Source organism: Helicoverpa zea, chromosome 13 (assembly GCF_022581195.2).
Source record: "Helicoverpa zea isolate HzStark_Cry1AcR chromosome 13, ilHelZeax1.1, whole genome shotgun sequence".
Taxonomy (NCBI): Eukaryota; Metazoa; Arthropoda; class Insecta; order Lepidoptera; family Noctuidae; genus Helicoverpa; species Helicoverpa zea.
The window spans coordinates 2,728,145-2,850,040 of NC_061464.1; the positions used below are offsets into that span (position 1 = coordinate 2,728,145).

Consider the following 121,896-nt stretch of genomic DNA (forward strand, 5'->3'; position numbering starts at 1 on the left):
GACCGATTTGCAATTTTTTTTTTTTGTTTGATAGGGTATACCTTCCAGGTGGTCCCATAATCACCAGGTCAGGATCTGATGATGGAAACCCTGAGAAAAAGAGGGCAACTTTTGAAAATTGTTGGCGTACATAGGTTAAAAACTTGACAATGAGGTGTACATCTGATAACACTATGCAATAGTGAAGGTTTGGAGCTGACCTGATGATGGAGACGAGAGAAGGTCGAGGGAACTCGACAACTGAATATGTAAACTACCTCGTGTTTGGGCTTATAATATTCGTATTGATGAGAACTTTCCACAATATAGCGGATAGTGACAACTATGCTTGTCACTGAAAAGCCAAAAATAAAAAACTTTTTACAAAAAAATAAAACTGACTCCCAAAAACACTGAAAAGCAAAAAAAACACTAGATAAAACTAGATAAGTAGTGGAATGTTTTGACTTACACACCTTTTTAAAAAAGAATAACCGTAATGCAGAAAAAAGAAAAACACAAAAAAATACTGTTGAAATGATAACCTCCTCCTTTTGTGGAGATCGGTTAAAAATGTATTTTTGCTTGAAATGTATTATATTCGACTAATGCCATGAAACTGAGCCGTTCTCAGTAACGAAGAAATCTTTTAGTTTGTCTCTGACTTCGAATCCATTGCTATTCGAAAACCCACCCGAAGCCACTAAATCCATCATGTTTTGGCCAGGGAGACTGTCACTATTTGTTTGATAATGTGGAATGCTATTTTCTTCGAGGTAACCATCCCGAAGTAAATTGTGCAAACAACAAGCTGTTAATATAAGGTCATCAACCACCTCGGTCGATATACCGATAGGCGAATAGAAAACTCTGAATACTTGACTTAAAAGACCAAAAGCATTTTCTGTCACTCTCCGAGCTCGACATAATCTGTAGTTATAAATTTCTTTGTCTCTAGACAATCTCGCTGTTCTTCTTGGGTATGGCTTCATCATAAAGCTACTAAGAGCAAACGCCTCATCTCCAATTAAAAAGTGGGGCAGAGTTATATTTGTTCCAGGCAAATTCTTAGGTGGTGGAATATGAAATCTTTCATTTGCTATGTCATTGCCCATTCTTGACTTTTGAAAAATGCCATTGTCAGATTCTTTGCCGTAAGCACCTACATCAACGGCTATTTTGTAATTTGCATCCACAATAGCTAACAAGACAACTGAAAAGTAATCTTTGTAATTAAAAAAGAGGGATCCACTATTTTTTGGAGCTTTGATACGGACATGTTTGCCATCGATTCCTCCAACGCAATTCGGTATATTCCATTTATGCCAAAACATGTTTCAACGATTGTAAAGTCGTTTTCCTCCAGAGGCTTCATTAGTAGAGGTACTAATTCTTGCCTTAAAACTTTTAATACATGTTTCACGATACGTGATATATAGCTTTCAGATATACGGTATGAATACGATAAAGATCTGAAGCTTGGTGGCCGGTGGCTATGAACCTGTAAAAATCATAATACTATTTTGATATATATAGAATAATAATAATAATGATTTAAAAACGAACTTGTAGATCTTGAGGTACCGTACTACAGGTATGCGCCCGACCCAGTTCTCGAAAACGACCATATCACGTTGTACTGGGATCGATCTATCATCACTGACAGGACTATTGCAGCCAATAAGCCTGATATAGTGGTGATAGATCGATTAGCGCGCCGCGCGATGATAGTCGATGCGCCGTTCCGCATGACGAGAACCTCGTGAAAGCTGAGAAAGAGAAACAAATAAAGTATCTTGACTTAGCGCACGAGGTTGTCGCCATGTGGAATGTCGACACGGCTGTCATTGTGCCGATTGTCGTTACGGCCAATGCACAGTGTGTTATTCAGCCTTAAAAGTTGGCCAATAATGGAATTTTATATTTTTCGCTAACTAGGTACCTAGAATTTTATCTGGCCAAAAAGCTTATTAGTCACTGCAACCAATAGTAAAACACTTAAAGCGGTAGCTTAATACAGCGCCTCGTGCGGCCAGTAGGAAGTTACAGCTCGCTTACGCCAGACGTGTGATTTTGCGATACGTTGTTATTTCGGTGTTTTCCAAACTCTTGTTTTTGTTTGGTGGAGTGGTTTTGTGTCAGTTTTTGTGATGGATGGGTCTACTCCAGGTATGTACTTTCTGATTTATATCATTTTATAAAAAAATATATTGTAGATTTTTGTATTTATAGCCGTAAACACAGGTCTAATTAACTGTTGTAAAAATAATTTATGGTGCATTTCAAAAAGGGTTTTGTTGTATTTCTGAACATTTCTAAACATTAAAATTTGTGTTATAATATGAGGTTGTTATTTCATTATCCACTCATAAGAAAAGTAGCCGCACGAAACCGCTCCTTTTTTTTGTTATTTTTTTTTCTAGCGGCCTATATTATTTGGTACAAATTTATTTTGTTAACATTATTCGTTTTAATTGTTATAGGACCTTCTGGCATGACGATGATTACTCGGAAATACTTATATGACATTGCCCAAAACTCAATTGGGTCATCATTTGACGAAAAACTTAAGCTTATGGAAATCGAAGTGCTAAAAGGCTATTTTCAAGACGATCCAAAAATAGCAGACGCTAAACACAAATTGTCCATTGTTAAGCACCAATTTAAACAAAAATGGTTGGCAGCTCAAAAAAACAAAAAGAGATTCGAAGAAAAAAATGCCACGTGGCTAAGAGACACAATAACTTTACCGAGCGCAGGTAGGTGAAGCACAATACATTGCAAACTCGCTATTGTTTACATTATGACTAATGTAACTTTTTTTATAACATATTTCTATTTGTTTGTTTTAGGAGTTAGCCCCGGGCGTCCTCAAAAATCATTTGAAGAATCAAGTGAAAGAAGTAAAACCGAAGACCTGAGGTCAAAAGATTTAGCAGAATTAACGTATGCAACACAAATGCAATTGCGACAGGCCGGCAAAGTTGAAGCTTCGAAAGTTGTTAAAGACCTTACGAAAAGTCCTCGAAGAGCTAAAAAATACATCAAAGCCTTTAAAGAAAGTGTTGAAAAGCAAGATCAGCCTCGTCAACTATCACCGTTACAAGCATTGTCAATGTTTACAGAAGCAGAATTAACTAAAACTCAATATCAAAGAGTCCGTGAGACAAACCCAATTTTTTTCCCTTGTTATTCTATTGTTCAAAAAGCAAAAAAAGATAGCTATCCGGAAATTCATCGTGTGACCGAGACATGTGCTGAAGTTCTAGTTCAGAAGTTGATGGATCACACAGGATCAAGACTGATACAGTTTTTGGGAAAAGCTGTAGAAAATTTAAGTGAAGAAGAGAAATCCTCATTAATATTAATAAGTAAGTGGGGTTGTGACGGCTCGCAACAAATACAATATAAAATGAAATTTGAGTTTGAAGATGACTCTGATGCCAATATATTTCAAAGTTCAACAGTTCCACTCCAATTACTTTAGGGCTCTGAAAAAAAAAATCTGTGGCAAAACCCAACACCATCGTCACCTCGCTACTGTCGCCCTATAAGAATACGTTTTGTGAAAGAAACAACTGACGTAACTAATGAAGTAATAAATTATATCCAATCACAGATATCAGCACTCACTAGTACAAATATAAATGGCATTTCTATAAAGCATAAGATGCTATTTACGATGGTGGATGGCAAGGTATGCAATGCAGCAACACATACCAAATCAACTATGAGGTGCTACATTTGTGAAGCTACTATTTCAGAATTTAATGATTTATCAATGGAAAGGCCATGCAAAAAAGAGAATTTCAGCTTTGGGCTGTCATTATTGCATGCTAGAATAAGATTTTTTGAAACGATGCTGCATGTGGCATATAGGCTACCCATTAAAAAGTGGAATGTTCGCCTTTCTGCCGAAGAGAAACAAGTGGTGGGAGATAGAAAAAAAGAAATCCAAAGCCAGTTCAAAGAAAAACTTGGACTTTTAGTAGACATGCCTAAAGCAAATTTTGGTAACACAAATGACGGTAACACAAGCAGAAGATTTTTCGAGGAATATGAAATTTCAGCAGAAATTACAGGAGTCGATAAAAATTTAATTTATCGTTTAAAAGTAATTCTAGATGCATTATGTTCCGGTATGAAAATAAATGTGGAACAATTTGAAAAATATTGCAAAGAAACTGCCGAACTTTATGTGTCGTTATATAATTTTTACTACTGTCCTAACATGTCCATTCTGTACACAAGATCATAGTTTGAGTCACTGTAAACAGTTTTGTAAAGAAGATTACGAAACCCGAAGTGAGTTCGTCCGAACACATCGATTATGTTATAATTGTTTAAGTTCCAATCATTCGATCAAGTTTTGTGGAGTTAAAACTACTTGCCAGCTTTGTCAACGTAAGCACCACTCATTGTTACACCCCAAGGTTTCTTCAAGATCCACGTCGCCTACCACAAGTGGCCTGTCCGGAGAAGCGGCAGCTGTCAGAACAGCAACGTCTGCGTTGCCCACCGCCTCCAGTATGGCACAAGAATCAGATTTACCAACACAACCAACACACTTCTCGAGAAGAGTAGTGCCTAATCGAGTTCTGTTACCAACTGCTTTGGTCGAAGCACAGACTAAGAGCGGTCATAAACAAATACTGAGAGCGTTGTTAGATCAAGGATCTCAAACATCCTTCATAACAGAATCGGCAGTTCAATTGCTGGGACTAAAGAAGATACCAACCAGGAGCGTCATTTCTGGTATAGGAGGTGACAAGAGCGCATTTGCCTCAAAGTTCATAGTTTCTGTAACTATTCAATCACGTCATGATCCTACAGTTAGCATTCAAGTCCAAGCATTTGTAATGAGAACCATTACAAAATTGATTCCATCAACAAAGATTTTAATACAAACTTGGCCTCAACTGAAAGATTTGGTTCTGGCGGATCCAGAATACCACACTCCAAGTAAAATTGACATTTTATTTGGAGCCGAGGTTTATGGCCAAGTCATAAAGGAGGGTTTAGTTAAATGCGGTTAAGGGCCTATAATAGCGCAAAACACATCCCTGGGCTGGATTTTATCTGGACAACCTCATGCTGATCGCAATGTCGATGCAGCACAACCTCACAAGACATTAGTTAGTATGTGTTCACAGGTTAGTGATAATCATTTATTCAAGAAGGTTTGGGAGACAATTGACTTGACCAAACTGAAATCAATTTCAACTGGTTTGGAGAAGAAACCAGTGCCAAAATATGTTAGAGAACATCTAACAACCAATAAAGATAATTCGTTATGGGTAAAGTATTCGTCACTTCAAAGGTTGATTAGAGTTATAGCATACTGTAGACGTTTTCTAAGGCAGAAAGAGCATAGGGAATCGTACTTGACCAGCGAAGAATTGTCGGACGCTTTGGAAATCTATATCAGAAAATATCAAGCTCAAGAGTTCAAGGAAGATATAAATAGCATCAAGAAATTAGGAATTATCAGCAAGAAAAGTAAACTTAGACCTTTATGTCCCTGGATAGATAATAAGGGAATATTAAGAGTAGGTGGTAGGATACAGAAGTCTAAAATGACTGAGAGTATGATACATCCCATCATAATTCCACCTAAAAATCATTTTTGCACGCTACTAGTACAAGAAGCACACCAAAATACTCTACACGGAGGTCCAACATTGATGTTGAATTATTTACGTTCCAAATATTGGGTCATATCTGCGAAGAATATGGTTAAGGCCTGCGTGCGCAAATGTGTAACATGTGCTTGACAATCAGCCACAATAAAAACCCAATTCATGGGATAGTTACCAACCTGTAGAGTAACACCAGCTCGACCATTTTTGCATGTTGGAGTCGACTTTGCCGGTCCCATCAACCTTAGAGTATCTAAAGGTTGTGGCAATAAATCTTACAAAGGCTACATCTGTCTTTTTGTTTGTCATACACGAAGGCAGTACACATAGAAGCTATCAGTGATCTCACCGCTCAATGATTTATAGCCGGTTTTAAGAGATTTGTTGCCAGGAGAGGACACTGCAGCGATATTTGGAGCGACAATGGAAAAAGTTTCGTTGGTGCTTCCAATGAACTACAATCATTGGTTGCTGCTGAAAGGTCAGCAGTTGCTAATGAAATTCGAAGTTGGTTGAGTACTAAAAGCGTTAAGTGGCAGTCTATTCCTCTTCATGCCCCAAGCTTTGGCGGGCTTTGGGAGTCAGCAGGGATAATTTACTTCCGAAAGCTCATAGAGAAACATTCGAGTTCAGACGGACTCACTAGGGTTGTGACCCTTAAATGCAACGGGTCTAGAATTAAGAGACCAACAAATAAGTTATGTGTTTTGCCTATTGATTAGGTACTAGTTTTGTTTTGAATTATTTTTGTTTTATTTGTCCAATTACCTCATGATGGGCGGCTCTTGATGGTTAAGGACAATTCAGGCGAATATGTCCTTGGTGGGCGGTATGTCCAAATAAGTATGTATATATAGGTATGCAACCTTTAACAAATTATAAAAAGAATATAATAATGACAGTTGTCAAGTCAAAAATGTTTTGTTCGAATTATTGATTTTTCTTTTCCATGTTGTAATACGAATTTTATGTTTTTATTCCAATGTAAATACACAAGTAAAAAAGGCGAAGGAGTTTTTGATTCACAATCTTGAAGGACCTAAAGATTACAATTTTCCACATTTAATCAATATTTATAACAGGTTATGGGCCCAGGCCCATAAATTCCGTCAGATGATACAGAATAGCGTAGGAAAGTAATCAACTAGTAAGGTTACGGTCATACACGTGTTAAAGGGTAAAAGGGGTAGGTTTGCTTTTCAGCCTGAAACGAAAAGAAGAAAGTCAAAATAATGACAACGTCTTGTTCCCATATACCGCAACTTGGAGACAATTTTGAGAATTTGCTCTTTAGAATCGAGATTCTCCTAGATGAAAAGGGATTGAGAAATGTAAATGTAGAAAGCGGGAACGAGAAGAGAACAAAAGAGGAAGAGTTCATCAAACAAGACTCGAAAACACGCAATATAATAATACAAGGAATACCAGATAAACATCTAGAGTATGTTAAAAGTGCATCAACCGCATATGACATGATTACCAAGCTCAAGAGTACGTTTCAAAGAAAATCTACACTTAGCAGCTTATGTCTCAAAAGACAACTGATAAACTTGAAGTACAGTAAAAAACAAAGCGTTCAGGATCATATAAATAAATTCGAAAAACTAGTTCAAGATATTGCCAATCACGGAATTGTCATAGATGAGAAAGAGAAAGTATGTCAATTTTTATTAAGTATCGAACAAGCTTATCAACCCTTAGTCACGGCTCTTGAAATGTCAAACAGTGAATTAACTTTAGATTTTGTAAAAAGCAAATTACTGGACGCGGAAATGAAAGAGAAATCTAATCAAGGCGTTATGAGAAAAACCAATGAGTATGTTTTTGAAAGCACTTCTCAAATAAAATGCTCTGTTGTTGAGAATCCAACCATTTTGCTTGAAATTACCCAAAAATACATTTTCATCAGAGAGGCAGAGGAAGCTCCAGATCACGAGGCAGAGGCAGACTAGAAAACAAACTGCAAATATTGGAGGAGAGCATACCACTAACAAGGAAATATAATTTGTAGTAGCGCAGGCAAACTCAGCAGAAAACACACAAAACCACACAAAAGAAGAAATATAATCTGTGATAGACTCCGGTGCATCACACCATATGATATCTCACAACTTCCAGAAATATATGACAGATATATAGAAGATTCCTCAAATAAATATTAAAGTAGCAGATGGAAATACAATAGGAGCAACTCTGAAAGGAAAATTAAAAGGAATTTCAAAAGAATGACTAGAAATATCAATTCCAGATTGCCTTATTTTGGAGAAATTGTCTCACAACCTACTGTCAGTGAGAAAACTTAATGAAAAAGGTTTACATATGTGACTATTTAATAAAGAAACAGCATTAATAAGCAAAGGTAACATACATGTGCAAGGACAAAGCAATGGGAAATTATATACATACAATGAAATTAGATTTGAATGTAAGAAAGACAGTGACAGACAGTGAGACCAAGACACATGCATTGATATCAGAAAAAATCTTTGGCACAGAAGATTAGGACATTTAAACTATGGAGGGTTGAGAGTCCTTGGTCTACCATTATCTAAAGTACGATGCAGTTTGCATGGAGGCCAAAGCTATAAGATGTCCTTTCAATGATAACCCTTTGCCAACATTAAGTAAGTTGACACCATCTGGAGTAACAGAACCAGATAAGAGAGGTAAGAAAGTTCCACCCAACAAAAATCAGAAGAAGTCAAGGATATAATTAGAGATCACATCAAGTCTTTACCTACTGTTTCCTCACATTACTGTCGCAGTACGACGAAGAGGAAATATTTGCCTTCAGGTTTAAGTGAAAACCGTTTGTATTTAGACTATGTAACTCTACCGAATGATTTTAAAACTGTGTTGGAAGATGTAGTAAGAGTTATAAATTTCATTAAGAGTCGTCCATTGAAATCTAGATTATTTAAACAAATTTGCCAAGACATGGATGCAGACCACTACACGTTGCTTCTTCACACCGAGGTGAGATGGCTCTCAAGAGGACGAATTTTGTCCCGCGTGTATGAACTTAAGGAACAGTTATTGATATTCCTCACATTGGAGTCATCAGAGTTTGTTAATTTATTCAGCGATGATACATGGTGCACAAAATTGGCGTACTTGACAGATTTATTCGAACATCTTAACAAATTAAATGCAGGTATGCAGGGACGAAATGAGAATATTCTGACGTCATCAGATAAAATAAAAGGTTTCGCAGAAAAATTAACGCTATAGAAAAATCATATTTGCCAGGGCACTCTGTCCATGTTCCCGCATACAGCGTCAAGAAATGTGGATTGTAGAATGAGATCTTTGATAAGGGATTCATTAGAATTGTTAGAAAAAAATGTAAACAAATACTTTCCCAATATCGAGGTTGAGAAATTTGATTGGGTGAGAGACCCGTTCAATATTTCAATTCGCACTTTGCTATTAAAATTACAGGAATTGAATGTAAATAAGTTCTGGTTACATGTTTCAGCAGAATATCCAGAATTAAGTAAAAAAGCTCTCATTGCCCTATTGACGTTTTCGACATCTTACTTATGCGAACAAGGATTTTCAGCATTGACAAAACTAAAAAGTAAAAATCGCGAACGTCTGCTATCTGTTGAGGAAGAGCTTCGAGTATGTTTGTCGACAATTCGCCCAAGAATAAAAAGCCTTTGCTCGACACGTCAGGCTCAAATATTGCATTAATTGATTATATCATGTTATTTAAAACTTATTAATATACTTAATTATAAATACTATTAAAGTTTATTTTCACCAAAATAATTTCGTTTTTTCTTAAAGGATATCAATACCTCCCTACGTCCGCACATAAGGTTGAAAAAGTCTGATGTAGAGTATTGTAAAGAACGTCAAGTTGTACCTGAGAAGGCCAGTTTTTACAAGTCCATACAAATGAATTTAATTACGGTTTTCATCGCCCTAAGAAGGATCAATGTGATAATTGTATTCAATTTAAGAATAGGCCAGAGCATGAACAGCAACTTCATAAAGAAGAGTATGATTTACACATTGTTCGTAAAAACGAAGCGAGAGAGCATAAAATTTGTGACAACAATCGTACCAAATTAGACCAAGGCTTTGTTGCTTTTGCTGTGGACCTGGAAAAGTTACTATTAGCTCAAAGTTTACAGGCTGGTCAGGTTTATTATAAAAGAAAGTTGAAGATTTACAATTTTACAGTGTATAATTTAGGAGATTCTGAAGCTACAAATTATATGTGGCATGAAGGAGTGGGTACTAAAGGTGCATCGGAGATTGCCTCTTTCATTTGGATTCATTTGTCGTCATTGCCTTCAGAGGTAAACGAAATAACTTTCTTTTCTGACACTGCTTCTGGGCAGAACCGGAACACTATTATTGCCGCAATGTTTTTACATGCAGTAACTGTTTTGCCAATCGAAACCATCAATCAAAAGTTCATGGAGTCTGGGCATTCGGAGATGGAATGCGATAGTGTTAATTCTGCAATAGAAAACAGAGGCAGGCAAGTAGATATCTACACACCAGAGGGCTGGTACACTGTCGCACGTACGGCTAAAACCACCAAGCCCTATTACAAGATTAAAGAGTTGACTTTTTCAGATTTTATTGACTTCAAGTCGTATAGTAATAAAGTTATCACAAATAAAAATAAAACAGATAATGGTGATAATATGAATTGGCTGCTATTAAAATGGATGCAATATCGAAAAGGAAGTCCTACGACAATATTTTTCAAAAATCAATTATCTGAAGAGAATTTTAAAACTTTACCAATTCAGCGCAGAGCTCTACGCAAATCGGCTATGACACCATGTGGCGATTCACAGAAGCTCTATAACAAAAAACCTTAAATCCCTGCTAATAAACTTAGAGTAAGGTTACATGCTCATTCTGGCGTCAGTTCAGCCCATCAGTCTGCTCATAATGATGGTAGAATTATCGTCTAACCGGTTGACTGACGGACTGATGGTCCAGAATGACAAAAATTAAATATTTTTCATCATTCTCTCGTGAATGACAGCAGACTGATGCCAGACTGATCGTGTAACCGCTCGAATAATTCTCGCGTCAGTCACCGTCCGCGACGTAATGGAGCAACACGTGCTAAGCGACGAAGCACCGCTACCACCGCCGCTTGCGCTGCCCGCATCACCTGGGCCCCCACTAACGTCAATCGAGATTGAAAAGGAGTTCATCCTCACGTTCGAGTCCTTGCCAGTGTTATGGGATAAAACACATGCTTTATATTGTAATAAATACAAGAGAAACGACGCTCTGTTAAAACTCCTCGATATATTTGTAAAAATTAAACCCGGGGCAACTATAGAGGACGTCAAAAAAAAATCAACGTTTTACGGTCCAACTACAGAAGAGAGTTGAAGAAAATTATTTCATCACGAAGATCGGGTGCTGGTACAGATGAAATATACTGCCCAAAAAGTTGGACTTTCGAATACCTGAAATTTTTGGATAAATTTGAGCAGCCTGTTCCGATAGATCGGGTATGTAAAAGCACATTTTCTATGTAGTATAGGTAATACGCGTTTGTTTGAACTTTGCGAGAATTACCGCTACCACTCGCTTCACCACCCGCCCGCGCTCGCCCGCACAGTATTGTCATAAAATATTTCAAATCATAATACCGCCGCGACACATGGCCGCGACTCGCAAACTTCAAACAGACGGGTAGTAGGTATTTTGATTTTATTACTCGTTTTTGCTCGATATCAATAACGACAACAGGTAGACGTTTGAAATATTCCCAGAATATTGAGTATATTATTAACTTTAGAAATAAGATAAAATATTAAAATTAAATTAAAATATAAGTGGGCTCCCATAACATGAGATATGATTTTTTGGCCTCTTAATAGATAATGGTACGGAACCCTTCATGCGCGAGTCCGACTCGCACTTGGCTAGTTTTTTAAATTATTATTATTATTTTAATATTATTCTGTGGTATTACACCCCGTTCCCCCCACAGGTAGGTAGGTACTAACTCATAGAACATAAAATAAAACAAAGTAGATATAATGCTGTAAAATTATTATTGTATTTTGTCAGTTCACAATTGAAAGTAATTTTTGCTAAATTCTAATTTACCCTCACGACTAAAGTAATCGCAGAATCTTTCTCTTATCAGTTTGGCTTCATTAGTTGAGTTACGGGTAGGAGAGGGCTCCAAATCGTTCAGTCCCATATCAGTAGCTTTTGTAACTTTCCAGTTTGATGCCAAGTAGCGACTGGACTTGGTTTTCATTAAGAAATTATGTAAATAACAGCAAGCCGTTACTATCACTGAGGCTTTTTGTGGCTCAAAGCATATTGCCTTTTGAAATACACCGAATTTTTTTGTTATTATACCAAAAGCACCTTCAATAACTGATCTAGCTCATGACAGTCGCCTGTTAAATTCTTTTCGCTCATTATTATTGTTACATGCACTTTGTGGATATGGCTTCATTAAGTTTTTCCCTAGTGCAAAAGCCTCATCAGATATAAAAACAAAAGGAAAACTTTCGGATGTGTATGGCATTGGCGATGGCTCTGGTATATCTAATTCACTTTTACTATATAGATCCCAGAATTTCGTATAAAACAGAACACCACCATCTGATACTCGGCCATTCGCACCAACATCAATCATTATAATTTTTAACAGTGTTTCTGGGAATAACAGTTGATGCAAAGCTACAGTGGGGCTCACATATATTTAGCCTCGCGGGTAGACTTAGTTCTGCTGCCTACGCCGTCAGAAAAGTAAGACAATTCACTGACGTAGACACAGCTCGACTAGTCTATTTTAGTTATTTTCATTGCGTTATGTCCTACGGTATTCTACTGTGGGGCAAAGCTGCAGATATAGAAAACATTTTCGTATTACAGAAACGAGCTGTTCGTGCAATATATAAGTTAGGTAGCAAGCATTCCTTAAGGGAACTTTTTAAAGAAATAGGTATCCTTACTGTGGCATCGCAATTCATCCTTGCTAACATATTATACATTAGGCAGAATATTCATCACTACACCAAGAAAAGTGATGTCCACAGTATCAACACTAGGAACAAGCATAAACTGTGCGTACCCATTCACAGGCTTCACAAGGTACATGGAACATTTATGGGGCTTGGTATTCGATTTTATAATAAACTTCCTCAGTCGTGTAGAATTGCCTTTTGATAAATTTAAAGTGCAGATCAAATCTATCCTGTCGAAGAAAGCTTATTATACAGTTAATGACTACATAAACGATAAAAATAGTTGGTCCTCATGTTAAACACTGGACAGCTTCAAAAGTTATCATTATGAGTTGATGTGATTTATATTATTTTATACGTGACATTTTTTTATTTTATGTATACTGACTAATTACCATCATCGTTCTGTTTTTACGATGAGTTGTTCCTTAATTTTGTAAATGGTCTACTAGCGACTGCGAATTGATTAGTATTAACTGTTTTCTTGTAGTGTAGCTGCAAGTCGTCATGCTCCCTTTGACGGTATTGCTTGCGGTAGCGTCGGTGGTCGGGTTGCCTCCCTCCCTCAAAAATGTGCGAGGGGGGCGATGGCTGATCCTCGCGTTATGCTCGTGAACGGGTGCTGCTTGTGGTACCAGGTCGTCTTGCTGACTACATATTTGTACACCCGTAATATACCTAATGTATATGATTTTGGTTTGAACGGTAGTCCTAGTTCACCGTTTTCATTGTTTATGTTGTTATTTTATTTTTTCATAAAAACTCTTTGACATGTCGGTGGGTGCACCCTAAACTATATCTATCTTCACTGAATGGAGGCTTTATATTTTTTTATATTTTTCACTCTTTTTTTAATAGATTTATTTTGTAACTGCTTGAGTAATAGGTATGGGTAAGGTGTGTACTAGGCAACATGACTAACTATTTGAATTGATTTTATATACAAATTTATGTACACAATGTTGTATAGTGATATTTAAATATTTGTATACGGTTCTTCAAACCATACAGACAGAATTGTGTTGCTGGGGAGTTTGTTCCACCACTTCTTCTTCCCAGCAAAAACACATAGGAAGTGGTGAAGGGCGGGCGTTTTGGGGGCTGTCTTTTGTATTGACGTTCGAAAAGTGCTGATTTTCAGCCTACTTTGAATTCTTAATTATATTTATTTGCATTTGCCAGTGCCATTAAAACAATACTAAAGTGACCTTTTTAATTAAAATATAGTGATCCGGAGTGTTCTGGTCTTTGGATCTTAACATGTTTACCATCCAAAGCTCCTAGACAATTCCAAAATTGATATTTATCCCCAAAATCAGCGGCTATCCTTTTCCATTCCTCTTTTGACGGCTTCTGAAATAAATAAAAAAAGTTAATATTCTGTTTTATTTTCTTTTTCAGGATGGTGATGGTGATGGTAATCACAATGAAGCTGAATCTGATAAACCACAAACAGAGCAAAAAGTGACTGCGACTATTTCTTCATTCATGAAACCACCCGCAAGACCACCTGCACTCAGCTCGAAAAAAATGGTTCTTAAAACACAAAATGAATTACTCGAACGAGCATGTAATTATTTGTCAGAATCTCAAGTTAGTGGCACTCAGTCAATTGCATTTGACTGGGCCGAAACATTAGAACGACTGACCCCTACTCAAAAGTTATATGCCAAGAAGGCCATTAACGATATTCTATTTGAAGCGGAATTGGGAAATTTACACAGATACTCTGTTCAAATAAATGTCACATCAACCCCTTCACCTACACCATCTCCCTATTACACACATACTCAAGTCGCATCTCCACCCGAACCATCTTTCTACTCAGATACAACATCTCTGGACTACATTCAAACCTAAGTCTCAGCTCCTCCCGCACAATCTCCTAGCTACATTCAAACCTCAGTCTCAGCTCCTCTCGCACAATCTCCTAGCTACATTCAAACCTCAGTCTCAGCTCCTCCCGCACAATCTCCTAGCTACATTCAAACCTCAGTCTCAGCTCCTCCCGCACAATCTCCTAGCTACATTCAAACCTCAGTCTCAGCTCCTCCCGCACAATCTCCTAGCTACATTCAAACCTCAGTCTCAGCTCCTCCCGCACAATCTCCTAGCTACATTCAAACCTCAGTCTCAGCTCCTCCCGCACAATCTCCTAGCTACATTCAAACCTCAGTCTCAGCTCCTCCCGCACAATCTCCTAGCTACATTCAAACCTCAGTCTCAGCTCCTCCCGCACAATCTCCTAGCTACATTCAAACCTCAGTCTCAGCTCCTCCCGCACAATCTCCTAGCTACATTCAAACCTCAGTCTCAGCTCCTCCCGCACAATCTCCTAGCTACATTCAAACCTCAGTCTCAGCTCCTCCCGCACAATCTCCTAGCTACATTCAAACCCCAGTCTCAGCTCCTCACGCGTATTCTTCCAACTACGTTCAAACCCAAGTCACTGCTCCTCCCACGCGATCTCCTTACGACACCCAAACCCAAGCCGCAGCTCCCGCACAACCTCCATTCTACACTCTTCACATTCCGTCCCCATCTTCCAAGTCTCAAGACAGCGAATATTATACAGCTGGTTCGTTATTAGCTCAATTTCAAGAGTAAAAACTATAATAATATGATTATATAGTGCCTTAAACTTTGATTTGTGAATTGTTGATTTGTGAGCAAAATAAAAATAAGTATTGAATATATATTTTTTTTAACTTACCCTGATATAAGACTGTAGGACATAAATTAATACTTCGCATGTCTGAACAATAGACTGACTGATGGCAGCAGGTGACATTATTGCAGAATATTTAAGATCTTTAATATTTCTTCCAGTAGCAAGGTATCGTAAAGTAACAGCTAATCTTTCTTCGGCGGTTATTGTTTTCCTCATACAGGTATCTTGTTTTTGCAAATATGGTTTGACCATTTGCAACAAATGATCATAGCAGGCTTCTTTCATTCGATAGTAATTCTGAAAATCTTCTTCTTCATCCTGTTGTCGTATTTCATTTAATAAATTTAGATGCGTATAATGTTCTCTTTTTTGTAGCCAGGTTTTCATCCATCGCTTCCTCTTCACGCGTTTCTTTAGCAGTAAAGCGATAATTATAATAGCACAGGCTTTTTTTTTTCTTTAAAATATCCATGGCTAGGCAGGATCGGGTGATGCAATAGACTTTCGTCTTCACTTTACGAACGGTGACTAAGGTAAGTTTTATCAGTCTGCTGTCAGTCTTGGACTGAGCATGTAACCGTATTTTTCATCCATCATTCTGGCATCAGTTTGAACCGGACCAAACTGATGGACTGAACTGACGCCAGAATGAGCGGGTAACCTTACTCTTAAAGATCTGAAGGATCTCTGCGCAAAAGGTACCATACCATCAGTGTATCACGATTTTTATAACAATCTGGAAGAAGCATCAATTAGTGACAATTCAGAAAGTGTCTAGATTCTTTTAACTTCCACATTTTTCTATATCACTTAAATTGTTCGTTTGATTTGTTTTCCTTTATTAAAAATACATGGAAAAGTAATAATTTAGTATTTTTTTTCAAACATTCTACCCCACTTACACCTTTTTACCCAGTTAGTTTAGATGCCATTAGATTAAAAAGTCAATGAGACAAGAGAGTTAAGTGACTTACACCCTATACTACGAGTATTACATGTTACAAAAAATATTCAATAGGCCTAAGCCACATAACATATACACCATGATATTTTGGTATTTTTTAATTAAAGTATTCAATAACTACATGTTTTAATAATCTAGGGTAAAAATTTTAACCCTCTACTACAATATGACGCTGAGTTAAGTTAAAATAACTGTTTTTACCCTCATCTCTTATTTTTTAAACGTCCATAACTCAGAAGTGTAGTTCTGTGGAATAGCTCCATTGCCCTCCAAGGTGACGATATAAAAGAGTTAGCGAACTAAAGCAAATACAACAGGACTTACAGCGAGATAAGTGGAGAAAAGAAAAACAAAAATGTAAAGATGATAAAATTGATAATAAAACGTCAGAAGACAAGGCAGAAAAAGCAAAAACAACGCATTATTCTCGTAAATTACAAAAAGAAAGAAATTAAAATCTACTGTAGCTCTATTAGTGAAAAAAAAAACGCTGAATAGGAAAACTATAAGATATAAAAAAAAAATGGACAGTTGACACAAAAAATAATTATTTTAAATACCAGTGAACACCAAGAACAGATAAGACATATTGAAGATTGCTACCGCAGGAAAGTGTCAATGAGGCAAATGGACCTGCTTCTTGAATTTGTGGATTCCCATCGCGACATAGCGTTGGGCCGCTTTCCGCCAGGTCCTCAGGGAGTGCGGGACACTCGAGAAGTATGGCGGTTAATTTCAGTGGCAGTGGAGCTACTAAAACGCCGGATCAATGACGCCGAGTATGTTTACTTCTTTATTAAAAAAAATAGCATTTTAGCATGTTTGTATGGTGGCACGACTACATCTCATAATTTTCACTTGCTTTTGATTTTGAATACTTTCTTTGCAAGTTTAAAATTTAATAATATTAACTCATTGATAACTTTTTTATTTTGCTTTTTCTAAGTTTTTGTCACTGAGTTTGTTTTTGTAACATTGTTTGCATGTGTAATTAACCAGTAACTGTTTTTTTGTCAAGTACTGGATAGAATTTAAAGCAAAGACTAAGGGAAAAGCTGCAGACTCGCGGAGGAGCGCATCTGCGACTGGTGGAGGGCCTAACAAGCTGGTTCCTCTTAACTATATAGAGGAAAAGGTGTCAACAAAATTTTGATGTGAATGAAATGAATTTTCAGATTCAAGAGAAAATAGCTGGCGAATTGAAGAATTACAAATCAGTTGATTCTATTACTAATGAAAATGAAGTTGTCAATTATCCAACAAAATTTTAAAATTCGGAATTGGAATTGCCCGGCTTACCACCTCATAATCAGCAATTGAAATCGGATCAGTAATTATTATGTTACGACAAAAGTCACTGTTGAATTTCCTGGAATTTATTACTTGAGCCTAGAGCCACATAAATGCATGTCCCAATTCTAAGAATTGTTTTGCTTCAATGTCAACTACTGAGAAGATAATGAGGGCAGTATATAACAGAAGAGGTAAAAAATTACTTATTACTTGCATTTTTGGGCTTATCGAAGTAACAACATATGTCAGTGAGTTTAAGTTTTTTGAAAAGTGTTAGTGATGGATCTTCAAGTAAAATGTATGCACTTTTCAATTCTAGTTAGAAAATAGATATACTTTCACCGCACTGTTTTTAAATACCTAGAATTTTAAAGAGTATGTTATTTTTTGTCAATTTTCTGAATTAATTGGACTAGAAAGTACTTGTACCCTTATGTACCCGGGCTGAAAATGATATGTATTACAGCCATATCTGTTAGCTTCTATATTTTACTCATTTTGATCCCCGCATTTGAGTGCAACTTTGTCATTCTGTCTGTTGTTTCAGAATACGAGTTCTCAGTCTCAAAAATGGAGTTTTAGATGAATGGCAGAAACATCCTCAAGAGAATCGTAATAGTAGACTATATGACTTTCTATCGATGAAACGTGATCTTGGGAATATCACGGAAGCATCTGCGCGGGAAATTAAAATGACAATTGGAAGATTGTCATCCAAATTTGTAGAGAAATGGGAAAGTTCTGGAAAGCGTCGCGATCGTTTTCTGACTAAGAATTCTGAGTGGTTATCTGGTGATTTTACGTTCAGAGTATCTACTACTCAGCACCATTATCATCAAGTAAGACTTCGGTTTCTGGGCGTCCATCGGTGGATTTTACTGAAGCTAGTGAAAAAACGAAAAGGAGGCGCGTGGACGACCTTCTTCAAACACGCTGAACTATCAGCGCGATTGTCTGGACATCGGAACTTGGCTTCTGTGATTAAAGATGTAAGTCAAAGTCCTGAAAAGTGCCAAATAATGAAAGCAAGTGGGTGTACGCGAAGAATCGAGTTTGTCAAAGGAAGAGGCTTTGGCATATTACGTAGATGCCAAATCTACAAGCCACTCATATAAACAAACAAGGAAATGGAGCATGAGAGCAGGACATCAGGTATTCCCATCATTTTATAGTGTTAGGCAGGCAAAAATTGAATGTTACCCTCCTGAGGAACAGATTTTTATAAACGAAACGCGTGCAGATATTCAACTTCAGGCGGTTTTAAATAAAACTGCTGAACGTCTAATCTGTGCACAGTATGAAGTTTTAAAATCTGTAACACCTGGTGCATCACTATCATTTATAAGCAAATGGGGGTGCGATGGAAGTTCCAGTCATAGCACTTACAAACAAAAATTCACAAACAGTGAAGACACGGATGAGTTTTTATTTGTGTTCTCATTCGTACCGCTTCAATTACGTGACAATAGTGGTAACGTTGTTTGGCAGAATCCTAGACCATGTTCGATTCTAGACCATCTTGTATTGTCGACTGATTAAGTTTATTTTCTCCAAAGAAACTACAGATTTTACTGTAACAGAAACCAATAAGATTTTAGAGGAAATAAGCCAATTGGTACCAACAAAGGTAACGTAGATGGTAAAGAGGTATCATCAATCAAACACGAATTACTGTTCACAGTGATTGACGGTAAAGTGTGCAACGCTGTGACTGAAACTTCATCAGCACAAAAATCTTACATTTGTGGAGCCACTCCTAAATGTATGATTGATGAGTCTGGGGAATTTGTGGTAAATAAGAAAAATCTTAGTTTTGGTATATCTCCCCTTCACGCTTGGATACGTTCTTCTGAATGTTTGCTTCATATAAGCTATCGTCTTGAAGTTAAAAAATGGCAACTTCGAGACAAAAGTGACAAAGAAAATGTAAAGCAACGTTCGGCTCTTATCCAAGAAAGGTTTAAAGTTGAAATGGATTTAATTGTTGATAAACCAAAACCAGGATTTGAGAATCCTGAACAGGCTGCATAATTAAGAACTTTGGCACTATCCTTAGAACTTTAGCTTCGGGTTATGATATTGATGTTGTTAAATTTAATTCTCTAACACAAAACACAAAAAAAATGTATCTTAGTCTCTATTCGTGTTATTACATGCCTGTTACTGTACACAAAATTCTTATGCACAGTATAGATATTGTGAAATCGGCTCTTCTACCTATCGGGCAGCTTTCTGAGGAAGCTCAGGAAGCGCGCAATAAAGATTATCGGAAATTTCGGGAGCACAATACTCGAAAACATTCACGTATTGCCACGAATAGAGATTTACTTAATATGTTGCTAATCACATCTGATTCTGTAATAAATGCCCTTAGAGAAGTTCCCAAAAAACCGACATGTAAACTGCCTTCTGAGGTTTTAGAATTAATAATACCCCCTTCTGTAAATGTAAGTTCTAGTGCAAGTCATAGTAGTTTTTGTCAAAATATCAGTATGTCAGATTATAATGTAGAAGATTCTTCGGAAGAAGAATTTAGTGATGTAGATTAAATAAAGACTTCTAAATAATATTGTACTAATCAATTTATAAGAATGTGTACTTTATCTAACTTTATTATTAGTTAAAAAAATATTGTTAAAAAGTACTAATAATGTCCCATTGTGTAATTAGTAGCTAGGCTATTAATAGTTGAGTAATTTTATTTATTGTTGTCTTTTAATTGTCCGTCATAAACGAAATATCTTTTGTCATTTTTTGTTTTTTTTTGGTGCACGTGACCCTCCCTACCTCTTTTTATTTGGATGTTTGGTGCTAAAACCGCATTAGAATATCATAATACACGAAGCAAAATACCCCAATAAATAATTTTGTCTAGCTAGTTTGTTCTAATGAAACCACTGTTCGCATGCAAGCAAAAAAAACCGGTGAAGTACGTCGAATGGGATCACTTACGATTTTGGAACTTTAGATTAGATTCCTTGAGAATTTTGTTTTCTGCTTGTAGCCCACTGTTCTCTCTTATGATTTGATTGAATTCAATCAACCTCAAACTGATTAAAGTTTCACTAGGGCCCCGATTCTCCTAATTTTACTTAAGCGTCATACGATTCACGTTCGACTGCGATCCAATCCCGACTCGATTACGATTTAAACTTTTGGGGAATTACGCAAATACTTTAAAAATGACTAAGATAAAGATAAAGATAGATTTATTTGCAAAAACATGTGTAGAACCGCAATCAAAATTGAAACGCAATCGAGTCGTAATTGAATTGCAATCGAGCCGTAATTGATTGGTTGTAGGTGTTGCCATTCAAATTCTAGCAAGAGAGTTTTAATGTTTGAATGAACTATGAGTTGGTTTTTATTAAAAGTTTTATAAAAGAAGTTTTCTGTGACCGAATAATAAATCATACCTTTAGCCTTGTCTATAAAACAATTAAAATAAGAGCAATTAGAATATTAAGATATATTTTAAATACGATGGCTGTATAACTCTACTGTCTATGACGTGGTTTTAATATTTGAAAAAAAAGTCTGTTACTTCTCGTTTGCCGCTCGTTTGTTATTGTGTACTAAGTTTCCAAGTTTGTTATTGTCAGTGAGTCGTCTTAGGATAGTTTATTTCGAATTGGTAAGTACGCGCCACATTGTATTTTCACATCTAATATCTAATCTTCTAATCTAAACTTGTTAGTGCACTGATCAGCGGGGGTCTCTTGACCCTCAGGAAGAGAAGGCCGCTGTTATATAAAATCTTATTTACAGTATAATGTACTGCACTCTACGCCGCTTTCTTTTAGATCTATACAGAAAAATGAGCGTCCAGCAGCTAGAAGCCCTCATGGACTATTTAGAGGGCCAACAAGAGCTTGCCCTCGGACGGTGCACACGCTCCAAAGAGGGGCGTAGTCTGGCGAAAAGGTTGTGGCAGGAGTGCGCCACTATATTAAATAATGTATCTGTAGACTGCGCCCAGAAAACAGGAGAGCAATGGCGGATGGTGAGTTGTTATGTATTAAAACGATGGCAGAGATGATAGTTCATGCATACCTATTAATTAAATGTATTACAACAACTTATGACTTGTTTTCAGTTCTACAACGATTACAAGTACCGACTGCTAAAAAAAAATAAAAAAGAAAAAATTGAAACGAGCGCTACAGGTGAGGCATTAATACAATTATACTTTTGTCATTATATTTCTCTTTTAATATAACTTTATTTTGCTAGGTGGAGGGTTTGCCGAAATAAGTGGCTTGTCTCCAATTCAGGAGAGGCTATATTCAATTTTGGGCCGAGATGTGGGTGAACCCATACCAGGAGTTCGGCACAACCCCTTTATTGTAAGTTTCTTCATTTCATAAAACTTTAATAAGTTCATGTGTTGTAACATCACTAATTAGTAATACTAATTAGTACGTCACTAATATAATAACTTCCGCTATGATCTGTCATCTGTCTTTTTCCATATCCTTTGTAGGGGTCGACTATGTAACTGTGTGAATGTGTGTTGTGAAATAAAACTCAAGTAACCCAAGATCAAGGACTTTCATTTATATTACATGGTGTCAGAAGTCAAGAAGAACTCAAGTCAAAAAAGTCGAAGTCTGGAAGACAGTCGGTCGCGAAAATGGACCAGTCGAGCTCCGAGCCATGCGGCGTGGGCGACCATAATGGCGTCCAAGGCCTTAACAGCAAAATAAAATCACTGCAAATTTCGTCAGATTCCACAAATAATAATGCGGAGGCGTGGAAACGCTGGTGGCAGCAGTTGGAGCTGTATCTGTTGGCCACGGGTTTGGATAAGGCACCCGAAAAGCGTAAGATAGCTATCTTGTTGCATCTCATAGGTGAAAAGGGCTTAAATATATTCAATACTTTCAACCTCACCATTGAGAAGACCACGCTTGCCGAAGTCAAGTCCAAATTTCAAAATTTTTTTGAGCCCAGAAGGAACATAACCATGTGCCGTCACATGTTCTTCACCAGAAAGCAACAGAAATCCGAGTCGATCGAAGGATTCCTAGCAGATCTGGAGAACAAAAGCCAAGATTGTGAATTTGGAACACTCAGGGAATCGCTCATCAGGGATATTTTCATTGCAAATCTGCATATGGATTTAGCACATGTACGTCAGAGACTACTCCAGGAACCTGATCTGACATATCAGAAGATGCGAGAACTGGCAACAACACTGATCGTCGCACAGCAGGATGCTGAAAAAATTGTCAGTAGTTCCAACGTTGAAAAGTCAGAAAATGTCATGCATCTACGTCGGAGGAGCCGTAGTCGAGGGGATCGTCGACAGCGAGCTTCACCAGTCGGTCAGCAGGGTTCTGGCGCAGGGAAGTCTCCCAACCCTGAAAGGCGCTCGAGGACGTGTAGCCGCTGTGGGCAATCTCACCGCTACAAGTGCCCAGCGCAAGGAGTCAAATGCAGGTCATGTAAATCATTTGGTCATTTTGCTAAATATTGCTTCAAAAATAAAAATATCAGTCATTTAGAGTCGTTTAATTCAAGTCATAGTCATAATAATAATCAAGATTATTTTGTTGGAATTTTGAATAGTCATAGCTCCAGTCAAAGTCATAAGTCTAATTGTCATTTAAAGTCATATAACAGTCACTATAAACATGTCAAGTCAGCAAGCACACATTCATTGTACCACTTGTCTCCACCACCACAATTTACACACATACATAGTCAGTCACAGTCAGGGAATGATTCCGGTGATGACATTGGTGTCATTCCTGAGAGATCTCACCGAGACTCATATTGTCAGTCTGAGAAATTAATTCTCAAGTCATATTTCAATGATGATAATGGTGATAATGTCATGTCTGAGAGGTCTGAAAAGTACCTCGGTGATGAAAGCAGTCACCAGTCTGAGAAATTAATTCTCAAGTCATATTTCAAAGATGATAAGGGTGATAATGTCATGTCTGAGAGGTCTGAAAAGTACCTCGGTGATGAAAGCAGTCACCAGTCAGAGAAATCAATTCTCAAGTCATATTGTCATAATTCAAATAAAAGTTGTGATAGTCAAAGTGGGTATCTTAATGATGAGTACAGACACATGTCTGAGGAATCACCTCACACAATCACAACAGTCACATCACCATATCACAGTCAACAAGTCACATCATCATTTAGTCAGGTCAATACAGTCGAGTCAAAACATAAACATAACATTAACAATAGTAAACAGTCTTGGAACATAAATGTTAAAGTAGGTCATTCACAATTTAATTGTATCATTGATTCAGGAGCTGATCTTAACATAATGTCAAAACAAACTTTTGATTCTTTAAAACGTCAACAAAGTCAAATGTCACTTGTCAAATGTCACATAAATGTCACAGGATTTTGTGGCAAGTCAATACCCATTATGGGAAAAGTCAATATTAAATGCAATTTAATATTAAATAATAACACTGTCAGTGAAAATATAGTGTTCATAGTCGCAAATTTAGTATGTCCCAATGTCCTAGGTCTTCCTACTTGTGAAAGGTTAGGAATAATTAAAAGAGTTTTTTCAGTATCTAAACAAAATTTTTGTCAACAAATTCTAACACAATATAATGAGGTTTTTCAGGGTCTTGGCTGTCTACCTCCTGTCTGTCACCTGAAACTCAAACCTGATGCAGTACCATGCGTGGATCCTCCCAGGAGAGTACCATTTGCGATGCTTGGAAAGCTACGCGAGGAGTTGGATCGCATGGAGAGCATGCAAGTCATTGAAAAAGTCACTAAGCCTACAGAATGGGTGAATAGCATAGTAATTACGGTCAAAAGTTCAGGTCAGTTACGAATTTGTTTAGATCCTAGAAATTTGAATAAGAATATTATAAGGGAAATTTATCCAATAAAGTCAATTGATGAGATAAGATCTCAATTAGTAGGAGCTGTTTGTTTTTCTCATTTAGATGCATTTTCAGGTTTTTGGATGTTAAGATTAGATGAATATAGTTCTAATTTATGTACCTTTCAAACACCATTTGGCAGATATAAATATTTAAGATTACCTTTTGGCATAAATGCATCATCAGAAATATTTCAAAGAGTTATGATGAATTTGTTTGGTGATTTAGAAGGAGTCTTGATATTCATCGATGACATTCTAGTCTATGGTCCAAGTGAGTCTATACATAATGAGAGATTACATAAAGTAATGCAAAGAGCTCGTCAAGTTAATTTAAAATTTAACAAGTCCAAATGTAAATTTCTAGTTTCTGAAGTCTGTTTTTTAGGTTATGTCTTTAGTAAAGATGGTGCAAGGGTTGACCAAGAAAAAGTAAAAGCAATTGTCAATATGCCTACACCACAAAATGTCAAAGAATTGCAAAGAATGTTAGGTATAGGAGAAATAGAATTCACTTAAGGCATAAGTACTCTCCTATGCTATCCAACTCGTCGTCGTCGTCGTCATCGTCGCAGGGGAGAGAGGATGGTGACAGTCAGAAGGCTGGACCTCAAGAACTCTCATCTCAATCCTCAAGTAGTCAAATTGTCACACGTTCAGGTCGATTTGTAAAGCCTTCTCGTAGGCTAATAGAAGAAATAGATTAAGTATATAATTGTAATCTAAATTAAGTCATAATTAAGTAAAAACCTTTGTCTATCATAACTATGTATAATAAAGTCAATTTTTGTCAAGTCAGTCCATAGTCTTAAGTCTATTGTTTGTCAAGGGTTAATTTAAACTTAACAGGGGGGATGTTGTAACATCACTAATTAGTAATACTAATTAGTACGTCACTAATATAATAACTTCCGCTATGATCTGTCATCTGTCTTTTTCCATATCCTTTGTAGGGGTCGACTATGTAACTGTGTGAATGTGTGTTGTGAAATAAAACTCAAGTAACCCAAGATCAAGGACTTTCATTTATATTACACATGTACATAATAATAATTATTAAGTACTTATAACACACATTCTATTTAAAATGCACTCGTAACGTGATCACAAAGCTTTCGAATTAACCAATACCTAATAATGCACTATGTTCTTCTGAAGTCCACTTCTAAAACTGTATTTTGTATGCTTGCACATTTTTTTTTTGTTCTGCACTGCATGTTTTATTTTTAATTAACAGCCAATTGAAAATGCTGGTGGTAGTGGCTCTGCATCATATCATGATGGTGTAAATGTAGTGTGAGTCGTATGGCTTTTCTGTTTAGTTTCTTTCCTTAACCGTGTACTGACTGAGATTGAACTTAGAATCAAATCTAACTCGCTACAATATTGGGATTTATTAATGGTTAATAAATTGTCAAATTTTTCTACAGAACTGATGAAGTACCGGTGCTCATTCTGGGGTAATTTAATTCCTGTTAATAATTAATTTTATCTTAAAAAAAATTCATAACCTTTAGACATACTATTATTTCAGATTCATTGAAATGGAGGTTGAGCGGTTGAATTCGGGGGCCTCTTATAATACAATCGATATATTCGATGAATATGTTGATGAGGTCCCCATTGAGACAGAGACTGCAAGCTCTATGCCTCTATCGATAGAACCTGCAAGCTCTATGCCTGTACCGCCAGAGCCTGCAAGCTCTGTGCCTGTACCAACAGAGCCTGCAAGCTCTCAGGCTACGCAGCAGCCAGAACAAGCTGCTCCGCGGCGACGTCGTCGTCGGCGGCGTCAAGAAGTGGATGCTGGTGAGTTATCATCAGTAACACTGTTATCTGCTGACTAAACTATGTGTAGTAAATATACATTTAAGGATTTTTTTTTTTTAGAACCAGAAGAGCAATCAACACTTCGCACTGCCACCGATATGCTGCAAAACATTGAGGTGGCCAGTTCGAATGCTACGAATAGGCTTGCTGCAGCCATAGAAAGCCTTGCGGCAAGGCTTAGTGAGCCTATTCGCATAGAGCTAGAGCAGCCAGCATCCACAACGGGTAAGTTGCATGTTGTGTAAATTTAAAAGTCTACTCAGGCCTAATCATAACCTGTTATAATTTGTTTTCATTAATCTATTATATTTCTACATTTTCAGGTACATAGAAGGAATAGAAGGATTATTATTGATTCAGATAGTGATTGAATATTATTAATGTAAATATTGTTGATTATTGTTATGATTGATCTCTTGATTTTTTATATATCATTTTTATTGCCTTTAGTTATTAGTAAAATAAATCATATGAATGTAACTTTGATCTCATTAGATTTTTTTTAAATGTATACATATTTTTTTTGTTTAGTTATTAGTCAAATAGTTGTAGTTAATAAATGTTTTACACTATAAACCCTTTTTTTTTTAATATCCATGAAGCTTCTTTTCTTAGTGTTCTTCACTTTCATCACTTTGATAAGGGTAGTCTTTGTCCATAAAGTACCACATGAGTTCATGCCAAATTCGATCTCAATCGGTTCCAACTGTTTTAAGTATTTCGACGGCCCCTACGTATATAAAGACATGTCGAAAATGGCATTTTTTTTATTGTATAATTGGCTTAAGATTGTCTGGGCGCACATACTGACATACGATTTTTTTTTTAATTTTATTTATTTGCCTTGTTTTATAAATTGTATAAGAGAACAAGTATAATAAATATAACGAATAAGTGCCGTAGATGCGGACATCTAAACGTATCCTTTTGTACGGTGTTTTAAACTGCGCGCCAATCGGTGCGAACACGGTCTTGTAAGACTTATCGCCATTTACGGGAGTTCCTCGAACGAGACAGGTCGATTCCTGTTCGTGTGGTGAAATAATATTTATGTTTTGATACAGTTTAGATTTAGTGGTGTGTTATTTAGTTTTAAGTACTCATATTATCTCCAACAATACTATAAAACATGAATAATAGCAGATCAAAGTTATTGGTGGATATTGCGAACTCCAGAAATAATGTTTTATGCGTTTCTGAACCACAAGATTTAATTAATTATATCGATAAAGCTAAGGAGGGTAAGTAGTTATCAAAATTAATATACATTAAACGCTTAATACACCCAAAACCATTGTAATAATAATTATTCTTTTTGTTGTTTTTATAACCTAGAACGGCAGATTATCAGCGTAGAAGCGGTCATATCAGACATGTCCGCTTATACTATGACTTAGTAATTGCGACATTTTTTTTTCACAAATGACAATAATAAATTGTATGCTTCAATAGTTACAAAGAAAACAATGCTTATTGCTATCAAAGTAAATGAAGTTATGTCCTACATGTTTGTTTTTACGCGTAACTCTTAATATTTTTGTGGATTTGTTATTATTTACGGATACTTACGCACTGTTTAATATATATTTTTAGAGAAGAGATTTGCGTTCCTCGATGTACAGTACGGCCCGCGGATCTTGGCGAGTCTGAAGTTATGCTCTGCGGACTTTAGCGCTTGTGCACTCGTAAAAAAATAAATGTTCAAAACAGTGGTTAATAGTAATAACTATTGATATTGGCATTTATGTTCACACCTAGCCTAATTTCAGACTCGCCAAGATCCGCTGGCCGTACTGTAAGTATAACTTGTTTTTTTTTTTTAGACTCACGTCGGGTTTATTCCGAAAAAAGTGTTTTAATGGATCGTGAGGAAGTTTCTAACGACGAAAATCAAGTTGTTGAAGCACACAGTGACGAAGAACAAAACCATGCAGCTGCCAATATACTATCGCAAAGTGATTTAAAATATATAATTGACACGGTGGGGGAAATTTCGAATGATGGAATTGGAAATTGCTTTCTAGACACACCTGTTTGTGAAAATGAAACACCACGACAAGTACCTGAAAATGATAATGAAAAATCTTTGGTTACAACACCAATGCCAAGTCCATGCAGGACCTTTGGGGACCCCGAAAATGAGTTTAACTATTTGAGTGAGAGTAGCGCTATTCTTTCTGATGCCACCTTAAGATCAAGTCCGTTAGGATCCAGCGAAATGTCTGGTTCATCAACACCGCACCATAGAAAAAAAAAAGCGTCAGTATGTAAAAAAAGCAATAACAAAAAACGAGAATTACTAACAAATCTAATTGGCTAGATGAAAAAAGGAAGGTGCTCGTTAATTTGGGTGAAGCCCATGCATCTCGATCTGGCAAACAACAAATGGCAAAACAAATAAAGGGTCCATGTTCTTCTAACTGTCGATTAAAATGTTTTGAAAAGTTTGACATTCTATCTCGCCAAAATATATTTAAAACTAGGTGACCATTCACAACAGTGGTCATTTATTGCATCACATATGAAAGATATAAGAAAAAAACAATGGACACAGGATTCCAAGAGGTTAAATGTTTTTAAGTATTTTTTGCCGCTTTTATCTGGTAATGGTCATAAAGAAAAGATTATGGTATGCAAAACTATGTTTAAAAATACATTTTCCATAAGTAACACTTTTATACAATCTGCCATCGACAAGCATGATAAAAATACCGGTATTTGTATTAAAGATATGAGAGGATTTCATTCAAATCATCCAACTGTTATAAATGCACCAATGAAAGAAAGTGTAATTCAACATGTTAAAAGTTTTGCGCCCGTAGAAAGTCATTATATTCGCAAAGATTCAAACAAACAGTATTTAGATTGTGAATTAACTTTAAAAAAAATGTACGACCTATATACTGTATGGTGTAAAGAACTGAATATAACTGAAAATTTAGCTACTTCTGTAAGACAGTACAAAGATATTGTTAACAAAGAACTAAATATAGCTTTTCACTTACCCAAAAAAGACCAATGCGATTTGTGCCATGCAATGAAAAACAATACCTCGCCAACTTATGATGATAAAGTGAAACATAAAACACACATTGATAACAAAAAACTTGCCAGGGAATTGAAAAATGTTGATAAAATTGAAGCTCAATTGAATCCTTCCGATATTTGCACAGCGATGTTTGACTTCCAAAAAATAAATAACACTCCACATGGCGAAATTAGTGTGCTGTATTATAAAAGAAAATTGTCTGTATATAATTTCACAGTTTTTGACGCCGGATACAATAGCTAAACGTGGCGCCAGTGAAGTGGCTAGTTGTTTGTTTTCTTTCGTTGACAACAAGGTTAAAACTGGAGTCACAGATTTTAGATTCTGGTCAGACAACTGTGCTGGTCAGAACCGCAATCGCATTGTTTTTTTTATGTACTTATATGCAAGCGATAGATTTAAGATAAATGTGTCCCATCGATTCCTCGAAAAAGGCCACACCCAAAATGAGGCGGATAGCGTTCACGCACTAATAGAGCGAGAAGCAAAAAATAAACTAATTTACACACCAGATGAATGGTACACACTAGTTCGTTGGGCTAAACAGAATAGTCCACCGTATACAGTTGTAGAAGTAGATCAAGACTTAGTCTTGGATTTTAAAGCTTGGCTGCATACTAAAAACTGGACAAAAGATACAAATTCAGAGAAAATTTCTTGGAATAAAGTAAGAGAAGTTAAAGTGCAAGGGAATAATCCAGACATAATAGAATTTAAGTACGACTTTTCTGAAGACAATTATAGAAAACTTAACTGTAGCAATAATTTAAAATTGACTAGAGGGAGGAAAAAGAAGGAACAAGAACTAATTCTAGAGAAGGTGTACAATAATCCTATTCCTATCACTGAAGTTAAATATAAAGACTTAATTAGTTTATGCGATACGTTGATTATTCCAAAGAAGTATCATGACTTCTATAAAAACCTTAACCACAGTGAGGGAGAACAGGTCAATGACGAAGAAGATTGTTAAATTTATTTTTACTTTTTTATACATTTTGTTTTATTATTTAATTACTAAGGGCACTTTATTAGTATTAAAATGAATCAGTCTGAATAAAGCTGTGGTGATGGTTAAATGCTACCAATTAGGTGTTAAAGATGAGGCACATATTCAAAAAATGCTGGGATATTATTACCTCTATTAAAGCTTACTAATTAAGTCGATAAGTAGTTTAATTAAGCTGAGGTACCTACTTAATAAAACTGTGATGATTATTAAACACTAGGTACCAATTGCATTGCTAGACAGATGATTATGCTGGCACCATGCTTAAAATTAAAATGGTTAATTACTATTAATATTAGACAACAGTGATTTTTTATGTTTAGTTCCTACTTCAGTGAGACTATAAGTACCTATTATTTAGATGCTAAGGAAATTATTTTTTTAATAATAAATGTTGAATTTATAAACCTTGTTTACCTAATTAATAAAACACAAGCCTGATCATTTTTATTTAAAGACTTGTCTTTGTTTACGTTACAAGAACTATAATCCTACCCCGAATGACTAAGACAACGTATAAAGTGATATGTCTTCATTGAAGTACTTTTTATATCCATGGCTGACGATTTCAGGATGTTTAACGTATAGATTTAAAAATAGTAACATAATCCTACATTTTCATAAAACATTTTATTTAAATTCTATATCAGACACTGTTTTTTTTGTTTCCCGCGTATAGAAAGGTATCATAGACATGACTGACATACTCCTACTTTATTATCGGCGTAGAAACGGTCATCTATCAGTTTTTCCAAGAAAACGTAAAAAATTAAAATATAAAGCTCTTAAAACTGTTAAAATATTATAGAAAGAAAATATTTATTATTGGTCATAGAATTATTTCTAGAGCGTTTTGAACACAAATTACGCTCTCCTGTAAACCTCGGTTTTTCACTTGACCTTATGTACGTAGGAGCCGTCGATTTGTCTTTTTGAAAAACTCAGTAACGTTTATATTTATAATATTAATAAGGTTAAATAATAATTGCAATGCTGTGTAAAATGAAAAAAAGATGTAAATATAAAAAAAAAATCAAGAAAATCGTTCCCTCCACAACTTCTCAACAAGCGCCCGTTGCAGGCGGAGGATTGAACTGCCGACTGGAGTCTTCTGCACCAATTTCTATCTGTGAATTAAAAAAAAATGTAAACCCACACAATCCAAACACACGAATTGTTAAATTCCACTTCAAATAATGCATGATGGTAATAATGTGTGCAGACTTACTTGAATTGGCTGTCTCCTCTGCACAAAGTCTTGTTCTGCAAGTGTAAGTAGTGCTATTGGCAGTCGTCTTTTGTTAGCAATATTGTGCAAGACGCAGCAAGCGTTTATTATTTTCCCAGCAGTTATTGGATCGTAGTGGAGGGCTCGATCAGCTATTAGGCACCTATTAAAATATCATATTTTATCACCTTGCATCATCATTTACATCATATGTTACAGTCATAGTGATAATATAGATATTATACATATGACTGGTATTATATATAATACCCAAATTGACTAGACTATGTGATAAATTAATCATTTTATCCGCATAGTATTCATAATAGCCAAAGTCAAATCATTTATTTCATTTAGACCTTTACAAGGACTTATGAATGTCAAAAATATAACTAAGTTTGATTCTAGTTGTAACATATATTTATTATTTATATTTTTGCAATACCAAACCTGAATCGAGCTTTCAGTACTCCAATACAGCGCTCTACGGTGTTGCGTGCCGTTACGTGTAACTTGTAGTAATTATGTTCAGGAGTGCCTTCCATAGTCTTTAATATTGGGGTCATCATATAAACCCGCAGTGGATATCCACTATCACCTAAAATATGTTTTTATTAATAATGTTTGTTAAGTATGACAATTTGTGCAATAGTAATCTCTGAAAGTCAATATATATTACTCAATAAAAACATCTGCTCCCCAGCATTAGACAACTCTTTTATTTTATTACATATGGGATGACTCTGCCACACGCTAGAGTCATGGGCTGACCCAGGGCTGCTCGCATCCACACACATAATATTTAAATCAGCATCAAAAATCTGAAAAAGATTATATGTTAAGTTATGAATATAGTTTTCAAAAGATGTCTAAGTTAATAATTATTGGGATGAATAATAATCTTAACACACAATCATAACATTTAGTGAATGGTACCCCGTCCGATTAAAGTACCGCTCTTCATGGATGGCAGGTCTCAGGATAGCTATGTGGGTGCCATCTGTACAGCCCAACACTCCAGGAATCCCAAACTTTAAGAACCTATAACATAAAATACAACTTAAGTTGTAATAAACCCAATGACACCTCTGACGACCATTTAAAACTCAATTTTATTCTACTCACTGTGCCTTTATTCTGTTTCAATCTTGAATTTGCAGCGGCCAGACCACATTATCCCTAAATATGTGTGGGTCGTTGAGTGCCTCAGTCATTTCTCTCACAGCCCTTGAAACAGTGGTCTGAGCCACATTCAACAACCCATTTTGTGTGCACTAAGACAGAACTCGCCACATTTTAAATTGTGGGACGATTTACTTGCAGTTTTAAGATCAATGAGATTTAAAGTGGAGAAAAAGTTACAGGATGGAACGATTGTGACGAAATTTGAACAAGTACCAAGTCTCAGGAACTGCGAGCAAGATAATAATAAGGTATTAAAGCCATTAAAAATATTGGTAAATTTAAAAGAAAAGAACGCAAGAGAACAACCCTCAGACTCTGTTAATGTGGATTCTGTAATTAACTACTTCATGCAAGCAGATACTGAAAATTTTAGGAACTCAACCAGTAAAGAGGCAAAAAGATATGTTGCTGGCTATATAGTTAAAAAAAACTTTACAACAAAATGCCATACTTGCCGAATGCATCTGGTAAGCACGTCGCCTCCGAGTAATAAAGATTATATATTAGAAAGAGATTATACCAGAAGATCACTTAATTATCCATCGGAGGCACTGTGCGAGTTTCTAGACGATGTTTGCATGATCATTCAAACACAATTAAACGAGGAACCGCAGCAGAAACGTCTGAAGGGTACAATTATATAGTAAATATATTTTGTAATCTATCCCAGTTCTCTTGTGTGACAAGAAACTGAATGTGCAAAATTTCATCTTCAAATATTATTATAAATAGCTGGTGTACTAATGTCAACAGAATACTTAAAGGAAAAACTAATTTATGTCATAATAATGCAACAAAAATACAAGCGTTAAGTTATTATACTGCCCGTTGTAAAAGAAAATGAATTCTTTAAAAATGAAATATTACTTATAATTTTTGTCCACCATTTTATTCCGTTTCAATTTATTTATTAAAGGGTTTACCAACAGCTTCTGTGTAGATAAGCTTAGAGTACAATTTTTGTTATTACTAGGACTTACAGTCGCCAATTCTAGGTTAACCAACATACGCTAAATAATGATAGATAGATTTTGAAGAATGATTTCCTTATGTTGAAGAACGATTGTTACTTATTTTGTGAAGTTAATTCCTATGTGTATGTTTCGAAATCTAGATTTCCTTTGACAAGATTAGAATTTGATCTTGTCATCGAATTATGTTCATCGTGCTATTTTATACACATATGAATTCATGTGTTCTGTAGAAATAAATAACAATCATTCTTCAATATAAGGGGATTAAAAATACTAGCAAGAAAAACCATCGAGCTTAGAATTATAAGGAGACGCCGTGTTTATTGACGTATCTATGGTTATATAAATATGGGCGAAATATGAAACAAACAATTCAACATAGTTCTGTCTCACTCTTTCTAAGCAGATAAGTGTATTTGAAAACAGGGACAACAATATTTTTGTGGTTGCGTAAAATGGTGACATTTACTTTTGATATCCTCCTGTTTGTAAAGTGCGTTTCATCAAATAGTTCCTTTGCCGTCATGTTGGCATTCCTGTCTGTAAATAACGTAAACACGGTAGACACGCTCTGCGAGTTTACATAAGTTTTATTGTGATTTCGTGAGAAAATCATGCCGTAAACATTAAAGAGTGGTGAGAGAATGATGGTGTTAAAAGTGAAAGAGTTTTGTGAACGTGAAAAACGTAACGAGGCCCCAATAATTCCATTAAGATGTGTACAAGCTCGGGTCGCCGCCATTACAGGTTAGTGAAATAGGGTTACCAGCGTCAGTTTATTTACCCTTATCGTTTATGTCGTAGTTACCTTTATTTACATTACATTTTGTTACATTAACAAAACACATTTATCATTTCGTGCTGAATAAAGATTATTTTTAGCCAACTTCAAGAAAAGGAGTTTTGTCAATTCGACCGTTTGTTCACGGATAAATTCGTCGTTTATGAACCGCTTTTGATGTTTTTTTTTGTTAGAACGAAGACATACCAGCGATATCACATATTATATTATTATTAATAAATCAATTAATTTTGTTTTAGGTATATCTGAAAAAACAGTGTCGAAAATTACTAAGGAAGGTAAAGAGGCAGCTTCAACATCGAAAAAAGTAACAACACCGCGCAAAAGTGGTCTTCGACGAAAAACTCATGAACTAGATGATTTCGAACGATGTGCTATAAGGCATAAAATACACGAATTTTATTCTGTAAGAAAGGAATTACCATCATTGGCGAAATTGTTACATGAAACGCGAAAGGAGATAAACTATAAAGGTAGTCGCACCACTTTGTGGAGAATTATAAAAGGAATGGGATTTTATTTAAAAAAATGTAAATCAAAAAGAAAGGTTTTGATGGAGAGATATGACATTGTCGCATGGCGCCATCGCTACCTGGAGGAATTAAGAAATAATCGTCTTGGAACTCAGCGGCCAGTCGTGTATTTAGACGAAACATATTATACACGCCACATATTGCGCTGGAAAATGTTGGCAAAGCGAAACTGAAGAAGGTGTTTTATCTTCTGATTCCAAAGGACCACGATGGATCATTGTTCATGCAGGTGGCACCATGGGCTTCATATCAAATGCTCAACTGATTTTCAGATCTCAATCGAAATCAGCGGATTATCACGATGAAATGAATAAAGTTAATTTTAATAAGTGGCTTAAAGAAAAATTAATACCAAATCTACCTCCACAGTCCATTGTGGTTATGGATAATGCATCCTACCATTCTGTGCAGATTGATAAGGCACCTAAAATGTCAAGTACAAAGTCAGAAATGCAATCTTGGATATCAAAAAAAGGACTTTCTTATTTGCCGACGATGGTAAGGGCATAGTTGTTTGAAATTATTAAAGAACACAAACAGCCACCTGTATATGAAGCAGATATGATGTTGGAAGAGAATGGTCATAAAGTGGTAAGGCTTCCCCAACAAACAAAAAATCCTCTCATCACAAGCACAAAAATTCGTTCTATTTGTTCTAGAACCGTGCTGCGATGACTGTTGTTATTTTCGATGTTGCCACATTACGAAATTCACCAAGAAAAATGGGAATTAAAATTATAGGGACAGTGTTTATCAAATTAGAGTTTTCACAACTGTATCATAACGGCGCATCCACTAAATAAGTAGCAGACTTTATGTGAGTCGGATGTTGCTCTGAGTAAAGGTACATTCAAAAAGTATGTACGGCAAGAGAGATATACCTATGTAAAACATTGCTGATCTATTCTAATATTATAAAGAGGAAAACTTTGTTTGTTTGTTTGGTTGTAATGGATAAACTCAAAAACTACTGGACCGATTTTAAATATTCTTTCACCATTAGAAAGCTATATTATCTGCAAGTAACATAGGCTATATTTTATCCCGGTGCGGGCAGTAGCTCCCACGGTACGCGGGTGAAACCGCGGGAAAACGGCTAGTGATGAATATAAGTAAATAATGTCGGGACACCTTTATGTTTTTAGTTAGAGTTATGATTAATTTTAAGATAATTGCAGCTTTTTTAAATAAGACCTTTTTTAAGAATGGGTGATTGCATTTTCGATGTCTGGTAGCACTTAATTTTGTAACGGGTCTCTCTGTCTTGATGAACACAATTTTACTTCAAATATACGTAAGTCGACTACTTACCGAAAGATGGTGTTTTTATAATATTCAATTTTCATGATAATATATCATATGTTTTGGTTTGTAAATAATTTATAAAAAAACTTGTAGGATGCAAGGAAAAATGAAGCTGCTTTTTAAGGCAAAAATTGGTACCAATAATATACATTGATACAAGATTGATACGAAAATAATACAAATTCACTTAGAGGTTCTAGAAATGCAGCTATTCGACGACAGATGTCTCTAGCAAAAAATATGTTTTAAAGCTAAAATATTAGTTACACGTGAAATGTTATCCTATGGTATGTTTGAGTTTGGATCCTGAGCAATTTCTACAATTAATGATAGCGCATTTCATCGTTTTAATCGAGTAACAAATAAAATCTGTTGAAATTGTGGTAAAAATACAACCATGACAAGATGTCAGTTTGATGTAAAGGACGGTATATGGGCGGTGTCCAGCCACGCCTGCCGTGACGTAGTCGTGACGTATTTGACCTACCTGAAGGCGCGTGACCTACCTGCGTTAGGGCATCTCCGCTAGTCTTTTCTCCTTCGTGGTAAAAGTGTTTGTGACAAAACTTTTAGGCAAATGCGTGAATGTAAATATACGTTTGACCGTTTTAACAACAAACACGCCAGTGGGCTCAGTGAAGAGTTCAAACTCCCGAAGATGGAATCAAGACCACAACCTACTTCTTCAGAGAAGAGGAGAGGTAGGCCCAAAAAATTGTTTGCAGACTGCGCTGATCGCAGCAAGAAAAAGAAAACTTGAGCCCCTCGTCTCACGACGACTCTCTCGTCTCTTTACGACTGAAAAACTAGGTTTAGCGACTGAAGCCAGTCTGGTAAGAGCAGGTAAAAGAAAACAAGCTTAAGCAATAATTTCAAGACCAAAGCGTTTAAAAACATGGAAAACGCACACACGTGTTGTGTTAATATTGTGCCGTATACTGCTGAAGAAGCATTAGGTCTCATAGTGGATCTAAATTTAACCAAAGCTGAATATAAGACGATGCGTGTAGGTGCTAAGAGGTGCTGATATATATCCCTCTTACCATGTGATTGCAGACGTAAAACTAAATGTTATCCGTTGAATTTGAGAGTAACTGAGAATGAAGCTGTGGTGCCGTTACAAGATCTTTTGGATCACACCATATAGAGCCTAGCACAAGTACAGTCAGAAGATATTAAAGCGGCCAAGGCCTTGTATAATCAAAGTGATGGACTGGTCAGATTTTTTGAACTGGAGTGAAATAGCATCAAACACTTTTACAAAAGAAACCTATTCTTTAGAATATTAATTGGAGAAATATTAGAGTAGCAACTTTCAGAAAGACCAATTTAAACCAAATAACCAAGTATTCAATGAAAGAAGATGCAATTACACATCGAATCAAGTTGTTCATTATGAAACATGGACGACAATATCGACACTTTGGAAGTCTATTATAAGTGGGGCCTAGATGGGAGTGGTAGTCACTAAATATAGAAGCAAAACTTTACGAGCAATTCAATGTGTGCTGATTCCAATATGCTATGTACAATTGTGCCTCTGGAAATATCGGAAATGAGAGAAATTAAAAAAATATATATTGGAAAAACATGACTCCATCTTCCATCAGATTCTGTCGACCAATTTTTTTTTTAAATTTTAAAAAGAAAATGACCATAACACTAAAGAGGAGTACAATAAGATCGAGAAACAAATAAGGCAGTTGCAGCCTACAAATATTATTCTAGGAGACAGAATGATACATTTTAAACATATTCCCATTTGCACAATGCTGGATGGCAAAACCGTTACCGTCTTACCACAAAAACTTTTAAACGTCAGTTTAAGACTTGTCTAAAAAAATGTCAAATTATGACGTTGACATATGGTTCATTTTGCAGTCAAAATTTTTTTAGACAAGTGTAAAACAGGGGTTAAAGTTTTTGTAGTAAGGCCATTAATGTCTTAACAGAAACTAAAAGTACGCAAGCTTATAACGTGTGTAAGGCCACGCCAACGCATATCGAATTAGAAAATATCAAACAAAGAGTGTGTAACGAAGATACTTATAAAGGAGATTGCCACGGGGCAGGTCCCTTTTGTGGTATCGTGTGCCTGAATGGAATAATAACCTAAAAATATTGTTTATTTTTTTGTTTCCAAATTATTTTTTATACAATTTCTTTCACCCTGGGAATAAAGTTAAAATTAATTAATAGTTAAACATTACGTCGACATCCGTTTGATTGGTAAACAAAAAAAAGTTGCCAGATATCAAATAACTATTGAAAATTACGTATTTTAATCAATAGAGTAATCGATATCAAAACAAAACAGTTATTAAAAATAAAAAAATACAATTATTTTTAATTATTATTCTAACTATATTCATGATAAGTCTATATTGTTGAACAGATAAGATAAGATAGATAAGATAAGAGCGATTTTAAATTAAAATAAAAGCCTTACGTAATTTAAAAACTTAAATCGATTTATTAATGATTAAATATAATTGCTCTGGCAACATTTACTTGCGCATGTCACATCACTTTGACGTTCGTTCGTTGTGTGTTCGTGATTGCTTTGTATAATACGTTGAGTTTTGAATTCCGTATTTACTTAGTTATTATTTACGATACGTGCCTTTCTGCTACCACCGAGTTGAGCTAATAAGTTCCTCGCGTACTTACTTTATGTTTTGTGAGATAATTGACTCCTCTTTGTGAGATATTGACTCTAAGTGCTTGACTCTTGTTTGTGCTGTTCTTTGTGAGATAAAGTGCTATTCTTGGAGAACAATTTGACTCTTAGTGAAATCCTTGTGTGATATTGAACTCCCGAACTGTTTTTGTCAGAACTATGTCTACCCCAGCCAGAAGTCGGGCACACCGCCTGTCTTACCGACGCTGTATTAACTGTTCCCTTTTACTAGCGTCTAATTTACGCCGGTATACAGTTGAGGAGTTGAACGAGCAAATGACAGTTCTTCTACGAACTTGGACAACGCCTACACCTGTAAGTTATCGTGTGCATAAACAATAATAATTATTGTGGACAATATAAATATAGTGGTTAAATGCATTATGCAAACTCAAAATAACATTTGATTAGAGTAAACTTAGCACTGTAAACTTAGTTCTTTATGAGAGTTTATGTATTTACAAGTTTAAGCAGTTATAAATATAGAATAGTATAGAATATAATCTTTTCCAGGTAACGTCAGATGATATCCTATGTATTGAATGTTATTTGCTGTTGCAAGAAAGGATATTGTCAAATATAACTGGATCCCACGAGGATATATCACCTGCATATGGTCACTTAAATGTTTGTTATGGATGTGGTATCTCTGTTGCAAGTCGGAGAACCCACAGAGTTGAGTTAGACTGTCCACAACGTAGCATGATTTTAAGATGGACTTTAGCACATCTGGTGAGTATTATTTAATAACATTCTGTATCATCACGCCTATAATCCCCAATCACAAGCGTGACGACGATTAGGCAGAGGTGTACCTAACAGTACACAATACATTTTGTCAGTTATGTTCTAAGTAATAACGGTGAGACCATGCAATCAACCAGGCACAAACCCAGTATTCCAGGCTCTTCTGGTTACTACTCATGAAATCTTAATGGAAATACCCAGAAACCCAATCCTGGAACTGAACCTGAGATCTCATACCCTGCAATTGTGTTTAACATTTTCTAAATAATGTTTCAGAAAAAATGCTGCATAGTTTATTTCTAATTGATGCTATTTTTATTCATATGCTTGCACAATAACAATATAGGGTTTGGTACCTATTCTGATATTCACTAATACCAACTATTTCATTTTAGGTTCCACATTTACAAAAAGTGTGCATTCCTTGCTGGTTAGCAGCAACTCGGGAGACGAGACGTTTGGAGGTTCAAGATTCAAACAGACCTGCAAGGGTCATGGATGCAGCTCTATCTTCATTAGAAGACCCCGAGATACCTGAACCACCTCCAATGCCAGCTCCAACATCTCAACCACAACAAGCATTACGAGTTCAATCTAAGATTAACTCACAAAAGTATAAACGAGTTGCTGCAGCTTCTCGTCACTGTATGTTTGTAGGCTGTGATAATGATGAACGTCTTTTAGTACCTATGACTATAAAGGAACTGTTGTTATTGCAGTACAATATATATATACCTTTAAATGCTAGAATCTGTCATCACCATTTATATAGCAATCAGTGGGATGAACTGACTACCAACCTAAATGACTTTACTAGCTTTCAAGTTGATGATATATTTTCCATACTGGAAAGAGCTTCTCAAAGAAGTTTAGATTTTAATAATATTGCAGCAATGGATGCACATTTACGCCATTATTGGCTGGGACTTACAGAGATGCAGTTTAATGAAATATTAAATAGCCTTCCTACTTTACATAATAAGGTTAGAAATCCTAGCCTTGCATTAAGCACATTTCTTGTTAAACTTAGGACAGGGGACAGCAACCAAAGACTGGCAACTCTTTTTCAATTGCCACGATCTACATTAGAAAAAAAAATGAACATTGTTAGGGAATGTTTAAAAGAACATTTTGTACCAATGCATTTGGGAGTTAATCACACTAATATACAAAATGTGGCCTCACGTAACAGGACTATTCCTGAAGGTCTATTCGGAGACAGTAGCATGGCTCCAGATTCTAAACCTGCTATTGTCATATGTGATGGTACATATGTTTATGTACAGAGTAGTAGTAACTACAAATATCAGAAACAGACATATAGTCTACACAAATATAATAATTTGGTTAAACCCTTTTTAATCACATGTTGTGATGGATATATTTTAGAGTGCATTGGACCATATGAAGCAACAAAAAATGACTCGACAATCATGAGTGATCTATTTCGTAATGAAAGTGGTCCAATGCGCTCATTTTTTAGACAGGGGGATGTCTTTATATTGGATAGGGGATTTAGAGACGTGATCCCTGAACTCCAAAGCTATAATTATAAAACATACATGCCTGAGTCATTATTGGAAGGTGAATTTCAATTGACCACTGACCAAGCAAACAAGTCTAGGTGTGTGACTATGTGTAGATGGGTAGTTGAAATTGTAAATGGTCGCATCAAAAGAGACTACAAACTGTTTCGACAAGAATATTTTAACAGAGCATCAACACACCTTATGGATGATTTTAAAATTGTTTGTGCCCTTTTGAATAAATTCCACCCAACAATTGAAGATAGACCTGACGCTGCAGAGTATGTGCAAATTGCTCAGGCGAGATTAAACAGTAGTAATTATTTGGGGGAATTTATTCGAAGGGATAACATCAATAGGAGACGTACGGTTTTCCAAAACATAGACAGCAATGCTCCCCATTTAGATCATTTTCCAAGATTAACTTTAGATGATTTAAGAAGATTTGCATTGGGATCTTACCAATTAAAACAGGCTAGATCCTATTATGGGGAGCACATAAGAAGTAATGGTACTTATAATGTTGAAGTAAGCAATGATGTCTTGGAAGAGGATTTGCCCTTAATATTGGGTCAAAATAATTATTTAATTAGGACTAGAATTAAGTCCCGCCATGTGAGCCATAAAACATATTACTCTTATTTGTTGATAAGTAGAGATGAAGATCGGGCAAATTCTTTAGAAAGTATCATTGCTTACTATTGTAACTGTCTAGTGGGTAACCGTACGGTAGGGTGTTGTGCTCATACTATGACAGTATTGTGGTATTTAAGCTGGGGCCGCTTCAACAATGTGAGTGCTCCAGCTCAATCTTTGGACGAAATATTTTATGAAGAATAAATAGTTTATTCATGTTTTGTTTTTTTTTTATTTCCCTTGCTATTACTAAAATAATAATAACTATCAATAACGGTAATTATGAGTCTATACTAATATTATAAAGAGGAAAGATTTGATTAGGTAGGCTATAATTTATCCGGGTATGGAAAGGTGTTCCCGGGGACGCGGGTGTAACCGCGGGAAACACATAATAACAATTCCATTACTTTATGCATAAATAGAGACATAATTCCATGGTACTGCTATTTACAGTACATATTTCTATGCTCATAGTGATCTATAGTCCATGTCAATTTCTAATTATAACCTATATTCTTAAAACAGAAAAATAATGATATCTCTTGAACCAGGGTGAATAAATGAAAAAAGGTTTCTGATTATGAAAATGCAATGTTTTTCCTATTAGTTAAAATAAAAATCTTCAGGGCACAAACATTTTTCACTGGGACCCAACTTCCCTTACAAAACGGGCAATCTCCTTTGGGATTTCCGTGTTACATGCTCATCTTCGTTGCTTTGAATATTTATTACTTATTTCTTATAAATTGGAGTTGAAACAATGGCAGACTTTCTGCAATTCTACCATTTTTTTACATATAGTATAATAGTAGAATTTTGAGAGTTCTTATGGGCACACCGAATTTGCTTGACGTTAGCTGCAAATGGAAAAAAAATGCATTTTAAAAGGACCTCTCTTTGTGGTCGTTAGTTAGTTTTTACAGAAACTTTGCTCACAGTAAATTATTTGACGGCAATAGAACACGATTGTTTATTATATATAAACGTTATTTATTAAAAAAAGCTTATTATAAAATTCAAGACTTTGTTGACGATAAAGATATTATATGGCGATAACTCATCTCTCCATGTGTGGCTTCCCTGGCAATCAAACGACTTTTTCTTCTCCCTTTGCATTGTATAGATTTACAGTTTAACTTTCTTGCATTGTATAATTTTGTGAGCTTACTATTGTTATGTAATAGACTTAAATAGACTGTTTGTACTGTGACTGTATTACTTTTTAAAAATAGTGTCTATGGAGTTTCTTGCCGGCTCTTCTCCATGATGACTGAAGTATGAATAGGTACGGGTTTGTAGGGTTGTCACTAAGTAATTATATCATTTTTTTTACCCGAATGCCAAATAATGGTATTGTTCTTCATAGTATGTGTTTATAAATTTCTGTAAGTGTACCTACATGTGTAGGCAGGCAATAATTTAGTCTATTCATGTTTTTGTCTAGAACTTTTATTTCACACACAAATATTTATATTAACAATTACGTATTATTTTCCATTCTCAGATATACTCTATACCTCGCGTGTACATCTCTAAAAGTGTAAAACCGTATAAGAGGTATGATCCCTTAATATTAAAAAATGCAATTGAAGCCCATGAAAATGACAATAAATCTATAGTTGAAATAGCTAAGCAATTTAATACATATAAATAAGTCAGTTTTGCATAGACATGTAACAAGAATTATGAAAACTCAAGGGGGACAAAAATGTCTAAGTGATGAAGCAGAAAAATACATTATAAAATATATAAATATTTGTTCAGACTGGGGGTATTCACTTGATACTTATGACTTAAAAGATTTACTAACAATTTACAGGAAACCTACAGGAATCTGAATATAATTAACAGGGGTTAATTATATTCAGAGAGCTTTTTAAAGCGTCACCATCAAGAAATTTCTTTAAGAATAAGCCAGAACATCAAAAGATCCAGAGCTGCAGTATCACCACAAATTATAGAAGATTATTTTACACAGCTTCAAAATACTACAGTGGGTGTACCTTTAAGCAATATTGTGAATTATGATGAGTCTAACCTAGTCTAGCTGATGACCCTGGAAAAAGAAAGTCTTAACTAAAAGAGGCGTCAAGTACCCTGGAGCGTTATGAACTATACAAAGTCGTCGACGTCGCTTAAGTTGGCCGCATCCGCCGATGGTACACTGTTGTCTTGCTACGTCGTGTACAAAGCCACCCATCTATACAATACCTGGACAACAAATGGTCCGCCTAATTGTAAGTATAACCGCACTTCTTCAGGCTGGTTTGACGGCAATACATTTGAAGATTTTAACAGTAAAACTGGTAAAAAGATTTTGATTGAGGACAACCTTTCTTCACATTTATCATTAAATACCATAAAAAAATGTCAAGAACAGGATGTACACTTTGTGTTTCTTCCACCTAACTCAACCCACTTGACACAACCGCTGGACGTAGCCTTTTTTAGACCAATGAAAGTTGCGTGGCGTGACATTTTATACCCATAGAAAAAAACTGAAGGTCGCGTATTACCCACACTACCGAAAAATGTGTTTCCGAAATTACTCAAAAATATACTGCAAAAAACGGAACCAACTATAAAACAAAATATTTTTGCCGGATTTTCGAAAGCGGGAATAAGTCCTCTGAATAAACAAAAAGTATTAAATAGATTGCCAGGAAATTATATAAGAAGTGACTATATAGAACGCAATATTTCAAGCTCGAGTGAAAGGTCGAATATCGAACCTAGAATGACATCTAAAAATAAATCCCCAGGATACAACTGCCGATAAAAGCCCAACACTTACAGAAAAATAAAATCTAATACCACGAGTAACAAGATTAAATAGTTTCTAGTGTAGGGTTCTAGTGTAGGTACCTTATTTTGTCTCAGTCTCTCGAACAGGTTTTTGATTTAAGTAATTTTAAATAAGTTAGTCTTTAGTTTGTTTTTATTGTTTCCATATTGAGTTGTTGAGTACCACAACAAGGTAACTAGTCTAAGACTATAATTTACCTTTTGGTTATTTACTTTATGTAACTAGTGCATACTTTATGGCTCAAGTGTTTTACTGCACACATATTTCTTTATCGTTTTATATTGGTGTTAAACTTTGATACACTTATAACTTAAGACTTGTTATATACTTATAGTTGTGATTGCATGTTCGTGGTGTGACACAATAGTAACCAAAGTTTCTAACTATTTATATAAGCTTTTTTGCCCCGATTATACTGCACATTTGTTGACATTGGATTATTCATTAACTTATATTACATGATAATAGCTATTCAATAACTGGCATTCATTTCTCTCTGCATCCTTGTTGATATTTACATGCGTTCCAGGAAATAGTTCCGTGGATAACCTATTAGTTATTGAAGTTGACAATTTGACATTGACATTTGTATTTAACTTTAACGGAAGTATAGGCACCGTGCGGAAACTATAGATGGCGTTATAATCCCGACAGTAGAGACACCGTGCGAGTAAAAAAAGAAACTTTCCAGACCCATTGGTTGTCACTGTCTAGTCTGTAAATGTGATTTTATATGTGATAATAAAAATATAAAATACAATGATTAAAATTATAAAATATGGTTTTCTACCAATAAACAATGATCGGCAGCGTGGTCAAAATATATCAAAAGGCCAAAAGCTATTCGAGTCGGGCCATGTTTTTGATCTCATAGAAACAGTTGGCCAAGAACAAGAAACAATATTAACTGGCAAAATTGTTGCTCAGACAAAAATTTCAAATGTATATGATGTTAAGGTAACAGTAAGTACCTTTTTTAAATTAATTGTTATTACAATATCTTTAGATAATCATTATTTCTATTTTTAATTTTTATCTCTTTCCTTTCAGCTTGATTGCAATAGAAACATTAAAAGTGCAACTTGTAATTGCAAGGCAGGTCTATCAGGACAATGTAAGCAGGTCTGTGCCTTAGTGCATTACGTAAATTCTGCAGAAAGTGCAGAATCGAAAACCAGTTATGCACAACAATGGGGCAAACCAACGTACCGACAGTTACTGGGTTATGATAAAGGAGTGACAATGGCAGAGTTATTTCCAACTCCACCAATAAGTATTAAAGTATTACGTGTGTTTTACAACTGCATTTATCCATTTAATTCTTTTATCCCTAAGCCATGGCATATGAGTACTATTAGTAGGGAAATAGTAAAATTTTACACCCTTGGAGCTGTTTTTGGATGTATTACAGCATCCAGCAATACAACAATACATTTTGATAACTTAAATTAGCAAAATTGAACACGAATATCACAAAATCTTGCTACAAAAGCTTTATGCTTATGGCATAAGAGGCAACATTCTAAATCTATTGAAATCATACCTAAGTAGTCGATGTCAATACACAGAAATATCTAGAATTTGTCCTACAAAGAAAACTGAAATTATATACACTTCCAAACCTAGAGAAACAAAGTATGGCGTCCCACAGGGTAGTGTGCTGGGACCACTTCTATTCCTCATATATATAAATGATCTTCCGAAAAATAAAGATTATAAAATGGTCCTCTTTGCTGATGATAGCACAGCTATAATTAAATGTATAAATCCAAACGGTTATCAAAACTACATAAATAGCTCACTAAGTGAAATAATAGCTTGGCTCAATAGCAACAATCTTGTTATTAATCTAACGAAAACTAAAATTATGCATTTCAATCAAAGATGTAAAATCTCAGATATTAATGTTGAATATGATAATATTAAAATAGATGATGTTAATAACGTAAAATTTTTAGGTATAACAATTGATAGTAAATTAAATTGGAAACCTCATTCGGATGAAATTTGTAAACGCCTAAATAAAGCTGCATATCTTCTTTTTCAGCTATCTAAAAAAGTAAATATAGAAACTTTAATAACTGCATATCACGGACTGGTAGTTTCAATTTTGAGATTTGGGTTAATATTTTGGGGACAGTCAACTGATAGAGAGCTGGTTTTTAGGATGCAGAAGAGATGTATTCGTTCAATGTGTGGTCTTAAAACTACAGATAGTTGCATACCATATTTTCAAAAATATAAACTTCTAACTTTTCCTTCACTTTACATTTTAGAAACCGCACTGTTTGTCAAGTGTAATCCACAACTATTTCTGAAAATATCTGATGCTAAAAAAATGCCCACACGTTCACAATACATAAATAAATTATGTCACGTAAATTGTAAGACCGCTTTACTCAAAAAGAGCTTTTTTGGTTTGGCTCCAAGAATTTACAATAAAATTCCCACCTTAATCCGAGATCTACCTCTTAGTAAATTCAAAAGGGCTCTTCAGGCAGTATTAACCGAAAAATGTTACTACTCTTTGGATGAATATTTGAATGATATGTCTCTGTGAATTGTATTTATTGTTGTTTATTTTGTTTTCTGATGATTTAATTACTATTTTTGTTTGTCAATTTAATGTTAAGTTTTTTTTTTTTTTTTTTCTTCTCTACTACATTTGTACGTCGTAATGACAAAACATAGCGTTCTAATTATACATACGTAAGATCTTTATTTTGTCAATACCTATGTTTTACAAATAAAAATATTCTATTCTATTCTATTCTAAAAAGAATATTCAGAATTTTTCCATGGTTTGACAGTACAATTTTTGACACTTGAGGGAAAAGTTTCGGATATAAGTCACGAGATGGCAGGGTCATCGCTACGCACGGTGCCTATAACAGTTATTTTCCGGACTGTTAGTTATAATTTGTTTCTCAGCGATTGAAATTTCGGGGGGAGTTGTGACAGTTGTTTGTTTACGTCAGTTATTTTGACATTAACTTTGTTTTGGGTTTGTTGTTGGTTGGTTTATTGAAATGGATTTGGAAAAAGTATACTGGCAGTCTCTTCTACGCGACGAGTTAATTTATGAGGTCAAGATCAGAGTTGAAACGCCGGAAGATACGGTCGCGAGGCTGCGTATGCAACTCAAAGCACTCTGTGGTGATTCTGATCCCTCCGAGATAGTGGGCGAGGAGTTAGAACCTAGCCAGGAATTAGGAATAATCCAGGATAAACTCAAGGAGTTACAAATTAAATTGGAGAGTGTTGAAAAAACCCGGGATAAGTATAGTCTTTTTCGTGCCAGGGCATTATATTGCCACTTATTCCAGCGCTTGCATAGACTTATTTGTGAAGAGACCAAGGATGTTGCCTTCAGGGAAAAGCTCAGTAAGGTGATTAAGGGTTATGGAAGTACCTTTGATACATTGTTTATAAAGTCTGAGACACAACAACCGCAACCAAATGTCGAGGAAAGTGCGGCTACTCAAACAGATAGAATTATAGTTAGTAAACATATTTGTAAGTGGAATGTCACATTTGATGGCAAGTCATGCCCATTTTTGTTTTTAGAGTCAATTGCTGAGCGTGCTGCAGCTTTTAGGGTTTCGGATTCTGTATTGTTAGATTCGGCTTTTGCGTTCTTTAAGGGTGATGCGTTAATATAGTGAGGCCACTTCATGGCAAGAGTTGGCTGACCTGCTCCTTAAGGAATTTAGTGCTATAGACTACGAAGATAACTATACAGCTAATTTTGATGTGGCTCTTACTGCATTGAAGAAGAAAGTCGGAAGAGTGCAGCAACCTTCAACGACGATGTTTGCATTCAACGTCAGAGCCATCCACGTCGACGACGTTAGTTTCTACTAACACGACGTCCATATGGGAACAATTGAGAAGAGAAGTGTCAAAGTTAACACCCACAAATCCTTTGGCTGCTGGCATAGTGGAGCTTGATAAATATCTCCAGGAACCATTTTTGCCACGCTGCAATGACCCACTGCGCTGGTGGCACGAGCGTCGGACGTTCTATCCGATCCTGTACAAATACGTGCTAAAGAGACTGCACCTAATGGCGACTTCAGTCCCGTGCGAAATGGTCTTTTCTAAGGCAGGTCAGATACTAAATGAACGACGAACGAGGCTTACTAGCACTAAACTGTCCCAATTGTTGTTCATTAGTAGCAATTGTAAATAATGTAAATAGATAGGTAATATTATGTATAAGTGGTAAAAAAAACAAAAAAAAAAAATACTACAGTATGTAAATTTTAAATCACTGTTGTACGGGAACATGTTCCTAAGACTATATTATACCGTGTAACGTGTAAAGCTATATCTCGTCATAATGGTGCTAACGAGATCTTGCGCGAAATAGTCCCGGCCAGCGTTCTGACCCGGCGCCTGCTGGCGCTGACGCTGCTCAGAGTGGCCATGAGACGCCTGCGACTGCACAGTCTGTGTCACGCTCGGTGCATGAGGCACCCACACAGCTGTTCTCGCCGTCCTCAACTTCGACAATCACCATGACAGATCTTCACCTGCAACAACTAATAGCTGCACTGCGTGTACCGACCCCGCCCTCTGCTGCAAACGGGATTGGGGTTCACAACAATAATAACTTTGCAAAATGCACTACTCGTTTTGATGGAGCTCAGAACTCTGACGTGGTTCCATTAATTGACGCCATTGAAATTTATAAGGAATGTGTCACCATGGAGGACAGTATTGCTTTACGAGGCCTTCCCATGCTACTCACCGGCTTGGCTGGCACATGGTGGCAAGGCGTCAAACATTCTGTCGCGACCTGGAAGGAAGCAATTCAGCTCTTACGTCAGACATTTGGTCCTCGTCTTCCGCCTCATAAAATATATAGGGAATTGTTCCGAGTTGAACAGTCGAGCGAGAGGACAGACGTATTCGTGTGCAAGGCATTGCCTTGTTAGCTCAACTTCCAGCGCATACGCTTCCGGAGAACCCTGTCCAATTGGACATGGTGTATGGCCTGCTGCATCGGCGAATCAGAGAGAAGGTCTCCAGATCATCTTTTTCCTCTATTTCGGAACTGCTAGAGAAAGCACGTGCAGTAGAAGATCTTCTAGAGGAAGGCCATAAGACCATTCAAGGGCGACCTTCAGAGACGTCTTTTTCAGCTGCGTCGTATTGGTCGTGTTAAAGTAAACACTGGTGCTCAATTGTCTGTAGCTAGTGATAGCTTAAGAAAGGTTTTAGTAGCTAAAAATGTTAATTTAGTTAACACTTCTTTAGATTGTAAGTTAGCTAATGGCTCTGTTTGTATGAAAAAGGTGGAAACTGTATCTGTCGATGTACATACGGACGATGTTTATAGTTTTACCTGGTGCCACTGACCATCTTTATCAACACCTAAATTGGTCACAGTTTTGTTATTAAGTGCTTTCAAACGAAAATATAGTGATTACGATATTTACAATCAACAATTAGTTTTATTTATCTCGCTAAACTGTACATATTTCGATTTTTAAATACGCCAACCTAAACTAAAACATATCTAAATTACTTTAAAGCTACATAATTTTCTGTTAATTAATATTTTCACGGTTGACAGTCCTGAGCCTGTATAAAGTATGAAGGAAAATCGAGATAACGAGATAAAAAATCAAGTGATTTATTCGTCGTTACTTATCCCTCACACTACAGATTGACTCGTTTTGATTTACTGAACTAAATGAGTAGACTACGATTATGATTCCTAAGAGCTGGGTGACTCATTGACTCGTTCAGATTTGGTGAACTAAATGAAGTACTGAAGTAAATGAGTGGACTACTTCGTTGAGAGAAAAGAACTATTTCATTCATTTCTTTTCAATGACACATTTTGCGCATGTCTAGAAGGGAGCGCGGCCGCGGGCTCGCCAGCCGGGGCTGCCCCCGCCCCGGCCTCCGCAGCCCTCCCTTCGGTTGCCAAAAGTCTTTTTGTGTGGTACTCCTTGCTTTGAAATGTTCCACCAATAAATAAACATTTATATTTATTTGTGTTTAATTTACATAAAATAATTATCCAAAATAATCACAATATATTAGTTTCTGCCCCTACTACTGGATGTGTATGTAATATATTTCCCATAAGTGGGGAAATAATTTCCCACATAGCACTTACACGTGTTGATCTAAATGGGCAAGAGGAATTATTTTCCCACAAGTTTTCCTGAAAAAGTGAAACACTTTAATGCCAAATTGACTGCGTTTTTTGTTTCAAACACTCACAGTTTGCCCATGCCCTTTTAAGGGTTAAGCTCAAACTAAACGAAATGTACCAAAAACTATAATATCTAAGTCAACTTGCACCAAAACTCATACGAAAACTACTCAACATTTAAAAAACTGAGAAACAAATTTTAATATTGAAAACCAACCATCATGCTCTAAAAACATCATCAAACCGAGTAAGGACAAAATAATACCACCTGGAAAATGAATTCAAGTCTTATCAGATATTACTATCAAAGATGCTAATCTACCACATAAGAAAAAGAAAATATGAAAAAAATTAGAACTGCGATTATTTCAAAAAGTAATCAGCTAAATGAAAAGATAATGACTTAAAATCGTAGTGATTACGAATTACGAAGACTTGAAAATTTAGTAAATAAGTACCAGAATTATTCTGATACTTAACAATAAATTATAAATCAGTCGAATAAGACGATGGACTTTGACGCTGATTCACTAAAAGACTTTCTCTTTTAGTGAATCAGCGTCAAAGGGAGGCCTTGATGAAAGAACGCCAACATAGGCTAGCTACTGAAGGAGGGCCATCTATCAGCGATGCAGTCGTTGACCCTGATGTGTCCATGGTGGCCCCAGCTCTGATTGTTGGAATCGACAATGCTATTGATTCCGATTTCCGATAGTTATAGGTGTTTATAGTTTTTATGCAAATAATCTTTTTAAACATTGCCTTGTTAAACATTTACTATAATTAATTTAATATTATTTTTTGAGTCTTCGCAGTCACAAATACCAGACGCCGTAGAAATAGAGGAGCATTATGTTTTAGACGATGTTTCGCAGACATCCGTCATCTCCCAGGATCAAGCCACCGAAGATCACTTTGTACTGCCTGATTCACCAATCTCTTCCACATCCCAAATGTCCCAACCCTTCAACGCAAGCCATCAGCAAGGAAGTCACCTGCACGTTCTAACACTCGAACAGGTCAAAAAAATTGTGTGAAAGAATAGGAGTACAAAGATCGATTATACGGGCCACAGAAAAACATAATTTAGAAATTCAGATTTTGAAAGAACAGCTAAGGGAAGCCAAAGCAAAAGCAGACTAAGCTGAACTAATTTTAAAGGAAAAACAAAATTCAACGGGTTAGTTGGATAAAAATAGTTTTTTTTTGTTTTGTTGCAGGTCATATCACAAACGATTAATGTTTATGCACACATGTTTATAATTATAATTGTAATAAATGTTTGTAATAAGTTAATAATTGTTTCATTTATCTCAATAATACTCAAAGTTATGGTACAATGGAAAATATGAATTACACTTGCCATGTACCTTTGTCTCCACAAGATGGAGAATCTCAATTAGCTACTAGAGATGCTAATAAGTCCAGAGCCGTGACTATGTGTCGATGGGTAGTAGAGGTGGTAAATGGCATTTTTAAAACTGCATTTAAAATATTTCGTCAAAATTATTTTAACGGGGCTTCTAAACATGTGATGATAGACTTTTCTGTGGCTGCTGCACTTATTAATAAATTCCACACAAAAATAAGGGACAGGGATGATGCTGCTCAAATACTAGAAATAGTTAATCAAAATATGGAAATTAATAATGATTTATCTGAGTATGTTAGGGAACGCAATCTAAATAGAGCAGGGCAGATTTTAGAAACATAAATGTAGACTCTGAAAATATTAGGGAATTTCCAGTTCCAAGTTACAGTTTAATATTGATTGCCTGTAACACATACCAATTAAAGCAAGCTCGGTCCTACTATGGTGAGCATATAAGATTCAATGGTTGCTACCAGATAGAATTATGTAATGACCATAGGAGCAGCATTATGGAAGGAGTAAACTGCTCTTTACTTAGGGCTAGAATAGCAAGTCGAGACATCAGTCGTAAAGTATATTTCGTATCTATTTTAATTAATAGTAATGATAGACGGTGAAGGTAGACGTGCAATTAAAAAGTATTGTTGTAATTGTATTGTCGGCCGTCGAACGGTAGGATGTTGTGCCCATGTTATGACGGTAATATGGTATTTGGGCTCCTCCAGCTCAGTTCCTGGATGATGTACTGATTGTATATGATACAAATGATATGAATGTATAAAATATCTTATCAAAACTTGATAATATATGTGTAATGAAATGTAATTTCATTCATTACTTAAATTAATTTAAACTTGCCGCGCTTCGCGCGTTTGTGGAACACGGTCGAGGGCGCACTGGAGTGACGCGATATAAATGGCGGACGATGCTTTTCTACTAAGTACTATTTTGCTTTGTGAATTTTATGGATAAAAACTAATATAGGGAGCAACACACGTGTTACAGGGGAGGAGCCGTTGTAAAATTTCCGAAATTGCGACCGAAAACGTGAGTATCTATATTTGTTCATTTTGTTGACAAAATAATCTTAAAATGTATTACTGTAACTAAACTTATTAAAGGAAAGAGAAAAGGCACACAAGAGGCAAAGTTCTTAAGAAGTAAAAAAGAACTTATTTAAGTCAAACTCCTCTGAAGAATCGGCTTATGAACGTTTCCTTATGTTGAGAGTGGAGATAGTGACTTGGAAAATATTGAAATCCCACTAATCATCCAGCAAAACTTCCAGAACGAACGTGAACAGTCTGTATGCGCCATATGCCCTGAAGAGAGAAAGCCGAGAGAAATCTGGTAAGTCGCTATCGCTGTGATTTTTGCATTTAACTCGATTTTAAATATTAATTTTGTTATGATTCCATTGTGCAACCATGTCTAATTTTTAATGAAAGATGGTGATGATGAGGTTTTACAGCCCAAATACAAATTTAAAAACGTTTGTACTTGACTTTTATGAAGACGCAAATGAAACTGCATCAGCCATTTATAAGAATTTAGTGACACGACTGAAAGAGCACAATATTGGCACTAAACACCTTACCAGCTTCTGTGCAGGTAATGCAAATGTGAACTTTGGGTGTCGTAATTCAGTTTTTCAGTTATTGCATCACGATAATGACAGCATTTTATCAGTTGGTTGTGCTGCACACATCTTGCACAACAGTGTAAAGTATGGCCTGGCTAAGAGTAAGTTTGATTTAGAGAATTTCATCTTGAAGCTGCATAACCATTTTTCGTACTATTTAATTCTTTAATTCTGACGAAACTGAACCTTATCTGACATTTTACCAAAATGCACTGAAAGTCAGTCCTACAGGATGCAGTATTACGCCTAGAAAATGAAACATTGCTGTGTTTCGAAGGCCACCAAATAATGGTTGAACTGGGTAAAAAATTGAGGTAGCGAATCGAAGACGAATGGGTAGGATTCAGTTGCAGTAACTTATTTAAAAAGTTGCCTGCTGATTAAGTTACTAAAATAAAAAACGAGTGTTGTACGTGGCACAAAAATATTCTACATTACATAGAAACTATGAACTCAAGGATAGCAAATTGGACTTATTTAAACCATTTTCTCTCCAGGACGACTCATTCTCTTACGCGTCAATGGTCAAAATTATTGAAACTGTAAAATTGATTCGTTCTTCGACATGGATCAACTTTACGAAGAAGTGTGTAACGTGAAAGAAGTGAGTGTAGCTACTGAAAATGGTCCTGAAATTCAATTTGAAGACACATATTTCTCTGTTACCGGGATTGATGAAGATGCCTATTTACGATATCTAAATCGAATGCTATTAAAATATGCGAAGCTTCGGAAGGTGTCAGTGAATTGAAATCACGCATTTTGCTACCAATGATAGTCAAACAATTGGGAGTGGAAGAATTGGATGACTCTATTGAACCGATTATAGACACAGAAACGTTGGTTGTGGAATCTGGACTTGAAACAATTGACACTGAAGAATAGAAGATTATTATAAGACAAAGCTTTGTTGTCATAATTTAACAGTTTACAACTTAGCAACACACGAAGTAACCTGTTATTGGTGGCATGAATGTGAAGGCGAGCTACAGGCATCCAACTTCGCTTCTTGTCTAGTAGACTACATACAAGACAAGGTTCCTAAAACTATTCCACTAGTTATTTTTAGTGATGGATTTACAGCCCAGAATCGAAATTCTATCATGGCTAATGCTCTTCTTGACTTGGCTGAAAACATAGTAATCACACAAAAATATTTGGAAAAGGGCCATACCCAAATGGAGTGTGACTCGGTACATTCCGTAATTGAGATAAAACTAAAAAAAAACTACATAAATCTACCTCATTAAGCTTACTAAAGATGCAAAGAAGAAAATTCCTAAATATGACGACAAATACCTTTCCTATGAGTTTTTCAAAGATTTTTCAGAGCTGCAACGATACACTTCCATTCGACCTGGAAGAAAAGCTGGTGACCCAACTGTCACCGACATCCGGCGATATGAGCCAGATGGAAAAAATCTATTTAAACTAAATTTTTCGGATGATTTGCAAGAGTTGCCCATCAGATGTAAGCCTGGTACCTTCACAATAAACCCAATTTACACAAGAAGAATACCACTGAAGCCAAGAAAATGGAAAGATCTCCAAGATCTAAAAAACATTTTGCCAACAGACTGTCATTGATTTTACGACAATTTGCCTAAGGCAACGACTGATTAATAAAGATTTAGTAAATATTTTATATTAAATTAAATAAGTGAGACCTACTAAATTATTTTAATTGTAGACAAATAAAAAAATATAATACAGTGGTGTTTTTTTTTAATGTTAATAAACATTATCTCAGTAAATTAATCATGCTAATAAAGTGCAACTCAGGTATTGAGCTATTTGGACAATCAATATTGTATTACAATGTCAAAATAAGATAATTTGTTTATGGTAGCGCCATCTATACTTTTTCTAACGGACTACGCCCACGCATCCAAATAATGAAATATTACTGCGTTTGACTAAAATCAAACGAGCGATACTACCCCTTCCCTCGCTCTCCGCTCCTGTTCTGTTCCGCACGCAAGGCGAGTGAGAGTAAAGGCCCCAGTACACGTTGGCCTGTGTTGGGCCAAGTTGTGCAATGCACAAATGTAGGCCACGATCAAATGGTGTTTACACATTGGCGCATGGCTCATTGCTGCCTGGCAAGCCACTTGCGATGGACGTCGAAGTAATTAAGGCTTCGGCTATTTATTTGTACACTACTATACATATTTTTATTATACTACACTACTATATATATTTATATTATACTACACTGCTATATTTACTACTATATTTATTTTTACACGCAACACAAAAGTGCACAATCCTCAGCGGTCGGTGATGAACTAAACATTGGCCGAATGTGAAAACACCACACGCCAAGCTGGGCCAAGATTCCTTTGATGTGTGCCCAAAAAACCGACAACTCGCCGAATGCGCGCCAACCTTGACAAATGTCCGCCAACCTGCACCAATACCCCGTGTACACATTGGTGATGGCGTGTATTGGCCGCACTTGGGCCAACGTGTACTGGGGCCTTAACACAGCGCTCGCGCGCCGTGGCTCCAGTGCTAAACCGCTGCCTGGAAGTAAAAGCATCGTCGAGAGGAAGTATTCGTGCTTTTCCCGTGTTGCATCCTCGACCCTACTGTAGGATAGCGAACTATTGTGATAATCCGCCCGCGGGTGTGAACGTGACTATTGCGTTGTGTGATCGGGAAGATCGCCGCCGCCAGCCGCCATCTTGTGAAGCCCAACGCCAGCAACAACAGCCAGGTACGCGTGGGTCGATTTCAAAGGACAATGCCAGGGTCTGGGCTCAGAGTTTGCCCAGCAGTGGGAGTAGTTCCAGGGGGTTCCATAGTGCACTCTGAACACGTAATTCAAATATTTTTGAAATCGGTCCCAGAGGTCCCGAGAAAAACCGGTTCAAATGTTCTTCATAGATCGTCATTTTACAAAGCCTGAGCCATTTGCCCAGTAGTGGTAATGGTTAAAATAGGTTCTTTACTTCACTCTTAACACGGAATCCAAATATTTTGGAAATCGGTCCCAGAGGTCCCGAGAAAAATCGGATCAAATGTTCTCCATAGATAGTCACTTTACAAAGCCTGAGCCATTTGCCCAATAGTGGTAATGGTTAAAATAGGTTCTTTACTTCACTCTTAACACGGAATCCAAATATTTTTCAAATCGGTCCCAGAGGTCCCGAGAAAAATCGGATCAAAAGTTCTCCATAGATAGTCACTTTACAAAGCCTGAGCCATTTGCCCAATAGTGGGAATGGTTAAAATAGGTTCTTTACTTCACTCTTAACACGGAATCCAAATATTTTTCAAATCGGTCCCAGAGGTCCCGAGAAAAATCGGATCAAATGTTCTCCATAGATAGTCACTTTACAAAGCCTGAGCCATTTGCCCAATAGTGGGAATGGTTAAAATTGGTTCTTTACTTCACTCTTAACACGGAATCCAAATATTTTTCAAATCGGTCCCAGAGGTCCCGAGAAAAATCGGATCAAATGTTCTCCATAGATAGTCACTTTACAAAGCCTGAGCCATTTGCCCAATAGTGGGAATGGTTAAAATAGGTTCTTTACTTCACTCTTAACACGGAATCCAAATATTTTTCAAATCGGTCCCAGAGGTCCCGAGAAAAATCGGATCAAATGTTCTCCATAGATAGTCACTTTACAAAGCCTGAGCCATTTGCCCAATAGTGGGAATGGTTAAAATAGGTTCTTTACTTCACTCTTAACACGGAATCCAAATATTTTTCAAATCGGTCCCAGAGGTCCCGAGAAAAATCGGATCAAATGTTCTCCATAGATAGTCACTTTACAAAGCCTGAGCCATTTGCCCAGTAGTGGGAATGGTTAAAATAGGTTTTTTGCTTCTCTCTTAACGCGGAATCCAAATATTTTGGAAATCGGTCCCAGAGGTCCCGAGAAAAACCGTTTCTAATGTTAGCCAGCCATTGTTAGCAAGCCATTTTAAGCAGCCACAAACCTAACAACCTCTTTTCTCGAAATAAAATTCGGCAAGAGAAAAAAACATTCTATGGATTCTTTGCAGTCTCACGTCACCTTGTACGTCGTTACTGTGCGATTTTATTGAGAAATACTTTCTTGATATCTATCAGGATCTATTACTCTTTACTTGTACTTTTGTCACTCTCGTTTAAAGTGTGGTTTATTCATCTGAATATTACCATACATCCAACCATGTTTCGACCAAGGTTACAAGTATGTTTACTCTGCAGTCGTTCTGTAGAGAGAATGAGGAGATATACTATTACTCGTGGTCTCCAAAACGAACATCCGAATACTGTTCAATACATTATTCGAGCTATTATCCCACGAGAAGTAAGTAGTCTTTTATTTATGACGATTTTATTCCTGATCAGAGTTCTATCCATAAGCTCTGTTCTACCATATTTGAAATACCCTACATGCACAAGTAGAATGACGCCTGATCAGGTACATTACAAACTGTTGCTGCTATCCCTTTTGATTCCGTACTTGCACAATTTCAGCTAACGTTCAATAATGACGAGCGTATCTGTCATAAATGTTGGACAAGAGCTCGGCGGGGGAGCCTGCGTGCTAATCCCACAATAGCACCAGTGGAAGAGCCTACCGTGCAAGAACTTCCTGTCTTAGAAGACCGTCCTCCAATAGAGAATCTCTCTGACATAGATGAATCCGTAAGTAACGAGACCCAAGAAGAAGACCAGTCAATGCAAATGTCGGATGACGAGTATTTGACATTTCAGTTACCTGGTAACTACTGCCGGGCACCAAATGGATCGAGAAATTGTTTGTTCTACGGCTGTCAGAATACTACTCGTTGTCGCATACCTAAAAGTGTGAAGTTGCAGCTATTACTACACAGCAACTACTACGTTCCTCCACATGCACGTTTTTGTCAGGAACACTTAGTCGAAAATAGTTGGGATCTTTTAGTAACTGCACCAAATCGTTGTTTTGAATTTAGTCCCCAGAATGTCTTTGAAATGTTGGAGTGGCTTAAAGCACCTAGAAGCCATATAATAGATTTTGAAAATCTCAATGAAAATCACGATGCAGAACTATATTATTGGACAGGGCGCACTCGTGACGAGTTTGAAAGGATTTTTAGTGAAAGTCCGTCGTTGGTCAATAGCTGCCGTAATTCACGAACCGCGTTAGGCATACTCTTGTCCAAATTAAGAACTGGTGAATCAAATGCGCGGCTTTCTACGTTTTTTGGCATGTCCCGGCAAAATCTAGAGCGTCTCATGAAAATAGCGAGGGAATGTTTAGACAGTGAGTTTGTTCCTCGTCATATAGGTTTTGATCAAATAACGAGAGAACAGATTATTGAAAAAAATCTAGAAGTCCCCACTGCTTTGTTTGCTAATAGTGGGGAAGCTATATTAATTTGTGATGGCACTTATATGTTTACCCAAAAGAGCTCGAATTTTAGTTTCCAGAAGGAGACTTATAGTCTTCAAAAGCATAGAAACCTTATCAAACCATTTTTATTAGTAGCATGTGATGGTACCATTATAGACATTTGCGGACCTTACCATGCCAACAAGTCTGATTCGGTCATTTTGAACAGCATGTTAGGTCCAGGGGGGATTCTTAACTGGATGTTAGAGCCCGGAGATATTTTTATCTTAGATAGGGGATTCCGTGATTCCATCCCTGTGCTAGAAGAAAACGGTTTTGTGGGCATAATGCCGGAATCACGAGCACATGGAGCTTCTCAATTAAGTACCATCCTAGCTAATAAGTCCAGAATGTGTACCATTTGCCGATGGCCAGTGGAAGTAGTCAACGGAAGACTGAAACGCGACTTTAAGCTCTTTCGCCACGAATATTGCAATCTGGCTTTGCCGCATTTTTTCTCGGACCTTCGGATCGCTGCGGCGTTAACGAACGCATTTCATGTTCTTTTACTAGACAGTCCTTTAGCTCGTGATTTTATCCAGGCTGCCAGAAACCGACTGAACACACCTAATCACCTGGCAGATTTTATTGACGAAAATCGATTAAATCGAAACAGAGCCGCATTTGAATTTATTAGCGCCGATGACAATGACTTACAAGCTTTTCCAATATTAACACACGAGGAATTAGTTCTTTTTGCTGTTGGTACTTACCAAGTAAAACTAGCGCCTAGTTATTACAGTGAACACGTTCGAAATACCGGTACATTTCTCTTTCAAAAGTATATGGGGGACGTTAATGTTTTATCATCTTTCAATATGCCGCATGGAAATGTTTTACTTTTACGAGCTCGTATAAAAAGTCGACATATTTCAGCCAAAGTATATCACTGTTACATCTTAATCGATGCTGATAATAGCAACAGTGGGATTAATAGCATCTGTCACTATTATTGTACGTGTTTTACGGGTCGACGAACAATAGGCTGTTGTGCTCATGTAATGTGCCTGGTTTGGTTTTTAGGATTGGCTAGGCACCAAAACGCTACGAGACGTCCTGCTCTTTTCTTAGATAGTGTTATTATCTAGAATAACGATGAAAGAAAGATAAATCAGCATCAATAGCGGATAAAATAATGGAAACAACGACTCCCATAAATAGTGTTGCGACTGTCAAACAGGAACCAGGCCCATCGGGTTCCCAGGACCAAATTATTTCGGCAATAAACAAATTGAGTGATAGATTACAAAATTTAGAGTCAAGATCACAAGGCCGTTCAAATAACTGGCGAAGGAATAACTTTAGACGCAACAGATCCAGGTCAGGGTCAAGAAATCGCACAAGGAAATTCGAAGATCCAAATTGGCTATGTTTTTACCATTATAAGTATCGCAGCAAGGCAACTAAATGCGTGGATCCATGTAACTGGAAGAAAAAACAGGACAAGGACAAGCCAGCGGAAAACTAGAGTCGGTGCAGTCTGCGACGGGAGGCTGTGACCGTGCCTTCGGGAATCACCGTCTGTGTGTCAGAGACAGGAAATCGGGCTTAAACTTCTTAGTGGATAGTGGTGCAAACGTGTCAGTGTTACCGAGGAAAGTAGCCTACATGAAAGGTAATACAAGTGAGTGCTGTTATAAACTCTTTGCCGCAAATGGAACTCAGATTAACACGTATGGTACATTGTACTTAGAATTAGATTTAAACCTAAGACGAGCATTCCGTTGGTTATTTACATTAGCGGACGTACAGCAACCAATATTAGGTGCTGACTTCTTAGCTAATTTTCAGTTGTTAATTGACTTGAAAGGACGAAGGTTAATCGATCAAGTAACTAATTTAAGCACCAAAGGCAATCTTTCTAATTCTAGTGAGCCCACTTTGAAAACTATCGTAAATAATTGCCCTTATTATGATTTATTATGTGAATTTCCAGAACTAACTAAACCAGTTTCGTACAAAGAAACGCCTAAACATAATGTTTGTCATCACATTGAGACCACAGGACCTCCAGTGCACGCACGAGCCAGGCAGTTACCACCAGACAGGTACGTAAAAGCTAAAAATGAGTTTAAGATTATGCAAGAGCTTGGGATTTGTAGGCCGAGTAAAAGCGCTTGGGCAAGTCCCTTGCATGTTGTTCCTAAGAAGGACGGGAATATTAGACCTTGTGGAGATTATAGACGTTTAAATGCGATTACCAAGCCTGATCGATATCCAGTTCCCCGTCTTCATGATTTTACGTATATGTTAGATAATAAAAAGGTTTTCTCAAAGCTAGATATAAATAGAGCCTATTATTGTGTGCCAGTTTCGGAAAATGACATTGAGAAAACTGCCGTCATAACACCGTTTGGTTTATTCGAGTTTGTGCGTATGCCATTTGGATTAAGAAATGCTGCACAAACTTTTCAACGTTTTATGCATCATACTGTTTTACAAGACTTAGATTTTCTTTTTAATTACGTAGATGACGTCATCATTGCATCGGAAAATGAAGAGCAGCATAGAGAACATTTACGAAAAGTTTTTGAACGTTTCAATGAATTTGGTATAACGATTAATTTTTCAAAGTGTAGTTTTGGTAAAGATAAATTAGAGTTTTTGGGTTTTGAAGTCTCTACAGAAGGAATTAAACCATTAGAAGAGAAAGTTAAAGCGATTATTGATTTTCCAAAACCTGATACTATAGAGGAACTTAGAAGATTTTTAGGCATGTTAAATTTTTATAGAGCTCATATACCTCATTCAGCTGATCATCAGGCAGCGTTAAATAAATATTTAGGGAATTCAAAGCGTAAGGATAAAAGTAAAATCAATTGGACACCTGAAGCTACGAAAAATTTTGAAAAATGTAAAGATGATCTTAAAAATGTTACCTTATTGTATTTCCCATCGGCACATACACCTTTGTCATTGATGACGGACGCATCAGACACAAGTGTAGGTGCAGTATTGCAACAAAAAGTTGATGGCAATTGGAAACCTTTAGGATATTTTTCGAAAAAATTAACTGAAGCACAAAAGAAATATAGTACATATGATAGAGAACTTTTAGCAATTTATTTAGCAATCATACATTTTCGTAATTTAGTTGAAGGACAAGAATTAATAATTTTTACAGATCATAAACCATTAACTTTCGCGTTTACTAAATTAGGTACCAATAGAGAAACTTCTAGGCGAACTAGGCAAATTATGTTTATTAGTGAATTTAGTACTGACATACGACACATTAGAGGAAATAATAATATAGTTGCTGACACATTATCTAGAGTTGAAACAATAACATGTCCCACGACGTTAGATTTCGCAGAACTCGCCACTGCGCAGGAAGTTGACGAACAGCTTGCAAAATTATTGAGAGCGTCAAACAACAACAGTAAAGTAATATTAAAACGCGTAACGTTACTCGATACTGATAAACATGTTTATTGCGAAATGTCTACTAATAGTGCAAGACCATATTTACCTGAAAAATTTCGTCGTTTAGCTTTTGATTCTATTCATAATTTAAGTCATCCTGGTATCAAGACAAGTAAAAAATTAGTAAAAGATAGATATTTTTGGCCTGAAATGAATAGAGATATTGGTAATTGGACTAAAACATGTGTAAAATGTCAAAGAGCGAAAGTTCAAAAACATACGGTTTCTGATTTACAGTCCTTTAAAAGTACTAAACGTTTTGAGCATATACATATTGATATTATAGGACCGTTACCAACCTCGCCAGAAGGTTATAGATATTGTTTAACGATTATCGATAGATTCACTCGTTGGCCAGAGGCATTTCCACTAAAAGAGATAACTGCAGAAATCGTAGCGAAAACATTATATGAAGGTTGGATTAGTCGTTTTGGTTGTCCCATAAAGCTCACTAGTGACCAGGGTCGTCAGTTCGAAAGTAACTTATTCAAAGAATTAATGATTTTAATGGGAATTATAAAGACACGTACAACTCCGTATCATCCTCAATGTAATGGTTTAGTAGAACGTTGGCATAGATCTTTAAAAGCCGCGTTAATGGCTCGCTTAAATAATAAATGCTGGGTTGACGAATTGGCAACTGTAATGTTGGGGTTGCGCACAACGATAAAATTAGATACAGGCGTAACCGCTGCACAAATGTTGTATGGCAGTAATATTAGAGTACCCGGTGACTTTTATGATACAACTGATTTGAAAATTAGCGATTCTGAAAATTTCGTAAATAAGTTAAAAGCTGTAATTGACGGGTTAAAGCCATCTAATAAGAAAAATAAGTCACCAAATAAGATTTTTGTGCATAAAGACTTGTATGATTGTGAATATATTTTTATCCGTAATGACGCAGTACGGAAACCGTTACAACCACCATACGACGGACCATATCGCGTCGTAAGTAGAGATAATAAAGTATTTTGTATTCAGTTGCCCGACCGACAAGTTAAAGTTTCTATAGATCGTCTGAAACCAGCGTACATGTTAATAGAGGATGAATCGCAATCTAAAGTAGTTGATAATAGTAATAGGGATACCGTTTGTCGAAAAGTTACGAAAAAAGTAACAATTCAAACGGACGAACCCGATAGTAAAGTTTATACTACGCGAACTGGTCGAGTAAGCAAGAAGCCATTGAAATACCGATAAATTATTTTATTGTTAAAATGTCAATTTTGCAGATTTATTTAGGACATTAGTTTCAAATTGTGGTATCGCGATCTTTAATTTCATTTACGTTGAGACGATACATCAGTATAGTGGACTAAATTAGCAAAATGGGCTCTAATCAAACGAAAGAGAACGTCATTGTAAACGAAAATGTATCTAATGTGGCCCACATGCATAATAAGCTAAATATTATTGGCATAGTGATGATAGTTATTATAATAATGTTAATCATGGTATTTGCGTACGCACTGAAACGAAGATTCATTAGAGGCGTGAGAAAATGGTTAAGAAAAGAAATGGTAGCCAGTTCTGTAGCCTTACCTAGTATTAAGGTCGAAACTGTGCAACCTCAACATACAATGAGTCCGCCGTCAACAGCCAAAGTTGTGCTGTGATAATAATATGCTGATCAAAAACCCTCGTTCTCTCAAGTGATATTATATTTGTGTGAATGTGTAGTGAAGGTTAAACAGTAGTGAATGTATATTTTTTATGGCGTCATCATGTCGGATACTGGAGACTCTTGGTCATTCGTACGAGTAGGCCAAGCGTGTAATTTTATTTTTTAATATGTATAGCAGAGTAACCCGGCATGATAACTACCTTTAACGTATTTCGTATATATATACTTAGATTATGTATATTTCATGTTACCTATTATGTATGTAATCACATTAAATGTCAAGACGGACTCTCTAGAAGTGCTCCGCAACTGTAATAGACGTATATGAGTAGTGTATTACATAGATTTAAGGCAGTTACAGGATGTATTGTGTTATATTTTGTTTTTCGATCGTAGGACATTCTGCATAGTTTGTATTGTTGGTACCGGCCGGCCACAATGACTCCAAGAGAGGAGAACAGAGTATAACACAAAGGTTAAGGACATTTTGTACTTAGTTTAAGATTTTTTTTTAGAAAGTTTTATCCTTTTTGAAGATAGATTTTTTTCTACTCTGTATTTGATATTTACTTTGTAATAATGAACATAAGTTTGAACCTGCACTCTCAGGCACGAGAGGTGTATCTTTTAATCACTAAGCCATTAGGTACAAAGCCAGTAGTACTGAGACAAACATGCGCTTATCGCACAACCCGTCAAGCATCTTGTTTCAAAGTTGTTATTGTATAAATGTATACTGTAAGCAAATTTTTGTCGAGACTGTAATTTAATAATATTGTTTGTGAACATTGTAAGCACTTCTTGGATTATATAGTAACTGGATAAGAATATTTTTTTTTGTAAAAAAATCTTTTGTCAAATTTTTTTTTAAAAAAGGGGAGGAATGATGTAGCGGGACCTACACTAATTGTTGACGCATCAATATTGTTCATACTGTACTTGCATTGTGTTCGCCTCCCCAGTTGTCCCGTATATCGCACTACCAACGCACGCTACTAAATATTGTGACTGTACCAAATCGTATGTAACCTAATTGGAGTCAGAAAATAAAAGTGTATTAATTAGTATTCGGTTTATTTACTTATCTCTGAACACGACACCCCACCATCTAAAGTCTATACTAGAAAAAAGTTCCAGCGTTGAAGTTCAGATAGTTAATGGTTTCACTGTTATCAGGATAAAAAAAAACAAAAATCGACGTTTAAAGGTAATTGTTGTTTCTCTTGCTTTTCAGTCTCTATCTACCACAATCAGTCCTAAGTTCGTGTAGCGTCATACAATTAATATCCGTAATGGCAATGGAAAAATCTTATCAAGACGAATAAAATAAGCTCGAACACGAGCTAGTTATTAGATACCGTTGAGGAGTTCCCTCGTCTCATTGTCGTCTCCATCGTCAGGTCAGGACTTAACCTATGCTATTTTCCGGTGGTATTTCCAGTATACCCGAATGACAAGTTTTTATTCGATATGTGCTTACAATTTCCGAGAGTTCCCTATTGTTTTAAGGTTTCTATCACCAGACCCTGGACCGAATAACAAAGGAACCATTTGGAAAGTAAATCCTTTCAAACAATAAAATGATTGTTTAAATCGGTTGGTAAACGACGGACTTATGCACGTACAAACGTAAAAAGAATACAAACTAACTGAGAAACTCCTCCATTTTTTGAAGTCGGTAAAAAAATGTCTCGTACAATACCTCGTCTTTGTCGATTAATATAATGCATTTCAATTAAGGTAATAAAAGTGGAATAGTTAAGACTTCGTTCGTAAGCATATTTTTCGTAATATTGAATAAGAGTCAAACCAGTTTTTCTCAGGACTCCTGGGATAGATTTCGAAATGTTTCGGTCTGGGACCTTATATAAGCCTATGGAACATAATACACTATACAGTTACTGTGGGCAACACTTGAGCCCAACTTCCATACAAAGAATAGCATTGTCCTTTGGGGCCAAAAGCATATAATTTTATTTATTTCTCATGATGTAGAATTTATCGTAACTAAAATTATTTTAAATCATGTAGTCTTATGAGACGTCCAAACGCCAGTTACAACGAATCTTTTATGATTGTAAATTAAAAAGACATATCTAAAACTAGTACCTATTTCTCATTAGTGTTAATGCTCCAAAGTCTTATTTTTTCTAAATCTCTCTAAAAAACGAAATAACGCGTCGAGGAAATTTAAATTTTACTGTGGTATTTTTCTGTATATACTTTAAAGATGAATAATTAGATATTAAAACGAATGCTGGGTATAAAAAAATATGTTTTTTTTAGCTTTCTAAAACTGTTGGTTTTTAAAGTATCATTTGCGTGACCGTATTAAAATGCATCAGTAAATAGAATTCGTCCCTGATTTACCCTGCCGTTTACCCCGCGCGCGTCCCGTGTGCTCAGTCGTGACCGAACGCGCGTGCTCGTCAGTTGTGTGTGGCGTTATTTTAAGAGAAATTCCAAATTTCAGGTAAGATTTTGACTTTGGTAACAAAGGAGATCATTCATTTCGTACCCAAAATTGAAAGTGCCGGCCAGAGTAAAAAAATACTTGATTCTTGTAGAGAATAATGCCTTGAACATTTTTTACTATTACAAGAATCGTCTACAATTAACCCCCCGGCTGCTATTTGACTTTGAAAATACCAAAAAATCCCACAATGTTTGGAGCATTACATTACGGCCCCAAACTGAGGAAGGAAGCTGCTGCCTTCAAAGGACTCCTGCCCAACCTGGGAAGTCATCAAACGACCCCCTCCCGCTGTGGGGAAGTCAGACTCTTACTGACTAAAACCCATCATGGGGAAACCAGGGCCGGGGTAATTCTTTCGAACAATCCTGCAGCCCCTATAGGCTTTGTCCCCACAAAAATATCGTACGATTCTTGTCGAGGATGCCCTGAAGATTTTTTACAATTATAAGGAACCTCTTCGGTTAACCCCCAGATTGCTGTTTGAGTTTAAAGTGGGAGAACCGTGAATAAAAAATCTATACTTGAATGTTATGGCAAATAACGTCCACAGTATTTTTTTAACCAACTTCCCAAAAAGGAGGAGGTTCTCAATTCGTCGGGATCTTTTTTTTTATGTATGTTCACAGATTACTCGAAGACGCCTGAACCGATTTGCAATTTTGTTTTTGTTTTTGATAGGGTATACCTTCCAGGTAGTCCCATAATCACCCGGTCAGGATCTGATGATGGAAACCCTGAGAAATCGAGGGCAACTTTCGAAAATTGTAGGCGTGCGTAGGTTAAAAACTTGACAATGAGGTGTACGTCTGATAACACTATGCAACAGTGAAGGTTTGGAGCTGACTTGATGATGGAGACGAGAGAAGGTGGCGGGAACTCGACAACTGAATATGTAAACTACCTTGTGTTTGGGCTTATATTATTTGTATTGACGAGACCTTTGCAACTGTGAAGGTTTGGAGCTGACCTGATGATGGAGACCGGAGAAGGTCGAGGGAACTCGACAACTGAATATGTAAACTACCTCGTGTTTGGGCTTATATTATTCGTATTAATGAGATCTTTCCACAAATGCGGATAGTGACAATTATGCTTGTCACTGAAAAGCCAAAAATAAAAACCTTTTTACAAAAAAAACACAGTGTCTAATGGATGTTCCTGAGTTTATACGCCACCGACTTCTAGGCCGATGCACCTAAGAATAGTATTTTTTTTTTGCATTTCAGTGTTTTTGGGAGTCGGTTTAACTGACCGAACGTCTACGATTACGGCCCCTGCTACACTGATTAGCTCCGATTAGCCTCTTACTGATTTAAACCCACCATGTTCCTTCTGACCATGTAGCCAGGCCGCGGTAACTCTTTCGAACAATCCCGCAGCCCCGGCAGGTTTTGGCCCTGGTGGGCCACCTGGGGTTTGCTAACTCTCTGAGGGGGGCGTAAACAATGCATGCCGACGACACATGTTGTCTGTCTCCAAGGAGACAGAGGGACTATGACCCACTCGAAATTCTATAGGGGCGAGGGGGAATGGGCTGCCTTCGTGTCCTTCTGTGAAGCATGCCAGAGAAGGAGGCGGTGGAATAACTGAGAGTTCGCGCATCTCATCCCAGCCGCTGCCGTGGACGTGGAAGACACCACGCGCATCGTTTGTCGAGAAGACTCCCGGCACCATAGATGTCGGTCTGTGGGCGGTGAGTTTAGGGAGGCTCATCGTCCCTCCGCCTCCTTGGAAACAACAGGCCTGTGTCGGCGCCGAGCGTTGACCCAAGCCCTCCTCAGACAGTCAGCAAACCCCAGTGGGGCCTGCCAGGGCTGCGGGATTTTTCGAAAGAGTTACCGCGGCCCTGGTACATTATCACAAGGAACATGATGGGTTTAAATCAGTAAGTCTCCTCGGTGTGCAGCAGGAGGGGGGGGGGGATCGTAGACGTTCGATTAGTTAAAAGAATAATGTGGACGTATTTGTCGTAACATTCAAGTATAGATTTTATATTCACTTTAAACTCAAATAGCAGTCTGGGGGTTAACGAAGACGTTCCTTATAAAAGTAAAAAATCGTCAGGGCATCCTCGACAAGAATACTACGATATTTATAGCGGGGACAAAGCCTATCGGGCTGCGGGATTGTTCGAAAGAATTACCGCGGCCCTGGTTTCCCCATGATGGGTTTTAGTCAGTAAGAATCTGACTACCCCACAGCGGGAGGGGGGTCATTTGATGACTTCCCAGGTTGGGCAGGAGTCCTTTGAAGGCAGCGGCTGCCTTCTCCAGTTTGGGGCCGTAATGTAATGCTCCAAATATTGTGGGATTTTTTGCTATTTTCAAAGTCAAATAGCAGCCTGGGGGTTAATTGTAGACAATTCTTGTAGTAGTAAAAAATGTTCAGGGCATTATTCTCTACAAGAATCTACTATTTTTTTCTTCTGGCCGGCACTTTCATTTTTGGGTACAAAATGTTCGAGACTTGAATGATCTCCTTTATATCATTAGTGTTTTGTCACATATTGTGCAAAGTTAAATGTGTTTTTTGTTTTTGATTTGGCTGTTTAACAAACCATTGAGAGCATATTTTGTTTCCAATGTACGGTATATTCTCTAGAACGTTCTATTTACGAAATAAATTCGAATTACTTCCAAAAATCTCATTCGTGTCACTCTCATTTGTGTCGATTCACGAGTCACACGAATTATATGAAAAGTCACACTAATGATTTTTTTTTGTTTACTTTTAGATTAAGTATTAAATAATGGCGAAACCAAAAAAACAAAAAAGTGAGGAAGAATTAAAGAGGCGTAGAATAGCTAGAAGACAAAAATATCAAACTATTAAAAACAATCCTGAGTTATATGCCGCTGAGCAAGAAAAAAAAAGACAATATTACTTAAAAGCGAAGGAGAATAAAAAAATTAAAAGTATAAACGAAATGAGTACACGCGAGCAAAGAATTCAAAGACGAAAATGGAAAGAGAGTGCCAAAAAGTTTTATAGAAAGAAAGTAAGCCAAAGAATTATAGAGAACGTTGCAGTAACTGAAGAAAGTTGTGATATTGAAAATGTTAACATGAATACAGATCTTTTAAATATAGAAAACCAAGAAATAAAATCCAAAATAAGTATGCGTGAACAAAAACTAATAAAAAAAATCAAAACAATGAACATGCAGCACGAAAAAGAGAAACGAAATTATATATTATTATTAAATAGGTACAGGTTCAGGTTAAATTATTTAAAAAGAAAAATATCTACACTAACAGATGAAATAAGTAATGAATCAGAAAATACAAAAAATGAAGACAAGAAACAATTATTTGATATACTTCTAAGTGCTGAAATAACACAGAAATTTGCAAAAACTGCACACAGGAAAGACAAACGCGTTATCACTAAGTTAATTGATAAAGAGAAGTTTAAAAAATTTAAGGTTGCTACTGACCTTCGGAAAGTTCATCTTCGAGAACGATTTAAGAAGAATTCACGTAATAACATCAACATTCAAAAATTAGTAGAAAAGTTTTACGAAGACGACATTAACAGTCGCATTACTCCAGGCAAGAAACAATATAAGAAGAAACATGGAATCGTTAAACAAGTCAGATATCTTTTAGATTCTATAAAAAACTTACACAAGAAATTTTTGGCTGAAAATACTAACATTAAAATTAGTTACACGACTTTTACAAGACTCAGACCATTTTGGGTCTCTCTTCCGACTGACGACCGTGATACGTGCGCCTGCTTGTTGCACACAAATTTTAACTTATTAATAGCGGCTCTTAATAAGAATAATATTCTTCATGTAAAAGATAGTCAGAATTTGATAAAGGAAATCTGTTGTGATAAATATAGGCTAGATTGTCTTAATCGCAAATGCGCTTCATGTAAAAATAAAACAGTACCTTATAAAGAATTCCGAAATGATAAAGAAATACAGTACATGGTATGGGAAAGCGACACCAAAAAAGTACACACGAAAGAAATAAAAATAATCAAGAAGAAAACAAAGAGATCTGATCCTCGTAACCTGATAATTGAACTGGAAAATATGCTGCCAAAATTTTTGTCCCACACGAGTAACATTGTCAACCAGTACGCTACTATTAAATGTTTAAAAGAATCTCTAACTACTAATGAAGCCTTGATTCATATGGATTTTTCGAAAAATTATTCTTATAAATATTCGGAGGAAGTACAAAGCATGCATTTTGGTGGCAGCCGTGGTCAAGTCTCACTTCATACAGCAGTGGTTTATTTAAAAAATGATTCCAATGCTACTCAAGCCTATTCTGTTTGCACAGCCAGTGAATGTACCCGTCATGATGCAGCGGCAGTGTGGGCTCATCTAAATTATTTAATTAAATTTGTGTTTAACAGATCATCACAAATTAATCGCATTCACATTTTAACAGATAGTCCCACAAGCCAGTACAGAAATAAATACATTTTTTATATATTAACTCAATTAAGGAATGACTTCCCAGAACTAAATCTTGTCACGTGGAATTACCAAGAAGCTGGGCACGGCAAGGGTGCTCCTGATGGCATTGGAGCAGTGATCAAAAAGACTGCCGATTATGAATTAAAGTGTCATCAGGATGTCGGAGACTTTGATGCCTTTGTTAACATTATTCGAAGAAATATAAAAAACGTAGAAATGGGTATTATTCAAGAGCACGAAATTAAATTTAAGGAATTAATGTTGCCTAAAGATATTGCCACTTTCAAGGGGACTATGACAGTTCATCAGGTATATTTTATACAACAAATAAACATTAAAAAATATACTGATGTTACCATATACAATGTAATAATAATACATATATTTTTCTTTCAGGTCGTTTGGGCAGCCGATTCTGCTTATCTAGAATTTAGAAAACAGAGCTGTTTCGAATGTATAAGTGTCGCTTGTAAACATGGTAAACATATAAGATTTTTCAAGATATATAATACTCCAATTGGATCTACAGTGGAATATGTAAAGGTCATCCCGGAAAAGAAAAGAATTAAGGTACTTAGTGATGTTACCATTTGCTATGCTAATACCGATGATCCAATGTTACATGACAGCACGCCATCAACTTCAAGTCTCCGCAGTGTTCGACACTCCTGGGTCAATAAATGTTTTATAAATAATTATACAAAAGCGACAGATCATGAAAAAGAATTCCTTGATTTTTTTAAGAAATGTGAAGATGATGATGACGATCCCTTATCAGATTAATTAATTAAGAAGGTATTAATAATATGGATATTGTTATTGCACACGCAATGAAAAAGGATTAGCGTTAACGAATCTTGAAGACTGAAATCAGAAATGTATACCATTGATTAGCTTAGTTGAATAAGTTATTGTTTTGGAATTAAGTTTAAAATAATTAATATCTGTAGTACGGTGACCAGCACATCCACCTACCCCAATATGTCAAAGTTTCCTAATGGAATTTGACGCTTTTTACACTGTTGCAATAAATTGAAAATCTTTTAAAGAAATTTGATAGTAGGTTGAAGCGCTGGCTACTGCAATAATGTTACTACCATACCTACTATTAATAATGTTAATGACAAATATTTTATGTTTTGTTGATTATTTATTAATTTTCATTAGTGTAACCAGAGATCTCATTAGTAAATCACAAAATATCATTAGAGAAATTATGTTGCTCATTCGTGTCACTCAAAAATTTGTATTTTCCCTGTTATTGGAAGAAATTAAAGGTTTGTTTGATTAGCATGTGTTTTTTTAACTAATGAATGCACCATATATAAACATTTTTTTTTTAATATTTTTCAAATATCATGCAATTCACACTGTTTTGGCCCCAAATTTGAAATCGACCCGCGTGCATTTCCTTGATTGCCTACACATCGCTCGTTTTCTTCTCGGCGATAACCAGCCATCCTCCAACAAAATACAGTCCACTTTAACTTACTTTACTATTTGCGTTTATTTCCAAACCAATATATTTTGATAGTTGGTTCCAGAACATCACTCACAATTTTTGAATGTTGTTTCCTTTTTTGACCACTGGCGGCGCTAGTAGTACGATCAGCGCCGTTAACCGAACGATGTCGAAACTTTACCGTAACGAGAGCCATTAGGGGTTTTTCATAGTTTAAAAATAGAAGGGGTGATATTTTAAGGGTGGGTTTTTTGTATATTGTAAAGGAAACTGGGTTGCACAGGATAGGCATAGCTGGAACATTATAAATTGTGTCAAATCACCCGAAAACCGCCCCAAAAGATTTTCCATAGATTTGGCCTCAAGAATGTCCCGCGCTCCAATTGACTGGCGCGCGCGACTATCTTGTTGCGCGCGCTCTGATTGGTCGCGCATACATCGGTCCAGTCTATATAATGGGAGCAATTTCGGTGATCAGGCACTCCAGATCCAGCGGCACCCTCAGGAAGAAAGGAAATAAAGGAAGAGAAAAGGAACCCGAAGTCTTGTTATTGCCAGCACCCTCGTCGAGAAGCATCCCCGCCAGCAACCCTACAAGTCGGAAACACACACGCCTACAATCCTACAGTCCACAAGCTCTTCAAAAGAGTACTTAACAAAAAAAAAAGTAATTGGTATTACCAAGTGCAGGGTCAACTGCGAGTAACAGGAAAAACGAAATGTATTTTTGGAATATGGTCAGGTGAAAATTATCCAGTGCCCGTTGAACACATTCTAAGAGATGACGAATTTTGGAGGATAAATATGGAGAAAAAAAACATAGATTTTTATCTAAATTGTATACTGCCAGAAATTTTAGACTCGAGGCAAATTCGCGATATGCCTATACGAGACATTATGTTATTAGAATAGCAATAGAAAAGAAAATAATAAGCCTAGCGAACCTAAAGACCAGATTTCTATCCCAGTCATTCAGATAAGTCCATGCATACAAGGCAACTACAATTTGATGAGTTTTAGCCTTTGGGTCTCTCTTCCAACTGCCGACCGTGATACGTGTGCCGTACGTTGTTGCACATAAATTTTAACTTATTAATTTATTAAATCCCCCCCCCCCCCGCAGTTCAGCGGATGAAATAAAATCTAACAATGGCCGAACATGGGCGTGGGAGCTCTTGGAGACAAAATGCCACAAGGCATGCTGTTAGACAATATAGAGCATTATTGGCCTCAGTGGCAGCGATTTAAACAAGGCTTCAAAATTTTTATCATGGCTGCTGGATTTGAAAAATTTTCTGAGACAAGGAAGGCCGTCATCCTACTCAACAATATGACAAAATGTAGGATAAGCGACGAGCCAGTATTGACTAGTTATTCTAACAATACTGTGATTGATTGTTTAAACTAGATTCTAAGACAATAGAAAAGCGTAGCGACAACCTCATCCTATTTCATTAGAATGTAATCCGCTTTTCTGGCAAAATATTAGATATTGAACTTTTAACTGATAGGTTTTCTATAGATATATTATGTCTTTGTGAGACATGGCTCAAGCCTAAGTAAATGTTCTTTAATATTAATAATTTCAAGGTTGCTAGAGTATTTAATAGGGTAACTGCAGAGGGTGCTTACACAATATCAATGTACCCCTACATTGATATTGTGTAAAAATAATTTAAAATTTAAGATTTAGAAGACTTGTGGGGCATTTCTGTTAAAGCCCTGAGCTCCGTGATTGACAATATTGCACCAATACTTAGTCAAATCTTTAACTCATGTTTAGATGAAGGCACATTTCCTGATTTGATGAAACATAGTAAGGTCATTCCAATATTTAAGTCAGGTTGTAAGAAAAATCCGTCAAACTACAGACCCATTTCAATTCTCCCGGCTCTAAGTAAAATATTCGAAAGGATCATGCTTGATCAGATGTTAAACCACTTCAACTTAAATGATATACTGCACGACCGTCAATTCGGCTTTACAAAGGGTAGGTCCACTACGGACGCCAGAGCGCGGTTAGTCACTCAAATTTTGGAAGCCTGGGAGAGTTCGCAGGATGCCGTCGGTATATTCTGTGATCTCTCCAAGGCGTTTGATTGTGTGGACCACGATACACTCATTTCTAAGCTGAGACACTACGGAATTCGTGGAACATCTCTTGAACTTGTCCGTCTTATTTATCCAACAGACAGCAAAAAGTGGAAGTCTGCGCCTCAACATCTTCCGGGACAGTTGTAAAAATGGGCGTGCCGCAAGGCTCTGTACTGGGTCCATTTCTGTTCCTAGCTTATATAAATGACCTTCCATATGTGTTGTCTGATGTTTCGGATGTTATTTTATTTGCAGATGACACTTCCCTTATTTTTAAAGTTAAGCGTAAGAACCCCAATGTTAGTCATATTAATGAAAGCCTAGAAATTCTCTCAAAATGGTTCGCAGCTAACAATTTATTATTAAACGCTTCCAAGACTAAATGTCTTAAGTTCTGTTTGCCTAACGTCACCGCGGTTGAAACTAATATAATGCTCGAAAAGAGCAAATTAGAGTTAATTAACAGTACAGTATTTCTGGGCATTACCATTGACAGTAAATTGCAATGGGGAGCCCATATATCCTCCCTATCAGGGCGACTTGGTTCTGCTGCCTTTGCAGTCAGAAAAATAAGACAACTGACCGATATAGCTACGGCCAGGCTTGTATACTTCGCCTATTTCCATTGCGTGATGTCATATGGCATATTGCTATGGGGGGCAGCGGCTGATGTCCAATCAATTTTTGTTTTGCAAAAAAGGGCGATCCGAGCGATCTATGGCATGGGCTCTCGCGAATCTCTAAGAGAATTCTTTAAGGAAATTAATATTCTTACATTACCTTTCTTGTATATTTTTGAAAATATTATGTTTGTTCGCAAAAACCTCCATAATTTCACAGTTAAAAGCGACATTCACCAGATAAATACACGTAACAAACATAAATTAGTGGTTCCCAAGTTTAGGCTAACAAAAACAAATAAGTCGTTCTTAGGGAATTGTGTACGTTTTTATAACAAGCTACCTAAATGTATCCTTGATCTCACTGATAAAAAGTTTAAGAATGTAGTTAAAAACATTTTGATTAAAAAGGCGTATTATAAAATCCAGGATTACATTAATGACAGTGATGCCTGGCGTTAAATTAATATTGTTTTTTCTTTTTCTCTGCACATGTGGCTTCCCCGGCGACCACGGGCACGGGACTGCCGCCGCCCAGACCAGCCAAAAGGACCACTAATTGAAGTATCTGTTTGAAAACTTGATTACCCAGTATACATATATTTTCTTTGAATTGTATAAATTATTTTTCTAGTAAAATTGCACTAAAATTATTTTGTATAATTTATTAGTAAATTTTTAACTCAATTTGTATTGTATAACATTCTCAGGACTAGATAGAAAACTGTATGTTTGTAATTATTTTTATTTTCTTTTAAAAAGAGTGTCCATGGAGTTTCTTGCCGGTTCTTCTCCATGAGACCAACTCTTTGGAACCGTGCACCTAACTTTGACGTTTCGAAAGAGCTTTAATAGGCCTATTTGAAATAAAAAAAATTGAGTTTGAGTTTGAACTGCATTGGGCAGCAGGCGCAGGAGTTACATTTTAATGTGCTGAGACCTTTACTTCCTACCCCTTCCGGTCTTGTTACCTTAAGTCGGCCGCCGGTAACAGGCTTCCTATCCGCACGACTTGTGTTAAAGTTGTCCCACAGTGCTAGGGAATTAGGGTTAATTAGATATTTAATAAATGTATTGGTTGGTGACAGACCAAAAGTCACCGAGAAAAGAATTCTGGTGCTATAATAATAATTGTATTCGATTGGCGGCAGACCTAAAGCCACCCAGATTATAATCTGTCGTTACAATAAGTGATATCCTCTGAGACGCCTTATATACAGGAATGAATTTTATCCAGTGCGCAAACTTTGTTAACTTATAGTTAAATAAGTTTTATCCATACATATATTTTTATTTTGTCGTGTTTTAGTACAAAAAAAGAAAAGTTATTGATATCGAAAGATGTTTATTTTGTAACCGATTGTACGCTCACAGTCGTCATAGTGGGCACGGCGGCAACGCGAAACCGGTTTACTGACGCGAGCGCTACTCGGCGCGCGTAAAAGTCTCTGCACACAGAGGGCGGGGCGCGGCGGGACGGGACGGCGACGCGACACAATGTACTAGATCGTCGCGTCGCGTCGCGTCGAGCGGGACGGCTCTGTGTGACGTCGTCCGTAATATCTAGTACATTACAATTGCTCAGTGTCGCGTCGCCATCCCGTCCCGCCACGCCGCGACCGCAGTGTGCAGAGACCTTAAGAATTGTTGGTATCCATATTTTGCTGATTTTAGGGTGGACAAAAGAATGAAAAAAATGATGGTGCAGATATGTTCTGTTAATGATTCTGGACCACCAGTTTTTTTTTTGCGCACTGCTTAAAATTCATTCCTGTATTGTATGGTTATTACGCTTATTGTATGGTTGGCGACATACTGAAAAGTCACTCGATATATGTTGGTAGTCCTTAACGGATAATCATACTATAAAACGGGTAATAAACAAGACAGAGGGAAAGGTATAGTTAGAAATATGTCTCAAATTAAAATGTGACTCATACCTACGGACATAATTAAAATTATTCCCTTATTCGACGATAATACCCGTCCAAAAGGGTTATTTTTGAGAAAATCTGATTATGTTATTTCGCTGTGACCGTCCGTGACTGTCCCGGATCAGAATAGGACCTCCCTATTTCTCTCTAACTAAGGGAGCTAAGGCCTAGTGCATTTCATCAGCACTTTGGGCTACCCGCAAGGTGGCGGACACATCACCTCAATAGCATTCCCAAGGAGGGTTAGCGTCAGGCAGGCGGGGCCGGCTGCAAAACTTATGCCAAATCAAATTGTAGTATGTTAAGGTCCGAATATATTATGAATAAAAAAGTATGGAAGGAGAAAACATGCTGCACCGACCCCAAATAAAATTGGGATAAGGGCAGGAGGATGATGTAACTTTTTTGAAATAAAAATAAACTTTTACAAATGTTCACAATTAAAGTTCACATGTAGCAAACACGGCGATGAGAATGCCTGTGATAAGCGGGTACCCCCATCAAAATTTCTCGTCTATAGAGAAATATCACATCCCAAGTTCAAACAATAAAATTAGCTCCAACGTGCAGCTCCAAAGAAGCGAGCAACAGCGCTGTACTCTGGCAAGGTGGAACAGAACAAATGTAATCTAGAAGTTATAGCTTCGAGGGAAGCCAGTACCGTCAGCTGGGTTAAGTGACGGAATTAATACGCTAATCACGACTCAGACTAAATTATGGAAACAACATTCACATGGTTGACATTATATTAATGAAAAACGACAACGGCGCAAGCCTGCTATACTAGGATCTTACCGGCATCGAAGCTAGTGTGATTAGTGAAAGGAAGATATCACTACTTACGATGCGTTCAAGAAATTAATTAATTCACATTTTTGTCCCTCGCACAATAAATTGTTTAGCAAAGAAATTATAATTTCTTTTGAAAAGTATTCATTTTGCCCGCTATGGGTGGAAAAAACGGATAATGAGCCAAATAAAAAAATCATAATTTAGTTACCAAAGATTGTAACCAGAATAGTCAATTACAAGTATGATTATAATAAATATTTTTTTCTTACTTTTTTAATTAACACGTCCTTCTTGCCCGTCCGTCCGAAGGAGAAAAAATGCTGCACCGACCCCAAATAAAATTGGGATAAGTGCAGGAGGATGATGGAAGTTTTTTGAAACAAAAATAAACTTTTACAAATGTTCACAAATATAGTTCACATGTAGCAAACACGGCGATGAGAATGTCAGTGATAAGCGGGTACCTCCATCAAACTTTCTCGTCCAAAGAGAAACATCACATCCCAAGTTCAAACAATAAAATTTGCTCCAACGTGCAGCTCCAAAAAAGCAAGTATTGATGCCCCACCCAGGACAACAACAGCAACAGCGCTGTACTCTGGCAAGGTGGAACAGAACAAATTAATCTAGAAGTTATAACCAGCCGTCTTACCGGCATTGCAGCTAGTGTGATTAGTGAAAGGAAGATATCACTACTTACGATGCATTCAAGAAATTATAATTTAAACACATAAAACCTAACGAACGATACTTGCAATTTTGTCATAGAATTCAATCAGCTAGGAGTGGCCTATTTAACAAAGTAAACCAACTCAAAAACGCGAGCATACGAGAATTAAGAATTCACAACGAACTCGCTCTAAATGTTTTTCGAAGAAGACGTATCAAACTCGCCGACGGACACGCGCGCTACCTTGACATCTTAATGACCACTCTTGACGTTCGCCTAGAGGGGAAGGTGATTCAGACGCCCTTCCTCATCCTTCCGGAATCACGACACAATGAAACATTGCTAGGTATAGATTCCCTCTTTGCAGCTGCAGTAGTTATGGATTTTCCTAGAAAATGTTGGTACTTTTCCGAGGCTCGCCATGTCGAGTACCCAATGCGGTTTGAACCCTCCTCGTTGCCACAGCTTGCTTTTTGTAGATAAGTAGTTTAAGGCTGTATATATAGTGTAATTGAAAATTTATAGCAACCTGAGTTGTATTTTATGTTACGAGTGCCTTAGGTTTGGGATTCCCGGAATGTTGGGCTGTATAGATGACACCCATATAGCCATTCTGAGACCTGTCATCCATGAAGAGCGGTATTTAAATCGAAAGGGATACCACTCACTAAATATTAAGTTTATTATTCATCCAATAGGTGATATCTTGAACAAATTTCGAAAACTATATTCATAACAAATAATCTTCCTAGATTTGCGATGCTGACCTAAACATCATGTTTGTGGATGCAAACAGCCCTGGGCCATGACTCAAGCGCAAGTCATCCCATATGCAAACAATATGAGAGAGTTGTCTGATGCTGGGGAGCAGACGTTTTTATAGGGTAACTACTATCACCTAAAATTATATATATATATATATAATTTTAGGTGATAGATAGTGGATTTCCTCTACGGGTAAATATGATGACCCCAATATTAAATACTGTGGAGGGCACGCCTGAACATTATTATTACAAATTACATGTAACTGCACGTAACACCGTAGAGCGCTGTATTGGAGTATTGAAAGCTCGATTCAGGTTTGTTAATGCAAAAATATAAATAATAGACGTACATAGACAGTAAATGATGGTGCAAGATGAAAAAAGATGTTATTTAAAAGGGAAATTGGGTGCAAATTGGTGGGCTCGCGGCATGGATGGTTAGGCAACCATCCACGCCGCGCACAACACGCTGTGTCTTGCACAACATTGCAAACAAAAGAAGGCTACCTGTATCACGTCTCTCACCTGCGGAAGAAGTTGTACAGAGGAGACATCCAATACCAGTAAATCTGGACACTATTTAGTAATAAGTAGGCAATAACTTGAACAACTTTTGAAAGCGATATTCGTAACTTAAACAACCTTTTCCGGGTTCTCCGGCTCCAAAAGGACGTTTCACTAGTGGTCAAGGTAAACGTAAACCAAAAACTCGACAGAGCTTATTGGTGTTGACCTCGTAATATGTTGGATATAAAATCCAAAAATGCGCCTAAAGCTTCTCCAGCAAAGAAATAACGTATAGTCTCCAAAATATTTTTTGAAGACAGTAGTGTGAACGAGAAGAAGGAAGTGAAGGAGAAGATTTTCCCAATGTCTCCCAAGACGATGAAGATGACTGTATATATTGCAACGACCTTTATTCAAGATCTAAGCCTGGAGAAGACTGGTTGCGGTGCTTACAATGTTCGCATTAGGCTCACGCTTTTTGCGCCGATGTGCCCAGAAGAAGTAAGCGTTTCATTTGCGAATGATGCCAATAATTCCGTCGCTTTTATTTATATGTCCCTTTATCCATTAGCAATATACCATTTGGCCCGAAGCATAATGATTATAACTTATCTCAGTTTAATTAGGTTCGTTTTTTTTTTGTTGATTTATAACAAAAAAATATGTTTTTGAGTAACGATGATTATAGCTTTTTTTGCCATAAGAAGAGTTCCCTGTCACTTCATTTTTTTCCGTGACATGCGTACTACTTTAGAGTAATAAAAAATAAACTGAAAAAAAAATATTGCCTAAGTAAATTATTGTGGTTTTAAATAACTGTTAATAAATTAAGTAAATAAAATAACAAAGTATAAAGGCTCGAGCAGACCGGATGCGTATGCGTAACCACGCGCGTAGTCACGCGCGTAGTTACGGCGTAACCATGAGTTGTAATGTATGGAAATGTATGAGACAGGCCACACCGCTTGCGTAACGACGCGCGTGTCTACGTTACGCAAGCGGTGTGGCCTGTCTCATACATACATCGAGCGTATCGAGTTGCGGCAGCTTTGGACATTAGAAAAGCTACCGTTACCCGTATCACTAAGGAGAAATTTGGTGAAACTGGTACTGAAGACAAGAAATTGTCCACTCCGAAGAAGCGTAAGCACAAAACTTCAATAACTGATATAGACAGTTTTGATACTATCCGAAATCATATTAATGGATACTATGAGAGAAATGAGTTCCCGACATTATTAAAATTAACAAAATCTCTAAAAGAAGCTGAACTGTATACTGGAGGCATAACATCACTATGGCATGTGTTGCATAAAGTGGGATTTGGGTGGAAAAAAGTAAATAAAAGAAAAATAATAATGGAGAGCGGAGACATATGTGCTTGCACGTATAGCATTTTTAGAGGCTGCGAAACAGATCCAAAAGAGATGGCCAAAAAAACACCCAGAGTCGACAGAAACTTCATATGTACGATTGGATTCAGTATAATGTAAGGATTAAAAAAAGTATTTCATATCATCTAAAAACCATGGGGTTCTCTTTTTATAACGTTTTTTCGATCATGATTTTAGTTCACAGAAAAGTTTACTTTTACTGTTTCATGTTCATTAGAAGTTGAATGCAGACTCGTGATTGGACCGTTTTGCATCGCTAAGTCATTTGTTACATTTGACAATGTCACATGGCGCGATTTTCAAAGACAATTTTTAAAAAGACGTTTCATAGCCAGTTGTGAAGATTGCATATAACTGCGAAACCTCTCCAAGTAAGTAAGGTCGGTGCTTTCGTGTTTGGAGTTGTTAAATATAAGACCTTTTAATCACCAGGCAATCTCAGTAACTATGGGGATATTACTTTTGGCTAGTATAATCTTAGTGTACATAGATTTGTTTTTATGTTCCTTGATGTAAATGATCTTTAAAATCAATATAAATTCAACGACCTATTTTTGTGAAAATATGATATAGCTCCTATACCCCATGGATTTCAGGCTGGAGTTTTTGGCACCATCAAAGGTCTATCATAATGAACCTATTGGTAAGAATTTCATTGCTGTCGATTCTGGGTTTTTTTACTTTGAAAATTTGGCCATCTCCTTTGGGAGAATGTTGTAGTCCTCGACGAGACTTGGCTGAACGCTAACCACACTGTCGGTAAAATGTGGACAGACAACACCGCTCATTCCTCCACAAAAGTACCAGAAGGAAAAGGCAAGAGGCTAATTATATGACACGCTGGGAATGCAAAAGGGTTTATACTTATGCCCTTCTAGCATTTAAATAAAAAAAACGGGCGACTACCATGAAGAAATGAACGCCGATAAATTTGAAGAATGGTTTGAAAATAATTTATTAAATAATCTAACAGAACCGAGCATGATAATAATGGATAATGCGAAATACCATTCCCGGCAACTTAATAAACCACGTACCTCGCAAAATAATAAAGGTATACCCTTGTGGAATGGTTGAATAAAAATAACGTGGATGCCGACATGTCGATGTTGAAGGAGAAATTGGTGCGATTGATAAATTACACAAGTCACCGACGCCCACCTACAAGCTTGATGAGATGGTAAAGGAACGTGGGCATCGAGTCCTAAGATTACCGCCATATCATTGTCAGTACAAGGCGATAGAATTGATTTGGGCTCAAATAAAAGGTATGTACTTGTTATTAACGTTAAATACAGTGCGATTATAATGAATTTAAGCGATGGCACAGAAAGAGACCGCAAAAATCACTGTTCCATTTGTGGTCTCACGTTAATTACCATTGAGGTCGCATTGTAATAACAATTTTGACATAAAAACATAATTATTTTAGAAATCTAAGTGTATTTTTTGGGATATATCTATTTTTTTTTACCTTTCGAGTATCGTAATTAGAGACACAATAGAAAGGCATTAGGTGTGCGATCGCCGCCGGCGTTAACTTGGGGATTTAGTAAAATGGGTGTTTAACCGGTTTACCTAGGCTAATGAAGACACATTAATTTGTGTAAAATCCACTTACATATCAGATGTTTTTATTATTTGCAGGTTATGTAGCCAAAAACAATATGTCTCCACCATTCACGGCAAACAAAATGCTTAAATTACTGGAGGAGGCATCCCAAAATGTAACGGCAGAAAATTGGAAAAAAGTAACAGAAAAAACTCAAAAAATTATAACAGACGACTGAAATAAATATATCCGGATTGACCGAATTAGGGACCAAAAATTTATTATTGCGGTTGGAGAAGATTCCGATTCCGATATGGATACAAATTCAAACCAAGAGTCAAGTTCTGACAGTGATAAATAAATTATTATTTTAAACAGACTGAGTTTCATGTACCACTCAGGTTTTTGGTTTTTGGCTGGTTTTTTGGTTTACTGTAAAGTTTAATCAAAATCCGTACAGCAGTTTTTGTGTGAAAATAAACAAACATCCATCACCATCACACACCCATAACAACTTTCACATTTATAATATTTGCAGGATCTAAAATCGGTAATCCGATTTCATTTTCTTTGCCAACTGATTCGATATTACAAAAAAATCGATTAAATTTCGTTAGGTCACATCACTACATTTGTCAAACAAGAACTGTCGAGGAACTCTTCTTACGGCAAAACAACTATAAAGGACCAAAGAAGATTAATGTAAACTATGGCTGTTTTGTGAACTACCAATAAAAAGTTATAATACATAAACAAAACTATTTGTCTCTTTTTAATTTAAGATTATGCCGCCGTAGTGACGTCTGTGCCTGTGCCTGATACACAGTCGTCACCGTCAACATTGGCGTAGCTAAGGGCCCCCCCCTTAGCTACGCCAACACACGGCGGGGGCGGACACCCGAGCCCGACTATGACTATCAGTTATAGTTCTTTCTACCTATAAAAATCGTAAATCTGTGGCAGAGAGCATAATCGAAATTAATAAAATGATCTAGATAACATAATATCTTACCACGAGCATAATAGTTGATATTAAAAAAAAACAATGTGCACAGTGTCAATCGATCAGGGATTCCCCAAAAATTTAATACCCCATTCGCGAATGACCAACGCTAGTCAGGGGATTCCCTCAATATAGCGCTCGTCACCTGTATTGTGGTGTGGATTGGACCATTTATTTTGTTTCCGACGGCATTCTTTTCAATATTCGTTACGTCAACGTGTGAACATCTAGTGCAGTGTTTGTTAATTATTAGATAATTTTAACAACATTTTGTGTATAAAAACCGTAAGAAATTTAAAAGCGACTAATTTTACTGTCTCTATTTGGGTGACACTGGACTTTTTAAAATTTCTTGTGGAATGGGATTTTACAGAATCTCTTCCTAATGAAACGGTCGCACTGAATTTATTTATAACAATTATGTGCCTCAGTTGTTTCATGTGAAAGAAGTTTCAGCAAATTAAAATTAATTAAAAATTATTTGCGGTCAGGGCCGTTTTAACCTATGGTGCAGGTTGTGCGAGTAACCCGGGCCGCGGTCTCAGGTCATAGCCATACCGCCGGCCGCATGCTAACGCCGATAGCGAAAGAATTTTCAGCAAAGTGAATTAAACAAAAACCAAAAACCGCAACAAACTATAACATCGAGAGTAGAAAAGCTTACTAACTTAGAATCTCGGGTGGCTGTTGCCAGAGGTTCGATTGGTGGCCATAACAGCAGAAAAAGAAGATTAAGCTTGCCTACATACATCTGCACGAAATCACGCATGGCATGCTCAGAGGTAGGGTAGGGTGGTGCAAGATTGCGCGGGCGATATAATTGCCCATACGTCATAGCAGGACAACGACGTGAGCTTCGTAGCCAACTTCAGTTGTGTTTTGTTGCCGACCGCAAGTGACATGTGCTCCCAAAAAAAAATCGTATATGAGTGGAAAACAAAAGAGATACGTAAGTACAAAGTTTTTATTCAATTTTGATCTAATTTTATGATGAAATGAATGCATTACTGTACCAAAAATCCATGTAATTTTAGTAATTTGCTGTTATTTTCACAAACATTGCAAGAGCAATGGGATTCAACAGACCGCAGGTGGAACGATTTTACATAAATTTATCTGCTCTAATGGACAAATATAATTTTTCACCACAGTCTATCTACAATATGGATGAGACAGGTATATCGACCGTACCTAATAAAGCGCCAAAAGTATTGTCTAGAAAGGGTAAACGCTCTGTGAACAAAATCTCCAGTGGAGAGCGAGGCACCAACGTGACTGTCGTCAATGCAGTGTCTGCGACTGGTCATTTCATTCCGCCTGTGTTTATTTTTGGAAGGAAGAGCATGAAAGCAGAGCTGTTAGATGCTGCACCGCCTGGATCTGTTGGCATGATCTCGGATTCTAGTTTTATAAACTCAGATCTTGATTGGCTGACTCACTTTAAAGACCACGCAAAACCGACTAAAGAACAGCCAGTTTTACTTATTTTAGACAATCATGTGTCACATTGTACAATAAAAGCTGTGGAATTTTACCGTGCAAACAACATAATTGCGTTGACATTACCTCCACACAGCAGCCACAAGATGCAGCCTATTGATAGAGGTTTCCATGGAGTTTTGAAGAAGTTTTATTCCAGCGAATGTGAAAAATGGCTACGTAATCACCCAGGTAGAGCTATAACAATATATCAGATGGCATCCATTTTTACACCAGCTTTTCATCAAGCTGCAACAACGGGCCGTGGAGTAGAACTCTTCAAATGCACTGGTATTGTGCCGTGGAATCCCGACATTTTCACAGACGCTGATTTCCTGGCTAGCGATGTTACAGAACGAGAAGATCCAGAAGAAAAGTGTGAGCCTACACCAGCAATCATTTCATCAGTACAAATAGTAAACGTGCATGGTGAGACTGTTGAAATTGATCCACCAGAGCCCGGGCCTTCTAACTCTCAACCAGTCAATTTACTTCCTCCGAAAACGATTACAGTACCTGCACCTGAATTTAAGAAGCCATCAGCAGATTTAGAAGCGAGATCTTGTCTTCAAATAAGTTCAGCACCGTTGGCTGATCTGATTCCGTTGCCAAAATCGACGCAAAAAAGGAGTTCTAATCGGAAACACAAAAAATCAGAAGTGATTAGTGGTTCACCATACAAAAGACAACTAGAGGATGAAAATAAGACTAAATCTGAACCAAGGCCGAAAAAGGTGAAGAATGTAACTAAACCAAAAACTAATAATAATAGGAAGATTTGGAGATGTGGTGGATGCAACGAAGTGTATAAGGAACCAATTGTAGAAGACTGGATACATAGACTGCAATACATGTAAGGAGTGGTGGCATGAAAAGTGTTCTGATTACAATGGCTCCGGCTTTTATTTGTGATGTGTGCGTATAATATGTATAGTCGCGCAATCTTATCGATCCCAATGCGCAATTTTACACCTTAGGGTGTACAAAATTGCGCTATTTCCGTTTCGAGATTTTTGATTAATTATTTAGAAGATTATAAGTTTTTGTTCCTATTATCATAATAATTTGTTGCTATATTAGTTTAAGTTAATTAAATAATTGATTGGTCTCAGACAGTATAAAGATTTTTTATTTTATGGCCTATTGATTGAAAACTGCGCAATCTTACACCACCCACCCTACCCTAAATCAAAAAAGTGTAAATGCTGTATCTGAAGAACTATGGTTGTAAACGTACGAGACCACATTGGGGCAGAGTAGGAGACTTACCGACGCTGTTAATTATGCAGCACGAAGGTCAAAGATAAGAGTAGCAAAATAAAATGCATTAAGTGTAATGCCCTTTGGATGACGCCTTCCTTTGAACAATTTCACAGAAAATAATGTCACAAATTGAGCTTGCATGTGTATTTACAGGCTTCGACATTTATCTAATTCATAACTGTCAATTTGCTTTACCTTTAGACATGACACCCACATTATATTGCCTCAAACATAACTCAATAAGTAATAAGTAGACCACTTACAAGATTAAAAACTTTCTTATTATAATTATCATTATTCTAACCTAGGCGTACTGCTAAAGCATTAAAATGTTATTTAAAAAATGGATGTAGTTATAGAAAGTTTATCAAACGTATATGATAATATTCTGATCGACAAAGACGTACAAGCTTGGTTGAAGCCTTGGAATTTGATTGACAGTTTATTTATCTGTTCAAAGTACAAGATACGGGACAATGTGATCTCTCCGAATAGTTTCTTCTACAATATTATATCAGTAATAAGTGGCCTTATACTAGCGTTAATCTACTTCTTCTGCAATTTGAAAGCCTCATTTTACGTTACCTGGGAAGGTTTAGCTTATGCTAAATATGTAAATTACAGTATTATGGTCGCTGCTTATTTCATCGGAGTGATTTTGATATACTTCGTCAATATTAAGCAAAAAAATAGCAACGTAATTTTCGCCTTAAGAATTCAGCGTCTATGTGAGATTTTCAAAATCCATGGCAAGAGTTTAAAGAATTCAATTCATATCAATTGGATTTACGTAATTGCTTTGAATTGCTATCATGTATTTTGGGTCTCTTTCTTCCACTACGCCTTTTCTTCTTATGGTTTTTCTATTGAAGAGCTAGTAATTAACTATTTTAATATTCAATTTGATATTAGTGCATTATACGCCTCAAGAGTTATGAGACTTACGTGGCAAACGCTTACAACTTGGGTAGGAGAGGTAAACGTAGAAATAACCGAAGAAGAAGATAATGAGTTCTATTGGAATAAAATGATTTCTGTTTATAAGACAATACTTGAAACATACGACATCGCAAGAAAGTCTTTTCAGTTGTTGGTAAGCAAATAATTGTCTATTATATTAATTGACATTGTTTCTGATCGCAGGAAATTGAGATCAAATTATTGTGGAATATCATTTTGTGTTTTTTATTTCTTGCAGATTTTAAATTATGTTTTTCATATGTTTGTAAACGCCCTATTGTCCATTGGATTGCGCATTGAGATAGGCAAAGCCACCGGGGGCACTGGCATGGTAAGTTGATAACCGGTTTTCTATTTTCTTCTAAAACATTACTTTATACGGAATTGGTATAATATAGTCACCACTAGAAACCCACTAGACCACTAGAAACAAGGACTCAGTAGAATTCGGCCAAAACTAAAATGTAGATTTTCTGGTCCTGACCGGACCGCTTAACGGTTATATAACAAATTGCTTTTTTTTAGTTTGCACTAACAGCATTCATATCACTTTTATGGCTGGTGAAGAATATGCTGATACTAACAAATTTGAGTATAGAGAGTGAGAGGTTTTACACTGAATTAAAAGGTGTTAGACACATCTGCATACAAATAATAGGATCTAACACATGCTCAGGTAAATTAATTCTCTCTTTTATGTGTGCGTGTAATTTATGTAGAAGTGATTTTAAATGGTTCATCCACGTTCAGGTTACCATTAAATTTTTGGTACAAAGCAATAATAAATTGACACGAAACGTCCCGCTTACCTATTTGTAGTTAGGGGGAGAGGGGAGGGAGGGGGAGAAAAAACCTTTCTTATTTCGATAGGCAACAATAATACGTATATGTTATAAGACAATGTCATTTACGGCTGTTTTCTTGTTCACAGCCCTATTAACTATCTAAACATGTTAATAAATCTTTTTCGATTACAGACGTAAAAAAACATATCTGCAAGAATATTGTACGAATAGAGAAGACCAGCTTTAGAAAGTTCGACGCGTGTGGTTTGTTTGTCATAGACGGAGCGCTGCCAATGCAGTTGTGTGGTCTTATCACAACCTACCTGATTGTGATATTACAGTTCGAGTTTCTTTAGTCCTAGGTAGTTCGAAAACACTAAATAAAGAGTATAAACTAGCTTTCAATACCTAATTAAGCCACATCATATTACACATTTAAATCATTGTAAAGAAGGTTGCGAACATTAAAACGATGGTCAGATACATCCTTAGGAATACAGAAACATGAGCAGATGTTTCTGTACACACTCAAATAATGGGCAAACTCTGAACGTCCAGATATGACCAGTGATCAGTTCGAACAAGAGAAAACATTTTCTTACATCTTTTAAAACAACATACCCTAAACCCACAAGAAATTGAAAGAATTATTCGAGACATTTTTAATAGAAAACACAATTTTGCAGGCTAAAAGTGTCTAATATCTAGAATTTCAATATTTTTAGCAAAATTTGAAAAAGACTGCCGGACCACAACTCTGAACCTCTTGTGAATTCACTCAAAGAATTTAAAACCCTTAACTTTTAAAGATTATTTTTGACTAAGAACAAGAACCTAACGGCAAAACTGACTTATCACTAATCATAAAATAAATAAATAAATGATACATTTTTTCACAGAACGAACGACAATATGTCATCACACCAACAAAAGATACTCCGAGTATAGAAACATTTTACCAACATTTTTTTTTGACCAAATCACCTAAATACGTATAGATCATATCATTACGACACGACTATAACAAACGATGCGACGACGACGGAAAACGATAAAATTCTCTCTTCCTCCTCCGAGCCTTTTTCCAAAACTATGTTGGGGTCGGCTGCCAGTCTAACCGGATGTAGCTGAGTACCAGTGCTTTACAAGAAGCGACTGCCCTATCTGACCTCCTTAACCCAGTTACCCGGGCAACCCAATACCCCTTGGTTAGACTGGTGTCAGACTTACTGGCTTCTGACTACCCGTAACGACTGCCAAGGACAAAGGAGAAAACTATTAAACTGATTTAAAAAATATATGTAACGAGGTTTTGATGAGTCCAATTTCAAAATTGCCACTGATATTTTACATTACATTAATTTTTAACTAAATTAATATGAAGAATGATTAATTTTTTTTTTTAAACAGAGATTTGAGGTTATCAACAAACTAAAGGTTTATTTGGACATACTTTTTTCATCAGTATTTTTAAGAATACACAACTATAAAACGACTAAGGATTTTGGGAGAGGATTTTGCCCAGCAGAAAGGATGGATTAAGACATCTTGACAAAATTGACAAACATATCAAAGAACGAAAAACCTGATTCATAAAGAACACACGAACAACTATTTGTTGATATTCATAATCGATTTCAAAAAAAGGGGGAGGTTCTCAAGTCGTATTTTTGCATTATTTTATATTAAGATAATAAATTCACCACAATTGCAGCACTGACGAAAAAACACTGTTCTTCCATTGTACAGTGACACTTTCCAAAACATTAAAAAAAATATATATAAAAGTACACTTTGAATGCTTGCTGAAGACCAGCAGTCGTGGCATGTGCGGTCGGCAGCTAGCTTTCAAAAAGTACCTTAAAATTTACCAAGTTAGTCAAGCCGCAGGTTATAAAAGGTTATATTATTTGAATAAATAAAACAATTCTTAATGTAATAAAGATATATACAAATAGCTTACATTAATTGGTTACCCCAAACATTTACAAAATGTATCAAATGAAGCGGTAACTAATTAACATAGCCTAGACATTAAACACCACGTTAAAAACTGGCTTTAGTATCAAATACAATAACAATTATCATTTGAATTTACAAAATTGTTTACATTACATAATAATCTTACTAGTTTCATGTTTGGACTGGATGTGGTAATCTGTAACTTGATTTTAATGTTTGGAAATTGTATAACCCAGCACAATTTCGTGTACTTGCCGCCCATTGGTCAAATCGGCTATGGTTCAGCGGTTATCGTTACCGATATGACCGATCCATCCGTTGTTTTTCGATTATAGATATTTTGATATAATTTATATGAAGCTAATGTTAAGGGTTCATCTACACCGTGCAAGTAGCTTAAGCATGTTGAGGCACATGCGCAGGTTACATGCATTGTAAAAAAAATACCCACCCGCCTGCTCTTGTCATTTGTCACTTGCGCTTGGTAACTTGCTTCAGCTATATGCATCGTGTAGACGCGCCCTTAATCGAAAAACAGCATGGATCCGTAGTACATCGATAGCCGCCGAGCTATAGCTACAGAAAAACACCCTGCTTTTTTCTCAGGCACACATACATTATCATCTGCCTAACCTTTTTGCATCTTTGTGGGGTCGAATCTAACCGGACGCAGCCAGATAACAAGGAGCGACTGCCTATCTGACCTTCTAAACCCAGTCACACGGGCAACCTCTTGTTAAGATGGGTTGTCAGACTTTTTAACTTCCGATTATTCGTAACGACTGAAAAATATGTTCAAATGACAGCCGGGACACACCAGTTTATCGTGCCTTCCAAAACACAGTAGAACTCGTCATGACAAGATCATCATCATCATCATCATCATCTCAGCCATAGGACGTGCACTGCTGAACATAGGCCTCCCCCTTTGATCTCCACAGATACCTGTTGGAAGCGACCTGCATCCAGCGTCTTCCGGCGACCTTTATAAGGTCGTCTGTCCACCTCGTTGGTGGACAGACATGACAAGATGGTGACCCATCAACGTACCCGCCGCGCCAAGCGTTGCTTACCCTTATGATCGATCGATCCACGGGGCTTCGACTTAGCCACAAGCTCTTCAATAACGATGTTATGACATTTACAATATTAAATGGGCAAATTCATAATATGTACTTATATGAGTGGTACAATTTAACCGATTTCGATGGGCCTAGCCGGAACGACTCTTATAATTATATTTGATGAAAAACATAATATCAAAATTTTACTTCAGGATATCTATGAACACATGCGATCAGTAATCGCTTATAAACATAAACTTTTCTGTAAGTCTGTTCGGACTAGGCTTGCGAATAAAACATGGGTTCAATATTATTGACACTAAGTAATAAATACGAAAGTTCGTGAAGCTGTATGTATGTTTGTGCCTGATCTCTCTCCGGTCGTGTCGGATTACCGTCCCATCGGGTTATGAGAGTGAAGGAATAGGGAGTGTACCTGTGTCTGCGCAAATGCTTGTGCACTATAATATGTCCTGCGCAGTTGGCTAATCTCCTTACATGAGAACAGCCGCCGTAGCCGATAATCGGCTAGGAGGACATCATCATGTTTGTTACTGTTTCACGCAAAAACTACTGGATGGATTTTGATGAAACTTTTTGATAATGCAGCTTATATATCTGAGTAACATATAAACATACTTTTTATTAAAGTGAGGAAAGCAGATCCCCCGGACCGCGGACGCGTAATATTATAAAACTCAGTCCTCTGCTGCGTCAGTCTGTTCACGAACAACTTATAGACAAATAACCGGATTTTCATGCAGTTTTTACCAATACTCAAAAGATTCATGAAGTTTTTACAATTTATACCCTTGCGGAGGGGTTACTAGTTTATTACAATAGGCATGGCGAATGAAAAAGTAATTAGTCCGTCTTTTAGATAACTCTAAAATAATGGGCACATATTTTTTCTTTTCTTTCACAAACAAATAACAGCAAAGGTACAACACGATTGAATTTTGTTACGTCACTTTTGAGTACAAATTTTACATAGACGTGACGTCACGAGCCCCCACACACAATCTTTGTTGCGTTATCTTAGCAAACATTAACAGCCTTACTACAAAAACTTAAGCATCTGTTGAAAACTTAAAAAGTGTCGCTGCAAAACGGACCTTATTTCAACGTCATAATCTATAAAAAAAATAGACAAGAGTTCAACAGACGTTTAAAAGTTTTTGTGGTACGACGGTTAATATTTTGTTAAAATAAAAAATACGTGTCCAATATTTTTCGCCAATCTAAAATGCGGACCAATTAGAATCACGATATTTTAACCGCCTATTCAAATAAAGCACTATTCTATGATTGTCCAGTGTCGTTTAGCACGTGGCACTTGCGCGTACTAACGCCAATATCATTGTTTCCCTCGCTTGCCGGGCGGTTTCTGTAGCTGGAAGCCGACAGACGTGTCCGCTTGGGAGATACCGAAGCTAGTATTCAACGAAGAGTTTAGAGCAGGCGTCGATTGCGGCTGCCATGAAGGACCTGGGAATGGAAAAAGTGTTTTAATAATTGGGAAGCTACTGTAAATAATCATACACATGAATCGCATTAAATACTAAATTTGCCGAAGGAGACTTCTTGGAGAATACCAATGTCAAAGACTTTTTTACAAAAAACTAAACAGACTTGAAGTCGGTTAAATGTATATGTATAATGTCACGTTAATATTATAAACGTGAGAATTGGAATGAACCTTTTATTTCTCATCTTCTCAGCAACTGGCGCTACTTTCAGACTTTCTCTAATGTAATCATTCCTCACTTTATCCATTCTTGTCACACCAAAATCAAAATCAAAAGTCATTTATTCAAAGTAGGCTGAAAATCAGCACTTTTTGAACGTCAAATTTACAAAAGACACACCCCCCAACCAACCCCAGCAACCCCAGCGGGGCCCAGTAGGGCCAAGGCCTGCCGGGGCTGCGGGTTGTTCGAAAGTTACCGCGGCCCTGGTACATAATAGGCCTATGACGGAACACGACGGGTTTTAGTCAGTAAGAGTCTGACACTCCCTCACCGCTGCTAACCCAGCGGGAGGGGTCATAAGCCCCCAAAACGCCCGCCCTTCACCATTTCCTATGTGTTTTTGCTGTGAAGAAGTCCAGCAGACATCCAACATTCACGTGTTGCAGGCCATTAGTTAATATAATAATATTAGCTTACCACTGGCGTCTACCGACGGGAACGGGGACATAGCACTGCCAACATAAGTAAAGGGAGTTGGTCCCGCCAACTGCTGCAGGTTACCTGTAAACAAAGATGTTATATTAAGCTGCGTTTTGAATGCTAGCTACCCACTGCGACTGCAGGAACTCGGGCGATATCTGAGCGCTATTGCACATGATAGACTAGATTAAAAAACGTACATTTAACGATCTTGTTTTGACCAAAAGGCTAGCGACAACCCTGGACAAAGGAGGAATCATTGACATCAAGCGTGGCAATGCTAACAGCCTTATTGAGAACAATGAAGCAGACTTTTCACTATGGGATATAATCATGTAATATAATATACATTACATCCTGAGATATAATATTTTATGGCTTATTATTTTCCGAGTGACTAATAACTTAAAAGTCGACTAAATGTTTGCAACAAATAAAATAAATTGCCAGCGATTAGATATCATATTGTCTACAAATTATTTACGATTGCAATAAGATTGTAGACTACCCTATAGACCAAATGTCAGACCAATATCATACCAATGAAACGTCATTGGAATACGATCGGTCTTATATTAAAACTGGTATTGTGATTCAATTGTTATCCAGTTGTTACATTATTAACATAGCAGAATCTAGCCCCTGTACTAACCTAAGGCAGCTCGAGGATCTGAGAGTACGGCACTTCCTTGGCTGATGTCAGTAAAGGCACCAGATTTCAACTTCTTCCTGTTGGTCTCGGCATCCCGAAGGATTTGGTCTAGACTTGTACTAGCTGTAAGTAGAAAATAATTATTAAATATAACATATAGTATTTTTAGGGTTATTTTGTCGTCAGGTAAGTTTTACCTAAGACGGATATTTTGTACATACTATACGAAACTGTCCTATTTATTCCAGCTCTAATGATCTTTACTGCATTAAAGCAGGGCACCGAATTTATGAACCGATTTTAAAAATTCTTTCACTGTTGGTAAGCTACACTATCCCCGAGTAACAGAATGTATTTTAGTCGGATACGGGAAGTACATACTTCCCCCAGAATACGACTGAAACCGCAGGATAGTTCAGCAGATGATTTTTACGAGAACAGTGATGCGGAGGAATACCTGGACGCCTAATTAATATTCTTTTATATACGTTTTTTTTTTTGTATATTGGGTGTGTCGTGCATAATCACATTAAATGAAATGCATTAATATACTGGTTAATATATGTCGATTAACACAAAGAAAAAAGAAAAATACGTAAAAATAAAAAAATGAATTTATCAAACAAAGTAAATAGGATAAAAATGTGCGAAAATAAGAACACCATATAAAAGTCAGTCATTACAAACAACTGAAATTCTCCCTTGAAAACTGACAGCTGTCAACTGATCAAAAGCTTCGATACTCCTAACTTGTTTACACATGATGTTGTAAATTATAAAAACTAAAAATGACTCCTGTGATTATTTTTTTTACAATTCGCCATAGAATGTCATAAAGTATATGCGGTAGGATTTAATGTGATTGTGAACGACACACCCTGTATAATATTTTAACTTCAAAAAAAAAGAAGTTTAAGTTTGTATACATTATAGTGTCAAATATTTGTTTAACAATAAAATTTCAATAAATGTACTCACGAGACGGTGCATCGAAGACGTTGGTTGGATCCTTGAGTATGTACTTGCGTAAATTGAGGTATTGTTCCTTCTGTGCTTCAACTTGAGTGTGGACGGCTTGTAGGCGGCCCGCCAACGCAACTAGCGACTCATGCATACGTCTGATACCCATTGTCAACTCTGTGGAAAAGAATAGGATAGTTAAGTCCCGTGTAAATGGTAAACATGTGCTTAGCAACAAAGTTTAATCAACGAGTTGCGGAGGTGTTGTCAATATGTTGCTGGCAACATTGTGTGTGGCTGAGTTGATAACAGCATGTTGACAAGCTCTCGCTTGATGAGCTTCAACATTTATTGCTACTATACCGGTTTTGTGGGAAAATGTTTCATACATATTTAAAGTTTTGTAAAGTGTTCTAATAATAAATAAATAACCTAAACATTTCCACACAAAACCGGTTTAGCGGTTTGACTGTCGGTGGTTCAATATCTGTATACTACTGAAATAACAAATAAATAAACATACCCTGTTCACTAAGCAGTTTAGGCGAAGATTGCATCTGTTTGTCCGCGACGTCCATCTGTCTGCGGAAGGTGATCAGCTGTTGTTCCAACTCAGCTATTAACTCCTTCACGTAGGCCGGCGGAGCGGTGCCTTCTAACTCCGAACCTATAGAAAACAACAAATATTTTAACATTTCTAGAGGTTCTGTTATGAAACCAAGGAATCCTTACTAATATTATAAATCGGAAAGTGAGTTTGTTTGTTTGTTTGTTTGTTTGTTCCGCTTTCACGCCGTAACTACTGAACCGATTGCTTTGAAATTTTGCAGACGTAAAGTTAGAAGTCCGGATTAAATAATAGGGTACTTTTTATCCCGAAAAAAATAGATATTCCCGAGGGAAAATAAAAATATTGTTTGCTTGATGGATGGATTGTAGATGGCGCTGTGTGTCGTTTAAAACAAGGTAATATATTGCAAACGAATATAAACATGTAAATTTAGAAGCTAAATGATACGATAATGAATCCCCGAAAATGAGGAATTCCCGAGGGATGATGTACAATTTGTTTAATCGTCTAAACTGTTTTTTTTTACATCTACTTATATATTGCAAACGAATATGAACATATAAATTTAGAAGCTAAATGATACGATAATGAATCCTCCAAAATGAGGAATTCCCGAGGGATGACGTACAATTTGTTTTATCGTCTTAACTGTTCTTTTTACATCTACTTATCCTGAAATAACTATAATTCAACGAATTACTAATTGGTATAAGTATTAGTTAAGTTATTTAGTTCTTGAGGTATGCGATAGATGGCGCTGGGTGTTTTTAAAACGTGGTAACGATGTGTTTTTAAAATACGTAAGAAGTGCAATGATATCTCGCGCTTTAACCTGTAGCTCATTGTTCAATCGCGAGCTTCCCGATAGCTCGATAGATGGCGTTGTGCTTTTCTGTATCGCGGTGTTAAGGTTCGCCGCGAATTAGTCTTAAGGTGTTTTGAAATCAGTGGGGCCCAGTAGGGCCAGGGCCAGCCGGGGCTGCGGGTTGTTCGAAAGAGATACCGCGGCCCTGGTATATAAAAGGCCTAGAACGGAACACGACGATTTTAGTCGGTAAGAGTCTGACACTCCCTCACCGCTGCTAACCCAATTCCAACAGACCTCCCATTTCAATTTAAAAGACTACAATTTCCTATAAGGGTTTCATTTGCAATGACCATTAATAAAGCACAAGGCCAAACTCTAAGGGTTGCTGGAGTACACTTAGAAAAACATTGTTTTTCGCATGGTCAGCTCTATGTAGCGTGTTCCTGGGTTTCCAGTGCCCAAAATCTGCATGTTTTTGCTCCACAAGGGAAAACGTATAATATAGTGTACCATTCAGTTTTGGTTTAACAACTAATCGTATCCAGCGTTACATCGCGCTTCTTAAATTTTTCCGTGGGAATGAGAAGTTTTCTTATAGTTGTGATTTATACCGCAATATAACCGAATTCCACGCGGGCGAAGCCGCGGGCGGAAAGCTAGTAAGCAATAATTTAAGTGCTGGCGGAGTGCTTTATCAAAGTTCCTACAATTTGATTGTGATCCGGTAAAATAAACCAATACATTCGGTTGCATTTGAATTGTAAGAACTTTCGGAGTCAAACATCAAAAAAAGTTTTGAGGTATATTATTACCGCGATCTCAAAGATGATGCCTCATATCGAATGGTAACTTAGTAGTAACGTGAGGTAAGTGTACTAATAATATTATTTTCGGTCTCTTTCAATCCATTTTAGATCCCTGACGCGGCGGCGGCGCGAGTGTGCACGGCCGCGGCTCATGTTCAGTCCCTGAGCATAGTTACCGGGTGTGGTGTAGTCCCTGGTGGCGGTCTCGGCGGCGGCGAGCGCGGCGGCGGCGGCGGCGCGAGTGTGCACGGCCGCGGCTCATGTTCAGTCCCTGAGCATAGTTACCGGGTGTGGTGTAGTCCCTGGTGGCGGTCTCGGCGGCGGCGAGCGCGGCGGCGGCGGCGGCGCGAGTGTGCACGGCCGCGGCTCATGTTCAGTCCCTGAGCATAGTTACCGGGTGTGGTGTAGTCCCTGGTGGCGGTCTCGGCGGCGGCGAGCGCGGCGGCGGCGGCGGCGCGAGTGTGCACGGCCGCGGCTCATGTTCAGTCCCTGAGCATAGTTACCGGGTGTGGTGTAGTCCCTGGTGGCGGTCTCGGCGGCGGCGAGCGCGGCGGCGGCGGCGGCGCGAGTGTGCACGGCCGCGGCTCATGTTCAGTCCCTGAGCATAGTTACCGGGTGTGGTGTAGTCCCTGGTGGCGGTCTCGGCGGCGGCGAGCGCGGCGGCGGCGGCGGCGCGAGTGTGCACGGCCGCGGCTCATGTTCAGTCCCTGAGCATAGTTACCGGGTGTGGTGTAGTCCCTGGCGGCGGTCTCGGCGGCGGCGAGCGCGGCGGCGGCGGCGGCGCGAGTGTGCACGGCCGCGGCTCATGTTCAGTCCCTGAGCATAGTTACCGGGTGTGGTGTAGTCCCTGGCGGCGGTCTCGGCGGCGGCGAGCGCGGCGGCGGCGGCGGCGCGAGTGTGCACGGCCGCGGCTCATGTTCAGTCCCTGAGCATAGTTACCGGGTGTGGTGTAGTCCCTGGTGGCGGTCTCGGCGGCGGCGAGCGCGGCGGCGGCGGCGGCGCGAGTGTGCACGGCCGCGGCTCATGTTCAGTCCCTGAGCATAGTTACCGGGTGTGGTGTAGTCCCTGGCGGCGGTCTCGGCGGCGGCGAGCGCGGCGGCGGCGGCGGCGCGAGTGTGCACGGCCGCGGCTCATGTTCAGTCCCTGAGCATAGTTACCGGGTGTGGTGTAGTCCCTGGTGGCGGTCTCGGCGGCGGCGAGCGCGGCGGCGGCGGCGGCGCGAGTGTGCACGGCCGCGGCTCATGTTCAGTCCCTGAGCATAGTTACCGGGTGTGGTGTAGTCCCTGGTGGCGGTCTCGGCGGCGGCGAGCGCGGCGGCGGCGGCGGCGCGGAGGCGGCGGGAGTGCGCGCGGCCGCGGCTCAGCTCGCCACTCAGCGACAGCACCTCGCGCAGTGTGGACTCCGCCTCGCGGGATACCTAAGCCGACAATCTTCATTACTGTCAAATCACACCAAAAGAGTCGCGAAGGGCAACTCGAACGGGTCTATGACCGCGTCGCCGCGAGAATGCCGGCGAGTTTTTCATGCGATAGTAAGGCTGCGGCTCCACTGAGGCGGAGACGAGCGGAGCTGCGAGGAGACGTGTGGGGATCGACCAATCACAATGACCATGAAAATGAAGAGATGTGGATTTCATGTAATACAAGTACGAACGTATTATTTTTATTCGTTTTAATTATAAAATTAGACTTACCTTGTACAATGGCTTGACAGACGCCCTCATTACTTCTGAACTAAGTGACTTCTGCTTCTTCACAAATTCCTTAAACGACTCCACTGTAGTAGAAATTTCATTTGGCAATTTATTTTGCTTTGGCGGTTCACCTGGGAAAACAATGAAATTGAGTAAAAAAATGCGACTCTTTATTGACGCAATATGTATGATAGGAGGGAATTTTCACATGGAATTTTAGCATAGTCATGGATGCAAATGTCAGGTTTTTAAAAACAATGTTATAAAGTGGAAAGACCTTTTATTATTATACTTTACAAATTACTTTATTTTTAATTCAATACAAACACTTTCAGTTTGTTTGCATTGAATAGACTACAAAATTAGCACATTTTAAAAATTCCAACACTATTCAGAAACTACATGCAGATGCGAGTGAAGCAGCTATTAACTTTAACTTTAATATTACCATTAAAAATAATAAGGATATTTACTTACTTTTAGCATCAGCAGTGGAAGTATTTGAAACTCCAATACCGCTTGTATTTGGGGCTACACCACCCAATCCGAAGCTTGGTGCTGCTACATGAAATAAAAATAAAGCATTTATTTGCATTATTAATATAAACAAACTAATATCACTACATAGTATAAAATAAAGTCGCTTTTTCTGTCCCTATGTCCCTTTATCCCTGTGTCGCTTTGTAGGCTTAAATCTTCAAAACTACGCAACCGATTTACATGTTTTTTTTTTCATTTTAATAAAGAGAGTGATTAAAGAAGAAGGTTTATACGTATAATAACATACATAAAATAGTGGGGAAATACTGTCATCCCGTGCGATGCCGGGGCGGGTCGCTGGTAATAACAATAATTTGCAAAATATGTATGTTTGTAAATGTATGGTTTTGTAAGATGGGATATATTCAAACTATTATTTTAAATACATACCTGAAATGGAAGGTTGTGTGCCCGTAACACTAGTTGTACCCAACTTTGCACCTAAAAATAATTTAAAAATTATTTGCATGATGAAGAAATATGTTTTTACTAATTTGGAAGGAAGCCTAATAATGATTATTATGTTATAGTTCAACTGATCAACACCACTGGGAGCCACCAATAAGTTTGGCGAGAACTATACTACAAATAAATTAATAGTTTAAAAAACATTAGAAAACGCGCTTTTATAATACACACTAATCATGGTCAAAGTTCATTACAAAAATGTTCTAAATAGTCCAACCAAAACTATGATACAATATTCCATGAAGTCTAGTTCTTGTCTTCCGGTCCATTATCGGAACTAAATACAGCTGCCCAATATTCATAACTCCACAATCCTTGGAAGATTGTTAAATCTGTTATGGTGTGTCTAGACGGTGCATGTAACTGGAGCAAGTTAACATGCGCAAGTGACTGTGTGGCGCAAGTGGGTATTTTGCTTTGGTACATGAGCAAGTCACTGGATCCGCTTGTTTTAAAAATGCATGTAACCTGCGCATGTGCTTCAATATGCTTAAGCTACTTGCACCGTCTTGACACACCCTCACACCTTCATACAGGTTGACCAAATAAAAGCGTGTTAACAATAGCTCACCGGGACTTGGCGTGATAATATGATAGCAATCCCGTTTAGCACTCATTATTTTATAGCTGCCCTGCGGTTCACATTGTATCGGACTAAGTTCAAAGTTGGGTTTAGGAAGCATGGTGGGCATCATTTGGAATGTTTGGGTGACCGGTATAAAGGGACCATTCAACGGAGAACCAGGGTTCGGAAACATTATACTGAAAAGGAAGAAGGGAAAGGATAGGTAAGTTGAATCAATTTATTTAAGAAGGAAATAGGTAAGTATATACATTATTTTAAATACAACATAATATATACTCCATTTGAGTAGGAACATAACTGAAAATAGGAAATCTTGACATGACTTTATACATACATATTAAAGAACTGTTTAAAATAATAATTCAATCCAAGTATTTGTTTTTATTTTAAATAGTTATATACTGATTTTTATAAAGATAGTTTATCTTTACCTACACAAATGGAGTATGCTTATGCTTATTATTGTATACAGTATTAGTTGCAGAATTAAAGCATTTTGTAAGATAATAAAACTTTTTATCATACATAGATTGTTTGAGAATGTATACTATTTCCTTTTTATTTAAACTGAAACTAAAAAGGATTATGTCAGTAACTGTTGTTGTTATAACACCACATAGGAGACCTAAACTAGGGCTTGTTAGGCGATTAAACCTGCAGCTCACTCAATAAAATATCTTTTAAATAAAAAGCATAACTTACCAAGTAAACTAGTAGTAGTTGTCGCTGTACTCGTAGAACCGAATACTCCAAACCCAGTGCTTTGCTTAGATGCTGCAGTCCCAAAGCCAAAGCTACCGAGGCCACCAAGACCTGTGCTAGCCGATGTTGCTGGTGTACCAAAACTTAGCCCTGAAAACAATTAAATGAATGTATTATCTTATATTTCAATGTTAACTCTAGACTCTAGTAAGTATGCATGCATGAAACATAATCATCACCAAAGCCTTTTCCCAAAATATGTTAGGGTCGGCTTCAAGTCAAGTGTTTTACAACAAGCGACTGCCTATCTGACCTCCTCAACCCAGTTATTAACTCCATACCTTTTGGTAAGACTGGTTGGTTCTTTACCCTCTAGGCCACCACAACTTTTATTAATTTCATACATTCTCTTTAACAGTAACCAGATTATGGTTTGATTAGTGTTATAGTTAAATGGAGTATAAGGTGAGTTGACCCTGTAGCCTATTTAAGTAAGAACTAAAGGTAAACAACCTTGACAGGACTTTTTATATCGGGTGTGTCGTTCACAATCACATTAAATCATATCGCATATACTTTATGATATTCTATGGCGAATTGTAAAAAAAATAACCTAATCCATTCAGTGGTTTAACCACAGGAGTCATTTTTCGTTTTTATAATTTACAACATCATGTGTAAAGCAGAGATAAAGTTTGGAGTATCGTATGTTTTGATCAGTTGACAGCTGTCAGTTTTCAAGGGAGAATTTCAGTTGTTTGTAATGACTGACTTTTATATGGTGTTCTAATTTTTGTACATTTTTATTCCATTTACTTTGTTTGAAAAAAACATTTTTTTATTTTTACGTATTTTTCTTTTATCTTTGTGTTAATCGACATATATTAACCAGTATATTAATGCATTTCATTTAATGTGATTATGAACGACACACCCGATATATTTGACAAATAAACTACTGATTACAGTAATGATTCAATAATTGAGTCATTTAATTATACAACAATTTAGTTTTTATCTTGAATTTTTAGATAAAAAGACAAAAAGAAGAGTGATTGTTAATCTTTACTTTAGTGCCTATTCAAATTCAATGGAGTATAACAATCAATACATATATTTTAAGATGTAGTAAAATTGAACCTGTGCCACTTGTAGCAGCATTAGAACCTGCTCCAAAGTTCAGGCCACCAGTCCCCAACCCTGTGCTACCAAATGCTGGCGTTGTGGTACCAAACGTAGGTGCAGCACTCGCACCAAATGCAGGTGTTGTTGTGGCACCTGAAAATAAAAAAGTATAATTACATTATACTTAACCATTGTAGATTGGAGAGCAGGTATACATGACTCAATTGATTTTCTATTGATCTACAATTAGCGACATACAAGGTGGTCAAGTATAGATCATGTATTCTTTTAAGTTTATGTAAGACACACTGCAAATAAATACTTTGAGAATGAATACAAGTAGAAACTATTCAATATTTAAATTAATAAAAAGCTTAAAGCTTAAATTGGACAGCAATAGAGTGTCAGATTGTAACAAATTGGAAAGTATTGTTTACATGAATAACAAAATATAATCCTAGGATGACCATGTTGGTTGTACACCATTCATAAACGGAGATCAACCCGCTGCACAGAACATGTTGTAGTGCACAAGATAGACCAAACAAATGTTAGGTTCAGTCAATGTTGAATATATTTGCTGCTCCAAAGTTAGCTGTTTGATGCCTCACACATTTTAATAGTGTTTTCTTCATACATTTTACACACAAGTAACACTTTTCAACAAAAACCAATAAGACATTATAACAGTCTACTTTAGTGTTTTATGAAATATGATAAACAAACAGCTCAGTAACTAACCAAAGCTAGGTGGCGCTGTGGATCCGAAGGCCGGTGTCGTCGTGCCGAAAGCTGGTGCTGCTGAAGTGGCACCGAATGCCGGAGTTCCCGTGCCGAAGGCCGGTGCCGCAGCCCCGAAAGCTGGAGTCGCGGTAGCACCAAATGCAGGCGTCGACGAAGCCCCAAAGGCCGGGGCAGTGGATGTAGCGCCAAAAGCAGGAGTAGCACTACCAAATGCTAGCGCTTCTGTCGCTGGGGTGCTCCCAAAGAGGCCAGACGGCTGCGAGGTCGCCGTCAAACCAAAACCGGGTGTCGCCGGTCTAAAAAGGTAAAAAAATGTTACAATACACAAAACAATTACAAATACTTACAGTAAAATAGCTTTCTTTCAATGCCTAGATAATATTTTTTGATGATTTGAGGTTATGTTAATGACATTTACATTATTTTTTAATTTTTATCACACGATTTTTGTTCATAGATATTGTCAAAAGTTTGGTTATGAAGGAGTATTAACAATAGAGATTGTATTAAGAATTACTGTGAAATACTGTAAATATAGCTTTGTTGAACTTACTTGTTAGCGCCAAAGTTGAAGCCTCCTGATAATCCTGTCGTAGCAGGAGCACTCGACGGAGTGCCGAAGGAGAAAGACATATTCACTTTTGATTCGACAACGTATTCAATATTTAAGTTTTGTTTCTAAAATGTAAAGAATTTAATTTCCCTCACAGAATTTAGGGAAGATAACGGTAATAATTCAGAAAAACACAGTGCAACAACGGCCAGCCATATCTTTTTTCTCCCTCTTTTGCACAGATTAAATAAACTATAATGTCAGTCACCGCGGAAAACCATAGACTAGGAATCGAGGGAAGAGTGATTGGGTATAAGATGGGTATAAGAGTATAACATCAATCTGTCAGTTATTTTGAGCGTTTTCTTGAGAATTTTCTCGGAATTCTCGGAAGAAATAATTTATTCTATATTTTAATTTAATCAAAGCAAATAAAAATGAACCATTTAGCTTGGGGTGGACATATTGTGCGTTCCTGCAATGTGATTTTCAAAACAACGCCTGTTAGTATGAATATTCAGTTGCGGGTAACAAAATATCCATCTGCTAAAATAAGTCGGCTTAGCCGTCCACCGGCTCTCACGATTGAAAAACAATATCGTCGGCTACCAACAGGAAATTTAAGAATAGAAGGTGCTATATCGAAACGTGGTAAAATTAGGAATTCAGTTTTATTTTTTTAATGTCATTATGGCGGACCTACAATTGGTAGGCTTAAAGAATGATTAAATAAACGAAAAATAATATAATAACATTCTTTGTTTCTCTTCTCACAGAACTAAGTATCTAGAGTTATTAGATATAGACATTTGACCAGTTATTTGAATAATGCGTCATGTGTCTCTGCAATTCATTTCGATTCTCGATTTAGCTGCAGAGTGAAGCACATCTGACTCACACAATCTCGTCATTCTACGCTGCGCTGCATCTCAATTGTCCCCAGGTGGTCACGAGTGGATACCGCGTTGTGACCAGGAAACGTCGCATGCTCAACCTGTAGACCTGGAGCCCGATTCTCCTAAGTTAATAATGTCAAAATTGAATAGAAATCGAATCGCAATATGCTCGCAATAGCAATTTTAACCATGCATGCGGGCATTCTGCTACTAATACAAGACCATTCGTATTCCAACGACATTCGTCGTTCGTATTTGCGATTGGTCTGATATTTTGGTGATTTTGGTCTATAGGTACGGTAGGCTGAACTACACACATATTGCAATCGTAAATCATTTGCAGGCGAAATGATTCATTATTGAATGACAGAAAGGGATAAAAACGTTTATTTCAAAGAAAAAATAGCGGAATGCCACATAAGCTTCAATCGTAATCGAGTCGTGATTGGATCGCAGTCGAATGTGAATCGTATGTCGCTAAAGTAAAATTAGGAGAATCGGGCCCCTGCAGTCAACTCGCTGTGTGCACGTTGACGGTTTATAAAAACCAACCTTTCGAGTATGTGTGTGTGGGTTCGATTTCAGGTCAGACAGTAGGAGGCAAGATAGGCAGTCGCTCCTCGTAAAACACTGGTACCTACTAAGCTGCATCCGTTTAGACTGGAAGTCGACCTCAACATAGTAGGGAAAATGCTCGGGACATGATGTGTTGATTAATTTAGCGCAGATCGATAAAACCCATGAATATTTTTTTTTACTACACCAGGCGAGGCGGTTCGGGTCGGGCTGTAATGAGCTGTGACCTTATTAATGGCCCAGATTTCTGGAAATTTAAATAAATACATGTACCTAGGTTAAATAAGGGAGTACAGTCAAACCTGGATAAATGAGAACTGGATAAGTGAGAAAACTCTATTAGTGAGAGTAATAGCCAGGAACCGTCATTTTAAGCTCCCAAAACCTCTATTAGCGAGAAGCAGAAACCTCTGTAAGAGAGAGTCGTTTTTCCCTCATAGACCTCCGTTAGTGAGACTGTTACTTATCTATACCTCTATAAGCGACAGTCGAGCTTTATTTACAAAAACATCTGCAATTTTATGACTCATTCTTAACTTTCGTGGCACCATTGTTTTTGTATTGTTTTCTCGTCAATATTGTACCTATTCTATTTTGTGAATTGAATGCATTCTTTTGGAACGGACACGTGTGCCTGTGTACCATCCTGGTTGTCGGAACTATAGTTATCAATTGCAAAGGAAAGTTCAGTTCTGCATCATTTCAAAACGCACAGATTCCGGAAACGGAAATAAAGATCATTATAATGAAGCTAGCTTCAAATGGACGGAGACGGTCCATCAGTACTTCGAAGACACGGCGGTTGTTGATCTAGCAATATTCGACAAAATATATGAGTTAGAGAAAAACATTCGAAATACTAAAACAGAAACTCATACGAAATTGACGGATTTTTTTAAGGGTAAATAATTTCTAAATAAAATAAAATTACATAGTGCATTAATTTTTGTTTTGTTTTCGTAAGCATTTAAAATATATACACAATATATGTTGTGCATATGATGCACATAATTCTATCATATTACATATGTATCTACATATTTACTACATTCGTACATTCTGTGGTTTGTTATTGCTGTGTACCTCTATAAGAGAGAAACGCTACCTGCATTAGCGAGAAACTCGGGTTAGTGAGAAACCTCTTTAAGCGAGAATGAGATTGTGTCCCCTTGAACTCTCGCTTATCCAGGTTTGACTGTATATAAGGAAAGCGCGTAAAAAGAAGAAATAAAGTGTGACGGCACAAGAAAATAAGGATTGTACACATGCCGACAGTGTGCCCCTAGCGTAGGTCCGCCACTGGTCAAATCGATGATTTGACGACTTAAAATGGTTCAGTTATCGTTATAATTAAATACTGCAACTCATCGGTATTACCGTATTACAAATTCATTTTCACATTGATATACATTCATAAATACGTAGTTATACGAGAGACAAGCCTAATTTATTTTATTACTAGGTTTATGTGTATTCTTTGAAATAACTGTTTATATTCTTTTTTAGTACTTAGGGATACGTGAAAGCGGAAATGTGGAAGCTGAATTTGTGTTCCTCAAATCCAATTTAACATAGTTATATTATAGTAGTATAAACACTAGTTAGTCAAAACAAAGCATTCGATAAGCACTTAGTGGGACCTCTAGACAAAGGCTTTACAATATTGAAGTTTGATTTGCCACGATTCATTAGGTACGATTTCAATCCCAAGGCAAACCGAGGGCCCGAGTGTTGCCCAAGTTTAATTGACTTTCAAGATTTTTAATTACAAACTCGAGAAAAGATACACCGGAGAGAACTTGAGAGATTGAGGGGACGCATTTGGAGTGTATTTAAGTACTGGCAGTTATAAAAATCTGATAATAAGGATGAAATTAAAAGAAAAAGAACGAGTTAATTTTCTGCCGTGAAACGGCTTTAAAAAAAATATGCTCTCTTATGAGTACGGAAAATAGCATATGGAAAACTAGTTTCAAAATTATACCATTCTTTTTTTAGGTAAATAAGAAGTACAATGTGTTTGAAAAAACTAAGGTACCTACTTTCGGAAATCGCATAATAATTATTATCGGACATAATTATGATGACAGACTGTTGATCATAGAGCTTTTGAAACCGGTCCAGTAGTTTTTGAGCTTATTCTTTGCGTCATACCGACAAATCCTTAACCGTCACAATAATTTGTGTATATTGGCTCTAACTAAAGTATGGACCTGTCTCTCACTTGTGAACATGTCGTGTTATTGCATCAAGAAGTTCGTTATGAATAAGATAGATGGCGCTGTGAACAGATAAATTAGTTTTAAATACTCAAAGTAATTTTTCGTGTTTTAGTATAGGGATTTTTTTGTATATTTATCAATTTAGGGTTAATAACTTTATTTATTAAGGGCTTTGGCTCCGGCTTGTACCTAACTGCCTACGTATAAGTAGTTCAAAACTGACTTACATATCTATTACCTAAATAAGTCATCAATGGCCTTTTAACATCTACAAAAGTTCGCATAAAACGAATATCAATTAAGTATATTGCATACTAAACCCAGGATACGGACCTGTCTCAGCCGCCATTTGCAATGAAAGATCTTACAATTCTTAAAGAAAAAGTTAATATTTCATTTTGCCGGTCGACCAGTTTTTAACGAAGACAGTTCCTTTATATTTGTCTAGTTTAATTAGTGCACTGTGCCCCAATGAGGTGCACTTTTTATTTTAACTACCTATTACAGAAAGAAGAAAAGGAATGAACTGTTTCAAGTTATTATCAATAAAATATAACTGGCGAATTTGTTTATAACTAACTTTGTATGCTTAGATACCTAATATTATAAAGCTGAAGAGTGTTTGTTTGTTTTCCTGAACATGCTAATCTCAGGAACTACTGCCCGATTCCCGATTGTGGTGGTCCGATTTGAAAAAATCATTCAATGTTAGATAGCCCATTTATCCGGGAAGGCTACTTTTTATCCGGGTTCGTGGAGAAGTTCCCACAGGACTTTTGTGAAACCAGTGGCAGAAGCTAGTCTTTGATATTGAACAAACAATTACTGTTCTAAAGTCTAAATAGGTAGGTATACGTTTGTAGCCTGGACTCCAAAGCTACACTGGCTTTATTTAGTTTCCTCTTTCACCGTAGGTAAGTACACCAAAACATACCGCATGACTTGTTTACATTTTCACCACAAGAACGTACTGTTTTAGGCAGGGCCGGACTAAGCACATAGCAAGAGTAGCAATAGCTGTGGGCTCCACGACTCCGGGGGGCCCGCACTCAGTTCTGACTAGTGTTTCGAAAATTCGGTGCTACAGAACTGTCATTTTTCTCTTTCGTTCCGCTTATCTTTGTCAGGAAGCTGACTAGTCTATGTGACATTCACTGCGGCAGTGATTTTTCTATACTTTCTAATCCTGCGGTACAACAAGGTGTACCCGGCGATAAAACATCCTTTGGTGTAGCATACGGCGTATAGACCCTGCAACTTTTAAGAAACGTATATCTTGACATGCACCTGAAGCCGTTCCTCGTTTATTTTCAAAATTATAGTTATTTAAAATATCCCTGTCCCGCGCTAAGTATGGGAAGGATGTCTGGTGAACTTATCTATATTTTAGACATGTGAAATAAAAATACTTCCTTATATCGTTGATGTCACTTCACATACTAAAGATAATAATCATAAATTAATGTGTCCTCTTTTACGAGGAACATATTCAGATATTTTTTTCAACTTTTTACTTAGCTCGGCGGCTTTTGAACTGCAACACTGTCCTCATTAACCAGGTTGGTACATTATTATTTTTCGCCACTTTTTTGCTGGTCTTGATATCATGTCGACGCTTGCTGTGGGCCCCGCTCTTGCTCAATGCGGCACTGCTTTCAGCTTCAGCAACATTTCAGCTTTAATGTAATTACTTAAGGTACTGTCTAAGTATTTTGTGACCTCAAACGCTACTAAAGGAGAATGTCAATATTAGAGATGCTAGTTCGTCTTCTGTCTTAGATGCTTTCACAAGGCTATCTAGGTACTTAAGTGTAGCACTCCGTCTCCGTACCTGTAAGACTAAGTGACATCCCTTATGGAGGTTTACAAGACAAAAGTGTATATTAATTACTTACCTACTGTCAACTAAATAAAAATACCTACAAGTTAACTTCCATTTTTACGTGTTTCCGGTAAATTAGTGACTATTCTAATGAGTTTAATTAAATTGGAATTAACCCTGAGAAAAAAGCGCGAGATCATATTTTATCTAAAGATTTGCTAGACTAGAAGGTGCCGATATCTAAGAGGCCGATGCCGTTGACAAATAATACATTTGTTATACAACTTTATCAAACTTATGCACGTAATAAAGAAAGTGCGAAAACTTCTATTTCCACCTCACATAATACATAAAGTATTCATAACATAGAAAAACAGAAAATTAAGTACAAAGTACTACCAACATTTCTACCGTAAAATCTGTAAACGCTATTAAGTCTAAACTTCTCTTAACACATCGCTTCCTGCACACCACGGCACGGGTTGCAGTTTGCGTGAACCATACACGTATGTATATAAGTGTGATATTGGTTTGATTAGTGGGTTGGTTAAGTTTGCATGCGCACCCTTTGTTGTCTAGTGACTAGACTAAAGGGGAAGGGGGGTGCATTTTGTTTTATTTTCTCAGTCGCGACGCAGCTTTGCGTCTGTGTGCTTGTGTGCGTCCGATCGATGCGTGACCGGGATGCACTTATAAGATTGTTAGCTTTTCAGATTATGCTTCCAGGGGGAGATTTATTGAATCATATTTACGTTATCTGCTTAAGTAGCTTTTATGCATGCTGTGTTGTTTTTGTTTTATTTTAGCGCACACTTTTATTATTTTCTTTATAGTTTTACGTCCAAATCAGATTTTAATGCCAGATGCATCAAGAGTCGTATAGATAGATAGATAGATATATTCTTTATTATGCACACCAATTAAAAAAATAACAAGAACAAACAAAAATTTTGAAGTCGGTGACACAATGGGCGGTCTTATCGCTAAAAGCGATCTCTTACAGACAACCCTCTCCTCTCTTACAGTTAGTATGATGTACCTTACTTTGGTTGAATGTATCTATCTCAGATACTTTCAGGAATATTTATCGAGAAAATAGTAAGACGCGGAAAAAACCGCGGGAAACCTATGGTGCAACAAAATATTGAAATTATATACTACTAGATCAATCTAGGTTACTAGGATTTACAATAGTAGGTATTGTAAATTATTAGGTCGTAACAGAACTTAGGTAAGTAGTTGCTTCAACTAAATGTACCTAAGTATATAAAGCATAAATCGGGTTTTCCACTCTAATAAATTATATAAGTATTATTCGTAATTAGTGTACTGGTAGCCAAGTATCGCTTAAATAATTATTTGTATATTATTTCCACATAGTGTTGGCATGAAATACCTATTAAGAGTGAGTGGAAAATATAATTTCAGAAAAAACAGAAAACTGGTATAGGAATTTCATAAAATCTTATGAGTGAAAATCAGTATTCTATTCTAGCTTTAAATATGTATGAAAGTCAAAACTGACCTAGCCTAACACCTTTACTTAACTTAACCTTAATTACTTTTTAATTTTCAGCACTACCTAGACTTCACCTCATATAGGTACCTAATTTTCTTTTCTTCGCCACTACTACAGCATGAACTTTTAATTTAATTTGTAGACTGTCTAGTCACAACATGGCGAAAGGTATTTCCAATCATAAATATTGTATCACATTGCTAGGAAGCGTGTTCCGTTGGTTCGACGGCCGGACCGGCGCGTCGCATCGATCGACACCTGTGGCAGCCTTTGTGGCAGCAGACTTCCCTGTTCACACTGCCATGTAAACTTTTACGTTTCGTGTGACGTACAATTTTTATTTAGACTTAAAAAAAAGAAACAATTTTGTATACTTCATCATCGTCATCAACATCCTCCTGCCCTTATCAAAATATCGTTATTTTCAGGCTGCATTGGCCCTATATAATATGTATGTCTTTATAGTCATATATCTATATATATATGATCTTTAAGACATACAATTATATTATACAACATCCCAGTATTATTGGGGTTCGGCATGTGGTTTACATACTTATTTTGATTAAGTGCCGCTGTAACCTCTCGGGTTTGTACTAGGTAAAAAATAGACACTTGAATTGCCAAAATGAAGGACGGTAATAGCTTAATGGGTAAGGGTCCGGCCTGGCGGCCGAGTTCTCGGATTCGAACTCCATAGGAAATATACAGAATACTGTTTATCATGCACTGCTACTACTCCATAATAATAATTGTCCTTCTTTATAAAATTAGTACCTGCTGGACCGACATTTGGTTTCTAGGGAGTGCTATCTACGCTTTTTCTAGGGCTGTGTGCCTCGGACACTAGTCCCTCATTCTCATAGACCGATAACATGACACAACTAGAGCATACTTTGCGAGGTACAAATGCTCAGATACCTCATGTAACCTATTTGTGGTTATATGCTGATAAAACATACACGTAAACTTAAAAAAAAAATGCTCTTGTTTGTAAGTACAAAATCATAGCAGCAGCGCATGACATTAAAAGTTTATTTAAATACGGAAAAGGAAAACACCCATAAATTACCACCACGAAACCGTGAACGCATGACAACTCGAACAAAATCAACGAGGGAAAGCGAAAAGCTACTCCCAAAGATAAGGAATTAATTCCCTAGGGTATTACACCATTTATCACAACTTATCGGGAGTAATCTACGTACCTTCCGCGAGGACTTGCAAGGGGAATGACAGATAAACCACTTGAAGGATAATGACCAAATTTTCTAGTAGCACGGTGATTTATTGTTGTGAAATTTTTACTTTTGTAAGGTTGCTGATGTATTCATCATCCTATGTCTGAAATCTCCGTGTTAATTTGGTTACTTATTACATGATTCAAGGGCCCTTGAAAACTTTTACTTGTTGATGATAAATTATTAAACTAGAGGGGTTCTTCGTACTTTTGAGTCTATGAAAATAAAATAGAGGAAGCAGGCCCACTGGTACTACATTTAAGAAATATGACATAAAATTGAAACTTCCACTACGGAGTCCAATACCGCTCCTACGTAATAAATAACAATAAATAATGTGACACGTTTCTGTCACAGTTTACGTTGTAAAGGTCTGTCTGTCTGCATTTTATTGCATTACCGATCGCTGGGCAAAATGTTAGAGAGTGGGCAAATTCCTCAGACACATAAATTGTCCCCCCCGCACCTACTGTAAACGCTAAAGTGGCTCCCCCTGTAATAAGTGTTTCGTTCCAAGACTAATTGGTTCAGAAAACGTCTGGTAAAAGCTAATGAGTGGTGAGCTCTTTAGAGGTCGTGTTGTAAAAAGAATCAATTAAGTGTGTTAGAGACTTTTTGGATTTAATAAAACTGTATTGGCTTCGAGAAGGTTCTGTTGTCGTGGCTTGAGTTGAGAAGTGCGGTTCAAGGACGGATGTTTGACCGGTCAAATTGGATCCCAAATGTGTAACACAACTATTTATTACCGGAGCGAGTACTTTCTATTTCGATATTACCTATATTTATTTACATAGATCGGAAGTTTCCTGTGCCAGTTTCCTGTATAAATGTAAAAGTAGGTATATTATTTATCCTACTACTATAAATTATGTTAGGTTGATTTCTGTTGAGAATGCTTAAATAAATATTAGGTAATAACTTCCACTAGAGGATTCACCCGCTTTTCATGAAGACTATTTCCTGCCCTTGGATAAAAAGGTAGCATGAAGCCTTCCTTAACAGATTAGCTACTTAGTTAGCTTAAATAGCCTGTAATATCAATACATATTCTTTTGTATAAGCCATATTAAGTTAACCCACACACACTCACAAAAATATATCCTTATAAACTTTCGCATTTACAATATCAGTAGGACATAAGTTACAACTTTAGCCAAGCTGCCAAAGTTATTGAATAAGTATAGACACTATGTCATCTACATAAACTTGATATAGGTAATACCTACAATATGGTATCCAAACTTTGTTTTATAAAGCTGGAAAACTCCCAAGGATTTTTATCCTTTTGACAACATTACAAGAGATTGACTGAGACGCTAGAAAAATAGAATCATGATACAGTATATTAAACTAGCTTTTCCCAGCGAATTTACTGTGGGAACTCTTTCCTGCAACTGGATCCAAAAAAGCCTTTGTATTATGTCTTTGTGTTATTCTTTGGAATTATGTCAAAAACTCAGAGAAAAAAAAGAGAATTCTCTTACTTTTATCTGTAATAGTCCTTTCGTCTTCATAATTGCATATTGCATACATTCACCTAGGCAAGCAAGGTTCCATTGCTCTCAACATTGCGTTGTCGATTTCAGCATTCGTCACTAGATGGCGCTGTTTATAAATAAAAGTTTCATAACATCGAAATATGATTTTGTGAACTTCGGATACAACTTCAATGGTTTTCCAGAAATCATTTTGAAAGCGGTAGATATGTGTATTTTTTATAACAGACTGCGTTTCGTGGAAAATATAGCCCGTATCTGGGTAGGTAAATGATAGCCTCGGGACAGGTGTAGTTTTCGAAAAGTGAAATAAAATCGTATCGGCTCAGTAGTTTTGGAGCTTTCAGGGTACATACAATCAAACAAACAAAAACATGTTTCCTCTTTACTATATTAAAGATTTTGTTTTTTGTCTATTAAAAGTTCCTTAGTAGTTTTATTGTTGAGGCCTCAACGAACAGACTAACATTGGCATTTGTAATATTGGTAAAGGTAAAGATATTAAAAAGATGCATGAAACGTGTCGTTCCGAAAGCCAGTTCTTTTATCGTTTATTGAGACGCAAACAACCAGCTTTATTGATGACTAGCTTCTGCCCGCGACTTCGTACGCGGATCCTGTCCCTTATGCCAGCGACTACGGGGTCAGCAAAATCAAAGATCTGAATTGTCTGATATTGAATTTTAAGGGCCCGTTGACTTGAAAACAACGGAATACGCATAACCATTAGAAACGTTCCATATATTTCATTTTTGTACTTTAACGGCAAAAGCACAGCAGACTAAACAAAACGCTGAGAACTGAACCGCAATAGACGTGACCATAGGGATAAAAGTAGTGATTCTAATTAGTCCGCATTTAAGTTGAGTGTGGCAAAAATATTACACGTATTATTACGTAAAAAAACATTAAATGTTACTGAGATGACAAAGTCGTGATGAGTTAGTGGAAGTCGTGGTGGTTTAGTGGGTAGAGAACCAATCTCTCAAGTATGAGCGTGCGTCTTTGATTCCAGGTCTGGCAAGTACCTGCCAATGCAAATTTTCTAAGTTCGTTTGTACTTTCTACGTATATTTTGAATACCAATGACGGTTATTTGGAGAGGATGTTAAACTGTAGGTTCCGGCTGTCCTTGAACATTCTTGGCAGTCGTTATGGGTAGTCAGAAGCCAGTAAGTCTGACCAGTTTTACCAAGGGGTGTTGGGTTGAGCGGTTAACCGGGTTGTGGAGGTCAGAAAGGCAGTCGCTCCTTGTAAAACACTGGTACTCAGTTGCATCGTGATTTGAAGTCGACCCTAACATAATTGGAACAAAGGCTCTTGAGATAATAACTACAATAATAATGAGATATAAGCACCGCAGGACATCTGAGGCTGATGACGGGGAGTAGCGACCCCGCGGGGCATATATACTGAGTTCTCCAGGGAGAGTATACTGCCCCCATCTCCGGCCGGTCGGAGTGAACCATGACGGGGGTAGGTCTCACGCCTCTGGTTTGGCTTGGCCGTCCAGAGTGGAGTCGCTAGAGCACTATTAGTAGCCCTGCTCGGAGGGTGGGTGCCTCATGGTAAGCACAGGGAGCGCGTAATCTGCGTTTAAAGTCCGCCGAGGTATCCTCACCCTTCAGCCGCTCATGTCCCTGTTGCCCTCTTGTTGCTATTCAGTGACTGGTTCCCGGGGGCCCAGTAAGTGAGGTGGCGAGTCTCCACCTGCCATTTTTACATGTACCTAATACATTGTCATCCACTAACATCCCATCACAATAGCCCAAGTAGTTTCCTCCATAGTTAGCAATAGTTTAGCACAGAACCGGGGATTGTCTTTTTTTTAACGACGTCCACCGGGGATTGTCCTTGGGTTCATTTCTATAGTGTATAAAGGGATAATCGTCGGTTTTGTGTCACCATTTAATAAAAGTTGTCTCAAAAGGGCTTCAGCGTGTTGGCTTCGGCCCCACGTTTGCCTACCAAAAATTCGGAACTCTGTAGTCCCGAGGTACGGAAGAGACATACAAAATAATAATGAGATATAACGCAACAAAGTCGGAGAGTGGGGAATCGGGACGCCACGTCTAGATATGTAAAATTTGTACTAAGCAGTGACTTAACACAAAATTCAAGCGTTGTTGCATCTTCGTTATTATTTGTTTGTGAGAGAGAGAAAAGAAAAATACGTGTCCATTATTTTAGGGTTATTTAAAAGACGGACTAATTACTTTTTTTGATTCACCATACCTATTTCATAACATTCATTTCTATACATTTCAAGTTTGCTCTTGAAGTTCCACATCAAGTGTTCCAGATCTTCGATGTTTATACGTCAATAGAGAGTGCTTATCAGATTGAACCGCTTTTGCTAAAACGTCATGTCTTCATATGCTATAGTCTAGCTGGGCTCCTGGAGTTCCACATCAGGTGTTTTAGAGAGTGCTTATCAGATTGAATAACTTTTGCTAAAACGTCATAGTTCTATATGCTATAGTCTAGCTGGGCCCCTGGAGTTCCACATCAGGTGTTTTAGATCTTCAATTTGTATAAGTCAATAGAAAGTGCTTATCAAATTGAACAACTTTTGCTAAAACGCCATACCTGTATATGGTACAGAGAAGCTGGGCTCTTGGGGTCCACATCAGGTGTTCCAGATCTTAAATTTTATTATCTCAGCTGAAAATGCTCATCACATGAAACAATTTTTGCCATGGCATCATTTTTGTATCTCTTATAGTTTTGTTGGTCTGTTGGTGTTCTGCATCAGGTCTTCAAGTTTCGAAGATACATTATAGCCTATATGTTGACCAGGCTTAATACTGATACAACAAAGAAAAAATCATTGAAATCCGTCCAGTAGTTCCGAAGATTAGCGTGTACAAACAAACAGACATACAGACATACAGACATACAGACAGAATTTTTTTTTTGGATTTGTGCTCCATTACTGTTTCTAAACCCCACCCAATTATTATTTTTTTAATATATTCAATGTACAGACACAGTTTTTTTACAGATTTATTATATGTATAGATGATTATCCTCTGTTTTCCCTCCTTTTATTTATTTTATTCCAAACGTATTTGCCGCCTTACAGTCTCATAAATTAAACTAATTTGCAAATATAACGTCCTATTTTTCCATACGAAAATAAAAAATAGGAACAGGTAGGTATTTACGAGGAAAACATGAAATTAGAAGGGCTATTTTGATAGAAAAACAAGTCGGAAAGTTATCGGGTAGGTACCACTTAAAACATATTTTATTCAAACAGGTATCTGGTGGAAATTCGGATGTTTGATTCATAAAAAGTTGGGAGGAAGAATTTTTGGGGAACAATAATGGAAACGAATACTAATGGTGGGACATTATTTCGATGTGGGGACAGTAAGTCTGACAACCAGTCTTACCATGGAGTATTGGGTTGCCCGAATGACTGGGTTGAGGAGGTCAGACAGGCAGTCGCTCCTTGTAAAACACTCAGCTGCATCCGTTTAGACTGGAAGCCGACCCCAACACAGTTGGAAAACGGCTCGGGAGATGATGATGAATACTAATGACGATGGGGAAATAGATATTGAATTGTCTTCTTAAATACCGGGCAATCTCACGATAGCCTAGGTATCAGGTAGAGTAAAAAAAACGTTATAGCTTTCCTTGTGATTAAGTACAACGAGCGTCTTTGTTCATAATGATTGGACATCGTCGAAAGATGGGGCTAGGAAAAACATATTTATTTTTCTTAAATTTTTCATGAGTCAATATTACCTTATTAAAGCCTTATTAAGGCCGTGAAGGTGCATTAGTAATGGAACATCAGCATTTTTTTGTCGGGAGCACTATTATAATAAGAAATTATGAGAAAGAGATGAAAGAGAATTATGACTTCGATTCAAATGTCATTTCATCATCAGCCTATCGCAGTTCATTCCTGGACATAGGCCTCTCCAAGTGTCTGCCACTGAGATCGATTTTCGGCTTCTGGCATGTCATTTAGTTACACAATTTTTTATTTTATACTATTGTGTAATTGTACCATTTTTTGACCGTTGATTGTTTATCGTGTAACTGAAGCAACCTTATTGTGTCTGGGGTTTCTGTCTTTTGGCATTGGCTTTTGATATTCACGCTTCAATTGTAACAGATATCCATAATAACATAAAATAAACAATATCACAATTTAATCTAAATGTAGATTCAAAATTTAATAATATTCACGTAACATCTGTTTTCGTTGCCACACCGCTTCGGCAGGATCGCGCTCACCTACTTCGAAAAAGGCGGACAACACTAAACGGGTCTAAAGTGACCTTGACCTTTTTATTTGCGCGTTTATTCTTTCAGCTCCATTAACGTTGCCATGGCAACGGCTTCAGCTAACTCGCTGTCGTTTCTGCTGAATATTTTAAGTTCACTTTCTTATTGTAACTTCCAAGTTGTAAGAAGCTAGGTTCAGTTTTAGAAAAAGGTTTTGTTTCTAAGTGTGCGTAGATTGTTATTTATTCAAAGACATTTGTTAATGTTACCTACGTTGTTTTAAAATCTTGTCTTGTCGGAAGTTTAGGGTTAGGTCAAAAGACTTTTTGATGACGAAGAATCTTCAACATTACTGAAATATAGATCTTACACTGTACCTTAATTCAGGAGTACTACAGGTACTTTACACAGGTTCATATCTCGTAGAACAGATGGCCGATGGGACCGAAAAGCTCTGACAGCGTGGCCAGGCCTGATCAGGCCAAGGTCGCCGGGAAGCAGTGCATGCGGGTTGCTGAAGATCGAGCAAAGTACCGAACCTTGGAGGAGGCCTTTGCCCAGCAGTGAAAGTCTTCGGCTGAAACGCCGACGACGACGGTAGGTACTTTAAATTGGAATCTCATCATACAATTAATCTCTCTCACATAACTCGTGAGGTGTAGAGAATTTTGTTACTCCTCAAACTTAAGTTGAGCAAACCGTTGTTAAGGAACTAACGTAAGTAGGTACTCACGCACTGCAGACTAAACAGTAGGCCGATAGTTGTCCCGATGGTTGCATATTTTTTTTTGTTGAGTCGTGAATTCGTTCAAAGTTTTTAGTCGGTCTGATACCGGCCAAATACCTGATAGTTGTAATGTGCGTGCTCCCATTCATTTCAATACTGATTTATGCGCCCAAACAAACTATCGGCCGACTAAAAGTTTGCAGTGTGCAGATACTCTGAACGTTCACAAACTCAAACCGGACTGAAAACTAAACTCTTGTTCCCAAACCAAATAAGCGTAAAGAATTACTTGCTCGTTAAACTTTACACTGCTCTACTTAACTAATACTTACTTTAAAATTAAATTTAAGTTACCGCGGGCATGCCTCCGTTGTGGAAAAGCGGATTTAATTACATTTTATCTAACGTACTTGTTAATAAACTTATTTTGAATTTTCCGTGAAAGAGTTTTTATGGTAAACTAGCTGTTCTCTGTGGTTTTACTCACCTCAAGACTTAGCGAACTTAAACTTAGCGTACCCAGATAAAAAGTAGCCTATGTCATTCCTTATTGTCTAGACTATCTGTGTACCAAATGACATTTAAAAAATTGGTTTAGTAGTTTTGGCGTGGAAGTGCTACAGACTGACAAATTACTTTCTCGTTTTTTTATTATATTAGTAAGCATCTTCCGTAGAAGAGTTCTCATGGTAAATGTGACCGCATTTATGTCATACTTTATTTTAAGTATTCTGGTGAGGATTAACTTTTGCAGGTAGTTTTTTTCTTGTGGATGTCAAATGTAGTTTATATAGTACTTATGCAGATATATCCAACGACGATAGGTCGGGAGAGCAGTTTTCAAATTAGTACTAGGGTTTTAATGGAGTCTTTCTGACCCCCGGAGCCTAGTAACTGGATTTTTATTGACTCACATGTATGTATGTGAATAACTCGTTGACTTTATGTACCAAATAAATGGTAATTTATTCTTTGAAAAGATAAATTAGAGAGGCAATTGTATGCGAATTTAATGTGTTATTGTAACTTTATTTTATTCATAAACATTCTATACCGAATAGCATATTGAAAATAGTTTTAAGCAACAAACATTACTATATATAGCGCTTTTTGGTATATTTTGACATATTTTCTCAATACTGTCACAATGTCAAACATGTTCTTCAGGTAAAAGTTATCAAGCAATTGAAAAATCGGCCCCTAAATTTTTTGTTCGCAAAAAAAAAACATGGAGTAATCCTTAAATCCGGTGTGTACAGTTATGTAAAAGAGAATGAATTTATAATGACTTGTGATTGAATATTTTATTTTACCAATTCTGAATTCGGATGTCCGTCTGACAACAGTTTTAATCGGTCGCGTCAGTTCGAAACTGCTGAAGCATTTTTTTTTTATATTCTCGCACTGCGACCGGCTTCGTTACTATGCTGAAAATAAATGAAAAATGTTATTTAAAAATTGTACAGGTAACTTAAAAAATAACCAGGGTAAGTTTGGTCACAGCCAGAAGATACGCACTTTTTGATTTCAGTCGTAATTTTTTTTTACGTAAATGTCGATAAAACTGATGTGGTGGACATTTTTTCAGATTTTTCTCCGTTGCGGTACAAAAAAGTTGCGAGAACACAATGGTATAAACATGATCGCCAAATATGTGAATATTGAGATGTTTCTTTAAACATATTTTATTAAAACAGGACCTCTTTAAAGTTAAAGATACTGTCGTAAATACTTTGACTTTACTACCAAGTACACTTTATAGTTTTTACTTACTCCCCAAGAACGCATACTGTGACGCCAAGTGTATTTTCTTATTTAATGGTTTCCGTAGCACTGCTACGAGCGCGTAGCACCGGCTCGTAGCACGTAGCAATCTTTTGAGGATGCTACGGATGTCGGGTGTACGGTATACAGCTTACCTACTTAATTAAATGAAACCAGTGTGGTTTTAAAAAAGGTCGTTACTGTAACTTTAGATTAATTACTTGAAATTAGATGGAATCTTAAATGTTATTTGTAGTGCAAGAAGGTTCTATCTGCTATTTAGACTAGGCTAGATCGATAACACCTGGCGATTGGGACATATGATATACCTAACTAATATGATAAAGCTGAAGAGTTTGTCAGTGTGCGTGAACGCGCTAATCTTAGGAACTACTGGTCCGATTTCAGTTTTAGATAGCCCATACATCGAGGAAGGCTATAGACTACTTTTTATCCGGGTTCGTGAGAAACTTCACACGGGACGCGGGTGAAACCGCTGGCAGAAGCTAGTGTGATAATATCTTCGACGTTGTGTCGAAAAAGGCCTACAAGTTTCTACTGAATAAACTCAACAAGAGATATTTCTACTTGCTGTGGGTTGTTCGAAAGAGTTACCGCGGCCCTGGTACATAAAAGGCCTATGACGGAACACGACGGTTTTTAGTCAGTAAGAGACACTCCCTCACCGCTGCTAACCCACAGCGGGAGGGGTCATTTGATGATTTTTGACGTCGTTAAAAAAAAAAGATATTTCTACTTTAACATTTTCACTTTAACTAACGATAAATGTTTAAATACATAAACCCCAGTTACGTGTAGTAATAATGTTACCTCTATTACAATCTCAATATAATGGGGAAATGAGTTATTAAAATTTAATTGGACCGCGGAACAATAGTCCCTTTGAAGGGGTTTATAACGATTCACGGATTTAAAACGATCCTTTGAAATATATTTTATGACATTTATTTGTATGCCTAACCTGTGTTTATTTGTATAGTCGTTACGGGTAGTCAGAAGCCAGTAAGTCTGACACCAGTCTAAATAAGGGGTATTGGGTTGCCTGGGTAACTGGGTTGAGGAGGTCAGATAGGCAGTCGCTTCTTGTAAAGCACTGGTACTCAGCTACATCCGGATAGACTGGAAGCCGACCCCAACATAGTTGGGAAAAGGGCTCGGAGGATGATATTTGTATACTTAATACTGCTGTTGTTTACGGTTTCCTCTTCATTTTTTGAAAGTAGAATTAAACAAATCAACTAAAAGCAAAGGATTGTTGCATTTCTACTAAAATCAATTAATTCGCGTCCTTTGGGAACCACTTTGTGCCCCTTGGGACAAAATTTGTAGATAAATATATATATAGGCTATCTAACACTAAAATAATGTTTCAAATCAGTTTAGTCGTTCCTGAGATTAACGTGCTCGAGCAAACAGACTTTTAGCTTTATAATATTAGTAAAGATTTACTG

General features: G+C 37.1%; 7 protein-coding genes, 1 long non-coding RNA gene and 4 pseudogenes across 12 annotated transcripts; 10 read left to right on the plus strand and 2 right to left on the minus strand.

Annotated features, from left to right (window-relative positions):
- Window positions 1-2,402: 2,402 nt before the first annotated feature.
- LOC124635616 lies at window positions 2,403-4,349 on the plus strand. Its single transcript, XM_047171546.1, has 2 exons — window positions 2,403-2,738; window positions 2,832-4,349. The coding sequence occupies exons 1-2, from the start codon at window positions 2,474-2,476 to the stop codon at window positions 3,464-3,466; spliced, it is 900 nt and encodes a 299-aa protein (XP_047027502.1). The 5' UTR covers window positions 2,403-2,473; the 3' UTR covers window positions 3,467-4,349.
- A 5,292-nt stretch (window positions 4,350-9,641) lies between these two features.
- On the plus strand, window positions 9,642-15,598 carry LOC124636023 (annotated as a pseudogene).
- A 2,067-nt stretch (window positions 15,599-17,665) lies between these two features.
- Window positions 17,666-20,217, plus strand: LOC124636024 (annotated as a pseudogene).
- A 15-nt stretch (window positions 20,218-20,232) lies between these two features.
- On the plus strand, window positions 20,233-26,721 carry LOC124635618 (translation initiation factor IF-2-like). 4 transcript variants are annotated; one of them, XM_047171550.1, is made up of 6 exons: window positions 20,233-21,686; window positions 21,754-21,866; window positions 25,816-25,845; window positions 25,920-26,194; window positions 26,276-26,440; window positions 26,539-26,721. In XM_047171550.1, the coding sequence occupies exons 2-6, from the start codon at window positions 21,823-21,825 to the stop codon at window positions 26,544-26,546; spliced, it is 522 nt and encodes a 173-aa protein (XP_047027506.1). In that variant the 5' UTR covers window positions 20,233-21,686; window positions 21,754-21,822; the 3' UTR covers window positions 26,547-26,721. The 4 variants fall into 4 exon arrangements, with proteins under 4 accessions (XP_047027506.1, XP_047027504.1, XP_047027508.1 ...); XM_047171548.1 differs by lacking the exon at window positions 26,539-26,721 and having other exon boundaries at window positions 26,276-26,467; XM_047171552.1 differs by lacking the exons at window positions 26,276-26,440; window positions 26,539-26,721 and having other exon boundaries at window positions 20,233-21,523; window positions 21,617-21,686; window positions 25,816-26,056.
- On the plus strand, window positions 22,139-25,397 carry LOC124635612. The gene is made up of 2 exons (XM_047171542.1): window positions 22,139-24,033; window positions 24,119-25,397. Exons 1-2 carry the CDS (start codon window positions 22,154-22,156, stop codon window positions 24,150-24,152), a joined length of 1,914 nt encoding a protein of 637 aa, XP_047027498.1. The 5' UTR covers window positions 22,139-22,153; the 3' UTR covers window positions 24,153-25,397.
- Window positions 26,722-31,218: 4,497 nt separating the features above from the next.
- LOC124635782 (putative nuclease HARBI1) lies at window positions 31,219-33,390 on the minus strand. The gene is made up of 4 exons (XM_047171737.1): window positions 32,181-33,390; window positions 31,952-32,099; window positions 31,502-31,664; window positions 31,219-31,400 (listed from the first exon to the last, which is right to left on the minus strand). The coding sequence occupies exons 1-4, from the start codon at window positions 32,296-32,298 to the stop codon at window positions 31,335-31,337; spliced, it is 495 nt and encodes a 164-aa protein (XP_047027693.1). The 5' UTR covers window positions 32,299-33,390; the 3' UTR covers window positions 31,219-31,334.
- A 2,024-nt stretch (window positions 33,391-35,414) lies between these two features.
- LOC124636025 lies at window positions 35,415-83,382 on the plus strand (annotated as a pseudogene).
- Window positions 38,306-42,110, plus strand: LOC124635483. Its single transcript, XM_047171339.1, has 3 exons — window positions 38,306-39,295; window positions 39,494-39,712; window positions 40,123-42,110. The coding sequence occupies exons 1-3, from the start codon at window positions 39,140-39,142 to the stop codon at window positions 42,091-42,093; spliced, it is 2,346 nt and encodes a 781-aa protein (XP_047027295.1). The 5' UTR covers window positions 38,306-39,139; the 3' UTR covers window positions 42,094-42,110.
- On the plus strand, window positions 45,451-45,996 carry LOC124635485. The gene is made up of 2 exons (XR_006985018.1): window positions 45,451-45,661; window positions 45,749-45,996. It is a non-coding gene; the product is annotated as an uncharacterized LOC124635485 (long non-coding RNA).
- On the plus strand, window positions 51,526-52,055 carry LOC124635484 (annotated as a pseudogene).
- Window positions 83,383-87,394: 4,012 nt separating the features above from the next.
- Window positions 87,395-88,867, plus strand: LOC124635870. The gene is made up of 4 exons (XM_047171822.1): window positions 87,395-87,859; window positions 87,965-88,057; window positions 88,252-88,402; window positions 88,704-88,867. The coding sequence occupies exons 1-4, from the start codon at window positions 87,395-87,397 to the stop codon at window positions 88,865-88,867; spliced, it is 873 nt and encodes a 290-aa protein (XP_047027778.1).
- Window positions 88,868-92,326: 3,459 nt separating this feature from the next.
- Window positions 92,327-104,146, minus strand: LOC124635792 (nuclear pore complex protein Nup58-like). Of its 2 annotated transcripts, none has more exons than XM_047171747.1 (13): window positions 103,917-104,146; window positions 103,361-103,659; window positions 102,635-102,772; window positions 101,495-101,644; window positions 100,129-100,179; window positions 99,676-99,756; window positions 99,199-99,329; window positions 98,772-98,922; window positions 95,844-95,987; window positions 95,339-95,497; window positions 94,361-94,483; window positions 93,706-93,789; window positions 92,327-93,025 (listed from the first exon to the last, which is right to left on the minus strand). In XM_047171747.1, the coding sequence occupies exons 1-13, from the start codon at window positions 103,994-103,996 to the stop codon at window positions 92,895-92,897; spliced, it is 1,722 nt and encodes a 573-aa protein (XP_047027703.1). In that variant the 5' UTR covers window positions 103,997-104,146; the 3' UTR covers window positions 92,327-92,894. The 2 variants fall into 2 exon arrangements, with proteins under 2 accessions (XP_047027703.1, XP_047027702.1); XM_047171746.1 differs by having other exon boundaries at window positions 99,676-99,759.
- Between the last annotated feature and the right edge of the window lie 17,750 nt (window positions 104,147-121,896).

Bases quoted from the DNA above. Each gene is read 5' to 3' on its own strand.
- LOC124635483 (XM_047171339.1), top strand. From the start codon at position 39,140: ATGTCTACCCCAGCCAGAAGTCGGGCACACCGCCTGTCTTACCGACGC. The intron at 39,296-39,493 runs GTAAGTTATCGT...AATCTTTTCCAG, and splicing joins CTTGGACAACGCCTACACCT to GTAACGTCAGATGATATCCT. The intron at 39,713-40,122 runs GTGAGTATTATT...ATTTCATTTTAG, and splicing joins GATGGACTTTAGCACATCTG to GTTCCACATTTACAAAAAGT.
- LOC124635612 (XM_047171542.1), top strand. From the start codon at position 22,154: ATGGACCAGTCGAGCTCCGAGCCATGCGGCGTGGGCGACCATAATGGC. The intron at 24,034-24,118 runs GTTAGGAATAAT...GAGGTTTTTCAG, and splicing joins GGTCTTCCTACTTGTGAAAG to GGTCTTGGCTGTCTACCTCC.
- LOC124635782 (XM_047171737.1), bottom strand. From the start codon at position 32,298: ATGTGTGTGGATGCGAGCAGCCCTGGGTCAGCCCATGACTCTAGCGTG. The intron at 32,100-32,180 runs GTAATATATATT...AACATATTTTAG, and splicing joins GGAGCAGATGTTTTTATTGA to GTGATAGTGGATATCCACTG. The intron at 31,665-31,951 runs GTTTGGTATTGC...ATATTTTAATAG, and splicing joins GTACTGAAAGCTCGATTCAG to GTGCCTAATAGCTGATCGAG.
- LOC124635616 (XM_047171546.1), top strand. From the start codon at position 2,474: ATGACGATGATTACTCGGAAATACTTATATGACATTGCCCAAAACTCA. The intron at 2,739-2,831 runs GTAGGTGAAGCA...TGTTTGTTTTAG, and splicing joins AATAACTTTACCGAGCGCAG to GAGTTAGCCCCGGGCGTCCT.
- LOC124635870 (XM_047171822.1), top strand. From the start codon at position 87,395: ATGGTCGCTGCTTATTTCATCGGAGTGATTTTGATATACTTCGTCAAT. The intron at 88,058-88,251 runs GTAAGTTGATAA...GCTTTTTTTTAG, and splicing joins CCACCGGGGGCACTGGCATG to TTTGCACTAACAGCATTCAT. The intron at 88,403-88,703 runs GTAAATTAATTC...TTTCGATTACAG, and splicing joins AGGATCTAACACATGCTCAG to ACGTAAAAAAACATATCTGC.
- LOC124635618 (XM_047171548.1), top strand. From the start codon at position 21,823: ATGTGGGTGAACCCATACCAGGAGTTCGGCACAACCCCTTTATT. The intron at 25,846-25,919 runs GTAATTTAATTC...CTATTATTTCAG, and splicing joins GTACCGGTGCTCATTCTGGG to ATTCATTGAAATGGAGGTTG. The intron at 26,195-26,275 runs GTGAGTTATCAT...TTTTTTTTTTAG, and splicing joins GCGTCAAGAAGTGGATGCTG to AACCAGAAGAGCAATCAACA.
- LOC124635792 (XM_047171746.1), bottom strand. From the start codon at position 103,996: ATGTCTTTCTCCTTCGGCACTCCGTCGAGTGCTCCTGCTACGACAGGA. The intron at 98,923-99,198 runs GTAAGTCTAATT...TTGTCGGCTTAG, and splicing joins CTGTCAAGCCATTGTACAAG to GTATCCCGCGAGGCGGAGTC. The intron at 93,026-93,705 runs GTAAGCTAATAT...TTCCATTCCCAG, and splicing joins CCCGTCGGTAGACGCCAGTG to GTCCTTCATGGCAGCCGCAA.